The sequence below is a fragment of the Phoca vitulina genome, unplaced genomic scaffold (genome assembly GCF_004348235.1).
Source record: "Phoca vitulina isolate PV1807 unplaced genomic scaffold, GSC_HSeal_1.0 scaffold47, whole genome shotgun sequence".
Classification (NCBI taxonomy): domain Eukaryota; kingdom Metazoa; phylum Chordata; class Mammalia; order Carnivora; family Phocidae; genus Phoca; species Phoca vitulina.
The window spans coordinates 9,271,555-9,412,415 of record NW_022589750.1 but is presented as its reverse complement, the minus strand read 5'-3'; the positions used below and the strand labels follow the sequence as shown (position 1 = coordinate 9,412,415).

The 140,861-nt window shown below is 49.8% G+C and overlaps 4 protein-coding genes, 1 long non-coding RNA gene, 3 other non-coding genes and 1 pseudogene across 15 annotated transcripts in view; 7 read left to right on the top strand and 2 right to left on the bottom strand.

Moving 5' to 3' along the window:
- Positions 1 to 416, top strand: part of LOC116649212 — a 19,885-nt pseudogene extending 19,469 nt beyond the window's left edge.
- An 8,528-nt stretch (positions 417 to 8,944) lies between these two features.
- Positions 8,945 to 10,895, top strand: UBB (ubiquitin B). The gene is made up of 2 exons (XM_032432005.1): positions 8,945 to 9,344; positions 10,263 to 10,895. Exon 2 carries the CDS (start codon positions 10,269 to 10,271, stop codon positions 10,728 to 10,730), a length of 462 nt encoding a protein of 153 aa, XP_032287896.1. The 5' UTR covers positions 8,945 to 9,344; positions 10,263 to 10,268; the 3' UTR covers positions 10,731 to 10,895.
- A 20,271-nt stretch (positions 10,896 to 31,166) lies between these two features.
- Positions 31,167 to 47,736, top strand: TRPV2 (transient receptor potential cation channel subfamily V member 2). 5 transcript variants are annotated; one of them, XM_032432028.1, is made up of 17 exons: positions 31,167 to 31,668; positions 32,534 to 32,649; positions 32,737 to 32,829; positions 33,190 to 33,424; positions 34,447 to 34,580; positions 35,748 to 36,041; positions 37,242 to 37,540; positions 39,706 to 39,879; positions 40,294 to 40,449; positions 40,777 to 40,872; positions 41,682 to 41,752; positions 42,088 to 42,253; positions 43,135 to 43,201; positions 43,311 to 43,648; positions 44,545 to 44,672; positions 45,839 to 45,918; positions 47,615 to 47,736. In XM_032432028.1, the coding sequence occupies exons 4-17, from the start codon at positions 33,225 to 33,227 to the stop codon at positions 47,707 to 47,709; spliced, it is 2,298 nt and encodes a 765-aa protein (XP_032287919.1). In that variant the 5' UTR covers positions 31,167 to 31,668; positions 32,534 to 32,649; positions 32,737 to 32,829; positions 33,190 to 33,224; the 3' UTR covers positions 47,710 to 47,736. The 5 variants fall into 5 exon arrangements, with proteins under 5 accessions (XP_032287919.1, XP_032287920.1, XP_032287922.1 ...); XM_032432029.1 differs by having other exon boundaries at positions 33,115 to 33,424; XM_032432031.1 differs by lacking the exon at positions 32,534 to 32,649.
- A 1,045-nt stretch (positions 47,737 to 48,781) lies between these two features.
- LOC116649306 lies at positions 48,782 to 53,249 on the top strand. Of its 2 annotated transcripts, none has more exons than XR_004302656.1 (6): positions 48,782 to 49,362; positions 49,586 to 49,681; positions 49,812 to 49,940; positions 50,410 to 50,491; positions 50,975 to 51,082; positions 51,318 to 53,249. It is a non-coding gene; the product is annotated as an uncharacterized LOC116649306 (long non-coding RNA). The 2 variants fall into 2 exon arrangements; XR_004302657.1 differs by having other exon boundaries at positions 49,889 to 49,940; positions 51,318 to 53,247.
- LOC116649405 lies at positions 49,737 to 49,807 on the top strand. Its single transcript, XR_004302669.1, has one exon. It is a non-coding gene; the product is annotated as a small nucleolar RNA SNORD49 (small nucleolar RNA).
- LOC116649404 lies at positions 50,257 to 50,327 on the top strand. The gene has a single exon (XR_004302668.1). It is a non-coding gene; the product is annotated as a small nucleolar RNA SNORD49 (small nucleolar RNA).
- LOC116649411 lies at positions 51,174 to 51,246 on the top strand. The gene has a single exon (XR_004302674.1). It is a non-coding gene; the product is annotated as a small nucleolar RNA SNORD65 (small nucleolar RNA).
- On the bottom strand, positions 53,248 to 95,366 carry LRRC75A (leucine rich repeat containing 75A). Its single transcript, XM_032432001.1, has 4 exons — positions 95,115 to 95,366; positions 65,915 to 66,043; positions 56,022 to 56,137; positions 53,248 to 53,805 (listed from the first exon to the last, which is right to left on the bottom strand). Exons 1-4 carry the CDS (start codon positions 95,364 to 95,366, stop codon positions 53,265 to 53,267), a joined length of 1,038 nt encoding a protein of 345 aa, XP_032287892.1. The 3' UTR covers positions 53,248 to 53,264.
- A 34,780-nt stretch (positions 95,367 to 130,146) lies between these two features.
- The window catches only part of ZNF287 (zinc finger protein 287), a 22,450-nt gene continuing 11,735 nt past the window's right edge, over positions 130,147 to 140,861 (bottom strand). For all 3 annotated transcript variants that reach the window (XM_032431966.1, XM_032431967.1, XM_032431968.1), the window contains exon 6: positions 130,147 to 137,163. In XM_032431966.1, the coding sequence (XP_032287857.1) occupies positions 135,596 to 137,163 (1,568 nt within the window). In that variant the 3' untranslated portion in view covers positions 130,147 to 135,595. The remainder of the gene's footprint in view (positions 137,164 to 140,861) is intronic.

Genomic DNA, 140,861 nt, shown 5'->3' with positions numbered 1-140,861 from the left:
GTTTCAAGAAGCGTGCCCCTGGACACTCAAAGAGATCCAGAAATTTGCCATGAAGGAGATGGGAACTCCAGATGTGTGCGTTGACACCAGGCTCAACAAAGCTGTCTGGGACAAAGGAATAAAGAATGTTCCATACCGTATCTGTGTGTGGTTGTCCAGAAAACATAACGAGGATGAAGAGTCACCAAATAAGTTCTACACATTGGTTACCTATGTACCTGTCACCACTTTCAAAAATCTACGGACAGTTAATGTGGATGAGAACTAATCACTGATTGTCAAATAAAGGTATAAAACCACACACACACACACACACAGATTTTTTCATTTGAGTGAGAGCGCACACCCGAGGAGAGGGAGAGGGGAAGCAGACTCCCCGCTGAGCAGGGCTCCACCCCAGGACCCTGCGATCATAACCTGAGTGGAAGTCAGAGAAGTCAGATGCTTAACCGTTGACTGAGCCACCCAGGCGCCCTCCTAGTACAGTTTTCTAACAGGTTGGGAAACTGATACAGCAAGCTACCATTTCTTGGTCTATTGTCAAGGTTTGAGAATCGCCCTAGAAAGGCATTGGAAAAAAGAAAATACCAGTCTTTCAAGGCCACTTCTGTAAAGAGCAAAGGAAATTAAACAAAAGACAAAGAAAAAGGGATGTAAGTGGCATTTGCTCAGCATCTATTAAGTGCCAAGTGATCTACCTAGACTTAAGACTCGATTTGACAAGGTAGGAGGACACCTGGTCCACATGTTTTCTTTACAGGTAGGGAAACTGAAGGTTAAAAATGTTAAGTAAAATACACAGTCATAGGACTGGTGTAAAACCAAGTTGGGAATACCATAGGGTTGTGTTTGATTCCAAATCTCACGCTCTGTTTGCTTCAGTACACTGCCTTATGTTCCTAAAAGAGTGTGTTGATAATAATTGATAATTCTTTTTTGACATAATTGTCAAATTCTTTTTTTTTAAGATTTTATTTATTTGAGAGAGAGCATGAACTGGGGGGGGGGGGAAGGGCAGAAGGAGAGGGGGAGTCTGCCGAGGGGCTTGATTACAGGACGCTGAGATCATGACCTGAGCTGAAGGCAGACACTTAACCGACTGAGCCACTCAGGCACCCTAATTGCCAAATTCTAAAATTAGAAACAAATTACCAAAAATTGTAAAGGCAATTTGTACAAGCTAACCCAATATTCACTGATACCCTCACATCCCTCCAATGACTTACAAGTTACTTCACTGCCTCTTACGGTTCTTCCCATGTAGCTCTTTAGAACCTTAAGCTAATGGACTTGTGATGACCAAATCTACCAAACTGTCAAACCTGCCTCAGAAACTCTTTCCCTATAGTCAAATCCCACTTGAAAAGTCTGAATACTAAGTGCTGCTAAGTATATAGAACTCCTGCACTGCTGATAAGATTGTAAGTTTGTATGATCACTTTGGAGAGCAATTTGGCAAAACTTAGTAAAGTTTAAGATCACATCCCACCATTTTATTCCTATGTATACTGACTGCCTAGAGACATCCTCACCCATGAATACAAGGATATAATATATACATACAAATGCTTTTATTGTTGGTAGGAATATAAAATGGTGCAGCTGTTATGGAAAACAGTATGGTGGTTCCTCAAAAAACTAAAAATAGAACTACCATATGATCAAGCAATTACACTTCTGGATATATGCCCAAAAGATTTGAAAGCAAGAACTCAGATATTCGTATACCCATGTTCATGGTAGCACTACTCACAATAGCCAAAGATTAGAAATAATCCAAGTGCCCATGGACAGATGAATGGATAAACAATATGTTGTGAATACACACAGTGGAATATTATGCAACTTTTTTTTTTTATAAGATTATTTATTTATTTGACAGAGAGAGACACAGCAAGAGAGGGAATACAAGCAGGGGGAGTGGGAGAGGGAGAAGCAGGCTTCCCATGGAGCAGGGAGCCCGATGCGGGGCTCGATCCTAGGACCCTGGATCATGACCTGAGCTGAAGGCAGAAGCTTAACGACTGAGCCACCCAGGCGCCCCTATGCAACTTTTAAAAGGAAGGAAATTCTGATAAACCTTGAGGACATTATACCAAATGAAACAAGCCAGTCACCAAAAGACAAATACAATATGATTCCCCTTATAGGAGGTACCTAAGTCAAATTCATGGGAACAAAGGTAGAATGGTGGTTGCCAGGGCCTGAGGGAAGAATGAGGAGTTACTGTTTAATGGGTATAGAGTTTGTTTTGCAAGACTTTCGAAAAGCGTTCTGGAGATGAGTAGTGGTGATGTTCACACAACCGCGTGAATATATGTACTTAATGCCACTAAACTGTGTACTTAAAAATGCTTTTAGCAGCTTTGTAACAGTGAAAAACTAGGAACAAACACCCTAAAGTTAAATTGTGGTATCTTCATATAGCAGAATACTCCAGAGCAGCCAAAGTAGTTACATTAGATCTACTGCCTACATTTACCAACACAGCTAAATCTCAAAAACAATTATTAAAAGAGAAAAAAAAGGAAGTTGCATGATGATATGTACAGTATGATATTTACATAAAATCTAAAAACGTGTCTTAGTCTGTTCAGGCTGCTATAAAAGAATACAATAGACTGAGTGGTTTATAAACAACAGAAATTTATTTCTTACAGTTCTAGAGGCCAGGAAGTCAAATCTTCTGGCAGATTCAGTGCCTGGTGAGGGCCTGCTTCCTGATTCATGGATGGCCATCTCTCTGTGTCCTCATATGGGTATGGCATAAGGCGGCTCTCTGGAGTCTTTTTTTTTTTTTTAAGATTTTAGTTTTAAGTAATCTCTACACCCAGCGTGGGGCTCAAACTTACAACACTGAGATCAAGAGTCACATGCTTGGGGCGCCTGGGTGGCTCAGTTGTTAAGCGTCTGCCTTCGGCTCGGGTCATGATCCCGGGGTCCTGGGATTGAGCCCCGCATCGGGCTCCCTGCTCCGTGGGAAGCCTGCTTCTCCCTCTCCCACTCCCACTGCTTGTGTTCCTGCTCTCGCTGTGTCTCTCTCTGTCAAATAAATAAAATCTTAAAAAAAAAAAAAAAAGAGTCACATGCTCTACCAACTGCACCAGCCAGGTGGCTCGTTGGAGTCTCTTTCATAAGAGCACTAATCCCATTCTACAGGGTTCTGCTCTCATGACCTAATTACCTTCCAAAGGCCCCACTTCCAAATACCATCATGCTGGGGATTAAGATTCAACATATGAATGTTGGAGGGACACATTCAGTTTATAGCAGCATGTAATATATATGGAAACATAAATGTACAGTATTATCTTCAAAAGGTGTCGGGGGGGCACCTGGGTGGTGCAGTCAGTTAACATCCAACTCAGGTTGTGATCTCAGGATTGTAAGGTCCAGCCCCACACTGGGCTCCTAGCTCAGTGCCGAGTCTGCTTAAGACTTTCTCTCCCTCCTCCTCTGCCCCTCTCCCCACTCTCTCTCCCTCAAATAAAATAAATAAATCTTAAAAAAAAAAAAGTTATGGGGCACCTGGGTGGCTCAGTCATTAAGCGTCTGCCTTCGGCTCAGGTCATGATCCCAGCGTCCTGGGATCGAGCCCCGCATCGGGCTCCCTGCGTGGCAGGAAGCCTGCTTCTCCCTCTCCCACTTCCCCTGCTTGTGTTCCCTCTCTCGTTGTGTCTCTGTCAAATAAATAAATAAAATCTAAAATAAAATAAAATAGGGCGCCTGGGTGGCTCAGTTGGTTAAGCGACTGCCTTTGGCTCAGGTCATGATCCTGGAGTCCCGGGATCGAGTCCCACATTGGGCTCCCTGCTCAGCAGGGAGTCTGCTTCTCTCTCTGACCCTCCCCCCTCTCATGCTCTATCTCATTCTCTCTCTCAAATAAATAAATAAAATCTTAAAAAAAAAAAAAGACTCTTTCTCCCTCTCCTCCTGCCCCTCCCCACTTCTCTAAAATAAATAAATAAATCTTTAAAAAGTAAAATAAAATAAAATGTATAACCTAAAAAAAAAAGAAGAAAAAAAGAAAAATAAATAAATAAATTTTTAAGAAGTTATAGGGGCACCTGGGTGGCTCATTTGGTTAAGTGTCTGCCTTTGGCTCAGGTCACAATCCCAGGGTCCTGGGATTGAGCCCCACATCGGGCTCCCTGCTCAGCGGAGAGCCTGCTTCTCCCTCTCCTCTGCCCCTCCCCCTGCTCCTGCTCTCTCAAATAAATAAAATCTTAAAAAAAAAAAAAGTTACATACTGAGTGATTCCATCATTCTCAAAGTAACATTACAAAGATGCTGAACATTATCAACAACAGCCAAACTACAGAAAGAACCCAAATGTCTATAGACTGATGAACGGACAAAGATGTGGTATATACACGTACAAGGAATACTAATCAGCCACCAAAAAGTATGAAATCTTGCCATTTGCAATGACGTGGTTGGAGCTAGAGAATATTATGCTAAGTGAAATAGAGAAAGAAATACCATATGATTTCACTCATATGTGGAATTTAAGAAACAAAACAGAGGAACATATGGGAAGGAAAGTAAAGATGCAGAACAGATTAGTGGTTGCCTGGGCTTGGCGGTAAGGGGTGGAAGAAGCTTGTGACCGGAAAGAAGTAGCAGGAGGGATCCTTGTGATGAAACAGTTCTGTGTCTTGATCCTGGTGATGGTTACATGAATCTATCCAAGTGATAAAACTGCACAGACACTAAAGTGAATGTAAAACTGCTGAAATCTGAATAAGGTCTGCAGATTGTACCGCTGTTATTTTCCTGCTTTTGATACTGTACTGTAGTTATGTAAGGTGCTACTGATACGGGAAACAAGGCCAAAAAAAATTTAAATTTCCTTACTACTTGCAGCCCCTTGACAAGTCTTTGAAATAGGTAAAGTGAGCTTCCTCCGGGAGCTCAGCTGCCTTGATGTTGACCCTTTGCTAAGGTCAAAAGGCAATCTTAGCCAGACCCCCCAGGGTCCTATAAGTCTACTTTAAACATACAGAAATTCCTTTGGAAACTTCCTTGATCTCTACTCCCGGAGACACATGTTAGCAATCATCCCCCAAGCATATGGCCCACTGATACACACCTGAAGTGTCTCTTGACTAAGGTTTCATTAAATGGTAATAAATGACCTTTTCCTAACAATAGCTAGCCCCCTCAAGGTCCTGGAAACCTTGCTTCCAAAATTCCTTAGAGACTTAAGCTTCCCTAACCCCCTCCCAACTTGAAAGTATATAATCAGTCACCTGTCAGAACCCCAGTGCAGCTCAGCTCTTTCTGCCCCTGGGTCCTGTCCCTGTGCTTTAATAAAACCACCTTTTTGCACCGAAGATGTCTCAAGAATTCTTTCTAGACGTGTGCTCCGAACCCCAACATTTCCACATCATCAGCATTGGGGAAAATTGGATGAAGGGTATAATAAGACTTCTCTGGGGGCGCCTGGGTGGCTCAGTCGTTAAGCATCTGCCTTCGGCTCAGGTCATGATCCCACCTGGGATCAAGCCCCGCATCGGGCTCCCTGCTTTGCAGGAAGCCTGCTTCTCCCTCTCCCATTCCCCCTGCTTGTGTTCCCTCTCTCTCTGTGTCTCTATCAAATAAATAAATAAAATCTTAAAAAAAAAAAAATAAGACTTCTCTGTACTATTTTGGCAACTTGTGAATCTATAATTATTTAAAAATAAAAAATATTAGGGAAGTGCAAATCAAAACCACAGTAACATATCACCTCACACCCATTAGTACCAAGTATTGGTAGGATATAGAGAAACTAGAACTCTTGTACATGGCTGATGGCTATGTAAAATTGTGTAGCCATTATGGAAAACAGTATGGAGGTTCCTCAAAAAATTAAAAACAGAATTACCATATAATCCAGCAATCCCCCTTCTGAGGACATATTCAAAGGAACTGAAAACAGGATCTCAGAGAGATATTTGCACACCCATATTCACTGCAACATTATTCACAATAGCCAAGAGGTGGAAGAGACCCAAATATCCATAGACAGATAAATACAATATGGTATATTCATACAATGGACTATTAACCTTAAAAAACAAAGAAATTTGTCACATGTATGGATGAAGCCTGAAGACATTATACTAAATGAAATAAGCCAGTCACCAAATAAAAACAAACACTGTATGAATCCACTTTTATAAGGTATCTAAAGTAGTCAGAATCATAGAAACAGAAGGAAGAATAGTGGGTCCCAGGGCCTGGGGGTGGGTGTGGGTAGAAATGGGGAGTGGTAGTTAAGTGGGTATAGGGTTTCAGTTTTAGAAGATGAAAAAATTCTAGGGGCGCCTGGGTGGCTCAGTCAGTTGAGCGTCTGCCTTCGGCTCGGGTCATAATCCCAGGATCCTGGGATCGAGCCTCATATCGAGCTCCCTGCTCAGCAGAGAGCCTGCTTCTCCTTCTCCCTCTGCTGCTCCCCCTGCTTGTGCTCTCTCTCTTTCCCTCTGTCAAATAAATGAATGAAATCTTTCAAAAAAAAAAAAAAAAGATGAAAAAACTCTAGAGCTCTATAACACAATAATGTGAAATATAATTAATACCACTTAACTGTACACTTAAAAATGGAAAGATGATAAATTTTATAGTATTTTTTTTTAAAGCTGAAGCAAAATAACAAAATGTTCGATTTAATAAAGTTGGGTGCTGGTTATATGGTGCTGGTTGTATTATCTCCAATTTTCATTTACGTAATATTCCATAATAAACATTTTAAAGTAGCTATGTTTTATTGGACAGATTTCATGATTTTAAGGCCCAATGTAAAGACAATACAGAAATTTTTCCCTGTGTTCATTTGGACATCCAATATCAAAGTTTCTAACTTGCTGGTAATGAATCAGGAGTCTCATAATTCTATCGAGATAAATGACAAACCACTGATTAACTCAGTATTTTACATATCAGATGATAATGTCCAGAAAACAACTGTGAATTTATCATTGGAAGCAGTTTTCTCACAGATTTTTATTAAAAGACATCTAGCCAAGTGAAATTACTTAGATTCTTTGTTTTTTTCTTTTTCAAAGAACTGCCTAGGCAAAAAACATTTGCCTATGGAGAATAAATGCTGGCTTTTTGCTTTGTATTTTGGTGCCTGAGGCTGTCACGAAATTGGGGTGGTTTTTTTTCCCCCAATTGAACAAAAGGTAAAATTGCAATTCATTCATTGAACAAACATATATTGAACACAATGCCAAGTATTGTGCTAAATTATCAAATTCCCCGGTCTTTGGAGAAGGATTTTGTCATCCTATTCTCTAATTTGTTTACAAATTATCTTTTACAATTTGCTACCAGAAATGACCTTATTACTAAAATGTTCACTTGATAAACAGACCATAAAAAATTCACCTTACTTTACAAGGACAGTGCTTGTCTTCCTTCTGAAAACATTTCGCTTTGTTGAGGTTACCAAACGTCCCACTTTGGGAAACCATTAAACCAGGAAGCTGTATGACTAACTTGGTTCTGGCAATTGCTAGAAGCCCCGAATGAAGTCATCCTATCCGTCAGGAGATCTCCATTCTAGATTATTCTACCACTCAACCTCTATGACTCAGGAGAAGCAGCTAATTGGTGACACAAGCTCAGACTCATTGTTAGTTTAACAAAAATGAAAATTCATACTTTGTGAAAAAGAAACCTTCCGTCAGCGACCTCCAAGTCCAAAATGATCTTAAAGAAACTTATTTTTATCCCTTTGTTATTCAAGTAAATCGATCTTACCAAGTTTTGGCTCATTTAACTTAAGCTGTTGTTAACGCATCACAGACCTATCCATACTGTAAAGTCATTGACATCGTTCTGGCATATGATGCTTAGAAATGCTGTATTTTAAGGACTAACGACCTTTTCTAAGTGGTATGTAGCCGATTGGCATTGACGTGCAAATCCTCAGGCTACTCCATACTTAGGAAGGTTGGTATTACGCCACAAACAGCCCTCTGCATGTTTGTTTACACCGCCGGCTCAGTGACTCAGACTCCGGCCACGTGTCACCGAGATCCCAACGCCCCTGCCTTACTCACGTTCCTCGCGTTATCTCCTTGCGGGACACGGGGCCACACCCAGGGCGTAGGGAAACCAGCCAGAGGGGTCGTAGCTGGGAAACTCCTCCTTTACTGTCGCTTGAACGACAAACACGTGTATGGGAGAAACACTATTTTCTGGTACACGAATTCCTCGTCCCCCGAAGCAGGTTTTCGGCTGCCCCAGCCGCAGCTCTCTTTTTCCCCAACCAGAGTTCGGTGAAACCGCAAGGTGGGAAAGAGACTGCAGGTTTCGCCGGAGCCAGACCTCAGCCCGCCACCGTTGTCACCGGGAGCCCGAGCCTCGCCTCTCTGGGCCTCCGCCGGGGAAGGCCGAGCACCCCCCCCACACACACGGTCCCGCCACCAGCGTCTAGCTTACAGACTCCTCGGAGCCCTTGTGGGAATCGAGAAGGACAAAAGCATTCTGACTCTTTAAAAAAGTGTCATTAAAGCTCTTCACCCTGCTATAAGCTAGTGCACAAATAAAACCAGCCAGTACGGTTCGCGTTAAGATGGGGGGGGGGGGTTGTGCTTCCACTGCAGACATTGACAAAAAACAGCAGCGGGCCGCGCCGCGCCCTCCGAACCGGAACCGGGACGGCCTTCCCGGCAAAGTCGCCGTGGAGGACCGTTTTTCCTCACCGAACGCCGGAAAAACCTAACACTTAAGGGGTGGTTGGGACTTCGGAGGCGGGAGCAAAGTACCCCTCCTCCCCCTCCGGCCGGAAGCACCCCTCTTTAGCAAAGGCGCGCCGCTGTGGCGCACGCGCACTGAGTTACTTAGCAACGTCGGCGCGAAACCACCCCAGCTGGGAGCCCAGCAACAACGGAGGCGCCGCGTCTCCCACCAATCAGCGCCGGCCTCGCCTTCACACGCTCCACCAATCAGCGCCGGCGCCGCAAGGAAGTTTCGAGAGCTTTCGAGGGAGGACCCCTTAACTCAAATCCATCCGCCAGATAATTTTCCTACTTTTTCCTAAGGGAGGAGACGAGTCGCCTGGAAGAGAGGGGAGCTGATTTTTTAGGGTTCTTTCTTCGGCTCTGAGGAACTTGGGGCTCAGTGGCAGGGCCTAACTGCGCCGCGGGAGGTGGGGCCGAGGGAACTACTTTCAGCAGCGTACGGACACGGCGGCTACGTAGGCAGTGATGAGTGACGCAACAGACGCCGCATAAATTTCAGCTCCGCGGAGCCGCGACCGTTTAGGAGCGGCTGGCATTGTCGGGTGTCGGTGTCTTGGCGTCTGGGTGACTCGACGTGATTGCGTCCGGTGTCCTTGCATTCGCTAACAGGTACTGGCTGGCAGCTTTCGAGACCGAGGAGGAGTGGAGAGGGGCTCTAAGTGAGCCCAGGCTGGCGGATTCGGGGGTCGGCAGGGGCGCCTGAGGGAAAGGGGTTGGGGGAGGGGAGGGCGAGGTGACGCTGCGCTGCGGCGCCGGGCCTTTCCGGAAGAGTGGGCGTTGTTTACGTGGAGGGAGCGGGGGCGGTTGGCGCGCGCGCCGACAGACACTAACCGACGCTTAACCAATGGAGATTCCATCGCATCTGCCTCAGCGGGGGAAGGCGGAAAGGAGGTAGTCTAGTGGGGTTCCTAAAACTGTGGGGATTTTTGAATCCCAACGCGGTGAGAGGGTCCCACCTCATTTTTGTTCAAACGGCAATTTTCATCACGGAGTTTCGTGGGCTTTTTTTTTTTTTTTTTTTCCCTTAATCTTACGTATCTTCCTCAGGTTTTGGGAAGATTCCGGGGGGTGTGGGGGAAGACGATTTAGCGAAGGGTCTAGAGTAGTTAGGGCTCTGGATATTAACCTTTGGGGTTTTCTCCTCTTTTTTGGCCTCCCCGTTTTTAAGTTGAAGCCTTGACTAAAAATTGTATTGAGCGTCTAATTTAAGAAGGGGGGGTGTGAGCGACGTTAATGTGGTTAAAGCACTTGGAAGATGAAATTGTTAGCTTTGGAGAATTGGTTATATCTGTAGGTATTTTTTTAAGGATTCATTTATTTTAGAAGTGGGGGGGAGAGGGAGAGCGAGAATCCCAAGCAGGCTCCATGCTCCGTGCAGAGCCTGACTTGGGGCGTCCATCCCTCGGCTCTGAGATCATGACCTGAGCAGACATCAAGAGTCAGACGCTTAACCCACTGAGCCACTAGGTACCCTGGTAATATAAAGATCTTGAGATGGTGTACTAACGTTGTCTTTTTAAAATCTAGGTCAAAATGCAGATCTTCGTGAAGACCCTGACTGGCAAGACCATCACCCTGGAGGTGGAGCCCAGTGACACCATCGAAAATGTGAAGGCCAAGATCCAAGATAAAGAGGGCATCCCCCCTGACCAGCAGAGGCTCATCTTTGCAGGCAAGCAGCTGGAAGATGGCCGCACTCTTTCTGATTACAACATCCAGAAAGAGTCGACCCTGCACCTGGTCCTGCGCCTGAGGGGTGGCATGCAGATCTTCGTGAAGACCCTGACCGGCAAGACCATCACCCTGGAGGTGGAGCCCAGTGATACCATCGAAAACGTGAAGGCCAAGATCCAAGATAAAGAGGGCATCCCCCCTGACCAGCAGAGGCTCATCTTTGCAGGCAAGCAGCTGGAAGACGGCCGCACTCTTTCTGATTACAACATCCAGAAAGAGTCAACTCTCCACCTGGTTCTCCGTCTGAGGGGTGGCTGTTAATTCTTCAGTCTTGAATTCATAGTGCCCAGTGATGGCATTGCTCTGCACTATAGCCATTTGCCCCAATTTAAGTTTAGAAATTACCAGTTTCAGTAACCGCTGAATCACTGGTTTTCTCAATAGCTGTTCAAAATGTTAATAAAAGTTTTGTTGCATGGTAGCATATTTGGTGTCTGTCGTGAAATTAATGTAGTGGCATGGGGACTCTTACTGGTTAAAACCTGTGTTCAGGGAAGGGACTTAACATTCAGAATGTCAGTTTCATCAACATAAGTCATTTTGGTTAAGAAAAGGGTATGTCGAATTCTGGAAAATTTGTCCTTCATTCAAGGTCATTTATGAGTTAACGATTCTGATGTAATGGGAAACCATTTCAGAGGTATTGCACAATTAAAAGTTACTGAATACGGAGGCCTAACTGAGGGAAAGCAAACTTCCCTACCTTCCCCTCAAATAGTGGTAAACTAAGGTAAGCATAGAAAGGAAATTTTGGTTGAGGCTGCTGGCTTGTGCTGCCAAGTGCTGTGATTATTGGTTGAGTGCTATCTTGCTGTCTAGTGTGTTACACTCAAGTTCTGACCATGGGTTGTGAGACCCAAATTTTTTTCTCCAGTACATGAACCCTGAGCCAAGAATGGAGTCCTAGTCAACAGGTTTGAAGGAACTCAAAGGTTTGAGAATATCCTGATCCAAAGCAACTTGCTGACTTTGGTCTTAAGGCAGCAAATGAAGGTGGTTCCTGAAAGTAAGCTCTGCCCAACATGGGGCTTGAACTCAAGGCTGTTGAGATCAAGTTACACGTTACACTAAACAGTATGCTAGGTACTTCTCTCCCCTGCCCCCCCCCAGGGGGGCATTCCTGATGTTTTACAGTTGACTTGCCCAACTCTAGTTAAGCCAGGAACTCAAATCCAAGTGTCCTGCCAACTATGGGTTAGATACCTCAAGATCACGATGTTTTATTAGATTCCTTTTCAGCATGTCCTCAAACTAGTGCTTTCAAGCAGGCTATTTGCTGAATATTCAGCAGAATAAGAACAGGCCTCTTGCTACAAGTGAAGCTGGGTTTCAATTGGTCCTACTGATTTAGCTTTACATTTTTGTTAAGGAGAATGATAAAACAGCACGAGATATCTGAGACTTGATAATCTATTTTTGTGTGAGCCAGACAGCAAGCCGTTCTTAAACTTCCGTACCAATAAATACTAGGTGTATGTTTCCAATACTAAAGTTTGAAGGAGTAAGAATTCACTTGGATGGGAGGGTACCCTTTATTAACGATGTCTTAAATTCTCTACCTCTTTGCCTTTCACAATTCCTGTACTGTAACTTCTGTAAATAGCAAATGGGATTTTCAACTTTGGACAAAATTGGGAGTTGCAGTGAGTGCAATGTAAAGGGGAGAAGTTGGAAGCCCTCTTGGGTTTTCCCAAGTTAACCCTAGTAGGAAAATAAAAACTTGAGATTTCAAGTATGCTGTTAGAACATTTTTTTTTCTTTTAAGATTGATTTGACAGCATAGCAGGGAGAGAGGCAGAGGGAGAAGCCAGAAGCCTGACGTGGGACTTGATCCCAGGACTCTGGGATCATGACCCCAGCCAAAGGCAGATGCTTAACTGACTGAGCCACCCAGGCACCCATGGGAGTAAGAACATCTTAAATCACCCAGAGGTGTGTCATAAAGAAGCCGCTGTACATTATGTGTGGATAGTCCAGGTGTACATGACTGTGGCTTCCTGCATAATTTTGGGAACTCTGCCCTAGTGGTAGTTTATTTCTGCCCTAGAAATCCACTTAAACTTGAATGTAAAATACTAAGTTGGAGTACTGAACTCAGGGTTTCTTTTTAAGTTAGACACTGGGAATACTATTTAATGGACTGTTTCAGTGACTATTTCAACACCTTAGAGTGGTAATAAAATGCTTGGGCCAGAAAGGGCAAAAACAGCTATATTAAACCTTTGGAGGTGGTGATGAAAAATCCTTCCTTAGATACAAGGGAACATTTACTTCTAGATGGGAAGGATTTCACTATTGGAAAGTGACGTCCTTTTCCATTCCTGATGTTTTACAGTTGACTTGCCCAACTCTAGTTAAGCCAGGAACTCAAATCCAAGTGTCCTGCCAACTATGGGTTAGATACCTCAAGATCACGATGTTTTATTAGATTCCTTTTCAGCATGTCCTCAAACTAGTGCTTTCAAGCAGGCTATTTGCTGAATATTCAGCAGAATAAGAACAGGCCTCTTGCTACAAGTGAAGCTGGGTTTCAAAGATCAGTCTTGGTCTTTCCCACACTTTGCTTTACACTTAATAAAACCCTTGATTTGAAAACCTCGAGAATAATTTTACTGAGGGGCGCCTAGATGGCTCAGTTGTTAAGCGTCTGCCTTCGGCTCAGGTCATGGTCCCAGGGTCCTGGGATCGAGCCCCCGCATCGGGCTCCCTGCTCAGCGGGAAGCCTGCTTCTCCCTCTCCCACTTCCCCTTGCTGTGTTCCCTCTCTGCTCTCTGTCAAATCTTTAAAAAAAAAAAAAAATTTCACTGAATAAAAATCTAGTGGTTTGTGCAATAGGAATTGCACAGTTGTATTATTTCTCCCAAATCTGTGCTGTCTTGACAGGCTTGCAGCTCTATGTAGTCTTGTGAATCTCAAAGATTTCAGCTTATATTGTTTAATTTTCTCAGGATCTCTTCTATAGGGGTTCCCTACGAGTTCATGGGTTTAGCAAATGCTTGCTGCGCACAACTTGAAATTTGACCAAGGGAAATGCTCTCTGTGTTGGTCTTCAACGACCTTGCTATCAGTTGAGTTTGGGAAATGAGTTTATCCCTCGTGGCCTCAAACCTTGCTCTACACTGAACAAAATTGAGGCCAATTGTAGTTTGTGGCTCCTGTTCACTTCTCTTGACTACCGGTTAGGTACCAGCGATGCAGGGGGAAATGTGACTGGGAGTGGAGTTTTGCTTTTGGGATGTTCTAGGAAGGGATGGGAGAGGTGATAAAGATTTGTTCATGTATCTGAATCCAAGACAACTCATTTTTATCACCTATTCAACTTAATGTTCTTTGTCCACCTAGAGTTAGTTCCTCATCTAACTGCTAGAGATACAGTTCTCACTTGCAGTGTTAGTCTAGATGCCAAAAAGTCCATGGGAAGGAAGAGACCTATATTCTGCTACAGTCTGTGGGTGCAAGTACCCCACCTGCCTTTTAAGGAAATGTTTCCCAATAAAAGAAGGGTTTCTGTTAATACATTCTTCCTGAAAGAGTGCTCGTACCTGTGTGCAAACATGTGCTAAAAGAGGGGCCCCTGGCTGGTTCAGTCAGTGGAGCATGTGACTCTTGATCTTGGGAGTTTTAAGTTTGAGCCTCATGTTGGGTGTAGAGATTACTTAAAATTTAAAATAAAAAGTGCTAAAAACTTGCTTCATATACTGAAGGCAGTAGGTCGCAGGTGCCAGTCTATCCCGATTCCACTCCAAGATAGTTTTTGCCAGTTCTTGGTGAAATGAAATAAAAGAACAGCACAGTGAATTTTGCATAATTTAAAAGATTATATGCCCTCGGTGTGTATAAAGATGTTACAGTGGACTGATTCCACTGTGGCTCTGGAGACAAGACTACTTGAGTTCAAATCGCTCCACCACCTACTGGCTTGTAACCTTGGGCAACTAATCTATCCTCATCTCTAAAAATAATGTTAATTACACCCATCTCAGAATAGTTAGGATTACATGTTAAAGTGCTTAAAACAATGCAAACACTTGCCTAGTGCTTATAATGCTATTTATTGCACAAACAAAATTGGAAATGACCTAATTGCCCATGAAAGGAGAGTGGTTACATTATAATAATGCAATAAAGAATGCAGGAGGTAGGAACTGACATGGAATCACATTCAAGTAAGTGAAAAATGCTCTAGAGAATAATGTGTATGTGTGCATAAACATGCGGAAAGGTGGACTCCTGTTTAACATTGGCTGCTTCGGGAGTGTAAAGGGGAATGTATTTTAATCTTGGGGCATGGGGGGGCCCTCAGAAGTTGAGTGGTAAATTTCACTCTCCAGCCAGTAGGTCTCACCCAACCCCTATAATTCTAGCATCTACTCTTCTGACCACCAAACACCTACCAGGACTCCTTAAGGAATATTTTTACCTTCAGAAAATTCTGGTTTTAGTGTTTCCCAAACGTTGTCCTCCAAACCACAACCACTGTGAAAAGGATGCTGTGGTCACAAGAGCTCGGGAGGTTGTTGTCTCCCTCGTGGAGACTTACAATGTGCACTAGTGGGTTAAAAGCTCTAAGAAGTCTTGTTTTGAAGAACTGGTTTGATGTTTAACCCAGTGTTTTCCAATAGAAACAATGTTCAAACCACGACCTCTCCCCTGCCTCCCTGACTAGCACTGCTGATGGTGCTTGATTCCAGTATTAATTTTTTTTTAAAGATTTTATTTATTTATTTAAGATGGAGAAAGAGCGAGAAAGCCGCAGAGGGAGAGAGAAGCAGACCCCCTGCTGAGCAGGGAGCCCGCCATGGGGCTCGATCCCAGGATCACAGGATCATAACCCGAGTCGAAGGCAGACGCTTAACCAACTGAGCCACCCAGGTACCCCTCATTCACCTAATTTTTATTACAGTATATTGTTATAATTGTCCTATTTTATTATTGTTAAGCTCTTACTGTGCCTAATTTATAAATGAAACTTTATCATAGGTATATACATTTAGGAAAAAACATGGTATAAGTAGGGTTCAGTATTACCTCCAGTTTCGGACATCCACTTGGGGATCTTGGGATGTATTCCCCACAGATAAGGGGGAGACTACTGTAGACACATTTTATATGTTTTTTTGACATTAATTTTTACTGTGAATTTCCTGTTCACATCTTTGCCCATTCTTACCATTAATTTGTAGGACCTCTTTAGATATTTTAAAAAGTAATAATCTAACTATTATAATTGTGATAAACAGGGTCTTTCATACTATTATTTCACCCTTATGGTGTTTTGTAAAAACAGAAGTTTTGGATTTTTTAAGCTTTTTTTTTAATTTAAATTTTACTCAGGTAACATACAGTGCAATATCGGTTTCTAGAGTAGAATTCATTGATTCATCACTTACATACAACACCCAGTGCTCATCACAAAAAGTACCCTCCTTAAAATCCTTCACCCGTCTATCCCATCCCCTCACCTTTCATTTTTTTTTTTTAAGAAATCTCTACACACAACATGGGGTTTGAACTCAGAACCCTGAGATCAAGAGTCGAATTCTCCACTGACCAAGCCAGCCAGGTGCCCCCAGAAGTTTTGAATTTGAAAAAGAATCTGGTGGGGTGCCTGGGTGGCTCAGTTGGTTGAGCATCCCACTTGTGATTTTAGCTCAGGTCATGATCTCAGGGTCATGTGGATGGGGCCCTGCCTCAGGCTCTGTTCTCAGCAGGGAATCTGCTCCAGATTCTCTCTCTCCTTCTTCCTTTGCCCCTCCCCCTGTGCTTTCTCTCTCTCTAAAATAATAAATAAATAAATCTAAAAAAAAGAAAAAAAGAAAACAAATCTGGCAATCTTTTTCTTTATGACTTCTGGGCCAAAAAAATAAGTGAATGTGTAAGGCTTTTAATAACCATTTATGACACACATTTTTTTAATTTTTTTAAAAGATTTTATTTATTTGACAGAGACACAGCGAGAGACAGAACATAAGCAGGGGGGAGTGGAGAGGGAGAAGCAGGCTTCCCGCTGAGCAGGGAGCCCGATGTGGGGCTCGATCCCAGGATCCTGAGATCATGACCTGAGCCGAAGGCAGAACCTTAACGACTGAGCCACCCAGGCGCCCTGACACACATTTTTTTTTTAAAAAGGGGATTACAGGGCGCCTGGGTGGCTCAGATGGTTAAGCGTCTGCCTTCGGCTCAGGTCATGATCCCAGGGTCCTGGGATTGAGCCCCACATCGGGCTCCTTGCTCAGCAGGGAGTCTGCTTCTCCCTCTCCCTCTGCCTCTCCCACTGCTTGTTCTCTCTCTGTCTCTCTTGCAAATGAATAAATAAAATCTTAAAAAAAAAAAAAAAGGGGGATTACATAATGCTTCTCACCATTCTGGGGCAGGAGTGTTTCAGGAAGAGGAAACTACCAAACTCAGGATTTCCAGATCATAATAGCATTTTGGCCCCCAGAAATCAACAAACCAGTGACAGACTTTTTGGAGCCATTGAGTATCTACTGATTAATACCGCCAATGTCAATAGTGACTTTGACATACACATTTTTTTAAAGATTTTATTTATTTATTTATTTGAGAGAGCAGAGGGAGGAGCAGAGGGAGAAGGATGGTAGACTCCACGCTGAGCACAGAGCCCAGCTTGGGGCTCGATCCCACGTGATCTGAGCCAAAACCAGGAGTCTGTGGCTTAACCGACTGAGCCACCCAGGCGTACCTGACATATGCTTTTTATGTTATATAAGTATACTTTGCCAAGTATACTGAACACTTACAATTGTTTCCTATCCCTCATGGGATAGCCCCATGCTTCTTTATAAGTTAAAATAAGTATGTTTCAAAATAGCATAACTTTGGGGCACCTGGGTGGCTCAGTCGGTTAAGCATCTGCCTTCGGCTCAGGTCATGATCCCAGGGTCCTGGGATCAAGTCCCACATTGGGCTCCTGGTTCAGTGGGGAGCCTGCTTCTCCTTCTCCCTCTGCCTCTCCTCCCTGCTTGTGTTCTCTCTCTCAAGTAAATGCATAAAATGTTTTTTAAAAATAGCATGACTGGGGCGCCTGGGTGGCTCAGTTGGTTAAGCGACTGCCTTCGGCTCAGGTCATGATCCTGGAGTCCCGGGATCGAGTCCCGCATCGGGCTCCCTGCTCGGCAGGGAGTCTGCTTCTCCCTCTGACCCTCCTCCCTCTCATGCTCTCTGTCTCTCATTCTCTCTCTCAAATAAATAAATAAAATCTTAAAAAAAAAAAAAATAGCATGACTTTGTTGCCTTGTCCTTATTGATGTTTTGGGTTTGAATTTTTACTTTTTTTTTCAAAATGGAAACAGCCTGATTCACATTTGTTATCTTATTTTTTTTTAAGATTTTATTTATTTATTTATTTGAGAGAGAGAGAAACAGCATGAGGTGGAGAGAGGGTCAGAGGGAGAAGCAGGCTCCCTGCTGAGCCAGGAGCCCGATGTGGGACTCGATCCCAGGACTCTGGAATCATGACCTGAGCCGAAGGCAGTCGCTTAACCAACTGAGCCACCCAGGCACCCACATTTGTTATCTTATTAAGGGAACAACACATGTTCATCATAAAAAAAAAAAAAATAGATAATCTAGAATGGCAAAAAGAAGAGAGTAAAATGACTTGAATTACCTGAATTCCCACCAACTAGAAGTAACTATTGATAACAGATTTTTTTATTTTTTTATTTTTTATTTATTTCTTAAAAGATTTTATTTATTTATTTATTTGAGAGAAAGAGAGAGAGAAACAGCATGAGAGGGGAGAGGGTCAGAGGGAGAAGCAGGCTCCCCGCTCAGCCGGGAGCCCGATGTGGGACTCGATCCCAGGACTCCGGGACCATGACCTGAGCCGAAGGCAGTCGCTTAACCAACTGAGCCACCCAGGCGCCCAACAGATTTTTTTTTAGAGAAAGATTGAGCTCCAGCGGTGGGGGGAGGAGCAGAGGGAGAGGGAGAGAGAGAATCTCAAGCAGACTCCGTGCTGAGGGTAAGCCCAATTCCGGGCAATTTCTTATGTATCCTTCTAGAATTATATTATGTGTATACAGAATCATTAAAGTATAAAAGTCCCCACCGTAAGAGACTCTTAATCTCAGGAAACAAACTGAGGGTTGCTGGAGTGGAGGGGGGCAGGAGGGTTGGGGGACTGGGTGATGGACAGTGGGGAGGGTATGTGCTATGGTGAGCGCTGTGAATCGTGTAAGACTGATGAATCACAGACCTGTGCCCCTGAAACAAATAATACATTATATGTTACTAACAAAATTTTTTAAAAATCCCCTTGTTCAGATAAGTGGGAACACATTTACTCACTTCTATTCACATTTAGTTTTTGTGTTTTTTTTTTTTTAAGATTTTTTATTTATTTGACAGAGGCAGACACAGCGAGAGGGAGAACACGAGCAGGGGGAGTGGGGACAGGGAGCCCAATGCGGGACTCCATCCTAGGACCCCGGGACCATGACCTGAGCCGAAGGCAGACGCTTAACGACTGAGCCACCCAGGCGCCCCTAGTTTGTTTTTAGTGTATTGCTATTATTAACAATACAGCAGGGACCATCTGTGTTCATGCTTTTTTGTCTACATTTGTGAGAATATCAATTAGATTCCTAGAAGTGGAATTGCATTTAAAGCGTATGTGCTTTTAAAATGTTCATAGCTAGGGGCGCCTGGGTGGCTCAGTCAGCTAAGCGTTGGACTCTTGATTTCTGGCTCAGGTCATTATCTCAGGGTCTGGAGATTGAGCCCGGAAGGGAATTGAGAAGGGATACATCCTTTTCACTGTGTAATATCTTTTGAACTGCTTAAATTTTCACCATGGGCAGATATTATCTATTCAAATAAATAAATTCACATTTATTTCATGAGTAAGATTTAGCACCTTTTTTTTTTCCTTCTGTGAACTCTCTGTTCATATCCTCAATTTTTAAAAAAGATTTATTTTATTTATTTATTTATTTTAGAGAGAGAGCTGGAGGGGGTGGGGGGAAGAGTCAAAGGGGGAAGGAGAGAGAAAATCTCCAGCAGACTCCCTGCTGAGTGAGGAGCCCAATGCAGGGGTCGATCCCACGACCCCGAGATCATGACCTGAGCCAAAATGAAGAGTCGGACACTCAACTGACTGAGCCACCCAGGCGCCCCTCATATCCTCAATTAAAAAAATTTTTGTTCTGCTGTCTTATTGGTTTGTAAGAGCTCATTGTATGTTTGTTTGTTTGTTTTAAAGACTGTATTTATTTGACAGAAAGAGACACAGTGAGAGAGGGAACACAAGCAGGGGGAGTGGGAGAGGGAGAAGCAGGCCTCCTGCTGAGCAGGGAGCCCGATGCGGGGCTCGATCCCAGGACCCTGGGACCACAACCCAAGCCAAAGGCAGATGCTCAATGACTGAGCCACCCAGGCGCCCCAAGAGCTCATTGCATGTTAACAATATTTAATCTTTGCTGCATATATTGCAATTTTGTTTAGTGGTTTGCATTTTAGAATTTCAGGAATTTCCCCATAATTATGAGGCATTTAAGGCCATTTGCCAGCATCCAAAACACACAATCCCACCTTTCCACATGGTTTTCCGTGCACACCAATGGATTATTTGTATAATCAGGTGTTATTTAGCAGCTCCTTGAGCGGTCCCAGAGCTGCACCCTTCCCTCCTGCTCCTGGCACTAGAACAAGGATCTAGGCTCCATGTCAAGAGGTGGCTTCCAAAGGAGCCTGAAGAAAAGGCAAGCTTAGCAGAGCCAGGCATGCATCAGCCTGCTGTAGGGATGGATGTGAACTTCCTGCTGGAAGAGGGTGGGTGTGGGTAAGCTCTGCGACCAAGTGGCTCCGCTCAGAGCGGAAGAAACTGACCGAAGCATTCAGCAAATGGAATGTGTAAATCCCTGGGGAGGAGAAGGAGAACGCCAGCCATCTCCCCACCATGCCCAGCAGACCAAGTTCACCACCTCTCATCTTGCAGATAAGCTGGCAGCCTCCAACACCTCCGGGTTCCCCTCAACTTCCTGGGAAGCAGCCCCTCAGCACCTCCCACGCCCGTGAAAGTGGCTTTTCCCAGCATCAGACCTGAACGTAAGTTCCTTTCGAAGCTGAGGTAGCCTGATCTCTTTAGCAGCCCATGCTTTAATTCAGAAGCTCTCGTGGCCTTTTAGGTAAACCTACCCCTCTCCCGCCTCCCCTGAGCTTTTCCTGGAAGCGGCTTGGCAAGGTTTACTGGAACAATATGGCTCCAGTCCCTGCACCAGCCATGACCTTGAGAAGGGAGGGGGCACGGAGCCATCCAAGGGCATGACTAGAGGAGCTTGGAAAAACAGAGACCTCCAGAGATCAGAAGCCAGAGGTTGAAGGGGCACAAGTGGGGGCTGGAAGATTCTGCAGGGTGTGCACCGCAGTGTGTCTGGGCCTCAGCCTTCCTGGAGCTGCTAACACATCTGCTGTCTACTCTTTAACGCAAATTGAGGCTGCTCTGGCTTCTGGTAATGTGCTGATGATTTCCTCTAAGGGGCTGCGGGACTGCAGACCGACTGCAGCTGCCAAAAATGATTCACTCGCTTTGCTTTCGACTCTGTCCTCCCCACTTGTATTTCGGGCCAGAACAGCACAGCGAGACTCCAAGCTCCGTCCGCTGGTTCGGGCAAGCATGGCCTCAAAGAGGTCTTCCTACATAGAAATTTTTTTTTAACATAGAAAATTTTCATGAAATTAAGGGCTTGTGCTTAAAGACATACCACAAAGTAAATAGGACATCTGAGAGAGCGGGCTCTCTCGGGTGGCCCCAAACCACAGAATGTAAGGGGAGGAGGTAGAGACACAAACTTTCCGTGGCGCATGATTTGGGGATGCCCGGAAACAGATAACTATCATGCTTTCCATTCTGGAAAGGTGGGGCCAAACAGCTCCGTGTGAATCTGGGCCCAAAAACATCTGAGGAAATGAGACTGTTGTTCTTTTTTTAACTTTTTATTTTTTTTAATTTTTTTTTTAAAGATTTTATTTATTTATTTGACAGAGAGAGAGATAGCGAGAGCAGGAACACAAGCAGGGGGAGTGGGAGAGGAAGAAGCAGGCTTCCCGCCGAACAGGGAGCCCGATGTGGGACTCGATCCCAGGACCCTGGGATCATGACCTGAGCCGAAGGCAGACGCTTAACGACTGAGCCACCCAGGCGCCCGAGACTGTTGTTCTAAGACTTACTCTAAAGCCTCATATTTATAGAAATAGGGACGCCTGGGTGGCTCAGTCAGTTAAGCATCTGCCTTGGGCTCAGGTCATGATCCCAGCATCATGGGATCGAGTCCCATGTCGGGCTCCTTGCTCAAAGGGGAGTCTGCTTCTCCCTCTCCCTCTCTCTCTTTCAAATAAATAAAATCTTAAAAAAAAAAAAAAGAAAGAAAATTGGTCTTTCTTACCATGTGCCAAGTGCTTGGGCTACTCAGACAAATACGTTCAGTCACTGAGTGGAAACAGGCAAGTAAACAGACACTTGTAATTTGGGATGCTGAATACGATGCGGGGTCGGGGCAAACACAGCTGCCGGCTTCTCCCCAAGAGAGTGAAAGGTGTGAAAAATCTCTTGGGGTCCTGGGGAGGGAAGAGCTGTTTGGGACTGGAAACACAAAATGAAGGAGTGGAGTTCTGCTCTTGCTTCTCCCCCACCACTGCCTTGGGACCCACAGTCCCTGCCTCCGCCTCCGAAGTGACTCAGATCTCTGCTTCAGGTGTGCCTGGAGTCAAATTAGGGCAGCCCAGACCTCAGTGTTTGGGAGACACTGAGAAAAACAGGTGCGACGGACTGACTTCCGGTGGTTGCCTACTCATCCCCCACTCCAAACATCCAGGGAATGACATTTTAGGGGTGAGTCCTAACGCTGCTTCTCACCGGAGAGCAAAGTGTGAAAATGTGTCCTGAAAGTTGTTTCATGGGGCGAGAAGTGCCTGGCTGTTTTTCTCTGGGGATTATCTACTCCGCATACAGGATATTCCCAGGGCCTATAGAAGGGGGGTGTCTCCTCTACTCTCAATCCTTCACTTTTTTTTTTTTTTTTAGATTTTATTTATTTATTTGACAGAGAGAGACACAGTGAGAAAGGGAACACAAGCAGGGGGAGTGGGAGAGGGAGAAGCAGGCTTCCCGCCGAGCAGGGAGCCCGATGTGGGACTCGATCCCAGGACCCTGGGATCATGACCCGAGCCGAAGGCAGATTGCTTAACTATCTGAGCTGCCCAGGTGCCCCAGAATAAGAATTTTAGACCAATAAACATGTGAAAAGATAAAGGAAGATATTGGAACTGTAACACAAGAACACAAAAACATCAAAAAGAACCAATCCGAAATACTAGGTTGAATATATAATTGTTGACTAAAGAACAATATTCAAATATTCTGTTGACTAAACAGCAGAATGAGCACAGTTGGGGCACCTGGGCTCAGGTCATGATCTCAGGGTCCTGGGATCGAGCCCCACATCGGGCTCCCTGCTCAGCGGGAAGCCTGCTTCTCCCTCGGCCTCTGCCCCTCCCCCCTGCTTGTGCTCTCTTGCTCTCTCTCAAATAAATAAAATCTTTTAAAAGAAATAGCTAAGATCGGGCGCCTGGGTGGCTCAGATAGTTAAGCGTCTGCCTTCGGCTCAGGTCATGATCCCAGGGTCCTGGGATCGAGTCCCGCATCGGGCTCCCTGCTCCTTGGGAGCCTGCTTCTCCCTCTGCCTCTCTCTCTCTGTCTCTCATGAATAAATAAATAAAATCTTTAAAAACAAAATAGCTAAGATCAAAGAAAAAGAGGAAATACATCCATAAAACCAGTAATTAAAGCCAGAATTAAAATAACTTTCATACATGTGGGTTCAGAGCTGAGTAGATACCAAGGAAGGGCCTTTGTACATCTATAGGTTAGTGGTACAGAAATGAATTCAAAAAATAAATAAAAATAAAACAAATATCCATCTAAAAAAAAAAAACAACGAAATGAATTCACAGCCCCAGCACACCCCCACTTACCCCTCCCCTGGTAGGAGAGCACCTTTAATCCAGCAAGGCCGGGGCACCTGGGTGGCTCAGTCAGTAAAGCATCTGCCTTTGGCTGAGGTCACGATCTCAGGGTCCTGGGATCGAGTCCCGCATCGGGCTCCTTGCTAAATGAGGGTTTCTGCTTCTCCCTCTGTCTGCCGTTCCCCCTACTTGTACTCTCTCTCTCTGATAAATAAATAAAATCTTAAAAAAATAAAAAATCTGGCAAGGTCAACTGTTTCAGTTCAAGGTAAATGACTCCCACGTCAGCCTTTGGAAAGCACCTTTTATCTTTTCCTCTCTCTGAGATTTTCCTGCATTTCTCAGGCTCAGGGAGCTCTGTGTACCAGCTGTCAAATGGTACCTGGGGCAGGGTGTGGGGGTGTGGGGTGTGGGGGTTAAAGTAGAGGCTGGGAACCGCTCTAATCTTGGCGTATACAGGGCCCTGGGAGCTGCTGATCATCCCTAGCATCTGAAATGGCACCTCTGTGTGGACAGGGAAGAGATGGTCTGAATCGTCAGTACAATCCCTCCCTTGGAAATACACTTCCTCCTCTTTCCTAGTCACAGAGCAAAAACCCAAGTATGGATGAGTCCCATACCTGCCTTTTCCCTGCGTGGACTCAACTGCCAGCATAAAAAAACACACAACAAAGTTGACCCGTTTCATTTTAAATTCATAATCACACAACTCAAAACCACAAAACACTGCCTTACACTTCTATTCCATTTTTCTAAGAGGTGATTGACTCTCTTTTCTTTTCTTTTCACAAAGCCCTCCCCCACCTTGACCCCACATCTCTTTCTTGTTTTTGTCCCACCTCCCTGCTTCCCTATATAATGAAACACCTCCCAAGGGTGGTCTGCACGTTGGCTCAACTTCAATTTCTTCACTCTTTGGGGGTAGGGGAGGAAGATTCCAGACCCTCTTTAAAAAAGAAATAAAATGTCACAGTTATGGTTGGGCTTCCAGTTTTGTTCTGTTTTTTTTTTTAAGATTTTATTTATTTGACAGAGAGAGAGAGACAGTGAGAGAGGGAATACAAGCAGGGGGAGTGGGAGAGGGAGAAGCAGGCTTCCCGCGGAGCAGGGAGCCCGATGCGGGGCTCAATCCCAGGACCCTGGGATCATGACCTGAGCCGAAGGCAGACGCTTAACGACTGAGCCACCCAGGCGCCCCTGGGCTTCCAGCTTTAAAATGCTTTCCTCCCCAAACTCCTCTAAAAGGATCACAAAAGAATAAAAACGTTGTGAACCCACAAGGACAAAGAGGGTGAAAGAGGAGACCAAGCAGAGACACGGCCCCCAGTGTTTGCACCATGAACAGCTGATCATGACTCATAACTCAGTAGAGAAGCTGAGACCTTGGTGCCCTGGGGACCCAAGCACAAAGGAGAGCCTGCCTACCGGGAAGAATGAAGTGGACATCAGCATAGGACACTTGGGGAACCGCAACCTCACCCTTGAGGGGAGCTCGGTGAAGCCCCAGCCATGCACCTGGCTTTCTGGTACCAGACATTTGAGGAAAGCTTCTACCATGAAAGGCAGACACCTACAAAAACAAACAGGGACAAAAGGAGACAACGCAAAGAAACAAAGAAACTCTGAAGCATGTTTACCCATCCGCTAACTCTCTGGACCCCAAAGTGTTACGTTCTGGCAATGTGTGGCCTGGGCACCCAGGTCTGGACAACTTTTCTCCTCTGAGATAGGATTTTGCAGGGGCGCCTGGGTGGCTCAAGAGGTTAAGCATCAGACTCTTGATTTCGACTCAGGTCATGATCTCGGGGTTTTGAGCTTGAGCCCCGGGTTGGGCTCCATGCTGGGCATGGAGGCTGCTTGGGATTCTCTTTCCTCCCTTCCCCCCATTCTAAAAAAAAAAGAGAGGGAGAGAAATTGGCTTTTGTAGCAAGGAGGCAGCCCCTGGGGACCCTAGGTCTCAGAGGGAGGGTCTAACACTCAAATCCTAACCTCTTGTTCTGAACTCCTGCCCTTGGTTCTTTAGTCAACCTGTTATCCCCTTTGCTATGGTCAGAACGTTTGTGTTCCGCCCCGCCCGCCCAAATTCCTAATGCCCAATGTGGTGGTATTAGGAGGTGGGGCCTTTGGGAGGTGCTTAGATCATGAGGGTGGAGCCCTCATGAGTGACATTGGTGTCCTAATAAAAGAGACCCAGAGAGATGAGATTCCCTTGCCTCTTCAATCTGGTGAGGACACAGGGAGAAGATGCTGGCTGTGAACCAGGATAAGGGCCCTGAGCAGTAGGCAACCATGCTGGGGCCTTGACCTGGATTTCCCTGACCCCAGAACTAGGATAAATAAATTGCTGTTGTTTATAAGCCAGCCAGTCTGTGGTATTTTTTTGTTACAGCAGCCCGAAGGGACTAAGACACCTTCAAAAACCGGTCCTGCCTGTTCTAGGCCTACACTAGGTCCAGGAAGCAAAGTCTAGGGTTCTGGAAGGGGGTCAGACACTGAGGCAGGAACAGGAAGCCAGGCACACAGGGATATGTGCAGTGCAATTCCATTCACCTCACATTCTGGAAATGCCAAAGCTGCAGGGACAAAAAAATCAAATCAGTGCTTATCAGAGCATAGCGGTGGGGGAAGGGAGGGCAAAAGGGGCACCAGAACCCATTTTGGAGTGATGAAAATGCTCTATATCTTGATACCTGTGGTTGCCATACGATTACACACTTTTGTCAAAATTCTTTAAACTGTCCGCTTAAAAAGGGTGTAATTTTTTTTAATTACGAAGTAAATTATTTTAATGCGTGTAAATTATACCACAATAAAGCCGACTTTTTAAAAGAAAAAAAAGAAAAGAGATGGGAAGGCAAAGGGAGATCAGACGGTCTGGGTGCAAATCCCACCCACCACTTGCGAACTGTGCTGTAGACTTGAGCAAGGGAGTTACTTCATCTCTGACTCTGTCTCCCCCTCTCTCAAATGGAACTATCAACAGATCTATTTTCCAGGGTGAACATAAGGATTATGGAAGAAAATGCCCAGGGGCACCTGGCTGGCTCAGTCTGTGGACTGTGGGACTCTTGATCTCGGGCTTGTGAGTTCCAGCCCCATGTTGGGTGTAGAAGATTACTGAAAAATAAAATCTTGGGGGGAAAAAAAGAAAAAAGAAAGAAAATGCCCGTAAAGCGCCTGGCTCATGGCTCGAGTGCAGGCTTCCAGCTTTGAGGCAGCGCCCTCCAAGCTACTCGTGTTCCCATCTCTAGGGTGCAACCCTCTCGGACGAACCCGCTCCCTCGCGGAAGCAGGGGCCAGAGTCCCTGACACCCTCACTGTCGTGCTCTGTGATTTGGGGAAGAGAGTAGGGCTTGAGGAGCGCGCCGCCCGCTTGCAAGGGGAAGCTCCGCAGCGCCCCCACGCGGTACTGGGGAGACCTAGCTCCGGCTGCAGGCCCGCGGCTCCGACGGCCCCCAGGGGGGCGTGTCCGGGGCGGGGGCGCGTGCTCACTGAGGGAAAGGGGGTGGGGCCGCGCCTGGGCCCGGGAGGCACCCGGAATCGTCGCGGGGGCGTGGCTGAGGCCCGGTGGGGGCGGAGTCCCGGGGTGGTGGAGGGGAGGCGCGGGGGCGGAGTCAGGGAGGCCGCATCTGTCTGGCCAGTAAACATCGCCCAGCCCAGGCTCTGGACCAAGTTTTGGGGTTGGCACAAGGAGAAGCAAAAGCTTTAGGCACAGGCCCTGGCTTGTCCACCTTGCTCCCCCCAAGTCCTACCCTTCCTTCCCTCTAAGGCCAGAACAGTTCTCACCTTCCAGACTCTGAACCCCTCTCACCCACCTCTCTTTAGAATTTACATTAATTATGCACAGTTTGGCCATATCTTGCACATATGAGTTGGATTCTTTTTTAACTCTACAAGAGATTCCGTATTTGTTTTATTTTTTATTTTTAAAGATTTTATTTGTTTATTTATTTGAGAGAGAGAGAGAGAGCACATGAGAGGGGGGAGGGTCAGAGGGAGAAGCAGACTCCCTGCTGAGCAGGGAGCCCGACGCGGGACTCAATCCTGGGACTCCAGGCTCATGACCTGAGCCAAACGCAGTCGCTCAACTAACTGAGCCACCCAGGCGCCTCCATATTTGTTTTTTTTTTTTTTTTAAGCCAATGGTAAAAAAAAAAAAAATCAAGTAGTATAAAGGATACACATTGAAAAGGAAGTTGTCTTTCCATCCTTGATCCTTTTTTTTTATTTTTAAGTAAGCTTTACACCCAAACTGGGGCTTGAACCCAGGATCCTGAGATCAAGAGTCACATGCTCGACCGACTGAGCCAGCCAGGTGTCCCCCATCCTTGATTCTTACTTAATTCCTTCCTCCGAAGGATACCTCTGCTACACACTTTTGTGACCTTTCTCTTGTTTTTGTTAAAATCGATTATAAATTCAAATAAAAGAAACATGCCTTTATAAAAGTTGCTAAGTGTGAAGTGAAACAAATAGGCGTAAAGGCGGCTTAGAGATTTTCCTTACATGGAGACTGGACTGGGGGACGTTTCTATTTTTTTTTTTTTTTTAAAGATTTTATTTATTTGACAGAGAGAGACACAGCACAAGAGGGAACACAAGCAGGGGGAGTGGGAGAGGGAGAAGCAGGCTTCCCGTGAAGCAGGGGCTCGATGCGGGGCTCGATCCCAGGAGTCGGGAACCATGACCTGAGCCGAAGGCAGACGCTTAACGACTGAGCCACCCAGGCGCCCCTGGGGGAAGTTTCTTGAAGTAGAAGTCCAGTGACCTTGGAATTGAGGAAGACTTGCTTCTCTGCCTGATTCATTTTCTGCTAAAAACACAGGCATTCTTTCCTGCTCAGAGGACTTCTTTTTTTTTTTTAAAGGTAGAATTTATGTATAGTTCACCGATTTAAAGTGTACAATTCAATGGTCTTCAGGATATTTACAGAATTGTGCAACTGTCATCACAGTCAAATTTAGGACATTTTCATTCCCCCCCAGAGAAGTCCTGTACATTTTAGCTCCCCATATCCCCCCAAGCTCTGTTGCCCTCAGCAACCACTAATCTATCTCCTGTCTCCATAGATTTCCCTCTTCTAGACATTTCACATAAATGGAATCATGCAATATGAGATCTTTTGTGACTGGCATCTTTCACTTAGCCTAATTTTTTCAAGGTGTATCCATGTTGTAGCATGGGAAACTACTTCATTCCTTTTTATGGCTGAATGACATGCCATTGTATGGAAAGACCACATTTTATTTATCCATTCATCAGTTGATGGATGTTTGGGTTGTTTCCACTTGGCCATTATGAATAAACACTGCTGTAAACATTTGTGTACAAGTGTTTGTGTGGACATACATTTACATTCCTTTGGAAATAAGTGGGATAGCTGGGTCATATGGTAACTACATATTTATTTATTTATTTATACATAATCTCTACACCCAACGTGGGGCTCGAACTCAGAACCCGGAGATTAGGAGTCACACGCTCTTCTAACCAAGCCAGCCAGGCGCCCTATGTGTTTAATTTTTTGAGGAACAGCTAGACTGTTTTCCAAAGTGGCCGCACCATTTTATGATCCATCAGCAGTGTGTGAGCGTTCCAATTTCTCCATATGCTTACCAATACTTGTTATTATCTGTCTTTTTGATGAGAGCCATCCCAGTGGGTATGAAGTGGTATCTCATTGTGGTTTTTATTTGCCTTTCCCTGATGGCTGATGATCTGAGAACTTTTTATAAACTGCGTTTGCAATTGAGGTTTTCTGCCCAGTTGTCATTGTCACCTGATGTGGTGATGCCTCCAAAGGATGTGAGGGTGTCCACGTACTCTTCAATTTTTCCCCAACAACACAGTAATGTCCTCTGCATTATTATTATTATTATTTTTAAATTTTTTATTGTTATGTTAATGTCCTCTGCATTATTATTAGCCACCCAATCATTCAAAGCCTTCTTGGGTGGGGGGGGGGAGGCTTCTTGAGCATAAGCAGGCTGCTGGGTCCTGAGGATATGGCAAAAAAAAAAGGCAAAACCTTGCCCCTAGTAGAGCTTGGTGCATAAGCGTGTGGCCCTGGATTTCAATCCTTGCTTTGTCACCCCTCCAGCCATGTGTCTTTGGACAAGGTGCCTAACCTCGCCCAGCCTCAGTTTGCCAGTCTGTGAAATAAGGTTGTTCTAAGAGTTGCATGTAAAGCACTAGGCACAGCGTCTGGCCCATGCTGAACGCTTGGTAGGCATTTGTTGTTGAAGGTGAAGCCAGACAAATAAATGTTAACAATAATGGATAGTGAGTTATGATCAGAGAAGCACAAAGTGTCATGGGAATACATAGTGGGGACCCCCAACCCAGTCCAGAGTCTAGGAAAGGCCACCCAGAGGAATTGATGTTTATTTTTTTTAAAGATTTTATTTATTTATTTAATTGACAGAGAGAGAGAGACAGCGTGAGGGGGAACACAAGTAGGGGGAGTGGCAGAGGGAGAAGCAGGCTTCCCGCTGAGCAGGGAACCCGATGCGGGGTTCGATCCCAGGACCCCAGGATCATGACCTGAACCGAAGGCAGTCGCTTAACCAACTGAGCCACCCAGGCGCCCCAGGAATTGATGTTTAAATGGAGAGACAACAGATTAGTAGGAGTTGGCTAAAGCAAGGGCAGTGTTTGTGTGGGGGGGGCGGGGTGGTGGTGGTGTGGAGGGTTGTTCCTGGCAGGTGGACCAACTGTGCAAGGCTTGGAGGCAACAGAAGACATTGAAATGTGTTCCAATGTCTAGAGCCATGCTGTCCCATGGAATTCTCTGCAGTGATGGAGAAGTCCCGTATCTGTGCGGTCCAGTATGGTAGCCACGAACCACATGTGACTATTGAGCATTTGAAATGTGGCTACTGTGACTGTTAGAACTGAACGTTTGATTTTACTTTATTGTAATTGATTTACATTTAAATGGCCACTGTGGTTAGTGACTACCAGATTGGACAGCGCAGGTCTAGAGTGTAACCAGCAAGACAGTGTTGTATTGAGAGATGAAGGTGGAGAAAGGCATCTGCACTGCACAGGGAGATGGCATGGAGTTTGCATTTTATGCGAAGCCCCAAGGGAAGCGATCGGTTGGGGTGGGATGTGGGGTTAAGCGGGGGAGTGGGGTGATCTGGTTTTCACTTTCGAAAGATCCTTCCAGTTGCTGTACAGAGAATGGATTATGAGGGTGAGGGTGGGGTTGGTGTGAAGCCGGGAGACCAGTTTGCGGGTGGCTGCAGTCTCCCAGGGGAGAGAAGATAGTTGTTTCGACCAGACGGAGAAAGAGATAATTTGGTAGGTTTGGGGCGAGGATTGGATTTTAGGGAGCTAGGGAGAGGGAGGTGTCCTAGGTCTACTTGGTGGGTGACTGAGTCCTTAAGCCCCAGTGTGGAATCCCTCCCTACCAGTTTTGGTTTCGGCATTACCTGGAGCCTTCTCCCTGTCCCCCCCTGCTGGTTGGTGCTGGAAGTGCCTTTCACTAAAGGAAGTGTGCCCCTGACAGGCGCCCACTCCCCCACCCCGGCTGGGGGGTTGGGGGGAAGGCCCCGGGAGGTGGGAAAATCCCCTCAAACTGCTAGTTGGTTGGGTGGCGTGCATTCCCAGGGGCGTGTGCTGGGCTGAGTCTCTCCTCTCCCTGGGGCCCGTCCATATTAACTCTATCTGCCCTGTGATGTGTCCCCTGGAAGGCCCGTGGTGGGCACGGGAGAAGGTAGACGTCAGCACAGTGCGGCAAGAACCTCCCCCCCACCACCACCACACACACACACACACTCCGTGCCGGCTCCCACCTGAGGCGAGGTCCCAGCACCCAAGGGTTGCCTCTGATTGCCCCCACCCCCACCTGGGCCCTCCTTGGCTAGACAGTGGGGGTGGGGAGGCGGGGCGTGTCTCCCGACAGCAGGGTGTGGCCAGTGGCCCAGATGGTCACTCACCGATGGCCAGCCTGTCCCGAGCTGGGAGAGTTCCCCCCACTCCCCACCATGCCGGCGGGCCGGGTGGGCTGAGGGTGCGGAACACCCCGAGACCGCAGCCCGCTGGCGGAGCTCCGAGCAGGCTTGGGGAGGTTCTGCGGCTCCCGGCAGCCAGCGTCCGCCGCCCTCCCGGCTTCACTTCCTCCCGCAGCCCCCGCGGTCCCGGAGGCCCGGGATCCCAGCGGTCCGCGGCCCCCGCCCGCCTCCACGCCCTAGCCTCGGCCTGCGGGGTAAGTCGGGGGGTGATCGGGGCACGTCTGGGGAGGGGGCGGCCCGGAGCCCGACAGTAACTGATCAGGGCAGGGGAGCCCGAGGGCGGGGGCTCCCTGCTTCTCCAGCCCCGCGAGCCAGGGTCTTCAAGGGGCTCCGGCCTCCACCTGGACGGCCAGACCCCTTCCTCCCGGCCGGTGCGGCTCAGGGCTCCAGGACAGGGGGCGGGGGGCTGGACAGGGAGCTGTTGCTGCTGACGCTTGGCAATGGTGGGCTGGGGGGGGCAGCCGGTGAGGCAGATTGGGGGGATGGGGGGATGGTTAGGGACACACGCCAGGCTAAACGGTGTGTGGCTTGGGGAGGACGCCCCAGATTGGGCAGAAAGGTGGTGGCTCATGCTGAAGCAAAAAATCAAAACCAACCAACCAACCAAACAAAAAAAAACCCTGCATGTCGAAGCAGTGAGCCAGGTCCCGGCCTCCCCTGCTTATGTGGGAAAATGCGTCCTTCCTCCACCCCCACCAGGTCCCTGAGGGCTGTGGGAGCCTGGACGGGACACAGCCCAAGCCCTGCCACCACCCACCCTCTCTACTTCTGGCCCTTCTTTTCCTTTCCCATGCTCTTCTCTGCTCCCTGCCCCCTTCTCCCACCCTGCTGTCCCCCCCACCCATCGCGGACTCTTCTTCCTTCTTTCTGCTCCTACCTGCTGGGGGCACAGCGCCTTCCCCATAAGCACCCCCTGTCAGAGCCCAGAGCCCCAGCCAGGGCCCGAGGTGGGGCTGCCTGTCAGGGGGAGCTTGGGCCACCAGCCAGGGGTCTCCCTCCCCACTCTGAAGCCCCCAGACACCCTAAAGCACAGAGAGAGGTAGCCTCTGATGCTTTCAGAGATGAATCAGACTGAAAACAGGGATGGGCCCTGAAAGATACTGAGAACTGAAGAGGATCGTCATGGTAGGGTGCTGTGGTTGTAGACCAGGCTCCCCCAACAGCTGAAAACCTCGGTAAGTCACTTCCCTTTTCTGGGCCTTAGTTGTCCCGGTAGCAAGATAAGAGGTTTGATAGACCGGTTTTCCAACCGTTTCCCCCAGCATGCTCCTGTTCTGTGGCAAGAGGGTGAGTGACCCGCCTCTGGCCTGCAACAGAACTCTTACCTGCTGTGAATATCGGCCACTGGACAAGAGGTGAGGCAGAGAAAGGTTCGAGCTGCGAACTCAAAAGTCTGTTATCCTGCATCGAGCGGTTGTGGTCTCTCAGATATCAGGAAGTCCCGGAGGGAAAGTCAGGGACAATCTCAACCCTTCATGTGGGACTACGTCAATAGGCAGACCCCTTGGGTCCCTGTTCCTCCCCTGTTCCATCCTCACTCCAGGGCGCTCCCTCTCTCCTCACCCTCTGCCTGCCTCCCTCACGGCTGACTCCGTGGGTGGGTCTACTTGTACTCAGCTTCTAAACTTCTCTTTTTGCAGGCCTCAGCCAGACCTCCCACCCCAACCCAGGGGCTGGGAAGAAGGAGGAGCCTCTGACGACTCTGTCTCCACCAGGTTTGAGCTGGACAGAGCAGCCTCCTCCCCTTAGGATGGCCTCGCCCTCCAGCCCTCTGGCGTTCAGGCTCCAGACGTGGGATGGAGGCCCAGAAGATGGCGGTGAGGGGGACAAAGGAAAGCCGGGCCTCGGGGATGGGCCACCCCCCATGGAGTCACCGTTCCAGGGGGAGGACCGGCACTCCTCCCCTCAGATCAAAGTGAACCTCAACTACCGCAAAAAAGCGGGTGTCAGGTGAGGCAGCAAATGGGGGTGGGGCCCCCTGAGTCAGACTTGGTGGCCTGGCCCAGCCCCCGTGCCCCTTTGGGTATGTGTGGGGTTCGCCTGGCCTCCCCCCTCAGTGTGAAGTCCGATGCACGAGGCTGGCGAATCCTCCTGGGCAAGTCAGGACTCTGTCAGGAAAGCCCCTTCCTCCGCCCTCATGCCTGAGATGTGGCCCCAGCCCTTGGCGTCCCAGCCCGGAGACCCCATATCGTTGGTGTTGGAAGACCACCGTCAGATTCAGACCAGGCCGGGGGAGGATGCGTGTGAGGCTTCTGGGAGCCGGGTAGCCTGCCTGACAGGCAGAATAGCCCCCTCGCATCGGACCCCAATCTGCTCTCTCTGGGCTGCCCTACCCCAAGACGGGGATGCCACCCTGTGACAGGAAGTGTTTTCTCCAAACAGCCACTTCCCGTGGCGGGACTGCCCATAGGGCGCCCTAGTCAGCCGCAGGGCCCTCTCGGTCATGTGGCCACGTGGCCTGCTGGGCAGCTGAGTGTGTCTGGTCAGGCCCAGCAGACACGTGGCTTCCCGGCATGGAGGAGGCAGGGCCTGCCTCCATCAGTCACACAGCTATAGCTTAACACGTGACCGAGCCCAACCATCCCCCACTCACGAGAGAGTCACCAAAGCCTTCCTTGGTGAAGCTGGGACCTGAGGCTCCCCCAGAGCATCAAAGAGCCCCCCCACCTTTGTTTGTCCCTTCACATCTGCTGGCCGTGGTTTCAGGAGCCCCAGGTGTGGGCTGGCCTCTGTGGATAGGGGCATCCCCAGGAGGGGTACCCCACACTCCTTCCCCTTCCGTGTCACCAGAAACTGCTAGATGCTAAACAGCACCTCGTCTGTAGAGGTGCTCAGAAAGGTCCCACGGGGCTCATGAGCCTGCACAGTGCACAGTGCTCACAGGACTCCCTGCAAGGGCTCCCCGGGGTCGGGGGCTTCCTGGGGGCGCCCATGGTTCTTCCACAACATCAGACACAAATCAATCCCCACAGCCAGCCGGACTCAAACCGCTTTGACCGTGATCGGCTCTTCAGCGCGGTTGCCCGGGGCGTCCCTGAGGATCTGGCTGGCTTACCGGAGTACCTGTCCCGGACCAGCAAGTACCTCACCGACTCAGAGTACACAGGTAGGCCTGCCCTGTGGGCCAGAGCCACTGCGGTCCTGCCCGCTGTGCTGAGACTCGGCTGACAGGTCGGCCGTGACCGTGGTCAGGAGCCAAAGGCCGAGTGTTCTCAGCAACCCTCCGGCCCGAATGCCTTACTTCGGTCAAGGCTGTGCCTCCCACGTCCACCCACCCCACGGGCTCCTGACCTACCTCTGCCAGCCTCAGCCCATTTCAGTGGCCAAATGGATACTCACGGGCTTCCTCAGTGCATTGTTTTCGTTTTCTTTTTTCTTTTTGTCTTAACAGTGTTGTTGAGATGTAATACACATACCATACACTTCACCCATCTCAGAACATTTTTTTGCCCCAAATCGAAGTATCTTGATCGTTTGGGCTGATTAGAAAAATAGCATTTGTGTATTCTAGAAGATTCAGTTAGTAATGACATGTCTAAAGCTGAGGGTAAAAACAGTAGGACATCCTGGATCCCTGTTAATGATTTGGCGAATCTCTTTTCAAAGCGTTTAAATATATTAGGTATATATTTACGTAAAGGGTCGTGCCATATACTACATCTCCTACTTTCCACTTCAGTACATAGACCTCTAAGTCAGTCACTTTGACAAACACAGAGTTTTCTGCTGTGTACATTTACCACAAGTTAGTTAACTAATTCCTTAATGATGGCCATTTAGGTTGTGTGTCGTTTTTGGCCTCCACATACTGCGTGCCAGGCCCTCTGGGTGCTAAAAATTTTGTATATAATCCCATTTGGCCCTCAGAACAAGCCTGGAATAGTCCCATTTTACAGTCAGGAAAACTGAGGTTAAGAGAGGCCACGTGACCTGCCCGAGGAGACAGAGCCTTTAAGCAGTGGAGACACTTAGCAAACATGTGCTCTGAATGTTCTGGTGTAGACCATGTTGCATGGACAACAAATTATGCCTTAGAAACTTATTTTCTAGGGCAGAAATTATAGTCATACCTGTTGGTATTTTAATACCTGTTGGCTGGAGCCTTCATACATTGCAGCATGACTCTGATTCCACCAGTCGTGTGTGTGACAATCGTTTTTTTATCCTCCCAAGGGGTACTTTGGAGCCTGGGCTCACTGTGCAGGCTGGTGGGCAGCCCAGCCACTCCACGCACGAGCACCCTGCTGCCCCTTCCCCTCCCCTTCTCCCACAGAGGGCTCCACGGGCAAGACGTGCCTGATGAAGGCCGTGCTAAACCTGCAGGATGGGGCCAATGCCTGCATCCTGCCATTGCTTCAGATCGACCGGGACTCTGGCAATCCCCAGCCCCTGGTCAACGCCCAATGCACGGATGAGTACTACCGAGGCCACAGTGCTCTGCATATTGCTATCGAGAAAAGGAGCCTGCAGTGTGTGAAGCTCTTGGTGGAGAATGGGGCCGATGTGCATGCCCGGGCCTGCGGCCACTTCTTCCAGAAAAAGAGCCAGGGGACTTGCTTCTACTTTGGTGAGGAGCCTTTCTTGGATAAATTGAGGTGTGGAGGAGATAAGGCCGTGCCCAAGGTCACATGGTTAATGTGTGGCAGGGCTGGGCCCTTAAACCCAGATCTGTTCGACCCCAAGGGCCTCATGCTTCTAATCACTGGGCTGCCTGCAAAAGCAGTTTGTCTTAGGAGATGTTTTAGCCTTGTCTGGGCAAGGAAGCTCCCCACACATCCACATCCAGACCGGGGGAGGGGAAGGGGCTGACAGAACTGTGTGTGGGAAACCTGACCAGATAGGGCCTTCATTTTATTTTATTTTATTTTATTATTTTTTAAAGATTTTATTTATTTGTTTGACAGAGAGAGACACAGCGAGAGAGGGAACACAAGCAGGGGGAGGGGGAGAGGGAGAAGCAGGCTTCCCGCAGAGCAGGGAGCCTGATGCGGGGCTCGATCCCAGGACCCCGGGATCATGACCTGAGCCGAAGGCAGACGCTTAACGGCTGAGCCACCCAGGCGCCCTGTTTTATTTTTTATTTTTATTTTTTATTTTTTTTGAGATTTTATTTATTTATTTGACACAGAGAGACAGCAAGAGAGGGAACACAAGCAGGGAGAGCGGGAGAGGGAGAAGCAGGCTTCCCACCGAGCAGGGAACCTGATGTGGGGCTCGATTGCAGGACTCTGGGATCATGACCTGAGCCGAAGGCAGACGCCCAACCAACTGAGTCACCCAGGCGCCCCCCTATTTTATTTTTTAAAGGATTTATTTATTTTAGAGAGAGTGAGCAAGTGAGCATGGCAGGGGAGGGGCAAAAGGAGAGGGAGAGAGAGTCTTAAGCAGACTCTGCACTGAATGTGGAGCCCAACTCGGGGCTCGATCTCACGACCCTGAGATCACCACCGGAGCCGAAAGCTTAGGCCCCATGTTCTGCTCCTTTAGATGGTAAAGAGCTTTGGTCACATCTCCCTTGGGTCAAGAGCTGGACAGGGCTGCCTTTACGAGTGGAAAAGGCGCAGCTGCCCTCCAGGGGGCCAGGGACCATCTTCCCTCATAGCACAGACCTGGGTGGGCCCAGGATCCCAAGGCAGCGTTCTGTCCTCTCCTGTGGGTGCCTGACTCTCTTGAAGGAGGCCTGGCCTTCTGTCCAGGGAGCACGAGGAGTAGGCAGGTGGAAGCTGGGAGGCCTGAGGCTCAAGCTGCCCCCCTCCCCGGCCCCCAGGCGAGCTGCCCCTCTCTTTGGCCGCGTGCACCAAGCAGTGGGATGTGGTAACCTACCTCTTGGAGAACCCTCATCAGCCTGCCAGCCTGCAGGCGGCCGACTCACTGGGCAACACGGTGCTGCACGCCTTGGTAATGATCGCAGACAACTCAGCCGAGAACAGTGCACTGGTGATCCGCATGTACGATGGGCTTCTCCTCGCGGGGGCCCGTCTCTGTCCCACAGTGCAGCTCGAGGACATCCCCAACCTGCAGGGCCTCACGCCCCTGAAGCTGGCCGCCAAGGAGGGCAAAATCGAGGTGAGTACCTAGCCCCCATCCCCTCCCCACCTGTCCAGGAAGCAATAGGACTCGCTCTGATTTTTCTGCAGAGAGAGCCCGGAGCAGTCTTCTAGATCACCGGTCTCCCTACTTTTTTTTTTTTTTTTAATTTTATTTATTTATTTGAGAGAGAGAGAGAATGCATACAAGCAGGGGGAGGGGCAGAGGGAGAGGGAGAAGGAGATTCCCCACTGAGCAGGGAGCCGGACATGGGGCTTGATCCCAGGACCCTGGGATCATGACCTGAGCTGAAGGCAGACGCTTAACCGACTGAGCCACCCAGGCGTCCCAGTGTCCACAGTTTTTGATTGAACTCTCCTGGTAGTAAGAACACGTGCAGCATGCACCTCTAATATATGTGTGTTTATTGATAAATTATATATGAACTACTGAACTGATATATTACATTATAAAACACTGGGATTTTTAAGTCATTTGGGTTCCTTGATTAAGAGACAGTCTTTTCATATTCTTTGCCTGTTATGCCATTAGATTTGCTATTAGGTTTTCTTCAGATTGATTGGTAAGTGTCCTATATAAGGAATGCATTAGCATTTTGTTTTCTATAATAGTTGCAAATTTTTCTCCTGTTTTGATAGTAAAAACATTTCTTTTTTTTTAAGATTTATTTATTTATTTAATTTTATTTTTAAATGTTTTATTTATTTATTCATGAGAGTCAGAGAGAGAGACGCAGAGGCAGAGGGAAAAGCAGGCTTCCCACTGAGCAGGGAGCACGATGCAGGGCTCGATCCCAGGACCCTGAGATCATGACCTGAGCCGAAATCAAGAGCTGGCTGCTTCACCAACAGAGCCATCCAGGCACCCCATAAAAACATTTCTTACGGGATTTTTTGCCCTGAAGAATTTTTACATTTTCCTATATACAACTGTAATTATGTTTTCCTTTAGAGTTCCTTGGTTTTGCTACTGTTCAATGCCTTCTTTGAGGCTGTATCTATAAAAAACCTTGTGTGTGTGCGTGTACATATATATTCCGTATCCATATTTTCCTCCAGACTTTTGCAGTTTTATTTTGAATGCCTAAAACTCATTTGGCTGGAAGTTATTTTGGTATAAAAAGTAAGCATGACTCAGCCCTGCTTTTTTTTCTAATGACAACCAGTAGGTTGTCTGAGCCTCCTTATCAGTGAAGCTTCATGGCGTGCAAACTGTGCATTTTACACAGGGCTCCATGCTTCGAACACAGGCTTTTTTAAAGCTTAAGGTAAAAATAAACATAAATGGAAGTTTTACTATTTTATTCCCTGAGGTTCCTGTGGTGTGAGAACCTCCTTTTGTTGTCCAGAGGCATGGCTGGGTGGCCTTTCCTTTCCCCATTCCTCATTTGTAAAACCAAATTGCTTCTTCTTTTTTTCTTTTTTTCAGATTTTTATTTATTTATTTGAGAGAGAGAGGATGAGCGAGGGGGAGGGGCAGAGGGAGAGGGAGAAGCAGACTCCCCACTGAGCAGGGAGCCTGACGCAGGGCTTGATCCCAGGACCCGTCTGATCCCAGGACCCTGAGATCATGACCTGAGCCAAAGGCAGATGCCCAACCGACTGAGCCATCCAGGCGCCCCGCTTCTCCTTCTTTTTTTTAAGTAATCTCTACACCCAACATGGGGCTCGAACTCACGACCCCGAGATCAAAAGCCGCCTGCTCCACCGACTCAGCCAGCCAGGCACGCCAAAACCAAATTGCCTCTTAACCTGTTCCACTTAGGGATGCTTTCTAGTCTGTTGGAAGCTCTGAGCTCTGACCGCAGAAGTGTGCACATACTTGTAGCTTGGATCTCAAGGGGCCTCCAGGAGCCCCGGGCTGGGGGTCCCTCTGCCATGATAGGAGTCCAGGAAGAGGCCTCGGGGCAGGAGTGGGGAAGGAAGAGCCAGGTTCACTGCAGACCTGGACATATGGGAGTGGATGGGAGTGTTTATATTGTGGATGAGCACGTGAGATGTGTGAGCGTTCATACACGCAAGGGCCCGTGTGTCCGGGGTGTGTGCGTGTGTCTGCTTGCAGCTTTGCAGCTGGTGGGCAGCTCTGCAGGGTGCTGAGTGTTTCCTAGGCCCCCAGCCCCACCCCCCACAGGTCAATGCCAAGAGGTGGCTGTGCAGGCCAAGCTCATGTGGCCCACCCTGCAGATTTTCAGGCACATCCTACAGCGGGAGTTCGCAGGGCCATGCCAGTCACTTTCCCGAAAGTTTACTGAGTGGTGCTACGGGCCAGTCCGGGTGTCGCTGTATGATCTGGCCTCCGTGGACAGCTGGGAGGAGAACTCAGTGCTGGAGATCATTGCCTTTCATTGCAGAAGCCCGGTGAGCCCACGGGGGCAGGGGTGTGTGTAAGGGGACCCGGCAGAGCTCCCTGCAAGGTCCATAATTCAGGGCTGCCCTTGGGACCAAAGCTGCCCCGGGATTGTGCCAGTGGGGATGTGCCCACCGGGCCCATGCTCATTCCACACACCAGTCTCACCCGACCTGGGGAACATGCCGGGGGGCCTCGGGGCAACCACTGAGGGCCCCTCTGTTGACTGACACCTGCTCTGGGCTGGAGAATGAGGCGCTCCGTCAGCCCATAGCCATGAGGGTAGGGTGGAGGCCGAGTGGGGAGGGCTCATTTGGAGTCCCCCCCCCTCCATTTCCCTCAGCCCTTGCATCGAGCCTGACCTGAGCGGGCCCCATATATATCCTTGCTGAATGTACCCCTAGCTCTCACATTCCCACCCCCAGCACCGACACCGAATGGTGGTTTTGGAACCGCTCAACAGACTGCTGCAGGCAAAATGGGACCTGCTAATCCCCAAATTCTTCTTCAACTTCCTGTGTTACTTGACCTACATGTTCCTCTTCACCGCTGTGGCCTACCACCAGCCGGCCCTGGAGAAGGCAAGGCCGGGCAGGGGCGCGTTCTGGGGGAGGCCTCCTGGGAACGACCCTGGAAGAAGATAGGGCGTGGATAGCCAGACCCTCTGCAGATCCTCATGCTGAGGCTTTGAACCCGGGCAGTCTGGCGCCCGACCCCACCCTCAAAGCCACGACAGTGTGCCTCTCTGATAGGCTAGAATGCGGGGGTCCTGCCCGGGAGCCCGTGTTCCTTGTGTGGCTCTGCGTGGCCTCTCCACAGCTCATGCTCAGACCGGGCCCTCGGCCAAGAGTCTCACGGTTGGAAGGGGACTCCAGGCCCCAGGTCCTACCAGAGTGTCTCTTCCGCAGGCCTTCTTGTCCCCGGAAGTGACTGCTGGAGACCCCGTGCTGCTCCTGGGCCACATCCTGGTCTTGCTTGGGGGGGTCTACCTCCTCGTGGGCCAGGTGAGGGCTCTTCCCATTCCCCCCACCGCCACCCCCAGACTCCACAACTCTATGGGCTCCCAGAACCCCCCAGAAGCAAACGTAGAATCCCGCCAGGAGGGGCCTTAGAGGGAGTTAACCATAATCCCTTCATTTCTCCGGAAACCACGGAAACCGAATCCTCTACCCAGTCCCACCCCTCCCAGCCTCAGGGCAGCTGAGGGCCTTGGGTTCTGGGGCTGGTACCTCCCTGCTGCGATTTCTGGGGTGCCCGTGGGGAACCACGTGACTGCTGTGACTCCTCGGCAGTGCCCCCACCCCCAGGTCCCTTGGCTGGGGCATTCCTCACTTGGGAACCACAGACAGGAGGGCGGGGGCAGGCTCAGGCCAACTCCTCCAGCAGGGCCTTTTGAGGTGAAAATGCGGGAGGCAAGGCTGGGCACTGTGACACTGAGCCTCTCCCAGAGTGGGCAGGACTTGGGGACCAGATCCAGGTTGGGGGGGTGTCCATGTGAGGCCAGGGGTGGGGGAGGGGAGGGCGCTCTTCCCCTCACTAGGGGTAGTAAGCGGGTTCATCTGGATCCACGGGGAGCTCGGAGGCCCCTGGCATTGTCTGGATGTCTGTGGGTGGCTACACTTTCTGGAAACAGGCTTCAAAGCTTTCTCAGCAGGATTCATGAACCCCACCCCCACTCCCCAAGTCCAAGAGGCTGCTTGAGCCCCTGAGGTCACAGAGCCAGGCCAGCAGGCAGGGGCACAGTGGGGACCCCAGGCTGAGGCCCCACGGCCTGGAGAGCACGTTTCACACCCCTGTGCTCCTCGTCCCACAGCTGTGGTACTTTTGGAGGCGCCGTCTGTTCATCTGGATCTCCTTCGTGGACAGCTACTTTGAACTGCTCTTGTACGTGGGCCCCCCTCCCCTCCCCTGTCCCAGGCCCCGGAGAGGCTGGTGTGGCAGAAGGCACCAGGCTGGCTCGAGAGGAGAGGACCCGGAGCCAGGGAGTGCCGGGGGCCTGGGACCAAAGCGCCGGCTGTCAGGCCTGGGCCTCCCATCCCTGAGAGTTCCCTGTACTGAGCGCTCGCTGTGCACCCGATCGGGCCCGGCCCCAGACAGATGGAGACCTTCTCGTGCATCAGGCCGTGGTGGGAGAGGGCGCAGTGGTCCGCAATCTGTAATGTGGGGGGGGGGGCCCGCCAGGCGGCCTGCAAGCTGACCGGAATCCTGTCCCCGCACAGCCTGGTGCAGGCCCTGCTCACGGTGCTGTCCGAGGTGCTGTGCTTCCTGGCCGTGGAATGGTACCTGCCCCTGCTTGTGTCCTCGCTCGTGCTGGGCTGGCTGAACCTGCTTTACTACACACGGGGCTTGCAGCACACGGGCATCTACAGCGTCATGATCCAGAAGGTGAGAGACGAAACGGGGGTGGCCGCGGTGTAGCCTGACCAGGCAAAGCTGGGCACCACACTCCAGCAGGGCTCCCTTGGGCCTCAGCGGGCAGGCGCCCTCCTCCACAGCTGACCTGGGCAGAGGAAAACGCGAGAGCACGTCTGTCCGTGTGTACAAAGGCCAGCCGCTCGCGGACTGTAGGCAGGAGCATGAGCGTGCAGGCGTCTGCCCTCAGGGGTCTGTGCTTTGCACGGGTAAGCAAACACGTGACCCCAGGGGAGTACGTGCATCCTAGGCCAGTGGAGGCGCGGACACGGTGCACATTAGCTCATCTGCCTACCCGTGCCCTGGGACGTCCGGGCGTGTGGACTTTTCTCTATTCATTTACTTATTCAACCGAAGTTTAGGAAGTGTGTCCTGCGGGCCAGGCCCTGTTCTAAGTGTTGGAATACGCTCCTTCGGTCGCTAACAAAATGGGCAAGTCCTCACCTCTGCTGCAGCTGACATTCTGGTAGGGGACATGAAAACACTAAGAGAGACAGATGAGAACATTACAGATTGCTCTATGCTATTTTTTTTTTTGAGAGAGCGAGTGAGGGGGAGGGGGCAGAGGGAGAGAGAGAATCTTAAGCAGACTGGGGGCTTGATCTCATGACCCTGGGATCATGACCTGAGCTGAAATCCAGAGTCGGACGCCTAACTGACTGAGCCACCCAGGCGCCCCTGATTAGATGTCTTTGTAAAGACTGTGTGTAGCTCCACGGGGCCTCATGTATGCACACATTTGTGCGTGTGGGTGCTGTGTACATGGGAACCCATGCTCGGGGCTGAGGCAGGGGTCAGGGGTCAGGCCCGATGTCCCAGCCACCCATCCTGGCTCCTGGGTGTGTGTGTTCTAGGTCATTCTGCGGGACCTGCTCCGCTTCCTGCTCGTCTACTTAGTCTTCCTTTTCGGCTTCGCTGTAGGTAAAGTCCCCCCTCTCGCCCCTGCCTGTCCCTTGCCCACTCTGTACACCCTGGAGGCTGCCCCCTGGCCTCCCCAGGCTGAGGATCCTCCTTCCTCCCCTCCCTGCAGCCCTGGTGAGCCTGAGCCGGGAAGCCCGGGACCCCGGGGCCCCCAGGGGTCCCAATGCCACGGAGGCAGCGCAGCCTGGGGCAGGACAGACGGATGAGGAGGGCAGCTCTTCCCCATACGGTGACATCCTGGACGCTTCCCTGGAGCTGTTCAAGTTCACCATCGGCATGGGAGAACTGGCCTTCCAGGACCAGCTGCGCTTCCGCGGGGTGGTCCTGCTGTTGCTGCTGGCCTACGTGCTGCTCACCTACATCCTGCTGCTCAACATGCTCATCGCCCTCATGAGCGAGACCGTCAACAGTGTCGCCACTGACAGCTGGAGCATCTGGAAGCTGCAGGTGCGGCGGGCGGCTCCCCTCCCTCTGCCTGGGCCCCGTGAGGAGCGTGCAGGACCCAGCCGAGCTGAGCCCCCGCCCCGCCCCCCATCCTTGCTTTCCTTCTTAGGGCTATCGTGATGATTGAATAAGCTCATAGATCTAGAGCCCTTGGGACAGGGCCTGGCACATAGTAGGTGCTCAATGTGTTAATCATGCTCATGCTCATGATCAAGTATTTCTTGAGAGCCTATCGCAAAGCTTGGCTCGGTTCTAGGTGCGAAACACACAGCCGAGAATGAGATAGAATCCTTGCCCTCATGCAGCTCCCCTTCTGTGTTCATCATACAGTCAGTGGGCTCGGCTTGGGGGGTGAGGCAGGATGTGCAGTCCTGGGACTGGGCCCAGCCTGGAGGCAGTCGGGGTGCAGAGGCCCCTGTAGCTGGGGGCTGATGTGACACCTGCCTACTGTAAAAGCAGTACCTGCTTCCGGGGTGGAGGTGGGCAGTTGGTGCTCAGAGAGCCTTGCTGGGAAGGTGGACTCTTACCGATTACCGTTGAGCTTGGGCAAGCACCTTACTCCTCTTGAGCCTGTGCCCTCACCTGCAAGTTCAGTGCCCCACCTAATCCGCTCGTGTGCCAGTGGGCAGAGCAAATAAGCTTCTGCACCCCGTGGTGTGGAATTCTGGAATCTGTGACCACGCAAGTAATTGCTGGGCACGCATTATGTGCTGACTTCCCAACACCCGTCCATCTGCAATCGGGGAAACAGATTCAGGGGGAGCTGCGGGGCTTCCATCCCTCAGGCAATCAAATGTTGGAGCTAGACTCAAATCCACGTGCTTAGCAGACTCTGGGTTATACTGTCAAGTGCTGTGAGGTATCTTCCTGGCTACTGTCTGATGTGTCTTTGTCCCCAGAAAGCCATCTCTGTCCTGGAGATGGAGAACGGTTACTGGTGGTGCAGGAGGAAGAAGCAGCGGGCTGGCGTGAAGCTGACCGTTGGCACCAGGCCGGACGGCAGCCCCGACGAGCGCTGGTGCTTCAGGTGAGGGAGGGAGGCAGGGAGGCAGGGGAGGGCGGCCTGGGGGCCTTGCTCTCCCAGTGACCCCTGGAGGCTGCCGTGGGGCAGGCCAGCCTTACTCTTTTTTTTTTTTTTTTTTAAGATTTTATTATTTACTTGACCAAGAGAAAGAGAGAGAGGACAAGCAGGGGGAGAGGGAGAAGCAGGCTCCCCGCTGAGCAGGGAGCCCAATGCGGGACTCGATCCCAGGACCCTGGGATCATGACCTGAGCCAAAGGCAGATGCTTAAGGATGGAGCCACCCAGGCGCCCCCCCTTTTTAAATTTTTATTTAAGTGATCTGTATACCCAATGTGGTGCTCGAACTCACGACCTGGAGATCAAGTCACATGCTCTTCTGAGTCAGTCAGGCGCCCCCCCAGCCTTACTCTTTTTTTTTTTTTTTTTCAGCTTTACTCTCTTAAAAGCTGCCAGGAGTCAGGTCTGGTGGGAGAGGCAGAGCCTAGGAGCACCAGGCACTCTGCCCCGGGCGGGGGAGGTCAGGGATGCCGGATCCCATAGGCCCAGGCCTGACACTCACTGCCTGTCCCCTCCCTGGTGGCCCCTGACCTACTCCTTCTGGCCTGAAAGAGGGACAGTTAGGAGGCCAATAAGCCAGACGGACCCTCAGGTTAAGCACACCAGCCTCGCCTGGCCGGTCTGCTCTGCCCTCCCCACTCCCCCAGCCTGACACAGAGGCGATGACCCGCCCACAGAAAACAAAGCTTCCATGGGAGAGACAACCTGGTGACAAATGCACAGCCAGAAACACGCTGTCGTGAGACAGCAGTTGAGCAAGGAGAGGGGAGGGGTCTTCGGCCTGTGCAGTAGCCGCAGAAGGGCTCCGGAGCCCAGGAACACAAAGACACACCTGATCGAGACTCTTCTCTAGATGTTGAGGGCAAAGCCAGGTCACTGTGCCCAGATGCCTTTTCCTCCGCTGCAGACGTGGCCCAGGGGCAGCAGGGTGATAGCCGCAAGGACACCGGGGCGGGATGGTGGGTGGCCCAGTGTCCAGCGAGAAGGGTGGCGAAAGCCCATCCTCCTCCCGGTCCCTGTGGCTACCCGTGTCTACGCGGGCCCCTCTCTGGGGGCAAAGCATGCTGCACAGAGTGGCTTCCCAGAGCCTCGGAGCTGCTCTGTTGCCCTCAGGGTGGAGGAAGTGAACTGGGCCTCGTGGGAGCAGACGCTGCCGACCCTGTGTGAGGAGCCATCAGAGCCGGCTGTCCCTGGTGAGTAGCCGCAGTGGCCGGAGCCCCTGCCCTGGAGAGAGAGAGTGTGTGTCTGGGCCAGGACCCCCTCCACGTCTAAGCACTTCTCGCCTCTCCACCCCCACCTCCTCACTGGCCTGTTTCAGGCTGTCACCTGGGAGACACTGAGGCTGTTGCTGCTTCCCCCAGTCCAGCCATAAACGTGACCTCACCTCCCGCCCCCTGGGCTGCGCCTGGGGACCCAGCGGGGGTTAGAGAGGGCCCCTCACCTATCCCGCAGCTGCGGGGGCATCTCCCTGAGCCCCCACTGATAGGCCAGCCTTGCTGATCCCCAGCTTCCCCCGACTACCGGAGCCCCCAGCCCCCACACCCCTGAGAAGTCACTTCCGATGCCTTTCCCCACTGTCGTGAGCTGCGTCCTGGCCATTCTAGTGTGGGGACTGCTTCTCCTGTCTCTCCCCTGCTGCCTTCCACCAACGGTCTTGGCTCCTTCCTCTCACCCAGAAGCCTGTTCCGAGGCATAACTTTCTCCACAGCATGCCCTTTCTGGACTCTTCAGTAGCTCCCACTTCATCTGCAGTCGGCTCTCCTCTCCTTTCGCCTTCTCTTTCCAAGACTCTACTTGCTTGTGCCTGTGGCGCCGACCCCTCCCCATGACAGCCCCGCATCACCTCTGACCCCTGTGTAGGGAGGCTCCTCCAGACTCTGGCCCCAAAGCCTGCTGGTTTCCCAGGCTCCTGGGTCCCTGACCATGGCCCTCACAAACCCATAGGTTGTCTGCCTGCCCTTTTTGTGTCTCCCTTCCCCTGAGTCCTGCCACCCCGTCATTTCAGTGCCAAGACTCTGAAAGTCACCTTGCCCCTCATCTTGCCCCAAGCATTCCAACCCCAGTCCCATACCCACTGCCTGCTGGGCCTTCCACCTGGACATCCCCAACAGGAATGGTTGTGGGGTTGCCCTACCAGGTGGTGTGTGTGCAACCCCTCTCTCTCCTCACCCAGGCAGGAGGCCTTGAAGATCTCTGCTCAATGTCCCCCTCAGCCTGGTGCCGAGTATCTTCAGAACCTCCCAGGCGGCTACTTGCCCCTCTGCCCCCACCCCTCATTTCTCCCCCTTCTGCACACTGCAGGGCTCAGTCTGCACCCTCTCCTTTAGACAAGTCTTTCTGCTCCAGGCTTATCCCTCTAATGCAGACAGAAACTACATGAGGCCCATGCCTGCAAGGCCTCACTCCTCAGGGTAGAGGCGAAGCTCCAGTGCTGCACGTAGTCCGACCCATTTCCCACACCTCCCTCCATGTGACAGCCGGTCCCTCCAGTGTTCCCTGTTCTTTGCTTTCCTTGGCTCTCTGTGGCAGTGTCATTCCTGCTCCTCTGGGTGTCCAAATCTGCTGCCTTCCTTACAGGTTGGGTTCACGCTCTCCTCAGAGCTCCCTGAACACCTACTTGTCACTTCCTTCCAGCTCTTCAGCAAGTCTCAGGTGTTCTGGTTTCTAACCCAAGGGACGGTGAGCTCCTGGGAGGACCAGGACTGGCACCAAGTCAGGGGTTCAGGAAATGCCTGTGGAAGGGGGAGGTAGGGAGAGGCGTTGCTGGGGACTTCAGGATTACCTGCGATACACAGAGTATGTGGTTTCATGGCTGTGGCCTCCTCCTGTTTGTCCTCCTGGGGACACAGCCCAAGGGCCAAGCCGCAGTGCTCTCCATCCTATTCACAGGCACCTTGAAGAATCCTGCCCCGGCTTCCCAACTAGAGGAAGGCAATGTCTCAGAGGAAGATCAACTGCCCCTCCAGCTCCTAAAGTCCCAATAACGGCCCAGATGCAGGACAGAGTCAGGGGATCTTCCCAGCCCTACGTGCTGGCTCTGGGGCTCCAGGAAACTTTGGTGGCAAATGTAAATAAATATTTTCTCATCACTAACTCTCCTGGAAACATTGTTTAAGCAAAGTTCATGGGCTCTTGGGCTGGTTGATATCTGCGTGTCTCTTGGTGAGCATTTCTCTGTCTGGGGCTGGGCTACTCTCAGCCTCACTCAGGCACGGGAGACCCTTCCCTGCTGGACGGGGAGACCCCAGCCTCGGGGTGGTCCTTTTCCTGGCTGCTGTGCCCGCTGTCATGACAGATGTGTGGTGGTGGACACAGGCAACGCAGCCACCGCTCCTCCCTCTCCCACAGCTTCCGGACACCCCTTAAAGCCACCTCCAAGATCTCTCTCAAAGCCTTTGAGCTCCCTGGCTTCCTTCAGGCTCTGGATTATTGGTTTCTTTCCCTTCTGGGCTGCCTGCCCGGTTCCTACCCTTCCGAGCTGTTCTGCAGGGCAGCCAGAGGGGCCTTCCTAAGGTGGAAGAGAAACATGTTACCCCTGCACCCTGAAGGCTTAAGAGGCTCCCCCAGTGCCCGCAGGACGCCCCAGATGGCATCCCCAGTCCTCCACGGTTTTAACCCCGAATTTCCAGATACCTCATCCCGGACACCCCTGCTGCCCCCCATGCTCTCCTTAGCACTTTTACCAAATTCTTCAGGCAGACTGATGAACCTGTGTAATCTGACCCCCTGACTTGGCTCTTGCTGGAAGCCCCCGCCCCACCATTTAAATCCTTCAAATTCTAAGACCAGAAAGTTGTCTCGCGGTAGCTTTTGCAGTTTTCTCCAGTCCAAATGAATTGCTCTCCCTTGGTGGAACGCGTGTTTATAAAATGCGTATGCACTGAATAGTTTTTAAGTGGCAGCGACCTGAGCTCGTGCAAAGGCTGAAAGGAAAGCATTTGCGGACAGGGAGAGGTTGCCATCGCCGGTGGGTTGGGGAACGGATGCAGGAGTCCTAAGGCATCAGGAGAAAAGGGGTGGAGAGGATGGAAGTGGTACCAGCTAAGACATCTGCTCGCTCCTTAGGGGTCATCCTCAAGGGGGTGATGAGAGCTGTCGGCGCGCAGAGGTTCTGAAAGGCTCGATGGATATTCGGAAATAGCCGTGGGGAGAGAGCGGACGGGCAGCAAGAAGAATTAGAAGCAGCTACTATTTTATGAATGCTTGCTGCCTGCCAAGGCTCTGCAGGGTTTCAAGTGTCGTATCTCACGTGATCCTCAGAACAACCTCTGCGGGGCCGGTAGCTTCATTTACCACACGAGCAATCGGAAGCTCACAAAGGCTGAGTAACCTGCTCCAAAACATGCAGCTAAAGAGAGACCTCGGTCGCAACTTCCCTCCAGCCCCTGCGCATGCGCCCTGAAACACTCCGGGCGCCGCGGGACCCAGAATTCCCGGGGCCATGGAAGAGACCACCGGCTCCAACGGAGGGGGGGTGTCCCGGGGTGATGCGGCGGAGTCTGCGTCGTCAAATGGGCTGGAAGTTCCCGTGAGTCTTTGTCAGTATCAACCTCCCTTCTGTGAGGAATGGAATGTTCCGACTCCTTAAAGGGCCCGGCCGCAGCTGAAGCGACCTTTCTATTATCGTGATAATGGAGGTAAGTGGTGTGTGTAGTTGGGCCTAGTAGCTGGCGGCAAGGGCGAAGGAGCTAAAGGCTTCTTAATTCTTGGGAAGAAGTTTTCGGGAAGCTTCCGTGGGGGGCGCACGGCGGCTCCCTAAAGCGCGTGTCCGGGCTTCGGGGCGGGCGCCGCCGTGGGGGGGAGTCGCGCAGGGCCGCCGGGGGCCGAGGCTCAAGGCCCGCGCGCGTGTCTGTCCGGCAGGGCCGCCGCTGTCGTCTCAGGAGCCTGAGGTCCCCGAAGGCCGGGCCCCCGCTCCCCGGACCCGGCGTGGGGGGTGCGCCAACCCCGGAGGACCGGGTGAGTGCGGCCCGGGGGGGGTTGGGAACGGGACCGCGAGGGGGGCGTGCCCGACTGCGCTGATGATACTGGGATTAGGAAGTGCCGTCAGAAGCGATAACTGACGACTTTGACGCGTGTCTGACCGCAGTCGCCGAAGCCTCAACGGTCTGGTTGAAAGTCGCTGCCGCAGCCTGCCCTTAACGCGTGTCACCCTCCATGTTCCAGGTGGCGGATCCCTTGCAGCGCCTTCAAGCCGGGAGCGGCCTCCCTCCCTGAGGTAGGACCCAGCCTGGGCAGGGTTTGTAACACCTAACTTTGTTTTTCAGTCTTTGTTAGTAAATGCACTGGAGTCGGCTGCCACTTTACAGTTTTATGCATTGGGCAATGCATAAAACTGCGTATATAGCATGGAGCCTCAAGTGGAAATTGGAGGCGGCTGCTCCTAACCTGGAACTATTTCAGCCGCAGCTATAGCCGGAGATAAACTCCCAGTTAAAATGCAGCGTCCTGGTTGGTTCCCGAGCAGTTGCGACTTAATCCCAGGTCCTGTTCCAGGTGTCTGGAGCAGTACTGGGGAGCGGGGAGGTGTTGACTGCTCTGATGAAATCACTTATAGGAAGTGCCGTCAGAAGCGATAACTGACGATAACTGTTCCTGGCTGACCGCAGTCAACACGGCCTCCCCAGCTGCTGCTGCCCTGGAGTAGGTTGGTTTGAACAGTGACCTTTTCTCGTCTGTTCACCCAGGTTGCAGATGAGTGTGGGGTCGGCAGTGTGTGATGAGATCAGCGGCAGAGCGTTCGGGGGGTGAGCACTGGCCTGCCTTGAGGTAAGCCTGATCGGTGGGGCAGATCGCATCGCTGTTGTAAAGTTGTACAGAGGTGATGAAAAGTTCCGGGTAGGTCGGGTAGGGGCACTTCGATCTGGTTAACCTAATAACTTGCATCCGCGTAGCCCTTGACCTTTATCGACAGTATCCCAGAGACACTGATTATGGTTCGTGGTGGCAGCGGAGCGGAGGGCAGAGGAAACCCAGGAGTTCTTGTTACCTCACTGCTGTAAAATCCTGAGGTGTAGCTTGCCTCATCCCTGAAGATGACGGCTTTAGGTGTGTCATGTTTAAAATGATGGGATGAAATGAGGTTGCAACACCCAGAGAAGCCAGTTAGGACGTGTGGACTTAACATGGCTTCATTTACAAAAAAACACCTCCAGTAGGTTCTTGAGGGCTCCTGAGATGAACTGGAATTTGTATTTGAGGCTATCATGATCAAAACTGCTATCTTTTCTGCCTCCTCTGCTGCCTATCCAGGGGTGCCTCAATGCGTTCCCCCAGGTTTTGTGTGCTGAGGTGCTCAAGAATGGTGGTCTGCGGTGTGGAGTTTTAAAGCTGGAGGCGGCAGCCCTTTAGCCTCAAGAGGTAAGCTTCCATCGACAAGGACCCCTCCCCCCCATGGTGGAATGAATAAGCGGCTAGTATCGTTAAAATTGATTTTCAGGAAAAGGATATCAAATGATGAAATCACCCAAAATAGCTGGAATTACCGGCAGATTGTGTAGTGGTGAACGTATGGTTTTCTGAAGATAACCTTTTTGTGCCGTGAATAGCTGTTGGGTGGAGTAGAAAGTGAGACTGATACTTGGTTTCTTTGCAGGCCATTTTCCCAGAGAATGGTCAGCCACGCTGCAGCAGGGGAAGAACTTGAAGTTTCAAGGACCAGTGGTCACCATACCATCAGTTTGGACCGAAAACCTAGGCTTCAACAGTTGGTGTGGAAACCATGCTTAACTTGTGCTGAGATTCGGAGGCCATTCTCTTAACCAACAGAGCCAACAAATGTGTTTGGCAAACTTGCTAGGGTATTACGCTGAGATAGGCACTGTTGGTGTCATTGAATTCATGAGCTTTCTAGTAATGTATTATAAATACTGTATTTTTAGCTCCCCTGCCCAAAGAGAGCTTCTATACCTGTAAATTTTGTATAAATTTGTTCTGTTGGGTGAGGGTCTGAGTTCTTTAAGCTGCAAATATATTTCTTCCTGAAACTGATATTTCTGTGCAATTACCACAAACCAATAAAGGATGGTCTTCAGTACTGGTTTTTAAAAATGTGTATTTGAAGAAAAAGATTTGGTCACTGCTGTCAAATAAGCAGTCCAGGTATTAGCACTTGTCAGCTTCTCCATGGTCAGTCTAAGCTGTTCCCCTCTAACAACTTTAGACTCGAGGGTAAAAGTTCCAAAGCATTTAAGGCATCCACACCTTTGATTCCAGTCTGCCTTTGGGCTGTGTCTCTGTGCATAGCCTACCTCCGGAAGCTCCGTACTACGCTCAGCCAAGCACCTGGACAGTGGCAGGCAGGGTCCCCATAGTGTGGCTCTTCACCCAGCCCGTCTTGGTGCCTTCCTGAGTTGGGCTCTCACCTACTGGTCAGTGGGCTAGAGGCTGGACAGGCCATGCTTCCCAGCTGTCTACCGTTTGCCTGAGTGGTCTGGTCACCACTGTGGGCATCTAAATTTTCTTAGGTAAAAGAAAGGTTGGTCTCCAGTCTCCCTGGACCTGAAGCCTTTTTCTTGGTTCTAGGGCTTATTGTGCCTAGAAGGGATTTTCAGCTGGTAGGTCTTGAGTAGGGGGAAGAGAGGGTGAAAACCATTGTTCACACTCCTTGGGAACCTCTAGTTTATCCCCGTCTCCTAGCTGTTTTGCTGAGTGGTACTAGATCTGCCAAGTTGTAAGTCTAACCTCATTTTCATGGTCTCGGGTTTTTTAGGAGCCTTCCATAATAGGTTTTTTGGAGTGAGCCCAGTTACCCTTGATGACTTCTTTGGGGACTCCACCAGAAACAGAAAAAGGTCTTTAAAATCCTTTTGAAGGGAAGTACTCTGACTTGGAACACTGCAGCCCTACCAAAGGTCTGGTAGTCTTAGGCTGGGTCGGGGGGATGGTGGGGGGTTTCTGGGCGCATGCAGTGTATGTAGGCATCCTAGGACACTACTGAAGGGTAGAGGGTGCCTGGTCCCCGGGGCAGGGCCTGGAATCCCCGGTGGAAGTGGGGGCTTAAGTGGAGGCTGCGACTGGGAAGTGGTTCCTCGGACCCCCCAGGGCTTCACAGGGAGGAGGTAGACCACCTTCTAAGATGGGGACTAGGCTCTGGGAGTCTGGGGAGCTGGTCAGTGCCTCTACCCCAACCTCCTTCAGCCGGGTGTTAGGTAGAAAAAAAGGGTTCTATCAGGAAATACTGGGTTAGGTGTAGGGCCGAAACTACACTCCATTCCTGGGATAAGTTCTTACCCACATGAGCTCAAGCTTTCATCTCTAAACAGACAACCCACAATCTGGGGAGGCTGAGGGCTACTGCCCCTCAAGCCACGTAGGATTTCTCAGGACCCAAAAGGCAGATGAGATTGACAAGAGGGGGACGTGGAGAGGACCAAAGAGAAGAATGACACAGCCCCCTTCCCAGATGCTACTGTCTGGCTCCAGTGAGGGGCTGCCCAGGCCAATTTAGGGTGATCGCCTGAGGCCCCCAGTGGGGGCCCCCTCGCCTGCCTCAGTCATCCTACCCCACCGGGACTCCCTGGTGAGGACCCCCACTTGTGTGTCATGTCTGAACTGCACCTACAGTCTCCCGGCCCTCATGGTCTTTGGCAGGATCCAGAGGGCCTCCCCCAGGGTCCTCCTGGCCCACTGTGCCATCGTGGGCCTCCTCCCCACTGCCCGGGCCCTCGCCCAGCTCCAGGATGGTGGGTAGGTGGCCCTGCTTTGGGGAGCGCTTGCGCAGGCTGAGCAGGAAGGGCTGGGGCAATGAAAAGATGTCCACGTTGTTGCCCAGGTCGATCCACGTGACGTTGGGGAACTTGCTAGGGTCCTTGAGGGTGTCGGTGAGGTCACGCAGCAGGGCCCGCGTCAGCCGGTTGCCGTTGAGTGCTAGCGTGGTGAGGCGGGGCAGTGTGCTGAGCACGGGCAGCAGCTGCAGGACCATGTCATCTGTGAGGCCCGTGAAGCCCAGCTCCACGCTATCCACCTGCTCCCCGCAGCGCTGCAGGTAGCTGGTCACCCGCTCCAGGTCCCGGGAGGTCAGCGGGATGCCTGACAGGTCCACGGTGTTGTCCGGAGGGCTCCCAGCCAGGAGAGCCTTGAGGCTGCGGGGGAGAAGCGACAAGCCAGGTTCAAGCAAGTGGGGCCGGCCTTCTGGACGCAGCAGTGGCCAGCACTGACCTCTGCTCTGCGGCTCCAGGGATGGGAGAAACCAAAGATCTCTGGTCCCCGGACCACCTCGCATCTCAGCCTGGCTGGGCCCAGCTGCCCAGAGCTTGAGGGGCCACGGGGGAAAGACCCAGAGGTTTCTGCAGTGACTAAGGGTACGTTCTAGGGCCGTAGTGCCTGGGTTTGCATCTTAACTCTTCTTCCTACTCGCTTCCTACTCTAATCAGTTCCCTAACTTCTCTGTGCCTCACTTACCTGAACAAGGGAGCTAATTGAGTACCACGGAATTGTTAACGAGAAATAAGGTAATGGATGCAGAGCATTTAGAACAGTGCCTTGTGTACACGAGAGTGATGAATGAATATTTGCTGATGACATTATGAATCATCTAGACTGAGCTTCCTGCTTCCCCAAGAGCAGCACAAAGTCTCTTGAGGCCTGTGTTCCAAGACAGTCTTGCCCACCAGATGGGCAATCCTTAGGGAGAGCCCTTAGGGGAGGGTGCAGGGGCTCTGAGCCTGGGGGGGTGCGGGTAGCTGCTGACTCCTGGAGGCTCAGGGCTCTGCACCCCCTTCCACTCCCTGCCATCTGGTACTCCTTGCTCTTCTTCCTGGTCCATGCTCTGCGGCCAGAGCTGCCCATTTCCAGGTACCCCAGACAAGCCCTGGGGTCCTAACGGTGGGAGAGAGGAAGGTAGAGGGGGCTCACAGCCTGGTTCAAGAACACAGGTTAACATTAGCAGCCCAAGGATCACGCCTTGGACTTCCTCTTGGCAAAACAACGTTAAGTCTCTATCCTCGAGATCTGAAGCTGGAAGTCTGCTTACAGCTTCCTCCTCTTGCCTCTCAGAGCGTGACCTCTAAGTGCTTGAAACATTGCGGGGCATTTGTTCAGGGTGACCGAAGGACTGGCTGTGGTCAGTGTCACTAATAAAGCAGACCCATTACACCTGGGAGATAGGTAGCGTGTGGTTAACAACCTGAGCCTGGGGTTTGAATCCAGCCCTGCCCCTTAGCAGCTGGGTGATCGTGGCCAGTCAAATGGCGACAGTAATATCCCCCACCTCATTCACTCCTTCAGCAGGGGTTTTTAAGCTCCCGTCAGGCACTGTCCTAGGCACTGACTAGTGTGATGGGAAGCCTCCCGAGGGGAGTGAGGCTTTTGAAATGAAGAATGGACGAAGCCTGCAGGAGTGCTGGGGAGACAGAAGAGGAGGCTCCTGGATTCCAGCAGAGCTCATGTTTCTAGCTTTTCAACCCTAGGTCACAGACTCCTCATGGCATTCCAGGTCCCACGGGTCCTCCTGCTCTGCTCTGTCCCCATGTACAGCTCCTGACTTCAGCCCAGTTGGAGCCCCATCCTTGACTCACTCTCTTCCTTCACCTGGGGACGCATTCCAGGATCCAGCTCCTCTCCTGGCTTCGGGGTGGAAGAGTCCAGAAGGGAAAGAGGAACCAGAGCTCTTGTCAGTGAGGGAGGGCAGTCCTGTCCCTACCCAGTCTAGGGGAAGGACACAAGCCATTCTGCCCCATGGTCATGTACAAGAAAAGCAGGGGTGCTCCCTCCAGAAAGCCTAACGTCCTAGGCTCCCCTTTACTTGCTTCCAATGGTGCTAGCTGTCTCCGCCCACAGGTTCTGTGTCCCATGTGCCCCCAAACCCCCAATCTTCTTCAGGGGGCCATAAAAACCCTTGAGGCTTCTCACTGCTGCGTGGCCCAGGGGCATGGCTGGGGTCTGGGTCAACCTAGGAGATATCCAGGAGAAGTAGGGGATCCAGTGGGAGTGCCCACATTTGGCACACCAGGAATTAGAAGGCCTCATGTCTTCCTCCCCACCCACCCCTTCTGAATGGGCCCAGACTCCCCGGTTCCCAACCCACAGACCAGGGAGGGCCCCACCGGCAGCTCCCCTCATGGCTCATGCCCACCTGGAATGCCCTCCTGGCTCCTCTCTCCACCCAACCCTGAACTCTCCTTCAATCTCACCTCCTTCGGGCACCTTCCAAGGCAACCCCCCTGGCTCTAGCTCCTCCGTTCACCCCTGGGAGGGAGTGCCGTGTAGCCCAGCCTGGCATGGATTCGCTCTGGGCTGCCCTTCTAGAAGGAGGCCGGGCGGGGGCAGGGAAGATCTGGCTCAGGTGACTGAGACTCACCAGGCCTGCGGCTTCCTCTTCACCAGCCCCCGGTGCCGCCTCCACTGGGAGTGGGGGCTCAGGTGGTAGGTCAGCTGCCGGCACAGCTTCTCCATGGCGCCCAGCGCATCGCCCTCCTGCAGAGACAACCACAGGCAGGAGGCCCCTGAGTCGCTGGAACGGGCCGGGGAGACCAGGCGCTCCCCTCCGGCTTCCTGTCTCCATGGGATGAGCATGGCACCCCCGGGCTGAGCTGGGGGACGTTCGCTCTGCTGGGTCCCGCTGGGCCCCCTTAGCAGAAAGCAGTTGCTTGCAAATTGATCTGCACAATGGCTCTCTCTGGTTTCTGCGAATTAGTTGCTATCGTGGCGAAATTGAGATTGATCTAAAACTCTACATTCACAATCTGACAGTTGACCAGAGCTGAGTGCTGGCTGATCCCTGAGCCAATATTCATCATGGTCCCTGCCTCTCCCCAGTGGCCAGGGCCGTTCTGCTCACTCGTTTGCTCAACAAAGGTTTACTGAGCACCTACTAGGTGCCAGGCAATTGTTCTAGGCAAGAAGAAGAAAGGGAAATATTTTTATGATGTCACAAGTGGGAAAATAAACAAGTGAGGAGTCCGGGTCTTTTCCAGCACAGTTCATTCATCTACTGTAATCTGTCTGGGCCATCAGCATTTTTTTTAATTTATTTTTTAAAATATTTTATTCATTTATTTGAGAGAAAGAGCGTGTGAGCGAGAGAGCAGCAGAGGGAGAGGGAGAAGCAGACTCCCCACTGAGTTGGGAGCCCGATATGGGGCTCGATCCCAGGACCCTGAGATCATGACCTGAGCTGAAGGCAGCCGTTTAACCAACTGAGCCACCCAGGCGCCCCAACATTTTTTTTTTTAAATAAGCTCTACACCCGATGTGGGGCTTGAGCTCATGACCCCGAGGACAAGAGTCGCATGCTCTACCGACCGAGCCAGGCGCTGCAGGCCCGTCAGCTTTTGCGTTTGAAACCCTGGGCATTATGTCCTGAATTGTGTCCCACCCAAGTTCTTAAATTTAAGTCCTCAACCCAGGTATCTCGGACTGTGACAATATGTGGAAATAGGGCCTCTAGAGAGCAATTCAGTTAGAATGAGGTCATTTGGGGTGGGCCCTAATCCAAAATGACTGGTGTCCTCATGAAAAGAGATTAGGTCACAGACACGCATAGAGGAAAGACCACGTGAGGACCCTGGAGAAGCCAAGGAGAGGACTCAGAAGCAACCAACCCTGCCAACACCTTGATCTTGGACTTCCAGCCGTCACAGCTATGAGAAAATAAATTTCTGTTGCTTAAGTGGTATTTTGTTATGGAGGCCCTGACAAACTTACATTGGGTTAATGCGTGCAGCAGAGAGATGCTAGAGACTCCATCTCTGTCCCAAGGGAAGTCAGCTCAATAGACAGTCACCAAGCCCTGGGGGAGGGGGGTGCCAAGAGCGTGTGAAGTTCAACCACAAGCTCACGTCCAGTGCCTGGCACACAGTGAGCACTCAATAAAGGTCAGCTTGATGGTTGTTACCATCATCACTCTGCTAATGGAGACTCAGCATATTAAGTACTTAAGAGCATGGACTCGGAGACAAACCCTGTGGATATGAACCCTTGCTTTGCTACCTCCTCTGTGACCTTGGGCAAGTCACTTGACCTTCAATCCTCCTCCGTGAAGGGATAACAGAACCCAACTCACGGGGCATTTTGTGAGAATGCAATGAGTCACTATTTGCAGAGGGCTGTGACTGTCGCTCAGCTCACAGCAAGCTCTGCAGGAATGCTCACTACCTCAATAACTAGAAGAGCAACAAAGACATGCAAAACTCTGGCAGCGTAAAGGGGATGACTCCTCCCCCCAAGGCTCACATGTGAGTTGGGGTTTTCAGGGCGGATGGGTTCGTGATTTTTGCATGGAGAGAAGAAACAAGAGGCATCCCCGAGTGAGGAGGAAATGTGTGCAAAGGTTTGGGTGTTGGGGGTGTTACAGGAGCAGGGGACAATCTGGGGTCTGGTCACTTCTCGCCACCTCCACGGCTACCACCTTGGTCCAAGCCACTGTCATCTGTCACCTGGATTGCTGCACACGGACCTTACGCTAGGACTTCATGGAATCCCCACAACACCCCAGAGCTGAACTGCTTTCATTAGCCCCATTTTACAGAGGAGGAAACTGAGGCATAGAGAGCAGGGCTGGAGCTGTTGGAAAGGCAAGAGAAGAAGACCCTGAGGACGGGAGACGAGAGGGAGAAGAGGTAGGAAAAGGGGGTGTTGAGGATCCGAAGAGGTGCAGCATCTGAGCAGGGATCCAGGAGACAGAGGCTCAAGACGGAATAGAATCGGTGTAGACAGCACCTCTGGTCTCTGGTTCTCCCAGGACCTCACTTCCTCTTGCCCCAGCCTGCCTGTCTGATAAATGTCACCTGTCGCTTCAGGCGATTACACTCGCATTCCCTGGGTTGCCGTGTTCTGATTCTAGAGCTTAGTTTCTTGCTGAGCCTCCTCGTACGGGTGTGTGAGATGGGAAGCAGGAAAAGCAGACGAGGGCTCAATGGAGGAAGAAGAGCAGGATCACGTTTGCATTTTGGGACTGTCCCTCTGACAGAGAGTGGTTCAGGGCCAGTCCCATCTGCTTTGTGTGGTTTGGGCACCCCTGCCAGGCCTGCGGAAAGCCCCGAAAGTGACGGGGGCTTGCACACTGGACTGACAGTGCGCGGGATGGAGAGGGTGTGGGCAGGGCAGGGATAAGGAAGGATCCAGGCTTTGGGCTTGGGACCTGGGTAGAAGGCAAGGGGCTCCGGGAGAGAAGGGGATGAAAAGGCAGGACAGGGGAATGCGCGGCTCATTTGGAACCACGTGGAGTTTGAGGGGCCTAGGGATCCCTCCTGGGAGATGCAATTGGATTTATGAGGCTGGGGCTCAAGACACATTCACCAGCCTCTGATTTACCCCCTGGCCGTGGAATGAGCTGACAGGGAAAGGGGAGGACACACCGGACCTGAAGGGATGGACAAGGCACAGTGTAGCCAAGGGCACCAAGGAGAAGAAGGGCTGGCGGGACTCCAGTGAGGAGGCCTTGGCCAGAAGAAGCTCAGGGAGGGGCGGTCATGGGGGGGAGGGGCCCCGGGTGAAGGCCAACTCTGGAGGCCAAAGGGAGGATGGGAGGTGACAGCAGAGATGGCGCATTGAGAGCTTCTTCACTTGGGGCCGTTGCACCCTGGAATCACCAAGGAGCTTTTAAAAACCCTGCCTGGGCCACCCCCAGCATGGGTGGGCATCTTGCACGCAGGGATTTTTTTTTTTTAAAAGCTCTACGGCTGATTCCTGTGGCGCCAAGTTGGAGAAACACCAGTTCAAAAGCTTCAGAGACAAGGACCGAGGGAGGGAGAGGTGGGACTGGGTGGTCGGCCCAGCTTCACTCCTTGGGACCACCCCGGGGCCAGAACATCGCCACTCTCCCACGGCACCTGCTCCAACTCAGCTTCGGCTGCTCGTTCAGCCACTTCCGGGGGGCGGGGGGCCGGGGGGGTGTCATCCCCTGGGCCTGGGCCGTGAAGAGAGAAACAAAGAGAGGAAAAGGCGGCAAAGCAGCCGCCGCAGTGCGCCGGCACTGCCACAAGGGGGCAGCTGTGTGCAGGGCGCCGCAACGGGTTGACCGCGCACGGCCGTTCCCCACCCGGGAGACTGAGCAAGCCTGTTTCCTCACCAACAAGGACAACAGATACGGTCACCTCACAGGCGATTTGAGACGCAACGTGAGCTCGTGTCCTCACAGAAGTGAGAGCTCCCTTCTGTTTGTCTGGGCTAGTGAACAACAGCTCCCGTTTACTGCGCCTCTGCTCTGTTAGGCGTCGCCCCTGCGCTTCCTGCACGAGCTCTTCACAATCCTGTAACTCGCAACGATCCTATGAAACGGGCGCTACCATTACCCCCACTTTACAAATGAGGGAACGGAGGCACAAAGAAGCTGACTACACTGGCAAGCCCCACAGCTTGTGAGATGGAATCAGGACGCAAAAGCCCGGCTCCGAGGCTGGCATCCTTCCCAACCTGCCATCCCGCCCTGCGCTGCCCTCCCGGTGATAAATCTTTGGCCTAGGTGGGTTCGAGGTGTTTCTATCATTTGCAAGCCCATCTAATTTCCCCACCCCCCAACTCCGTGGAGTTTTCGAAGCCCCCTCCAGGTCTCCCTCCCACGGAGAAGAGGACAAAGCAGGACTGGCTCAGAGCTGGAGAAGGAGAGGGTGGGGAAGGCAGGGGCTGGAAGGGGAGGGAGGAGGCGCAAGTGTCGTTTCTGCGTGGTTTTCCAGAAACGGCAACCACGCGCCCCTTGTGCAACCTTGGCCGAGGGGTGTGACCACCGGCCCCGCAAGTCACCCGGTCCGTGCGCCCCGCGTCGAGCCCTCGGCGGTCGGCAGGCCCCTCTCTGCGGCTCAAAGTGGTGAGGCCCAGCAGCCCCTTTGTGCAACCAGACCCCATGCCAAGCTGCAGCTGATTGGTCCAGAAGCGGGCACGGGCAGAGCGCAGCCAACCAGCCCTTTCCTGGCGACGGGACACACCCCCGTCCGCTCCCAGGGCTGGACGCCGCCGCCGAGTAGACTCAGAGCCCCGAGAACGGAGAGGGAGGTCCGGGGGAGCCGAGAGGAGGGATGGAGAGATGCCTGCCCTGCGTTTCGTCTGTCCTTGTGGCCTCTCCTTCCAAGCTTGGCTGCCTTTGGGCCCCATAGGGCCCCTCGGTATCAGGATAAATTCTCTTCCTAGCTTGACGCGCAACAGAACCCTCACCCACACCCGAGGCTCAAAGGCGGTTTGTGGAATCAATTCTGCCGCTCTTCCTGCCACCCATGGAAAAGGAAGAAGGAAGGAGAGGGGCGTGATGCAAGTCTGGGGTGGTTGAGCATCGCAGGGTGGAGCGAGGGGCCCGCAGCACTGCCCCCCACACCCCCCACCCCGCCTCTGCCCAGGGCCCTGGAGAGGACCCTGAGGGACTCTCACTGACTTGTCAGGAAAGATGCTCAAGGCAGACTGCAGTCCCACAAGCACCCGGACCCTGCTCCACCTCTCACCCGTCAGATGGTGACTCCCACCTGCCATCTTGACTTCCCTAGGCCCCTTTGTACGCTTACCCCAGAACCCAAACAAGCACAGCCCGCCACTACTGGGAGCCCAAAGCCTTCCCTCACTCATTCATAAAATCATTCATCAGATATTGACTGTCCTTCCTCCTACAAGCTGGATGCTCCTCCAGATATGGGGAGACTTGCTGGGCTTTGCCTTTACTCCCTACCCTGAGTCCATTCTCTGCTCTTCTCGGTGCCTGGAAGGCTGAACTCTATAGACAGCACCCTCCTGCCCCGGCTTCCAGTTGGGCTCAGCTAATGAGAGTGATTGGAGTGAGATCCGAGGGCAGGAGGAAAGATCCTTCCCATTCTCACCCTCCCGGCTTTAGCCTGTGGTGTGGCTGCCAGCCTCCAAGACGGCGCCCACGGATCCTGGCCTCCTGTCATTGCTCCCTCCCGTAGTCTGCTGCACTGCATTGATCTGGGTGATGCATAGAATGTGGCGAGGTCATAAAAGACACTGTGCTGTCTGCCTTCCTCTTTTCTTGGATCACCTGCTCTGGGATAAGCCAGCTACCCGTCGTGAGAAAAGCTCAAGCGGTCCTATGGAGAGACCCACATGGCAAGAAACTGGGGCCTCCTGTCAGCAGCCAAGGAATGGGCCAGCCCGGAAGGGGGCCTGCCACTCTCTGCCAAGCCTGTGGATCCCTGTAGCCCTGGCCACTGTCTTGAGGGACCCTAAGCTAGAACTACCTAGTCACGCTACAGAGACTGCACAGGGATAAATGTCGACTGTTCTAAGCCACCGAGCTCTGGGGTCATTTGCTACACACAATAGAAAATACAGCACGATTCTGGAAAAGGTGTTCTCGGCTCTGGTCATGGCTCCGGTCATGGCTTGTACCCATGGCCTCTTTCTGATAACAGCTTCCTACTGCTGCTAGTTTTTGGGGTGTCTCAGTATCCCCCGTTGGTTTCCTTCCTCCTGCCCACAACCCTGGAAATAGTTCCATTATTAAACTCCCAAAAATTCACAATGGAATGTGCTGGCCCGCTTCCCGCAAGGGCCCTGCCTGATGCAAGATGTAACTACGAGCAAGACAGATGTCATCTCCTGTCCCTTTGGCAATACTGCTGTTCGCATGGGGGAAGGCAGACAATATGCCAGCTGACAAATAAATAAGCCAGATGACTTGGGAGACCAGTGAGTGAAATGAAGCCGTCAACAGGGCACGGGCTGATGGGGGGGAGCTGTGTCAACGAGGCTGGTCACAGAAGGTTCTGGAGAGGCGACCATGAGGCTGAGCCTGAATGGAGGAGCCGGGGAGCCCAGGCAGAGGTGGCAGCAAGGTCGCTGGAGGTAGGAGAGGACCTGGATGCTCCAGGAACCGAGAGGAGGCCCATGGGGCCAGAGCCGAGTGAGCAGAGTGGAGAGGATGAGACAGGAGATTCAGGCGGGGCCACGAACGGGGTTTGGGTTTTAGTGAAAGTACGACACCACCCCACGTGGAAGGCTTCTCAGCGAGGTACTTAGGTGATCCAATTTCCCTTGCAGATTGCTCCCTGGCTGCTCCCGGAGCACAAAGGGCCAGGAGGCATGGTGGGATGTGCGGGGCTGGCGCTGGGGCCCAGGGAAGGAAGGGGTCTCTGAACTTTCCCACTACATGATCTGTGCTGATGGTGGGATGAGTTTTGGGTGGGGGAGGGGTGGCGAATCAGGGACACCCAGGCAGAGATGTCCAAGAGGTGGGTGACTTTTGAGCTGGAAGCTGGGCGGTGGATGGATCACACACAGTCATGGGAGGGATGGGGTTTTGCCTGTCCCCTCCTTCTCGGGGCACACACAGACCCACCGCCTTCTAGGGCCTAGGCCCATGTCCAGCTGGGACACAGGAGAGGACTTTGGGTAGGCTGGGACTCATTTGAGGGGGTCATCTTGCTGGTGGAGTTATTGGTCTGGTGGATGCTTCACCGAGATTGGACGAGGAAGGGCTATTTCCTTTGTCTCATGTCTCCACTGAGGGCGATGGCCCCTCATGCCTGATGGTCTTGACATCTCTGATCTGAAGTTCTCAGATGAAAGAGCTAAGAACAGGAAGTCCTGGCCAGCCCCGAGCCAGCTCAGGTTTTGGGGATGGTGCAATCAGGGGCTGTCCTTATTCCCAGCTCCAGGGCCCCAGAACCAGGACCTCCCACCCTGGCCTCAACCACAACCAGGACAGTCCTTCCAAAGGGCCTCCCCTGCCTCATGGCCTTGGGTATGGCTAAGGGGAACCAGCCAGGCCCTGGGGCCTCCGACAGGGCTGACACCCCTGGCTGGCTCTGGAAATCGGGAAATCAGAGGCCGGCCCCTCGTTCTCCAAGACTCTGAGCCCACTCCCTGCCTCAGTGTCCCACCACGGACCTGCTGGGTCTGAGCAACCTGCTTGGCCCACGGTGGGTGCTCACTGACTAGGTACAGCTTAGCGTCTGTGTATAGGGTGCTCAGCTGTGCCAGGAACATTCTCCTGAATCAGTTCACTGAACTCTCCAAAGGGCTCTCCAGGGGAGGGTATCGTCATTCGCCTTTGGAGTTGAGGAAAACACAGTTCAGCTAATGAAGCGGCCTGAGAAAGCTACACCCAGGCAGGGGACCCAATGTTTGTGTCCCCCACCCCCCAACTCAGAGGTTGAACCCCATCTCAGGGTGATGGTGTCTGGAGGTGGGGCGTTTAGGGGGGAAAGTAGGATTAGATGAGGTCATGAAGGTTATAAGAAGAAGCCAGAGAGCTAGCTGGCTTGCTTTCGACCATCGTGAGGCCACAACGAGAAGGCAGCCATCTGCAAACTGGGAAGAGGGCTCTTGTCAGAACTGGACCTTACTGGCTGGCACCCTGATCTTGGACTTCCGGCTTCCAGAACTGTGAGCAACACAATCCTGTTGCTTCTCAGCCACCCAGTCAGGGGTAACGTGTGGTAGCAGCCTGAGCTCAGACCCCCAGGTACGGCCCCCGTAGTCTCCACCCAGACGGGAGGGGATGGATCTCAGCCCAGAACCCCTTGGGCCACCTCTCCTTCCCGTGTCCTGTGGTTTGGCATGAGCAGTTACCCACTTGCAGGCCCTTCCTATGTGGAGGGAGGCAGGCCCTCCTCCTCCAGCCCAGATGCAGCCCCACAAGCCCCTCCCCCGCCAAGAGCACTGGGAGCACAGGGGTCCAGCGCCCGAGCACCAGCCTGCACTCTGCCCGGAACTGGGCCCCAAATCACACCCGCGGTGTACCCGTTAGCAGATTCCTTCATTACCTGACTTTGGTCTTCCTCAACTCTAAAATGGGCATAAAAATAACATCTCTCCAATTGAGCTGCTTCGAGTGCCCTGTGATCCGTCACCCCGTCACCCGTGGGCATGTGAATTCATGTTCCAGAAAAGGCAGAGAGGTCTGGCACCTGCTAGGCCTCGGACAGACCCTGCTCGCAGCTTCCCCGGGCTGAGCCAGATAGAAGCGGAATGAGAAGTGAAGGTGATTCCAGGCCCAGCTGGTTTCCTGGCGGCTCCTGGCACCAGCCCCTCTTCCCCAGGCTTTGAGGCTCCCAGTCTGCCAACCCTCATTACCCGCTTTTTCTTACCATCCCATATTTGAGCCCCACATCCCTGCCTTCTGCTGCATCCCACCACCAGCCCCAACCCACCCCCACACCTGCCCCAGACTGGCTCCCAGCCCTTCAGAGCTCGCTCCTCACCTCAGAGTCTTGGCCCCAGACAGCCCCAAGAGCCAGAGAGAAGGCCCTAGACAAAGGCCCGGATGGAGGCTCAGCTCCAGAGCAATGTTGTAGTGTCTGGCCAAGGGAAGGGTGGGGTTGACCACCACCTCCTCCCTCTTATCCTCAATCCTACTCTGGAAGCAGAAGCTTCCCTCAGGCAGTCCTGGGTCCTGCTCTGGCTTCCTGGAAGCCTTTCTTTTGGAAGCTGCTGGAAATTGAGGATGGGAGAGAAACATTCCAGAGTGGAGCTGCCCTGCCCCACACTGGCCCTCCCCTTCCCTGCCGGGGTCACGATGGGCAGCTCTGGCTAAGCTGGCCCGGCACCCCGCGAGGAAGAGGGGCAGGCCCTTCCATCCAGAAGCTGGCTAAGCAGCACCTGCCCGCGGAGCTTTTCCTTCTCTGCTCTGGAAGCCAGGCAGATGTGGGCATGAGCAAAGTGTAAAATGACATTCAGCCTCAGAGAGGAAGGCCATTGGGAGTGCTGGGGACTGAGGCATCCTGGAGAGCACCAAGCGGGGTCACTGCTGGATTTACATGGCACCTTTGTGCAAATAAGAAAAAGTCCACCTCTGGATGGACACAGCCTTGCGCCAGGGCCTGTAACTTGGTGGCAGAGAGAGGGCTGGATCGGACCTGTCTCCTGCCACCTCGGTGTCTGCCTGTCTTTGTGCAGGGTGCAAGACACACAACTGTACATCGCGGTCCTGGCCCCGCATCACAGGGGTGGTTACTCAGCTCCAGTGCTATAGAAATGGGGGATCCATGCTGCTGGAGCGTCCCATTGTTCGAGGGCAGCTGAATATGGAGAAATGTGTGAAACAGTCTGAGTTTTAAATGTTGGCAATGAGTCCAGATTTAATACCCCCGGGGGCCAAACACGACGTGGGCTGAGAGTGGCATGCGCAGCCCCCACCAATGTATGCTGGGCCTTACTTAGGACAGGGCGGGCACCTCAGGCCCTGCTGGCCTGTCCTCCTTGGGCCCCGGGCAATACCGACCAGCCCTCCCTGGACACTGAGCTGCTCTGACCAGAAAGGCGCCCGCCTCACACCCCCAGAGGTGGCCGGCTCAGGCCCAGCTGCCCTACCGGCTTGGGGCAGTGGATGTAGCGGGCCAGGCTGATGATGAGGTCGTGTGTGATGGGGTCCACCAGGTTCCTGAAGCTGGCGTAGCGGTACAGAACGTCGTCCAGAGAGGTCGACTCCATGCCCAGGTCCTGCAAGAGTGAAGGACGCCCAGAGGTCAGGGGCGGCCCGGCCCTACCCTTGAGTTCCACCCAACATGCCCAGAACAGCCCCCTGGAGGTGACTTAGGGCTCCCCCCCCACCAACACCCTGGCCAGGGAGGAGACCCCCCTTCAAGAAGTTTTCCCAGCTGCCAGAAAGCATCTCAGAACCTCCTCCAGAGGGCCAGGAAAACTCCTGTAGAGATGGCCTTCCCAATGCATGCATGTCTCCCAAGCCCTCCAACCTCTGGACGAAGACCCCCCCCCCCGCAACAGGATGAAGCCAAAGGTGGGCTGGTCATGGTACTTTCCACGTAGAGCAAACCTTGGAAATGGCATGCGTCGTAACCCCCCCTGCTCTCTGATAGGGTCCTACATACTGATACTTGTTTTTTTCATGCTTCTGAGGTCATTTTTACTGCTTCTTATGTAGATGACCCAACCTCAGTGTTCCTTTGCCTTGGAGGGGGTGGGGGCTCTGGATTGTGGGATTGAAAGGAAAAGTGGCCAGGCATCCAGAAGAAAACCCCAGGGCTCCTTTAGAAAGGATATCAAGTAGGAGGGAGGAGAGGGACTCTGGGGGAAAGGGGCCCTAGGTGGGGTGGGGGCAGAGGTTCCCCAAGCCTGAGGAGGGACAAGGGTGTGGGGGGCACCACACACTGAGAGCCCCCGCTGGGAGCCTCTGCAGACACCCTTGCCCACCAGCAAGGGACCCCACGGACTTGGCCAAGAATAGTCACCAGTGTGGATTAGGGGCCCTGCTCCAAATGTTCTGGACTGTATAAGCCCCCCAAGATTCCTGTACAACCCCAGGGAAAGAGCAGGCTCCCCAAACATGACTAAAGCTTGAATTCCCCACCAGTCAAGTTGAAACAGCATTAATCGCTTTAGAGAAGCAAAGAAACATGGTTTTCTACCCTAGAGGGTTAGAATAAACTTTATGCCCTCTAGATGTGAAAGAGCATGGGCAAACACCGTGACTTTTCTCAGACACCTCTCCCCAGTTCCTGTTGTCCTTGGTGCCTTGCCCAGACCAGACCATGATAGGAATGATGACATTCCTGCCCCCAGCCCACCCTGAGGACCAAGGGGGCCACTGAGGGTGGACAGGGAAAGCAAGGAGACCCACTTTTGCTGCCCTCACCCTCCAGACCCCTAGGCCCTCAAGCCGCATGCGGAGCTACCCCAGAGGAGGAAGCCTCACAGGCTGGGTGGCCAGAGTCCAGCACCCTGGGGACACGAAATATGTGGCTGATGGGTGAGTCCCAGCAGGGGTTCCCTCCCTGTCATGTCGGTGGGGGATCTTGAACTTTTCCAAACACCTTCCCTGGGTGATTCTTAGAAATCCCTGTTAAGGCAAGTAGGCTGGGCATCATGATTCCCAATTTACAGATGGAGAAACTAAGGCCCAGGATTTCAGGAATGGAATGTACAACATGATGACTATAGTTAACACTGCGGTGTAGGAGATTTGAAAGATGCTAAGAGAGTACACAGCCTAAAAGTTCTCAAGGCAAAGAAAAGAACATATTTTTTTCTTTTTTTTTCTCCCCCTAACTATACGAGGTGAAGATGTTAACTTACTGTGGTCATCGTTTCATAGCGTATGTAATTTAATCATTATGCTGTGCACCTTAAACTTATACAATGCTCTAACTCAGTTATATCCCAGTAACAATGAAAGAGAAAAAATCACATATGATACAGATGTTTTTTATTTTTATTTTTTTTAAAGATTTTATTTATTTATTTGACAGAGAGATAGAGAGAGAGCACAAGGAGGCAGAGAGGCAGGCAGAGGGAGAGGGAGAAGCAGGCTCCCCGCTGAGCAGGGAGCCCGACACGGGGCTCGATCCCAGGACTTTGGGATCATGACCTGAGCCGAAGGCAGACGCTTCACCGACTGGGCCACCCAGGCGCCCCAATAAAGATGTTTTATTTTCTTTTATTATTTTTTAAAGATTTTATTTATTTATTTGAGAGAGAATGAGAGAGAGAGAGCACATGAGATGGGGGAGGGTCAGAGAGAGAAGCAGACTCCCCGCTGAGCAGGGAGCCCGACGTGGGACTCGATCCCGGGACTCCAGGATCATGACCCGAGCCGAAGGCAGTCGCCCAACCAGCTGAGCCACCCAGACGCCCATCCAATAAAGATGTTTTAAACAAGAATTTCAGGAATGGTGGGGGTGGGCCTATGCCTCAGCCAGGGGCCCATTTTGGGATTGCTCTGCCGTATTTACCACGGGAGTGAGTTGGGCAGGAGCGGGGCTGGAGGGTGGAGGTGCTCCCCTGAGGTTTGGTGGCTGACATTTCTAAGGGCAAAGAAAGAAAGGGTCTTTGCTGGGGTAATCTGGAGGGGACTGGGCCTCAGACTTGCTGACCCTGCCCTCCGGCCGGGTCCTACCCACCACCACGGTAAGGACACTTTGCTCCCTCCTCCTTGCTAGAAAGGAACGGACACCAGTCTTGGGGGTCTTGTTTTCCATTCACCAGGAAGGACCCTCAGAGGCAAGAAGCCCTGCGTCGGGTTCTCTGGCTGCCGAAATAATTTCCTGGGGACCTAGATGCAGGGGCTCGAGGTCTGGTGTGGATGCTGCCAAAGGGAGGCTTTGCCCGGTTCCAGAGCTGAAGGCCTTTGTGGAACCAGATATAACACCACCTTGGGCCTCTGTCCCTACCCGGGCTTGTTCCATCCCTCGGCCACGGCTGTGTCCTGGGCAAGCTACCTCATGTCACTGAGTCTCAGTTTCCTCATCTGTAAAATGGAGCCAGCGACCCACCATCACAGGCAGGTGAGAGAAATAAAACCAAGTAACACGTAAAGCCTCCGACAGAATATCACCAGACAGAAGAATCACCATCCAGAAGAATATCACTGACACAGCTCTCCCCACCCCACAATCCTTCTCTCCACCCCCTCCCCTCTGCAAGACCCCTCCTCTCCTCATGCAGCGGTTCGTGGCCTCTTTTTGGACCACGGACCCATTTGAGAATGTGACAAAAGCCACACCCTCCCTCTCTGGAAAACCTGGGAGTTAGGTCAGCAGGGCCTGGACCCGTGGGATCTCAAAGCACAAACTGTTTCTCAGGAATGTGCAGAAGTGCAGCCCACCCTCCCTGCGGCAGGAGGAGGCTGGGAATGGAGGAAGGGGGGGCGTCAATGGGCCTCTGTTCTAGGGTCTTGGAAGCCCCATGTGTCACAGGGCCGAGGCTCCCCTTTCCCGGGGCGGGGAGGTGAGGGAAGGGCAGGGTCCCATGGGTGGAAATGGAGGGGTGGTGATGGCCATGGTCAGAGGCTGGATTTGTGGCCATGGGAGAAGGACCGGAGATAGGTTTATCTTTCCTTTCCTGTCTGTCCTGCAGGCTGGGCTGCCCCTCTGTGACTTGTTTCCTGAACATCAGCCTCTGCCTCCCCCTCCTTGCCCCCGTGTACCCCTCTGCTCAGCGTGCACCCCGTCCCATGCTGGTCTCCTGTTACAGTTGTCGCTGCTCCCTGTCCCCTGAGGGCCCCTGCAGAAAGCACCGCATTCCAGTTCTACCCAGTCCCCGACACACTGTCAGTCAGTGGGCAAGAGACTCCTTCCCTCCTGGGCTCTGTTGCCCCATCTGTGAAATGGGCCGATGAGCCACACTCGTAGTTACCAAACCGTGTTTTCACGTTTTCAAGATCCAGGGGCTGATGGCAAACACGAGAGAGGCCAGAAGAGTCCGCGAGGCTTGGGGCCCAGCTCTCGACAGAGCAGCTCTGCTGGCCACCCTTTGGTTAAGAAAAAAACAAAAACAAAAACAAAAAAAACCCAACAAAACAAAAGCAACCCCCAGAAGTAGTTCTGTGGCCAAAGCAAAGTTTGAAAACCCTGGCCTGGCCGACTGCTTGGGCTCTTGTCCTCCTACCAGCCCTGCCCATAGAGGCCCGTCCATCTGGGGAGGACCAAGAAAAGCCTTGTTGTGAAGCCCGGAGGCTGGGGCAGGTCTGGGAAGACGCAGAATGTTCTTCCCAGAACCCCCCCCCCCCGCCCCGTTCCATGTCCTCCTGCCCTCGTGGTCACTCTGGGCACCGGGCCTGCTGTTGTCTGGGGTCACCCAGCTGTTGCTTGGGGGGGGTGGGGGCAGGCAGGGAGGAGGGGGGTGGGGAGGAGGGTCCCCCCAGGAAGGCAGACGTGGCCCTGCTCACTGCGCTTTGGGTCACTGTGAGTCATGCCACCGCCCTCCCTGTGAATTCCAGCTGGGGTGGGGCTCCTGAAGGGCCAGGGCTGGAAGTTGCGAGAAGCAGTAACAGGGAAAACCGGCTGGCCGAAGGCTGCTGCATGTTTTATTGCTGTATTTCTTTGTTTTGACCCCACCTCGGCCCACCAACGAACGCTTGTGCTGCTTGAGGATATTTCACGCATCCCAAGGACCTCGGGGCACTTCCGGCCTCCCGGGTGTCCTCCCCACCCCTCTCCCCAAGGAGAATTTACTAGGGACGCCTACATCACAACTTTGCCCCCACTTGAAGCTGCTCCCATGCTAGGCTCTGCCCCGGCTCTCAGGAAGGGACAAAGACGGGGACAGGTGAGCAGCACCCGCTGCCTGCACACACAGCTCCTTCAGGCCACCCTGGGCATGGCTTTGGCCTTGGAGGGGCTAGTCCGCCTTGCAAAGTACAAGGCAGTAAGGAACAGCGCTTCCTCAGGATGTGCGCGTAGGGCTAGGAACTGTGCGCGTAGGGCTCCTCATCAGAAAACCTGGGAACATCAGACCCAGTGCCTGGGTCTCTGCCAGAGGCAACTTTGCTTGGAGTGTCACCCGCAGGGGACCGAGGGGGCCAATGGCCAGCCCACTCCACCTCACCTAAGTGGGGTCCCCACTGTTACTTGAGTGAGAAGAACCAGGTTTAAGGACTCGTTCCGATGGGAAGAGAGATGATGGGCTTGAGGTTAGGGGTATGGCTTTCCAAAAAATGAGCTGAGACCCACATAGATCAGCACTAGATCAGCATTTCTCCAAGTGTGGTCTCCAGTCCCTTTCAGGGGCCCTGCGAGGTCCTCTTTTTCAATGACCTATCAGCACGACCTAGATTTTCTTTGCAGACTTCAACCAAAACAACCCACAGCCAGAGTCCCAATGCAGAAGCGGCAGGTATGAGCATCCAGCTGTCTTCTCTTAAAGCCACACATTAAAGAGATTCACAAAAGTGTGAATCATTGTCACACTCCTCATTAAAAGGCCTTTCTTTCAGGGGCAAAAAAAATGTTTTTCTTTTGGAAAATGTAGTTATTTTTGTAAAACTTTATTTCTTTCACATGCAAGATTATTAATTTAAAAAGAATAAATAGATGAGGGGCGCCTGGGTGGCTCAGTTGGTTAAGCGACTGCCTTCAGCTCAGGTCATGATCCTGGAGTCCCAGGATCGAGTCCCGCATTGGGCTGCCTGCTCAGCGGGGAGTCTGCTTCTCCCTCTGACCCTCCCCCGTCTCATGCTCTCTCTCTCTATCTCATTCTCTCTCTCAAATAAATTAATTTAAAAAATCTTTAAAAAAATCTTTAAAAAAATAAAAAAAGAATAAATAGATGAATCTTTTTTTTAAGTAAGCTCTATGCCCAAAGTGGGGCTTGAACTCACGACCCTGAGATCAAGACTCGCATGCTCTACCAACTGGTGCCCCCAAATGAATACATGAATCTTTAAAATATCTTTGTTTCGATTTCTAATACAGTAGCTAACATCCACTAGATATAACCCACATAAAGAAAATCTCTCTTTGAGGTCCTCAATAATTTTTAAAAGAGCACACAATTTCGTCAAAACATTAAAAATAGAACCACCATGCAATCCAGCAATCCCACTTCTGGATATATATCCAAAGGAAATGAAAACAGGCTACCAGTTCCATGTTCACTGCAGCGTTATTCCCAATAGCCAAGGGACGGAAACAACCTAAGTGTCTGTCCGTGGATGAATGGATAAAGAAGATGTGGTATATAAATATATACATACAATGGAATACTATTCAGCCGTGAGAAAAAAGGAATTCTGCCATTTGCAACAACATGGATGGACCCTGAGGGCATTATGCTAAGTGAGAAAAGTCGGACAGAGAAAGACAAATACTGGATGACCTCACTTATATGTGGAATCTGGAAAGGACCAAACTGGGAAACACAAAGTAGAATGGTGGTGACCAGGGGCAGGGGGCTCAAGTCATGATCTCAGGGTCCTGGGATCGGTCATGATCCCGGGGTCCTGGGATCGAGTCGAGTCCTGCATTGGGCTCCCTCCTCAGGGGGGGGAGCCTGCTTCTCCCTCTCCCCCCACCCCCGCTCATGCTCTCTCTCTATCAAATAAATAAATAAAATCTTTAAAAAAAAAAGTCCTGGGGATCTAATACACAGTACCATAATTGCAGACAACAAAACTGTTAGGAACATTAACCTCGCTAAGAGACTAGATCGTAATTGTTCCCACCGATAGAGGAAATGACAACAATGGGATGCGCAGAGGTGTTGGTTAATGCAACCATACAGCAACATCGATGATTCAAAGCAAAGCTGTACACCTGAAACTTACACATTGTTATTATACAATAACGACGACATCTCAATTTCATATATTGTATTTCAATGATAAACATAGTAATTATATATTAAATAATACAATATCAATTATATCTCAGGTTTTTGGGGTTTTTTTAAGGTTTATTTATGTAATCTCTACACCCAACGTGGGGCTCGGACTCACGACCCGGACATCAAGAGTCACATGCTTAAAAAAAAAAAACAAAAAACGAGTCACATGCTTTTCTGACTGAGCCAGCCAGGCGCCCCTCAGTTTTAAAAAGAGATTAAACATGGGATGGGGTGGCTGGGTGATACACATCGGGGAGGGTATGTGCTACGGTGAGCGCTGTGAATTGTGCAAGACTGTTGAATCACAGACCTGTACCTCTGAAACAAATAATACATCATATGTTAAAAAAAAAAAAAAGAAGAGGAAGAAGATAGCAGGAAGGGAAAAATGAAAGGGGGGAAATCGGAGGGGGAGACGAACCATGAGACTATGGACTCTGGAAAACAAACCGACGGTTCTAGAGGGGAGGGGGGTGGGGGGATGGGTTAGCCTGGTGATGGGTATTAAAGAGGGCACGTTCTGCATGGAGCACTGGGTGTTATATGCAAACAATGAATCATGGAACACTACATCAAAAACTAATGATATAATGTATGGTGATTAACATAACATAATAAAAATAAATAAATAAATGGATAAAAAAAACCAATTAAACAGAGAGTATAAAAGAATCCTGATACTAAAAGGAATTTGAGAACTTCAGGGTTAGAATAATGGGGTGCTCCGGGAGAAAGGGGCTAACCTGAGGTTTGGGGAGCCAGGTTAGGAGCTGGGGAGCCTCTGAGAAGGGTTTACCTGCCCAAGGCCTTCCCTTTGGGTCCTAGGGAAAACTCCTACTCTACATAACAAGCTTTTCTTCTTTCTCGAGTTACCCTGATCTCTTGGTGAGGCTCTCTGTGTGGCTGCAGCTTTGAGGACTGGTGCTGAGAGGTTGAGGGGAGGGAAGCTCCCCACACACCCATGGATGGTGTCTGGGAGAAGGAGCGACATTCAGTCCAAGGGACTGGCTCCAGACTTTCAACCTAGTGATGAATGGCTCTGGAGAATTGGCACTGTGGGGACCAGGCCCTAGTGCAGGACCTGGACAGGGGCTGGGAGGGAGGGTCACTGGGAATTTCGACTTATCAGCCCACCAGCTCCAACCCCTGCTTGGTCTTTGTGGGTATAACTAGAGATCCAATTTCTGCTCTTACTTTTTTAAAAAAATGTTAAAACTGGTGGTGCCTGGGTGGCTCAGTCGTTAAGCGTCTGCCTTTGGCTCAGGTCATGATCCCGGGGTCCTGGGATCGAGCCCCGCATCGGGCTCCCTCCTCAGCGGGAAGCCTGCTTCTCCCTCTCCCGCTCCCCCTGCTTGTGTTCCCGCTCTCGCTTTGTCTCTCTCTGTCAAATAAATAAAATCTTAAAAAAAAAATAATAATAATAAATAATAAATAAATAAATAAATAAATAAATAAATAAATAAAAATGTTGAAACTACTCTGTTGACAATAAGATTTCACATTCTGCATTCAGGTTTGGACACGGATTTGTGGACTGAGCTGGCGTGTTTGCTATCTATCCTCAGAACTTTCCCGTGACTGGACGCATACCTGTCCTTTGTGTTCTTGCACGGCTGGAGGAGATCTCCCCTCGGAAGGAATACATGGGGGGGTTTGTTTTCTGAGCTTTAGCCTATCCAAAAAAAAATTTTTTTTTTTATATTTTATTTCTTTATTTGTCAGAGAGAGAGCATAAGCAGGGGGAGTGTGAGAGGGCGAAGCAGACTCCCCGCTGAGCAAGGAGCCCGATGCGGGGCTCGATCCCAGGACCCTGGGATCATGACCTGAGCTGAAGGCAGATGTTTAACCAACTGAGCCACCCAGGTGTTCCCGAAAATTTTTTATATTGAAATCACACCTGCAGACAATCTGGGTAGATAATGCCATAGTCGATATTCATCACTTGGCCGTCCTCGGGATTCAGTGCCCCAGATGACTCTAAGCCCACCTGATGTTTGTCTTTGGTTGCTTTTTCTACCCAATGTCCACGGGAGGGTTTTGCCATGAACCTCTAGCTGCCTCTCCTGGACAGCCCCAGCACACTGTCCCTTTCCTGGAAATACCAGTTCAACCTACAGGGGGACCTGAAAAGCCACTGATGTCTTTGTAACAATCTCTCAAGGTCACCAAAGGGGCATCCCTATGCGATACCCCTCAAAACTCCAAAGATCCCTTCCCAGTATCTCTCCCCTGACCCCAACTGCCCCTCAGCATCACATCTCCATGCTGCCAACCCCCTCAGCATCCGGCACTTCCCTTCCTGATACAAATCAACCTAATATCTCTGGCTGATCCACATCTTAGAACAACCCCCTCCCCAACTGGAAAATACCAAGTGTTGGCTTGGATGGGAGGAAATTAGAACCCTCGTGCTTGCTGATGAGAATGTAAAATGGTGCAGTCACTGTGGAAAACAGTATGGCACTTCCTCAAAAAATTAAAAATAGAATTACCATATATGCCCCCAAAGAACCGAAAGCAGGGACTCAAGCCAATATTTGCGCACCTGTGTTCATAGCAGCATTATTCACAACAGCCGAAAGGTGGAAAGAACCCAAGGGTCCACCCACAGGCGAATGGAGAAACAAAGTGTGGTTGACCCATACAATGGAATCTTAATCAGTCACAAAAGGGAATGAAATCCCACATATGCCACACCGTGGATGAACCTTGAGGACATCATGCTAAGTAAAATAAGTCAGTTATAAAGTGATAGTCCCACTTATATGAGGTTCCAAGAGCCACCAAATTCAGAGACAGAAAGTAGGATAGTGGTTCCCGGGGGCTGTGGGGAGTTCGTGTTTAATGGGTACGTACGGAGTTTCAGCTTTGCAAGATGATAAGAGTTCTGGAGGCGGATCATAGAACAATGTGAACGCACCCAACAACACTGACCTGTAAAAATGGTTGAGATGGTACTTTTTATGTTCTGTGTGTTTTGCAACAATTTAAGAAAAGATCCAGGAAGGCAAACACAGACCCAGGAAGGCAAACACAGACCCCTTCCGGAGACAGGAGGCAGCATCATGCACAGAGAGGCATGGGCATATGGCCTTTTTTTTTTTTTTTTTCTATTACGCTTGGTTATTAAAAGTTTTTGCCGCCGTGTGCCCAGTGTCCATCTTTCCATCTCCAAACATGAACCTTTTCTCAGCCTGTCTCTTCATTAGGAAAACCAACATTGGCTCCCATCGTCTTCTGATTTTATCGTTTATTTTTTTAAGGATTATATTTCTAAGTAATCTCCACACCTAGCGTGGGGCTCGAACCCACAACCCCGAGATCAAGAGTCCTACGCCCTCAGGACTGAGCCAGTCGGGTGCCCCTTTCCATAATACACTCTCACAGAGGGTTTCAAGTTTGCCTTCCTCGTCTTGGCCTTGAGCGCCTGTTCTGTAGCCCCAGGCTCAGCTTCCATTGCCCCCAGTAAGGACCGCAAGTGGGCTAGCATTTCACATCCCAGCAGTTCTTATTTTTCTCATTATTCTCGCTTTCCAGCTCACCCTCTTGTTTTTGTTTCCAATCTCAGCTTGGCCTCTTTTGGTGGCATCTCGTTCTTTTCCCACCGAGTTCATTTCTTCCGGATCTTGCTGTAGATCATTTTCGGAGGTCAGGGTTCAGCTCCCATAGCATTTATTTATCCAACACCCAGGGTTTTTTGTTTTGTTTTGTTTTTTGTTTTTATAATACTTCAAAGTTGGCGAAGTTTTCTTTTCTTTTCTTTTCTTTTTTTAAGGTTTTAAATTTATTTGACAGAGACACAGTGAGAGAGGGAACACAAGCAGGGGGAGTGGGAGAGGGAGAAGCAGGCTTCCCGCCGGAGCAGGGAGCCCGATGCGGAGCCCGATGCGGGGCTCGATCCCAGGACCCCGGGATCATGACCTGAGCCAAAGGCAGATGCCCAACGACTGAGCCACCCAGGCGCCCTCCTTTTTTTTTTTTTATTAACATATACTGTATTATTTGTTTCAGGGTTACAGGTCTGTGATTCATCAGTCTTACACAATTCACAGTGCTCACCATAGTACATACCCTTCCCAATGTCCATCACCCAGCCACCCCATCCCTCCCCCACCCAGGGTTTTTTTTTCTCCCCTCACTTGCTCACCCTTGAAGGAGGCGCAATCTAGTGAGACCCACATCTATCATCTGCCTCGTGTGACACTGTGATTTATAATAAGAAATATATATTTGGTCTTTGTCCCCATTTCTGGCACAGAGCTCTTAAAACTCTTTAAATTTCCTAAGTGATGGAAGTGACAGAAGTGTCTTTTGTCATGTTAATGAGGTGCCTTTGGGAAAGCCCCTGGATCACCTAGCGAAGGGGGTTGGTTGCTGTGGTTAGAGTTGAAACAGGGCACCCAGCTGGTGTCTGAGGACGGCCTGTCGGTGGAAGACCGCGCCCATGCACCGGAATCTTGACCTTGTCCCATGGGTGCTTCCTGGGTAGGAGTCCAGTCCACCTCTTCAGGCTCTGGCTTGCTGAGGAAGCCAGCTCCGGGCCCAGCCTTGGACACTGAGCCAATGTGACTCTGACCTTGGGAAGGGACATCTTCCCCACCCCCACAGCCTGGGCCTCCGATGGGAGTCTGTGAAAATCCACAGTGGTGTATGCATCCCAGCCCTTTCCCAGGCCGCCGGCCATATTGCACTTCCGGCGGCTAAGCCCCCCCCTCCCGGCCCCCTCCCCATGGTGGCTCCTAGGCGTAGGGGAGGGGTGTGCCGAAGGGAGGCTGTAAGCACCACTCTTCCTACCCCCAAATCACCGCTTGGGTGAGAAACGGGCCTTTGCCTGACTTCCTGATTAATGAAGGGGCTTTCCTCCTTCCTTTGGGAGGCCTCAGATTCCTGACGGGAAGCTGGGGGCCAGCTCTGTCTGTCTGAGAGCCAGAGGAGGTGCCTCCCAGACTGTCCACCTGTCTCTGTTTGCAGCGTTTTTCATCTTCTTTTTTTTGGCATGTCTTCTTAGGTATTTTAGGGGAAGGCTGGGGGAAGCCTCTCGGGAGGCTGCCAGGAGCACGCTATTTTAAACCACGGCCACCCCCTTCCCTTTTAAATTGAGGTTTTATTTTATTATTATTATTTTTAAAGATTTTATTTATATATCTGTCAGAGAGAGAGAGAGAGAGAGAGAGAGAGCGCGCACAAGGAGGGGGAGGGGCAGAGGGAGAAGCAGACTCCCCGCTGTGCAAGCAGCCTGATGCGGGGCTTGATCCCAGGACCCTGAGATCACGACCTGAGCCGAAGGCAGACGCTTAAGCAACTGAGCCACCCAGGGGTCCCTTAAATTGAGGTTTTAAACCCATTCCCAGAAGGAAGGCCCCCCGGGAAATTAGCTTGCCTCCCTCTCTCCCCTCCAGGCATGACTCCACAGCGTCTGCAACAACAGAGCAGACAAGGAGGCAGGTTGCAAGCTCTGAATATTAACCAGCCAAGGTAGCTGGCTTCAATATTGAAACCACCAGAGCCCAATGTGCAAAGCTGCTTAATGAGGTTGTAATCAAACACAGTCCACCAGAAGGAGATTAATTAGAGTCCAGAGGGCAAGCAGGAAGCAGAACTGGCTCCTCTCCCCGCCCCCCTCCCCTCCCTTCCCCCCCCTCCCCCGCCCCAGCTCTCTAGAACATCAGCGGCAGCCCCTCGTGAGGGAGGGCATGGGCAGGGTCTGGGGAATACTGGCCTCATTGGCTGAACCGGACTCCGTGTCCCCTCCCCCATGACCTTCTGGCTGGCCTTCCAGGGGATTCCCAGGGAAGGGAAGGGAATTGTCAGGTGCCCTCTGGGAAATGCGGCCCCAGGAAGACTCTGGGGGAAGGAGCCAGAACATCTCCCGAGCTAGAGCTGGGGGGGGGGGGGGGGGGGGGCCGGCCCCCCGGCGGGGGGGGGGGGGGGGGGGGGGCGGGTGCAGACTCCAGGCAGCTGCTGGCTGATGAAAGACCAGAGTCTCCGAGGAAGCAGGAAGGGGTCTTAAAAGCGCCCCAGGGAATGGAGGGGGCCCCTGGGGTGGGTGTCCACACTGAGTGTGAGAAAGAGATGGAGGATGCACGGGGCCAACGGTGGTTCCCTAAAGACACATCCACGTTCCTCGTCCCTGCAGCCCGTGAATGCTAGCTCACTTGGAAAAAGGGTCTTTGCCGATGTGGTTAAGTCACAGGTTCTCAAGATGAGATCAGCCTGGGTTATCCAGGTGGGCCCTAAATCCAACGACAGGTGTCCTTTTAAGAGTCACAGAGAAGAAGGTGACAGGAAGGCGGAGGCAGAAATGGGAGCGAAGCAGTCCTAACCACTAGGGACTGGAAGAGCCAAACCATGAAATCGCCTCTACATCCTCTGGGGGGGGAGCCCGGCCCTGCCAATGCCTTGATGTTGGACTTCTGACCTTCAGAACTGTGAGAGAATACGTTTCGGTTGTTCTAAGCCACCAAGTTGGTGACCCTTTGTTACGGCAGCCCTGGGAAACTAATACACCCAATCAAAACAGAGGTGGCATTTTTCCCCAGGGGATGCGCCAAGGAGGGCAAGTGGGCTGGGGACCCCTCCCCTCATCCAGCCCTGCCCAGAGCACAGCTGTGGGCACCCAGGACCACTGTCCTCAGAAATGTACTTCCTGGGGCGCCTGGCTGGCTCAGTTGTTAAGCGTCTGCCTTCAGCTCAGGTCATGATCCCAGGGTCCTGGGATCGAGCCCTACATTGGGCTCCCTGCTCCGCGGGAAGCCTGCTTCTCCCTCTCCCACTCCCCCTGCTTGTGTTCTCTCTCTCACTGTGTCTGTCTCTGTCAAATAATAGATAGATAGATAGATAGATAGATAGATAGATAGATAGATAGATGATAGATAGATAGATAGATAGAAAGAAATCTACTTCCTGTTTCTACCAGCCCTGGGTCCTCTCTGGGTACTCATATCCCCGACACACTCTCCTTTGCCGTCTGCTCCCCGAGGTGGGCCTGGCTGGTCAGAGATGCTCCCTGTAGGACCACCTGCACGGGGAGGATCCCCCGCTCCATATGAGAAAGAACATTTAAAAAGAGTGATTTTTTTAAAAAAAGATTTTATTTCTAAGTAATCACTACACCCAGCGTGGGGCTCGAACCCACCACCTGGAGATCAAGAGTCACATGCTCCACCAACTGAGCCAGCTAGACACCCCTAAAGTGGTGAATTTTATGTTATGTTTTACAATAATAATAATAGTAATAAAAACCACAAGTGGTGAGCTCACAGTCACTGGAGGTATGTAAGCATCATTCAATCACTCAACACTGCTGTAGCAGGATTTCTGTGCTATGAGGGAAGGGAACCACTAAGGAATCTTCCCTCTGGCCCCCTGTGATTCTCGTCATTAGCATGACGTCGATCCAGGAGTCAAGGGGCCAAGAGTCTGACAGTGTGCACCATTCAAGAGGATGCCTGGAATAGCTCCAAGAGGTGGGGCCCTGAGGACGGGAAGAATGGGGAAAAAAACTCAGATTCTGTGAAGCAATAGATAGAATCTACGAAGATAGGGGCGCCTGGGTGGCTCAGTTGTTAAGCGTCTGCCTTCGGCTCAGGTCATGGTCCCAGGGTCCTGGGATTGAGCCCCGCATCGAGCCCCGCATCGGGCTCCCTGCTCCGCGGGAAGCCTGCTTCTTCCTCTTCCACTCCCCCTGCTTGTGTTCCCTCTCTCGCTGTGTCTTTCTCTGTCAAATAAATAAAATCTTAAAAAAAAAAAATCTACGAAGATAGGATATATGAAACAATAAGTAGAATCCAAGAGAGAGGAGGAGGAGGGGCTTGGGGCTGGGCAGGGTGAGGATGCTGGAGCAAGAGGGAACGAGGGGCTCAGACCACGCCCTGCAGGTGGCACGTGAAGTGTCTCAGTCCCAGCAACCAGACCCCGGGCCCTTGTGCTCTCAAGGGTAAACCCGTTTCCGTGGCACCAAAGTGTCCTTAACCCAGAAAGGGCTGAATTAAACGGGGAGATACCGAAGCAAATCAAGTGCAGATAAATTTAGGCATGTACACATCTGGTATTTGACACATTTGTAATGTTTAGGAGGATTAGAGTCCCTAACAGATTAGCCTGGCAATTCCAATTTACAACTGGTAACTGAGTAATGGACTTTAGGCTTAGGATTTCCAGCAGAATGCTCAGAGAGGACCTGGCGGAGTTTGGGACAGTTTCGAAATGTTTATGGGGCTCCTGGCTGGCTCAGTCGTGAGAGCACGTGACTCTTGATCTCGGGGTTCCAAGAGTACTGAGTCCCCACTTTGGGTATAGAGCCTACTCAAAAACAAAAACAAAAACAGAACAGTGCAAAACACAAAAAATTCCATCTCTGGGGTGCCTGGCTGGCTCAGTCGGTGGAGCGTGTGACTCTTCAACTCGGGGTTGTGAGTTCGAGCCCCACGTTGGGCATGGAGCCTACTTAAAACAGAATTTCAAGAGAACTTAATATTCGTCCTGTTCATAGGCTTAATCTGTTAAATTTTAAGAACTGTTTAGAAACTTGGGGAAAGTCCTGCTTTTTAGGAAGGCTGTTCATAAACTTAAGAAAGCTGGATGTGTTAAATCAGTAACATCACTAAGATATATCTGAAGAAATTTAGTTACTGAAGTTATAAGCCCCACACCCTTAAGTGCAATGGTTTAAATCTACTAGATTTATCCTCAGAATAATGGTATTTGGGTTTTTTTTTTCTTTAAGATTTTATTTTTTTATTTGAGGCAGAGAGCATGAGAGAGAGAGCATGAGAGAGAGCACAAGCAGGGGGAGGGACCGAGGGAGAGGGAGAAGCAGGCTCCTCACTGAGCAGGGAGCCCGACTAAGGGCTCCATCCCAGGAGCCTGGGATCATGACCTGGGCCGAAGGCAGACGCTGAACCCACTGAGCCACCCAGGCGCCCCAGAATAATGTATTTGTAAGTTAAACATAAAATTGTAGTGTAACAGTAAGCTTTAAAATTACCACTTCAATATATTAAGTAGTCATTGAGAAAACCCAAGCATCCACAAGTAGTCTGTGTGTGTGTATGTATATACGTGGGTCTATGTGTGTATATGTATATGTATGCGGAACGTGTGTGTGTATTTATAGATGTATGTGTGTATTTATCTACGGTGTGTGTTGTATGTGTATGCATGTATGTGTGTGTATGTGGTATGTATGTGTGTATGTGGTGTGTGTGCATATGTGTGCATCCTCCCTGCCCAATTTGCCTGCCTGGTTAAGGGGCGAGGGGTAAGGAGTGGGGTTCTCTGGTCCCTCCAGGGGTAGTTGGTGATTCTCCTGGTCCTCCTTGGCCGCCTGGCCCCTGCAGGGTTTTGAAGTCCAGCATCCTGCCGGGCTGGCCCTCTTTCACCTTGACCTGGGCGGCCCCTGCCCCTGGAGAGGGGCTTCACGGCTGTGTGTTGTGTTTTAACTTCGAAGTTTTTCAAAATGACACTCTTTGCGTGAAACAGGGCCCTTTTTCTGGGGGCACCTGGGTGGCTCAGTGAGTTAAGCGTCCGACTCTTGGTTTCAGCTCGGGTCCCGATCTCGGGGTCGTGAGATAGAGCCCCTGGTCAAGCTCTGTGCTCAGTGGGGAGTCTGCTTCCTCCCTCTCTCTGTCCCTCTGCCTGTGCCCCTGCTCACATGCTCTCTAAATAAATAAATAAAATCTCCCCCCCCACATAAAAAAAAGATACTTTTTCTTTAGAAAAATATAAAGTCAGCTGGGAAGTGGAGTGCAGGCCCGAGGAAGCTTTGGTCTCCCCCTACCCCCAGTCACATCTCTGCTTAGATTCTGCTCAGGGTGGGACAGGAGATACCCCAGGTCTCTGTCCTGGGTTAGACCCCAAGTCACTGTGTGGTTCCGGGCAAGTCATCCCCTGCACCGGGCAGCAAGCTCACCTACAAACGAGGATCGCACCAGCACATTCTTCCAGAAGAGTGAGCAGAGAATAGGAGCGGAAGGGGGCCTTGGGAACACCAGGAATTCAACAAAACCATTTCCTTTCTCCTGTCCGACGAGGACGATGACGTGTGAGCCACTATGCTTTACGACTCTCTGAAAGGGGGGTGGCATTTGCACTAAACGCCAAACTCAGTTCCGGTGCCCCTGCCCACTTCCCCACATCTTGTGGGGCCGGGACTCTGCAGGAAGCCTGGGGCCAGAGGGTCCCTGAGGGCACCTGGCTTTTCGACATTCCAGAATTCTCCGCACTTTGTCATCAGTCCCAGCACCCTCCTGATCTCTCTGCTTGGGAAATGGTCTGTGTGAGTTGTTTATGCTTTCCGGTGAATGCATTTGTCCCTCTCTGCGGTTAATTTTGTCTGTTTGAGATGGAAGTTCTGGTCCATTGTCAAAGAAACCATAGGTGATGACAAAGAGGTGGAGGAACGACTCAGACCCTCCTTCTGGCTCCTACCATCCTGCTTTCCAAGTAGAACAGACTGCACAGAAACAGCCCATTTCTCAGAGTGAGAAGCTGAGGACTGGAGGGTTGTCTCATACAGTGAGCGAGTAGCAGGGACGGGAGGGCCCCAGAGTCCCCCCGAAGTTTCTAACTCCTTCTCTTTAGCCACCAACCCGTAGAGGACAAGGGTATTAGTCAGGGTTTTCCAGAGAAACAGAACCAATAGGGGGTGTGTGTGTATGTGTGTGAGAGAGAGATAAAGAGAGAGATAAAGAATTGCCTCCTGGGATTGTGGGATCTGGCAAAGCTGAAGTCTGTAGGGTAGGCCAGCACGCTGAGGACCCAGGAAACAGCTGATGTTGCAGTCTTGAGTCTGAAGGCAATCTGGAGGCAGAATTCCTTCCCGCCTTGTCTCTCAAGGTTTTCAACTGATTGGATGAGGCCCACCCACATTCTGGTGGGCCACCTGCCTTACTCAAAGTCTACTGATTTCAGGGTTAATCTCATCTAAAAATCCGTTTGCGGTGACATCTAGACTCGTGTTTGACCAACACTGGGTACCACGGCCTGGCCAAGCTGACACGTAAAAGTAACCATCACAACCAACTAAGGGTCTTTACCACTTTAAATCTCTAGGTCAGAGCCAAGGCCCAGACAAAGCCTCCAAGAATCTGGGTGAGCCGAGATGAGTCACGCTGGAGAAGGACCCGGCCTGACTCCAGCTCGCTCCCAACTCCAAGCAGGAAGCCGCGTAGAGGGAGGAGGGGGAGATCCCCCAGGGTCCAGGGCCCAGTGGGAGGCCTTAACTGTGCCTCCACGATCAGCCAATTCCCCCAAGGACTTTCCATCAGAATCGGTGACTTCGATGGCCTGTCGCTAAGGAGCTGCATGTCATTCTCCGGGCAGAGGGGAGGGCAGACGGCTCGGGAGGGTTGCCGCAGCTGTGGTCTCTGAGGGCTCCCCAGCAGGGGTCCCAGCCAGGTGGAATCTTCCCCGTCCTAAGACCCTGCTCCTCAGGGCCTCGTTCTCCCAGAAGGTGGAAGGACCAGGGCCACAACCAGCAGCAGCAAGAAGGAATCTGTGGGACTTACAGGCTATAAAGGAAGGGGGGGGGCTTGGCCTGCTTTCTGGGAGGTCACTGAGTTTGTCCACAGCTTCCTGGGACCTTGAGAGGGAGGGGTGGGGGGGAGGTGAGAGGGCCAGAGCTGCAGGCCCAGGGAAGGAAGGCTCAGAGCTCTCCAGCAAGGCCCTAGGCCTCTCTTTCCATGCCGGCATCCCTGCTTTCTGCCCGCAGGACTTCCCCTGGCAGACCTCTTCCCTCCAGAGCGTGGCCCAGACGGGACACCCGGGAGCGCTGTGCTGCACGCTTGCTCTCAAGTGTCCAACCCGGTGCCCTTGCTCCTTTGGGCTTCCTGACCGGCCCCTTGCTGGGAAGAACAGCTTCTCTACTTCCATCCCAACACCCCCTCCTTGTCAGGCATGGCCCTCTCCCCCTCCCCCGTGCTCCCTGTCCCCCCCAGAGTGCCCACTTCTGGGTCCTCCCTTTGAGATGCGTCATATACCAAAAACATTTCTGTTCTTCTCGCCCTGCGTGAAGGATTCTCTACCAGCAGGTGAATTCCAGAGAGATGAGAATTCTTGGAATAGGTACCTTGGAACCTTTTTTAAATTTTCTTCAAATTTTTATTTATTTATTTGTCAGAGACAGAGCATGAGCAGGGGGAGGGGCAGAGGGAGAAGCAGGCTCCCCGATGAGCAGGTGCGGTGATCCCAGGACCCCAGGACAGTGACCTGAGCCGAAGGCACATGCTTAACCGACTGAGCCACCCAGGTGTCCCCGTAACCCTTTTTGTGTCTGAGTTTCCGTATCCAAGAACCGTAGCCCTCTACACTCCTGATGGTCTCTGGGCCACCAGCAGTCTGGAAACCCCAAGGGCAAGGATCCTGCCTCAAAGTGTTTCCACCACAAAACTCCACGACTCCAGAAGGAAGTGGAAGATATAAATCTGCAGTTGAGAATAATAAAAAGTTCAGAAGACCGGCACATCCTAGGAAAAATTACATCGGATGGAATTATTTCATGGGGAGATATGGAGGACATTTACAGGGGATGGGAAGCATCCAGACCTTATTTCCCCTAGAACTAGTGGAGGCGGGAATGGAAACAGTCTGGGAAATTCCTGGATCCCTGGGACACAGCAGGGGCCAGAGCCTGTGGAAGTCCAGCCAGGAAAGACACCATGATGCCCCTGCTTGTCCTTTGGTGCTCCTGACTGGGTCTGATTCCAGACCCACTCAGGATGTTTTTGATTCTGTCCGACACCCTTTGAAAGGCAGGAGTGTTGAGCCAGAACCTTATAGAAGATGCCCAACTGCTCTAACTCCCCGATTAAGGAAGAAGAGGGCCAGCATCTGGCTCAGAGTCAGAAATCATGTGCTGGCTGACACTACCACTCCCTGCCTTAGGTGATTTGGGAAGGCTGTTTTGAGGAGATGAGTGGGAAAAGGGTGAGGCTCCTGACTGGCCTCAGCTGATAAAGACTGAACTTTTGTGCATTTTTGCCAAGGCTGCCAAGTACAGCTGTGCAGGGTGTGTACTGCACAAAGGTGTCCGGGTGGCGCTGAACTCACCAAGATTTGACTCTGGCTCTGCCAACCAGGGGGTGTTCTCTACCTCTCACAAGGGAACTGGATGGGCAAGGAGATGCCCTACATCTCACTGAAAGAAACCAATGTGATGAGGCGTCCTTGGGTCACCTGGATTCACTTAATGGCCTCCACACCAACAAAGTCCTTGGTTTCCTTAGGCTGCCAGGAGCAGAGGAACCAGAGGAACCCCTTTCTCTCTATCCAATTCCTCCAGGGAGGGGGAAGGGGCAGATCCAGCCCCTTGGTTCTCTAAGGACATTCAAACTCCAGGCTTTCCTCTTCTCTGGTGGCTGGGACACAGGATCACAGCCAGGAGTGAGCCAATGGGACCACAATAGGCAAGATGGTCAGGTGGTCCATTAGAAGGCCAGAGGTCTGACCCAGCACCTGGTGCCAGGTGGGCCTACAGCCCCTCCCATGCTTCTTCCTCAGTAGCGTCTGCTTTCTTTTATTCTCTTACGTACACAGGGAGAAAGTGACAGCCCCACAGGAAGGCCATCAGGAGCCCTAAGTAAGAGATTATAAACCAATCTCGGCAAAATCTCAGAGTCACACTGAGTTTGCTGTATGATACTGGAGTTTGAATCTTCAACACCTGGGTCCTGACAGGTGCAAAGGAGGATACCTCCCAGGGTGGCGGGCCTGAGCGGGGTCTGAGGGTGGGGAGAAGAGCAGAGTCAGGCAGTTAGTGGGTGGTGACATTGTCAGGAAGGACGGGGCTGGGCCGGGCGAGGCAGTGTGGCATTCAGCAGAGGGATGCCTGCCCTGGTCCGGTATCTGAGCTATGGGTGCAGGCCTCCAGGACAGTGGGGGTGGACAGTTCCAGTCTGACTATTTACCAGGAGTGAAAATCAGAAAGACATGTTCTGTTCCCAGCTGGGATTCCTCTGGGACCATCCAACTGATCACAGAGCCGTCCCCCCCACTCCCGTACCTGTTGCTCTTGTCCCCCCCTCTTCCTCCAGCCCTCCCCACGGTCTGCACAGGGTGGGGGGAGGGGGGTGGCCCTGCTGCGGTGCCCTGGGCCAGACGTCCAAGCTGACGTCCAGGGTGGGGTGCACTCTCCCGGTCTCCGTCAGCCCCCAGCACCGTGGGAGGGAATCCTGCCCCACTCCTGCCTCTCTGCGTGGGGCCTGAGCCCGAAGCGCCAGGAGGCAGTGACCGCATGGACAGAACTAAGGGCACCAGGGGCTATGGAGGAAGGGGAGTGGGATGCAGGCTCTGAGTGCCGGCTCCCTGCAGGTGGATGGTACACTGCGTGGGGAGGGCTTCCCGTCTCCCCTGGGGGTCCTACCCCTGGGCGGCCTGCAGCTGTGGGTGGTGGCTCCCCGGGGAGAGCAGCTGTGGGGAGGTGGGGTGCCTGGAGGGGCACAGAGAGAGCCGGAGCTCCCTGTGGGGGCACTGCTGTGCCCTTGGAGAACCCAGGCTGAGGGCATGGAAGGGCCAGATGCACTGGAGAGGGCCAGACCTGCGCACCAGGGCTGCCGGGAGGGGTCGTTTGGGGCAGGGGAGGCAAAGCCCCAACTAGGAAGTGGACGGGGAGGATGGGCTTCCTGCCGCCTCCAGGCTCAGTGAGGGTGTCCACTTCGAGCCCTGCGGGAGTGCCGTGGGCCCTGCCCCTCTGGGTGCCCCCACTGCCACTCCCTGCGGCCACTCCTCTGGCTCTCTGCCCAGCCCGGCCTCCCTGCATCTGTGGCCAGAGTCAACGGCACAGCGGGCATCTGACCGGCTACGGCGGGCTCTCCACTCACTCGCCACCATCCACGGTATCAGCTGCTCCTCTTATCCCTCTAAAAACGAGCACCGTGGCTGACCCGACTCTTCCCACGTCGCCCTGGGCCCGTCCACCCCGTAGATGCTCAGGAAGAGCGTCTGCTGAGTGAAAGAACCAAGCACTAGCGTGGCCAGGTTGCAGAGGGTGCTGGGCAGGGGTCTTGCCCCAAGGGCAAGGCCCCCGGCTCTTCCTGGGCTGGGAGTCTGGGTCTCTGGGGGCAGTGGAGAGGCACCCAGGAGGGGGCTTACGGGAGGGAGGGGAGACAGGCAGATGTGAGGGGGGCCCAGGCAGCCTCCTGGGGCCAGAGGAGGTCGGAGGGGAGGGGAAGTCTGAATGAGTCCCACAGGCAACAGGTCCCAACAGGGCCTGGCCAAGCCTGGGGACAGGCCTTGTTCTCTTTCCTGACACCCCGGGTGCAGGGCTCACAGGACAACACCGCGTCTGTCAACACTGGTCTTTGCTCACGCACTGCCGCCCGGAGCTACGTGAAGGTGTGCAGGTCCCCTGCTCTGGCCTCTGCCCCCCACGCTGCGTGACTACTCTCCTCGGTCAGTGGAGGGGTGGGTCAGCTAGGACCGCTGCGTGCACGACAGGCCGGCCTCTCAGTGGCCAGTGTGGGGGGTATGTAGGGGTCGACCCCAGAGCCCCAGGGGGCTGTTTCCCTCCAGAAGCCCCTCCCTGTGTCCCGGCTTTCTCGCACTGGTTGGGGACAAGGGAGAGACCTCGGGGCATGAATGTTCATCTGGCTCCAGGCCTGGAAGAAACAAGTGACCACAGATGGGAATGAATGGGTCTTGCTGAAACCATGGGAGCCTGGCTGGAACCTGAGTGGTGGGAGAAGACCTCAGGGCCATCTCAACCATACACCCCTTCGTTCTGTAGATGGGGGCGCTCAGACCAGAGAAGGGAAGGGTCTGAGCTGGGACCAGAACTGAGGGCTCCTGGCTGCCAGTAGAATGTGGCCCACCCCTGCAGAGCCCTTCCGCTGGGCCATGCTAAGTGGCTGCCCGAGGGTCGGCCTCTTGGGTCCTCACCATCCCTCCAAGCGCTAGGGGGAAACATTATGAGTGCAGTTTGGTTGTCTGCTGTCTCCCCGGTGCTTAGAACAGTGCCTGGTGGCTCAGATGGTTAAGTGTCTGCCTTTGGTTCAGGTCATGATCCCAGAGTCCTGGGATCGAGTCCCGCATCGGGCTCCCTGCTCCTTGGGAGCCTGCTTCTCCCTCTGCCTCTCTCTTTCTCTGTCTCTCATGAATAAATAAATAAAATCTTAAAAAAAAAAAAAAAAAGAACAGTGCCTGGTGGCTCAGGCACGCGACCGTAGAAGAGATGATGAATTAATTCCCGCGGTCTTCTTTTTTGCTCATCTGCCTTTTCATCTTTTGCTACAGTGATTATTCAGGGCTTTCATAATATTAAAAACCCCCATCTTTTTTTTTTTTTTTTACTGTAAGCAATATCCTGTCAACCTCCCAAGACTATTTAAGGAGCAAAATAAACACGGGAAAACGCTTTATGGACTAGAAAGCGACGTGCAGACAGGAGGGGCGTCTCCAACTGCCGGCCCTCTGGCTCAAGGCCCCGGAACACCTAGCAGAAGACTGCAACGAGCTGGAGCCCTTTCTCGACCTCCGCCAGCCCCTTGTGTCCTCCTGCCGTGGAGGCTGGGGATGTAGAAGGGCAGATGCAGAAGGGCAGCTGACCAGGGGTGGGCCCACTACAAGAGGCAAAGAGCCTGCTTCTCGGAGGATGCAGAGAGAAACACAGCAGCACAAAGAGAAGCCGAAGCAAGGGATGGACGCGGAGGGCCGAGCAGGGGCAGGGGACAGCCTGGAGGTGGGCACCGGCCCCAGACCCCAAGTGAGGCCACCTCTGCAGGCGACACCTTGCTCTGACACCCCACCCCCCCACCCTCCCAGCCGGACTCCTGCGTCTATGCTGCTTAAGATAAAGTTAGAAACATCGAAATGCCACATCCCTTTGAGCAGCAGCTGAGTTTAAAAAAAAAAAAAAAAAAAAGCTGGGAAATGCTCCCGGAGAGCCACGTGGGCACTGCTCAGGGCCGGTGGGTGGGGTGGGGAGGAGAACGGGTACGGTAATGAGTCCCCCGCCCCCCAACCCCTGCTCCCTGTGCAAGGTCACCGTTCTCATCAGGACAGCCAGCTCTCCTGGTGACAGTGAGCCCAGGATACAGTGATTGAGTCAATCTTGGACAGCTGGGCTCCTCTCCCACCCCTCCAGGTTCTCCTCATGAATGAGGCTGCCGTAGAGCCGGGCGAGGGAGGGGTGGGGGGATGGAGCGCGCCACTTCGAGTGTCCTTTTTCTCACGGGTCCCCCACAGCGCTGCTCTTGGAGGGAAAGGGGGGGCAGATGGCTGGCGGGGATCCCCACTTGAAGGAGGGGATCTCCTCAGTCGTTGACCCCACCCCTTGAGTATCCCGGTGCAGAAGCCAGAGAAAGATCCTCATCACCCGGGTGACTCTTCTGCAAGGTGGCTCTCACCTGCAGGAGTGGGGGCGGGGCAGAGAAGCCTCTGACAGCCTTCGAAGGGGCGGGGGCAGCGGCAGTGTCAACTCTGCGGGTTGCTGGAAGGATAACCTGGCCCCATGCTTGGAGTGGAAACACTCCAGAAGTCTGAGCCAGACCATGCTGGCTCCTGAGAGAGAGTTCCAGGAGCAGCAGTCTGGGGGGAGTGTGCCCAAGAAGAAGTCTAAAACCCATTCGATGAGGATTTCTTGAAACCCCGCTGTGCCCAGTAACGTGATCTATGGCATCTGCCCCAGGAAAGCACGAAGGGAAATGAAATGACGTCGGGGAAGGGGGGTGGTACACCATGCACCAAAGAGGGGTGCACCAAGGTGGGGTGTCCATGGATGGCCCCCAGGGTAATTTGGGAGCCCTGAAGACAAAGAGAAAAGCAGAGGCTAGTTATCTCTGAGGAGGTGGACATTTGTTCCAGAAAGCAGGAGCTTTCCTGCCCAGCTCCCAGCCCTGCCATGGTGGAGGGGCTGCTGCGTCTCCGGTCTTGTAAACCAGCAAAGCAGGCCCTGGCACGGGATTCCTTCTGCATCTTCATAAACTGGAAATGTCTGCGCCCAGCCCAGTCAGAGAGCAGTGGATTTTAAAAAGGAAGGTTTCTCTTTTGCGGACGAAAGGAACATGATTCAGCACAAGCAGCAGATCAGGAACGGGGAGGCCAGGCTCCCCTCCTACCACCTCCGCAGAGGCGCTGGACTGCACCTGTAGGATGGGATCCCCGAGGTGCCCACGGAGGCCCGGGCACTGGGCCACTCCTGTCTCCAAGAACACCACCCCCTGGCAGGCTGCCAGGGACAGCCAGGCCCCGAGGACACTGCTCCCAGACATCCACCCACATAGGAGGCAAATGTGTCAGATCTCACGACCATACTAACGCGCCTAGTGGATAAGCCCCCAGATATAGAGCTGTGGCTGGGATTCGAGAGTTTCTGAGGACACAGTAACAGTGGGGGCTGATGCATAGCTTCACGGTGCACAGACTGATTAAAGAATGTCACAGGCCTACGGGTGTTCAATACCATGCCAGGGACAACGGTGGTGGCAGGGTCTCCATGCTCAGGAAGCACGTGACTTAGTCTGACCAACAAAATCGATGTCAGGTGAAAAACCATATGCAGATGATTAATTGCTCCCCAGTGCTGTGGGACCTAAAAGACGAGTGAATCTCAGAGCCAAGGGCTGACGTGGAAGCTGGCCTCAGAAAGGCAAGGAGCATTCACTGGAAACAAGGAAAGGCATTCCAGGTCAGGGAAGGATCAGATCAGGGCAAGGGTGGGGGGCCTCCCTGTTTGGTGTCTGGTGGCCTTCCAAGCGGCTCACTGAAAGAGATTTTCTTAGGTGGGGTGTCAGAGGAAAAAGGAGACCTTCAAGGCCATTCTGTTCATCTTTCTGACTCCAGGTGGGAAACACCTGTCAAGTGTCCAGGTCCCTAGGGAGCCTCTAAGTGCTTGTCCACTATTCAGCCCCTCTGGGAAGCAAGTCACCCTAGGCCCCGGTGGGGGGGGGGGGGGTCTTTTTTTTTTTTGGTATTAGCTGACGTGGCTCATTCTCCCAGGTATAGAGTAAAGCCAGTAGACTGAACCAGGTGTCCAGGCCCAAGCCACACCATTGGATGGGACTGGACAGGCCAACCCTGGAACAGCTCTGCCCAGCAGGGCTGCACCATACTGAATGGCAATAAACTGATCTAATCAGATTGTCTTTCAGGGAAAGCAGGGACGTGTGGTGAACATGAGGAAGTGGGCCAGTTCAGCTTGGTGTATCCTGGGGAAACGGACCCCTTATTCTAGTGTCCCATGAAGCTGGCCAACAACCCAGTCTACTACAGTCTGTGGGCCTCAGAGAGGCCGCTGGGCTGAAGAGGGGACAGCCCATCTCCCCCACAGCCTGGCATTTGCCTTCTCTCCATGCCTGAAGGCACTTCTTCCCCAGGGCTCCTTAAAGATGGCAGGCCTGAGCCCAAGGCTTAGGGAGAAGGGTCTGGGGAAGGGTCAGACCTGCAGGAATGGAGCCCAGGGATGGGGAGAGGAATGGCCTCCTCTATCCACAGCTGGCTTCTTTTGTCCCCACGTGTTCCCCACGCCAGACTGCTTCTGAATGTGCCCTGAGCTTTTGACCCACACGGAACCCTGGCCAGGTCGACAAGATCCAAAAACTCTTTGGGCCTGGCCTGAGAGAGGATACCATAGACCCTGCCCGTAGCCTGGCCAGCCCCGAAGTAGGGCAGAGTCTCTTGTTTCGTTCCATTGCCATGAGAATGTATCTTGATTTGCGAGCCAACTCAACCTCACATACTTTGTAGCATTTGCTCTGCTCAGTCCTCCAGTTACTCTTTGGGAAATGAGGAAACAGAACTCAGGGAGGTTATCTGCTGGGGTTCAAGGTCAAAGCGGACTAAGGACTGGAAGGCAAGCTGCCTGAGCTGATCCTTGGCCCCAGGCCCTTCTCACGAGTACACTGCCCTGCAGAAAGAGAGATCGCTCTACTCCTTCAGGGCAGCTTCCTGGCATTCTGCCTGAACCCCTGAACCCCAGCTCAGGATCGTTAACATTAACTAAAGCCTCCTGATACCTCTCCAGCAAGTGCCGAGCACGGACTGACCCAAGAGTCTCCGATCAGGGAAACTACCCTCCAGATCTTACAGACGAAAGGGGGGCATTCAGAAGCAGTGACACCAGCAGCCGCCACAAACTGCCACACAAGGTCCTGAGGTCCCTGTTTCCAATCCCGAGCCCATAGCAAGTCACACAGTGGGGGAGGCGTGGTACCAGACTGGAGCACATATTGAACTTGGGGTCTGCGAACACTCTGGAATTCTTGCAAGATTGTACGTGTTGGTGCATTGGTCTGGGAAGAGTGTCCCTAGCTCCTTCAGGGCTCAGAATGCTCGGGGACTTGAGGCTGAGAACCACAGGGGTCAAAGATCCCAAGTCTCCTCCAACCCTAGAGCTCATGGCCTACCCGAACCCACCTGGGAGGGGGGGGCTGCCTCTCAGTGGCTGCTCATTCCCTTTCTGAACATCACCACCTCCACACTGGAGGAGCCAACTGGAAAGGAAACACAATTTGGGAGAAAGAGCCACTTCTTTGCACAGATCCAGCTCGACATTCCTCTAAAGAGCCTCAGGGTCCTAGAAAACAGCCTCTGTGTCTCATGGACATTTGGACACCTGGGCTCCCCTCTCACACCGCCCAGGGTCCATGACCATTTCTGGGAGAAGCCCTGATTCGTATGTTCCAGGCAACAGGACAGGTCTCCAGGCCCCTCGGGCAGGCCCATCGCTGACTCGGGAGACTCGAGAGAGACCCGTGGACCTCACCCACAAACCAGAGGTCAAGGGAGCCTGACACAGGCGCTGGAAGGCAAGTTATCCTGCTGCTTTCACAGAAAAGGGGCAAGTCTGATTAACCCCATCCTGCCCCCCATCAGCCCTTCTAGTCCTGTCACTACAAAACGTGTCAGGCCGCAAACAAGACCAACATTTCCCAGGAAATGCTCCCTGTCTCAAGAACCCCGAGAGGCCACAGGAACTTATCTACTCTCCAAAAACCAGGGAGAAGTTCAGCCTCAGGATGTGCAATCACACTCAGTTTCAGAGGGACTGGAGGAGTAGAACCTTCTTACTATCTGGTGTGCGCAATGGGATACGATGGTCTGGAAAATCCATCATTCTGTTTGAAAGCAACAGTTTCCATAGAGGCCATCCGCTGGTTTCCCATTTTCAAAAGACAGAGAAATACACATTGCTGAAGTTATACCGTGCATAATGTCATCTTTCTTTAATGATTCAATTCAGAGAAGAAACCTAGGGATCCAGCAGCATCTCAGGCACTGTTCTGGATGCTGTATGGAAAAGAAGGCAAGAGCAGTAGCCCCATGTCTTCCAAGTCCCCAAGCCCCTGCTTCCTTCTCCCTTCCTTCTCCCTGCGCAGCGCACACCTTGGGAACACACTCCACGGTAAAAGCTCACCAGATACAAAAGGTGTGAGGAGGGTGCTACAAAATCCTGCAGGGATGTGTGTCTGATTAGATTTTGGAAGCGCCTACAAGGAAGGCGCTCCTGCAGCGTCTTTCATTAGAGACAGAGAAACTTTAGAAAGGCCACCTGAGGTCCCCCCTCCTGGGTCGGTGGTGGACTCCACCACTGTTGGGGTCAATCGAGGAGGACTATGGGACCTGGACATGGTCACCCCCCCAAAGCTGGGCCAAGACAACTTGTTTGGTGATGCAGGAGACGCACCCTCCTGCCTCTCTCTCTCTCAACAAAATCCATGGAACAGGGGGCTCACTTCCCTCAAAAGAAAGTGAAGGAGGAAAACAAGCCAGAGACGTGGATGACAGCATCCGCCCAGGGCAGCCCCAAAGCAAAGGGGACTGGCCAGATCTGCAACGTCAGTCCCTAACCAACGGGACAGGGACAGGAACAGGCTGAAGGCAGAGTGCTGGCCTCCTTCTGAAGTTCCTGCAGCCAGGTACTCACATAGGAAACCAAGTCAGCTCCCCCCTTCCCTTCTCTTCACTGTTCAGCAGGGGCTCCTGGCTGAGCACCTGTCCAAGTAAACCAGGGGAGATAAACGCGCCTCCTGCCTCAACCGCAATCCAGGATGCCTCCCGGGTGGGCAAATGACCTCGCGACTGGCACCTCACCAGTCCCAGGGCTGTGCCCTTGGACTCCCCCCTGGGGAAACTGACGACTGCGCATTCCTTGAGGACCCTTGGTGACTGCCAGTGGATGGAGAGGAAGAAAAGCGCCCTGGCCCAGACTAGGCATCCCTCCCCGCATCCGCTCCCACCGCCCATCCCTGGGACCTGCCTCCCTCTCCGCGTGTGGAGGAGAGAGAAGCGGGGACATTATTCCAACAGGTCCCCTGCAGCCGGGCCTCACCGGGCCAGCCTTCCTCCGCCCCGCCCCGAGGCCTCAAATTCAGCGGGAGCGCCGAGGCACCTGCTGCCAGACCAGCTCCATCCCCGCGAGAGGGGGCCCTGGGCGGTGCCCTCGGCGCTCCGGGCCTGCTCGGCAAGGGGCGGGGCGCTCCCGGGGCCGGCGCGCCCCCCCGCACCCCCTCCCCGCGCTCACCTGGCGCAGGTGCTGCAGCAGCGTCCCCGCCTCCTCCCGCCGGCCCTGGCGCACCATCCGCAGCAGCTCCTGGACCATGCCGACGCGCCGGTGGTAGGGGGGCAGCCCCGCGCCGGCGCCCGCGCGCCCCGCCTTGTCCCCGGCGCGCAGCAGCAGCGACGCCCAGAAGTCCGGCCGTTCGCGGCGGGGGCCGGGCGCCGCGCCGGGGCTGGCTCTCTCGGCCAGGCTGCCCTTGGTCTGCCGGGTGCCCATGCCGCCGCCGCCCGCCGGCACTGCCCGCGCCCGGCCGCGACGCCGCGTCCCCGGCCCGCTGCCCGCCCCTCGGCCGCCCGGGCGCGCCCGCCTCCCGCGCGGCAACTTTGGGGGAACTGTTGCGCGCGGGCGGCGCGGGGGCGGGGGCGAGCGGCTGCCCGCGCTCCCCTCGCTCCTCCTTCCGCGCTCCCCGGGCGCGCTCCCCGGGCGCTCGCCGTCCGCCGGCCCCGCCCCGGCCCGCCCCGCCCCCGGCTCCGGCTCCGGCTCCCGCCCCCGCCCCCGCGCCCGCGCCCGGCTCCGCGCCGCCGCGCGCCTCTCGCCTCCCTCCCCTCCTCCCCTGCGTTCCCCTCCCCTCTCCCTCCCGCCGCTCGGCTCCGGGCTGGGGCCTCCGGGCACCCCTCCGGCGGCGTCCCCGGCACCGCGCCCCCTGCCGGCCGCCGCGCTGCGCCTCCCGGGGCCGTGGTGCGCTGGCGACGGGGGCGAGCAGGCCTCGGGGACCCTCGCTCTGGGTCCCTGGCAGGTTCCCCAGATGCTTCCACGACCGCGCGCGAGGGTGAGGCCCGCGGGAGGTGAGGGGAGGCGGTCCGTGCGCCCGACGAGATGGGGAAACTTCGGAGCTTGGGGGGTGGGTCTCAGCCCCAGAGTCGGGTTTCTCAAAGTGGGCTCCGCTGCGCATCGGGGCCCGAGTCATCTGAGGTGCTGGTTAAAAGCGCAGGCTCCTGGGCCTGGCCCCAGACCCACTGAATGAGAAGCTCCGCGGTGGGGCCCGGGGATCTGCATTTTTAGCCAGCCTCTGGGCTCATTCTGATATACGCTCCTTTGACACCTCGCCTGCCCCGGGGGCCAGGGGGAGGGCGGTGGTTGGTGGTGTTCAAAGCCAGAAACTACGTGCAAGGTTGTGTGTTGTGTGCGTGCCCTTTATGGAGAGAGTCCGTCTGGTGCTTCCAGCAGTCTTTTAAAGGGTCTGGACCATCAGGGTGTCAAGAATTGCTGTCTTCTCTTGTTCTTACTCTCACACCTCCGCAGAAGGTTCTTCGTGGTCATCCCGTGCAAAAAAAAGCAGGCGCGTGCCTGCGGGGAGGTCCCACTGCACAGTCCTGCTGGCCCCCTCCCTCTGCCAGGCCTGACACAGAAGGGATCAGACCCCCTGAAGTCTGATGCTGCTTGGGAAGCCAACCAGGGCCCTGCAAGAGAGAAGGCTAAGGCATTCGGGGGACCTTCCCTGGCACAGGGCACAGAGCATGCTGGGAGGCGGTGGTGGCTGTCCTGGTGTCATCTGCCGGGCTGCAGGAGGACTAGCAGTGGTGTGTGCTTGCCCCTGACCCGGGCACTTGCTGCTGCTTTCGTGGAGAGGGCAGGGTGAGCCACAGGGACAGAAGTCATAGAGAGCTGGAGCCCAGCACACACTGCGCCCCGGGCATCAGGCAAGCCCTCAGCTCCTTCCTCTGTCCTGTTGAGGTGAGAACGCTATGTCAAGAATTGGGAGAATAAGATGAGGGGGTGCAGAAACTCCAAACAGAGTGCAGGTATGCTGCAGAGGACAGTTCCTTTCCCTCTGTGAGCATCCCTGGGTCTTCCCATAGGTGTTTGCGCCGCCAACCCTGAGGACCTGGAGGATGAGGCCTTGTATCTCCAACAGCAGGCTTCTCTTTCCTGTGGATGTCCGGCTCCCAAAATCCCATCCTGCTGGCAGAGAGCACTCAGTCTTCCTGGAAGCTGGCTTCACAGGCCTGGGAGCAACACCTTCCCAACTTGCCTGGACCCTTTGTGTGTAGAATACAGCTGTGGGCATCTCCAAAGAGCCCAGGCTGGGAAACACGTGGATACCTGCAGGACTGCCAGGCAAGGGGGGCACCAGGGACACTTGCCGCCCAGGCCCCTCCCTAGGGACCCTGGAGGGTCCACTCACCGGGAGGCAGATCACAATCTGAGCTGGCAGGCTGGCCTGCTTGTGTGTGTGGTTGGGGCAAATGCCATGTCAGTGGAGGAGGGTCCTGGCCAGTCCCTCACCTCGGGTCTGAAAGTCATCCTCTTCCTCTTCTTCCAACACCTGGTTCCATCTTTCTTCTCCTGGCTCTTAATTTAAAAAAAAAATTTTTTTTTTAAAGACTTTATTTATTTGAGAGAGCGAGCGAGAGAGACAGCATGAGCAGGGGGAGGGAGAAGCAGACTCCCTGCTGAGCAGGGAGCTGATGTGACGCGGGGCTCCATCCCAGGACCCCAGGATCATGACCTGAGCCGAAGGCAGATGCTTAACCAACTGAGCCACCCAGGCGCCCCTTGCTCTTAATTTTTTACTCAACTTTTCCCTCCTTCGTGGCTTGTTCTCTTTAGTGTATAATCTGCTCAAATCTCTCCCGTCTGTTTACAGAGAAAATTTTCATTTGCCCCTCTCCCCTCTGGTCACCAGTGCCCCACCTCTCTCTTTCCTTTTCAGCTAAGCTTTTCAGAAACTATTTATTTAAGATGTTTACCTCCATTTACTCCTCGTCCACTCTGGCCACACTATGTCATTGAAATGTCTCTGCTAGTGACCTAATTGCTAAGTTCAGTGGCCACTTTTTTTTTTTTGAGAGAGCGTGTGCAGTGGGGGGAGGGGCAGAGGGAGAGAGAGAATTTTTTTTTTTTTTTAAAGATTTTATTTATTTATTTGACAGAGAGAGAGATAGCGAGAGCAGGAACACAAGCAGGGGGAGTGGGAGAGGGAGAAGCAGGCTTCCCGCCAAGCAGGGAACCTGATGTGGGACTCGATCCCAGGACCCTAGGATCATGACCCGAGCCGAAGGCAGACCCTTAACGACTGAGCCACCCAGGCGCCCGAGAGAGAATTTTTTTTTTTTAAAGATTCCATTTCTTTATTTGAGAGAGAGAATGAGAACAAGTGGTGGGGAGGGGCAGAGGAAGAGGTAGAAGCGGACTCCCCACTGAGCAGGGAGCCCCACTCGGTGCTCGATCCCAGGACTCCGGGATCATGACCTGAGCTGAAGGCAGATGCCCAACCAACTGAGCCACCAGGCACCCGGAGAGAGAGAATCTTAAGCCGGCTCCTTACCCAGTGCAGAGCCCGATGCTGGGCTTGATCCCATGACCCCGAGATCATGACCTGAGCCACTATCAAGAGTCATCCGCTTAACTGACTGAGCCACCCCGGAGCCCCCAGTCTTCATCACTTTGACTTTTAAGCAGTATCGCTTCCTGTTGCCTACTTTGAAACTCTACTCCCTTGGCTTGTAAGGCATTACTCCCCTCTAAGTTTCTTTCTTGAGGTCATCTGGGAGCTCCTTTTCTTACCCTCATCCTTTCCTTGTTGGTGTTACCCAGAGTGCACCCCTGACCTCTTCCCAGGCGATGTTGTTTATACTCATGGCTTTACCTGCCTCGCACACATGGATGACTCCAAGTTTCTCTTTCTAACTCAGAAGCTAATAAATTAACCTGTCACTGATTCCTTGTTGCTGGCAGAAGACATGAGACTCCGGGGTCAGAGACACCAGACTTTATTACTCAGGCACACACAGCACATGGCATGAGCAGCTGCATATTTGCCTCAATCTCCCTTGCCTCTGAGTCCCGCGGGGGCAGCATGATGGGCCCAGATGGATGCTCTACAAGCAGTGGGTTTGCATCACCGAGGAACACCAAGCTTGGGAATCCACTGCTCATATAGGGAGCAATAAGCAAGCCTAGAGGGAGACACCACCTCATCTCTCAAGGTTGCTCGCCACAAAGACAATACTGAGAAGTGGCCCAGGTCAAAAGTGGTCAGGGTCTTGCCCCCTTGACACACACAGCAAGATGTGGAGTGCAAAAGACCACGGGAGGATTAGCTCATCCAACCGTGGGCACTTCATACCCAACAAATGAGCGCATCCTCTTCCAGGCCTCCTTCCCCACCTGCCTTGTCCTCTCTCTGCTTTCGGCTAGTTGTGGCCAGCCAGAGACTCTGCAGTCACTGTGGTCTCTGGTCTCTCTCAAGATGTGCACCTGGTCAACCATGTCCAGTTAATGATGCCAAGGACGGTGGCTCTCATTTTGCACATCCATGGTGTGCTTGGTCTCAGGTTGTGTTCCTTATGTATATCATGCTATGTTACCCTTTCGACAACCGTGAGGTCCATTTTATTATCATCCTGATTTCACAGGTGAGGCAGTGGAATCTCAGGTTAAGGTTGCTCGCAGATAGTGAGGGGCAGGACCGGGATTCACACCTATGTCTGCCTGACTCGGAAGCCTGTGTTATTTTTTTTTTTTTTTAAAGATTTTATTTATTTATTTGAGAGAGAGAGAATGAGAGACAGAGAGCATGAGAGGGAGGAGGGTCAGAGGGAGAAGCAGACTCCCTGCCGAGCAGGGAGCCCGATGCGGGACTCGATCCCGGGACTCCAGGATCATGACCTGAGCCGAAGGCAGTTGCTTAACCAACTGAGCCACCCAGGCGCCCTGAAGCCTGTGTTATTAACATTACTTTATATCACTGATCCAGCTGTTTAGCTATGACATCCTACAACCACTGCCTTGTTGAGGATCTGTCATTTTTCACCCCAATCGGTGGATTACTATAGTCTTCTTTCTAACTTGTCTCCCCACTGCCAGTGTTGCTCTTTCTAATGTGTCTTCCATGTGGTAGTTGGAACCATCACTATAAAAGGAAACTAACTGTCTCTCTCTCATACCCTCCCCCCCCCTCAGGAATTCCTGTCACTTTCAGTCCAAACTACTACACATGGCGTTCATGTCCCCCAGGTGCTACATTGTCCTCATGCTCTATGCTTCAGCCATCATCCCATGTATTACTTACACCTCTCCCAAGATGGCATATACTTTGCACTTTTGCACATACAGCACTGTCTTCCTGGGATGTCTTCACCTCCTTAACAGATGCCTAGTCATCCCTGAAGATCCAGTTTGAATGCCTCCCACACCCTCCTTTGTGTGACTCTGATTCCCTGTGAATACCATAGCCTATCTTGTACTATGTTTCTACTGTTAATTGGCCTGTGCCGTTCTGCCTGAAGCATCCTTCTTCATCCCCTCATTAGTCTTATCCTTTAGACTAAATTTGGATGTCACTTCCTCAGGGATGGCTTCTGAGTTTCTCTTGCCTCCCACCAGCTAAAGTTAGGTGTCCATCTTTCTTCTTCAAGTCCCACTGCCTGTACCAGACATCGCTGTAATGACCTGTAAGCCCCCCAAGGGCAGGTTGTCCACCAGTGCCTACCGAACACAGTGCCTGGCATATTGGAGGAGCTCAGAAAATACTTGTCGAATGAAAAAAAGGTACACATGGCCGCCTCCAATGTGTTAGCCTAGCATCAGGAAGTCTGTACATGGCAGGTGCTCAATAAAATGATTGAATGAACCACAAAGAGCACTAAAATGCATGTGGGATTTGTTGACACGGAAGCTACTGATGAGCCTCAGGAAATCAGTTTGCAGGGAATCGAGGAGCTTGTTCTTTCAAGAAACTTGTGAATGGGACTGCTGGTTTGTTGTTTTTTTTAAAGGGAGATGGATCACCTTATTAAGAGAAGATCATAGAATTTAGCTTTTCGGTAATTCTCTCTTACGCAACTACTTTTTGGGGACGCCTGGGTGGCTCAGTCTGTTAGGCATCTGCTTTCGGCTTGGATCATGATCCCAGGGATCGAGTCCTGAGTCAGGCTCCTTACTCGGCGGGGAGCCTGCTTCTCCCTCTGCTGGCCACTCCCCCTGATTGTGCTCTCTCTCTCTGACAAATAAATAAAATCTTAAAAAAATAAAGCAAGTACTTTTTGTTTTTTTATTTTTATGTATGTATGTATGTATTTATTTTTAGAGAGGGAGAGTGTGCGCGCATGCACATGGGGGCAGGTGTGTGTGTGTGGGGGGGTGAAGTTGGGGAGGGGCAGAGAGAGAAAGTCTCAAGCAGGCTCCATGCCCAGCCTGGAGCCTAACTTGGGGCTGGATCTGATGACCCTGGGATCATGACCTGAGTGGAAATCAAGAGTTGGACACAAGTGACTGAGCCCCCAGATGCCCCATAAGCAAGTAATTTTTGTAACAAGGGAAGCACTGTCCTTTTCTCATCTTCAAACCTGGAACTAAGGAATTCACATCATGATTTCCCTTTGAACATTCATCTCAGTTTCTGCTCATGTTGTAAGAACTTGAAGTATAAGATGCCCATGGAATTTGAAAATCATTCATATTATATAAATGTTGAAATCAAAGTATCTAATACATGGATGGAATAGTAAATACTTTATTTTATTTTATTTTATTTATTTATTTGACAGAGAGACACAGCGAGAGAGAGAACACAAGCAAGGGGAGCGGGAGAGGGAGAAGCAGGCTTCCTGCCGAGCAGGGAGCCCGATGTGGGGCTGGATCCCAGGACCCTGGGATCATGACCTGAGCCGAAGGCAGACGCTTAACGACTGAGCCACCCAGGCGCCGCGAACAGTAAATACTTTTATTCAATACATCAATCTCTTATTGCCACGACAGGTTTTACATTGATTATATTTATCATTTTTTAAAATAACCATGCAAAAAGTGTTATGATAACCCTTTTTAAAGAGAAGCTGAAGTTTAGAAAAAAAGAATTTGGCCGGTGCCTCCCTGACAGTAACTAAAGATCTGGAATTCAAAACCAAGTCTATACTGCTTTAGAGAATATAGACGCCTGATGTATATTTTAAACACTTCTGCTTGAAAATGTTGCCATGTAGTTGCTGTTTGTCTTTGAATTTGCGGAAAGGACTCAGGTAGGAGCAGGGACAGGAGGGGAGGGGGCTGAGGCCTCTGGTAAGGTGGGTGGGAGGTGACCCAGAATGGGTCTTCTTTTTTTCTTTTTTCTTTTTTTCAATGAGGTAGAAACTTCCTGCTAAAATGCCAGTGGAGAAGGCAGGGCACCAGCGGTGGGACCGCAGCTGACAGGAATGGGTCTGGGGGCTGTCTGGGACAGATGGAAGCAGGGTCATGGGGCTGGATGGACAGGTCGGCAGCCTGGGAGCCGGGAGCTGGAGTGCCATCCTGTTTGCATGAGGTTTGCTCCAGCATCTCCTGGCAGCTCAACGCCAGAGCCAAGAAGGGAGGGATTAGAGTGACCGGTTTTGGGGTTTCTTAGGGCAAATTAGGTGACAGTAGGTCCTGAAAGCGATGACCTGTGGAATATTGTTGGGGAAGGAGATGACGCTGGGAGGCCAAGGATGGGATAAATTAACCAGTGATCCTCAACCTTGAGGAGCCATCCGAGTGCCCTGGGGGGCTTGTTAAAACACAGATCCCCGAGCGCCACCCCCACAGTCTCCGATTCAGTAAATCGGGGCCAGTGGCATTTTAAATGAGTTCCCAGGGATACGGACGCTGTCAGTCAGGTGTGTGTGTCTGGGGACCGCACTTCCAGAAGAGCTGGGGCACGGGCAGGAAGGAAGCAAATTTTTCTCTCCCGAGGTCTCATTAAAGCTGCAAAAACAGACGGAACCACTTCTTGACTGAGGAATTCAGGGCGTCGCTAAAAGAACCGGCCCTGCGGGAACCCTGGAAGCACGCACGCACGCACGCACGCACGCGCACGCGGGGACACGCATGCGCCGAAGGGGGCCCTGCGTCTCGGTTCATTTTCTTTCGAAGGAAGACCCCCGTCCTTGCTAGCCTGCGTCTCTCTCAGCAGCACCCCCGACACCTGATGCCTTCTTTCGGCGACCAGGTAAATGCATTAGGGTCCCTGATGATGACACGGGCCGGGGACGAACGTGAACCCTTACATGTTAGTCTGAAAGTCTGCCGGTGCAAGCCGACCACCTCTGTGAGATCCCAAACATTCCACTGGCTCTTCCCAGGAACCTCGAAGCCCTGGGACACCTTGCCCAGGCCTTTTCCAGAAAGGATACTCTCGGCCTGTCAGGAATGCAGACGAGAGAAATGGCCCCTGATCAGGAGGAGAGCCCCTGGCGGGGCAAGGGGCCAGGTCTCCGTGAGTTCTAAGTACCTCTGTGCAAACAGGACACCAGAGGGACGCATCCACCAAGTGCCGCTAGGAACTGTGTACAAGGCTGACTTCATGCTTTTTCCCCTCTACTTCTTTAATTATTTCTCCATTGCTCCATGCACGGTTTCCTTTAATCTAGCTGTTCAGTTGTGTAATCCGTGCCCGGGAACCCAAAACAGAACAAAGCCACGCCAACCGTTTCATCGTAGGGTTCTCTTCCAGCCCTTTGTCCCAACTCCTGATTCCCGTGTTCATCATTCCCTGCTTTCCTCTTTATATTATTTTAAACTTTCTTTGTATAATGGGCCACGTCAGACATACACAAAACGAGGGAGACCAGTATAGTGAACTCAAATGTCTCTGTTGTCCAGATTCTAACTTTTCAAATCATGCCCAATCTTGTTTTGCCCATTCCTTCTATTTCCACATCCTGTAGGGAGTTGTACTGCATTTATATGTGTTCCTAAAGGGCTATTTGTTTTTCATTTCCATTGTCTTTAATTTTATCAAACGGTATGTTGCCCTATAATTTTTTTCAGAGCTACTGTTTTCACTTAATATTACATTACTAAGCATCTTCCCTGTTGCAGCCCATCACTATACTGCGTTCGTTTTGATGGTGTACTGTAGTCCATTTATGAACATCCCTTGGTTTATTTCTCCACTCTCCCATTGATGGCTCTTCAGGTTGTTTCCAGCCTTTTGATATGGTGGAGAGTGCTTTTATGAATGGTCTTGTGTGTTCTTGTCAAACACCTGGTATAGCTCTGTGAGTGGAACTGTTTAGCTTTAGGATTAAAGCTGGATTGTTTCCCACCAAAGTGTCGCCCCGCCCCCGGCATCATATGAGAGATCCCTCCCCTGATCTGTATCTTCTTCTTTCCCATGCTGGTTATTGATAGGCGTATTCATTTTTTCCCCAATTACTTTGCCAATTAAAATGGAATCTTGCTGGGGCCTTAATTTGCATCTCCTCAATAACTGGTGTCCTAATCAGCTTAGGCTGCCATGACAAAGTACCATAGGGTAGGTTTTGGACTTGCTTAGGACCTGTCACCCCATCCCTTTTTCCTATTTCCCCCTTTTGGGATGGGGATGTCTATTCTGAGCCACCCAATCCATGGCAATTTGTTATGGCAGCCTGAGCTAAGACATGTTGACTATCTCTTCATTGGTTTGCCAGCCCATGCATTTCCTTTTCTCTTAAATGCCTGTTCATGTGTTTTGTCCATTTTCTATGGGATTGTCGTATTCATTTCCTCTTGTTGCTATAACAAATCACCACAAACTTGGTGGCCTAAAAGAACATAATTTTTTTAAGTTCCAGTTCTGGAGGTCAGATGTCCGACATGGGTCTTACTGGGCAAAATCAAGGTGTTGGCAGAGTTGCATTCCTTTGGGAGGCTCATCTGTGTCCTTTCTCAGCTTCTAGAGGCTGCCCACATTCCTTGGCTCACGCCCCTCTTCCAACAATTACATCACTTGGATCTCTCTTTCTGTTGTCACATCTCCTCTCTCTGACCTTCCTGCTTCCCTCTTATAAGGACCCTTGTGATTACATCGGGCCTACCCACATATTCCAGGATAATCTTCCAATTTCAAGATCCTTAACTTAATCCCATCTGCAGTGTCTCTTTGTCCTGTCAGGTAACATATTCAATAGTTCTGGAGAACAGGATGTGGACGTCTTTGGGAGACCACAGTTCTGCCTGTGTTCTTTCATTGTGCTCTTCCCTTTCTCATGGATAACCCACATAACCCACGTAACACCGCCAGGCAATAGAGGACAGTCCCCACAAGGGGCCAGCACTGGGCTGCAACTCCCTGCCCTCTCGCAGGGCACCTGTGGGTGTTTGAAGAGACACAACAGAAAGCAAGACCTCCACCAGCCCAGGCCCTCTGTGAGCCACCAGCCTGGAGCCAGTCCCAAGTTCTGAGGTGCCGGGAGACAACAGGCATGATCTATGCACCAGTCTTGAAAATCCAAACAGCACTTCACTTCTTTCTGATGTATGTTATGATTTTCCAAAGCACTTCCCCATCCATAATCTGTCTTGACTCTTAGAGCTGTCAGAGGCCAAGTGCAATGGGATGACTGTGCTGGAAGCTCCCCAGCCAGTTGGAGACTAGCAGATCCGAGGCTCTTTTTTTTTTTTAATTTTTTTAATTTTTTAAAAATATCTTATTTGAGACAGAGATAGAGAGGAAGAGCATGAGCAGGGGGGAGAGGCAGAGGGAGAGGTAGAAGCAGACTCCCCGCTGAGCCGGGAGCCCGGCGCTGGACTCGATCCCAGGACCTAGAGATCATGACCTGAGCCAAAGGCGGTTGCTCAACCATCTGAGCCACCCAGGCGCCCCGGATCCTAGGCTCTTAACCCCCAACCTGGGATTCTTCCCAGCAGCCTGGGCCTTAGGGGAGAGACCCACGTGACTTGTCACAGGGGCCTGTCCCAGCCTTCCTTCTTAACCTGCCATAGTGGTATGGGTGGTGAGAGCTCCAGGGCTTGAATCACACAGGCCTGGTTGTAGCTTCCTGCTTAACCACTTACCAGCTGTGTGACCTCCAGTAGGTGGTTTAACTTCTCTGGGCTTTGGTACCTGCCTGTCTAACAAGTTCCCAGGTGATGCTGATGCTGCTGGTCTTTGGACCACTTTGAGAATTATGCTCTATGTAAGTCACGGATTCTCTCTGAGTCTTTCTCTTCATCTGTAAAATTGCCCTTCTCTCCTGGTTGGTGTGATCTCAAATGAGATAACGTATGGGAAAGCCCTTTGTAAAAATGTAAAAAGACACAGAGGGAATGATCAACTTAATGATGTTTCATAATCGCTGCTCACATGTGTTTCCTTCACAGTTTACAAAGAACGTGCACATAAAACACCAGTGGCTAACTGCTTAGGAGCAGGGGCTGTTTCATTTCATGGACCCTAGGTTTGTCTGACTCTCTGACCTTGGGAGTGCTTAACAGCCACTTGTGCTGGAAGGATGGGTACTGCCTTGCCCTGCCTGGAAGAAACCTTGAGATCCGCCCCTGTTGTTCACCCCACAGACAGAGGCTTGATGATGCTTCAAGTGTTTGTGGTTATTTTTGTCAACCATCATCTCCTCCCACTCCTCCCCAAGAAAGCTCTCCAGTGAGTCATCCGGGAGGCCCAGGAGGCAGTTGACGTTGCTCGGCTGGTATCTGGCCATTGAGGGGAAGGAGAAGTGATGTCTCCTTGGGCTTGCTTTGCAGAAAAATTCCATGGGTTCATAGCCTCCTGGAAAGTCGATCTCTAGAATTTGTGTCTATGATGTACATTTGGTGTGTACATTTTTATTTGTATTCACTCAGAGATTCAACAAATATCTGTTGAATGACTGTTATGTAGCAGGCATTGTTTTAGGCTCTGAGGATACAGCAATGTACCAAACAGCAAGGTGCCCCTTTCATGGAGTTCATGTGTGTATAATATTCATGGGACATATATTGAAAGCCTACTATGTGTCATGGAATTTATTTAATTTATTTTTTAAAAGATTTAATTTTATTTATTTGAGAGAGAGAGCGTGAGCGGGAGGAGAGGCAGAGGGAGAAGCAGATTCCCCACTGAGCAGGGAGCCTGACATGGGGCTCGATCCCAGGACCCCAAGATCATGACCTGAGCTGAAGGCAGACGCTTAACCGACTGAGCCACCCAGGTGCCCCCAAGTGAAATGCTTTTTAAAGATGGGTGACGGGTGCCTGACAGGCTCCGTTGGTGCAGCATGCAACGCTTCATCTCAGGGTCATGAGTTCAAGCCCCATGTCAGAGTTAGAGATTACTTAAAAAGTAAAACTTTAAAGATGGAATTTTCCAGGTTGGCTAAGAGGAGGCATTCTGCAATGAGGAAGCTGCATGCTGTAGCTTGGCACTTTAGGCACCTGCAGTGGTCCCATAGAGTTGGAATATGGGTGCAAGGGATGGAGGGGAGGTTGGAGAGGTTGGAGAGGTGGGCAAGGGCCTGGCCATGAAAGGCCTTAGGTGACAAGGATTTAGCGCTTAATCCTGCAGTCAAGGTATTGAAGTGTTGAAAAGTTCAAGGCAGAGAGTGAAATGACAGTGCTGTGTTGTGGGAAGATAATTGTAGAGGAGATGAGGAGGTAGCTAATGGGACTGCAGAACTAGAGGTAGGGAGACGGAGATGCAGGCTGGAGCCAAAGCGAGGGTAGTCAGGATGGAATGGTAGTATCAGAGAGGTGCGGAGGATGCAGAATTGGCAGGGGACCCTGATCTAACTGGATACGTACGTGCAGTCGAGAACAACCACATTTAGCAGTAACTGAACACACAGGTGAGTAGATGAGGTGACCTGGGATGAGAAAATGGACAAGGGCAGGTCAGTGGGGGCATTGTGTCATTTCACATGCTGGAGGAGAAAAGGGGAGCTTTGAAGAGAATCTAAAGGCAACGTCAAAGAGGAAAATGGCAAAACTGTTAGAGTAGGCAGTTAGGTTCTAACAGGATACCTGGAGGTCAACAACGAGGAAACCACGGCCAGCTCTCGGGAAGTTCAGAGGCCCATAGGGGCAGCACTCCACAAGAAGCCAGATCAAACCAGACAGGCCCAAGATGGCGGCTGCCCTGACAGGAACCCCCTGACCAAATAAAGAAGAAAAAGCATGAAACCCTGAATCTCCCCTCTAAGTAATGAATATTCTGCCCCCTAGTTAACTACTGTCAATAAAAGATAGAAACCCAGTCCCCAGGGTGTACAGCTCACACACACTTTCTCCTATCTCTCTCCTTCTCTCTCTTCTTCCTCACTCTCTCCCTCATTTGTCCTCACATCTCAAAATGTACTTTTTGCTTTTATAAACTTTCCCACTTGTGTCACTTGTCTGCTGTGTTGTACATCTGTCCTTGAATTCTTTCTCATGACTAGACCAGGAACCTTGGGTGACACCTTTGGGATGGGCTGGGTCGAGGCCCCAGGGCCCTGGAGTCTCCCCAGTCCACCCTGCAACAAAATTAGGAAGAAGCAGGGATTAGGATAATTGCTCTGTGGAAGCCAATGATAGAGAGAGTTCCAGATAGGAAAGAGTAGTCACTGGTGGCAAATGCTACCCACAGGTCAACATCAGGACTTGGAACTTTGGGTTTCAGAGAGTGACTAGAGCCCCTGCCCATAAATAAATATTTATGGGATGAATGGGAAAAATTTGGGAGACTATGAACACCATCTCTGAAAAGTGGCCACTGTCTTATCAGTTTATGTCTACTTTTGAGTCCTCTGTACCAGGAATCCCCTTCTTCCCACTTATCACTGAAACAACAAAAAGCAGTGGGAGATCACACTGAAATTTAGAGAAAGCTGCCTTTGGTCTCAGAGACTTCAAGGGGCTTCTGCAAGGTTAATGGAAGCAAGAGCAGATTCAAAGAAGTGTCCACAGACACTTAAGTCACCGCATGTGTAGAAAAAGTGGAATGGACCCTCAGCAAAACGCAGCATGCTCCAAGCTTTGGCAAAAGGCACTCTTTCACGCACACATCACAAGCAGGGGTCACACCAGACACTGTGCTGAACGTGAAGGACAAGATGGGGACCAAGACAGACAAGATCCCAGCCCTCAGGGAGCTTACATTCTAGTGGGAGAGATGGACAAGAAACAAGTATGATAAATGCCATGAACGAAATAAACTAAGATGAGACCGTAGAAACTGGAGAGGAATTAATTGAGATACATGGTAGTCGGTTTATCTTGCTGAAAATTTCCCAACTTTAGCACACAGCAGATTTCAGGAGCCATCATGTTTTATGATTTATCACATCTTGCACAGAGAATTTTCCCCCGTCACGTTTTGGACAACCCTCGCTGCCAATGCTAGGAGTGGTGGGAGAGGGGTTGGGGGAACAGAATTCTGGAAATGCTCACACCCCGAGGCTACACCCTGATTCCCTGGCTCAGAGCAGTAGGGATCAGAGGCAAGATGGGCCACTGGGAAGATTTCAATTTAAGAGAATGCGCATATGGCTATGCATTCTGTCAGAGCAACACCCATTCCTCACTTCTGATAACATTTTGCGCCAGCCACGGCAGGAATGCTCCACCCAAATCCCTCCCAGGGGTTTTTCAAACGTAACCAAAGTCACACACAGCTGGGATCATAACATACAGAGCTGGGATCATAACCACAGTTTACTCCCAGAGTAAAGGGCCGCTCAACAGTGGGCTTTGACACATGCAGCCCTACCGGTTAGAGGAGGAGGAACCCAAGCTAACTTTAGGGACAAAGATCCCCACCATGTTTGCCCCATTCAGGGGTCTCAGCTCCCCAAGGCACCTAGGGCCAAAATGGGCTTTTGGGAAATGGCTGTTTATTAGATAGGCTGAGCTAAGCAACCATGACAAAAAGACCCAAAGATACATAGTGGCTCAAACATAAGAAAAGTTTATTTCTCATTCACATAACTGTCTGCAGCATGTGCTCTTAGTTGATAGGTGGCTCTTTCCCATTTGGTGATTTAGGGACCCAGGATCAAATATGTGGTTCTCACATAGCCTAGTGGTCATCTGTATCTTGCCAGCAGAAGGGGAAAGACAATTCTTGAAAGCCTCAGCTTGCAATCTCTGCAGGTCACATTCTATTGGTGAGAACGAGTCACATGGTCATACTGAACTGTGAAGGAGGCTGGGAAGTGTAGTCTAACCTTGCACTTTGGTATAACCCCCCCCCCCCCCCCATGACTACAAGAAGATAATGATTTTGGTGGGCAGAAAATTTGACTTTCTGAGAGGACTAAATGCTAGGCACTCCAGTGTTTGGATTCTAATTCTAGACCAAAATTTCTTAATTTTGACACTTTTGACATTTTGGACTGGATAATTCTTTGGGGGTGGGAGGGGGGCAGCCCTGTGCATTGTAGGATGCTTAGCAGCATCCCTGGCCTCTCCCCACCTGATGCCCGTAGCACCCCTTCCCCACTTCTCCCAGCCCCAGTCATGATATCAAAAATGTCTCCAGACATTGCCAAATATCTCTGGGGCACAAAATCACCCCCAACTGAGAATCATTGTTCTAGACAACGAGAGCAAGGGTCAGAATCTTCTGTCAACCAGGGACAAAATGGAGCGAAATAACCTGCCCACACTTTGTCACTTGGAAAGCTCATGGAGTAGCTGCTAGTTTTTGCTCACTTCATTCAATACAAATCTCAAAACCATACCAGCTTGTTTGCAAGAAGACACTTTCTGGGTTATTTGGTGCAGATTCTCTGAAATTTCTGTGAGAAATAAGGATTGGGGTTTTTGTTGTTGTTGTTGGTTTTTGATACCTTGCCTAATATGAGACATATAAGCATCTGGCAAATTCTTGTTCTGTATGGACATGGCAAACAAGAGGGAGATGCCTAAGAAGGATATTTGTTTTTAGGAAATGGGTCGTCCTGGAAAAACTGGTGAGAATTCCTTGCAGCCTGGTAAAAACAGGAAGTACAGCAAAGCATTGAGGTTGCTTTGGGGTATTCCTTGGGGATCTTTGGGAAGAGCTTCAAGGTTTGGGCTGTGGTCCCCGACAATTAACTCCAGGTTTATGTGTAGCTGGCTATATGAAGTATTCATTTCCTGATTCACTGGCAGTATGCAAGGTGCTTGAACACTGAGCGAAGATGGTCATGTCTTTTTAATTTCAAAGCTACTTAACTAAGATGAGATGCAAGGTCGTAATCAATAAAGCTCAATTTGAAACACCGTGAGAAAAAGGAATAGAGAAATGTTCTTTGGTGCTGGAGTGGCCCAAAGTAACAGGTTTATGTCAGACTGAGATTTGTGTGCAAATAGCTAAGTACTCCTTCCGATTATGAGCAATTTGGGTCTGAATAAGCATTTGAAGATTCACAGGCCCATGTGTATCATTGTTTCTGAGCAGGCCTGAAAACACTCGACTTTTGGCTATTTACCAGTTGCTAGGTAGTCTGGAAACAACAACGAACAAATAGGATCACTGATCTTTTGTTGCCGCGTGATTGTTCTCATTCCAGTGTGATGGAGTCAGTCCCCGGCTCAGCACCTCTCAGTCACTCCCCAGTGCCTACAAGTGAGTGTCCAAACACCTCACCAGGCCCAGAAGCCCTCTGCGGCTCTTTTCTGACCCTATCTGGCTGCTGGTGCAGACCTCCTCTGCCACCTAGATCAGCAGAGCCAAGTGCAAGGCCATGAAAGCACCAGGACATGTCAGGCCCCCAGTGTTGCTCAAATGTCTCCCTCCCAAACTTCCAAGGCTTGATGGCTACTTTTTCAGGCCACCCAATAGGTCTTTATCACCAAGAACTCTGTTTGTTTCCACTTCATGTTACACATTGTGTAGATGTCTGACTCGCCCCTCCTCTGAGGGCAGGGCCAGTGTCTAACTAGCTCTTCTGGGGAGCAGTAGTGCCTATCAGAGGATCTGGGGAATGTTCAGTACAAGTTTATTGAACAGAAGTTTCTGTCATGTGGTTTTTCTTTTTTTTTTTTAAATTGTGGCAAAATACACATAACATAAAATTCACCATCTTAGTCACCATCCACCTCCAGAACTCTTTTCATCTTGTAAAACCAAAACTCTCCTCCCCTTGCGCACTAACTCCCCATTCCTCCCCTCTCTCAGCTTCTGGCAACGACCTTTCTACTGTTTGTCTCTATGAATCGGACAGATCCATATTCTAGGTACCTCATCTAAGTAGAATCATATACTATTGTCTTTTTGTGAGTGGCTTCTTTCACTGAGCATAATGTCCCCAAGGCTCATCTGTGTTGTATCATGTGTCAGCATTTCCTCCCCCCTCCCTTTTTTTTTAAAGATTCTATTTATTTATTTGACAGAGAGAGACACAGCGAGAGAGGGAACACAAGCAGGGGGAGTGGGAGAGGGAGAAGCAGGCTTCCCGTGGAGCAGGGAGCCCGATGCGGGACTCGATCCCAGGACTCTGGGATCATGACCTGAGCCGAAGGCAGACGCTTAATGACTGAGCCACCCAGGCGCCCCAGCATTTCCTCCCTTTTGAAGGCTGAATAATATTGCATTGTGTGTATATACCACATTTTGTTTATCCATTCATATATCGAGAGACACCTGGGTTCCTTCCACCTTTTGGCTATTATGAACGTAAGTGTACAAATACCTGTTCGAGTCTCTGCTTTTGGTTTTATTGGGGATATCCCTAGACGTGGAATTGCTGGATCGTATGGTAAATCTGTGTTTATTAATTTATTAAAGGAACAGACATACTGTTCCAGGCCAGCAGTTTGCACACGTGATTGCACTGAATGCTCATGGTAATTCTAGGAGGGAGAACAATTACTATTCCTTTCTCAAGAGATGAGAAAAATGAAAGCAATTGCCCAGTTTCATAAAGCCAACCAGTGGCAGAGTTGGGATTGCGACTCAGACACTTAGATCCCCAAATCCATGCTTTTGAGTCCTGTGCCATATTTGCTTTTCTCCAGAAGGGTGGTGGGCTCTCTTGCTCTGGTGGGTGAAGGCCCTGTCTTGGGTTGGGGAAAAGGAACTTCCTGAAGAAGAGACATCCTACTTGTAGGTGGTCACCAAGGTTAGCTGTTTGTGACAAGCTTTACCCCAGTCCTTCACAGGCTTGGATATTCTTGAGTAAGGCTGTAACATTCTTCTCAGTGTTCTGTATCCTAGGACAAGATGACCTAATAAACTCATAATCGAGTTTGGTGATTACAAAATCACTCAAAAACAACTTGGTTGCTGTGCGTTCCTCTGAAGTAATGACTTAATATGGGAGATCATTTGAATCTGGTTGAGACCGCTCTGATTTTCTCATCCAAGGTCTCTTGGTGGTTCCAGGCATGAAAGAGAGAGTCGGTTCATAATCTAATAAGTCATTCAGAAATAATCTACCTGTGAGAGCCTTACCCATCTATCTCGTTAAAGATCCGGCAGCTCACTAAACCATCTGGCAAATGGTGGGTTATCAACTCACACCTAGATATACCACTGCATCCATAGAGGCGAAACTGCCCCTCCCTGCTCAGTAGCCACCAGACATGAAAACCCAGGGCAGAGAAGAACAGCAAGGGAGAAGACAGAGAGTTCATGCTTTGAGGTACCCACTCTGCTCCAAACATAGAGCAGTGACACATAAAATATTGAAACAGAAAACCCCAAATACCTGGATTAAACTCAAAGATAAGATGAATACTTGAAGATGGAAAAGATCAAAAAGGAAAGAGATGAAACATTCCAAGAGCGGAAATATAAATCAGAGAGTGAAATGCAGCCCTGGGTTTGTTGTGTTCTGGTCAGAAGTCAGTGGGAGTCACTGGGATTTTGAATCCTGTGGGATGAAGAGAACTAAAAATGTTCCACACAAGGCTCACTGCTGGAAGTGAGGGGCAGAATAGGTCATGAAAGGAAGTTGGGAAAAAATAAACAACTATGGCTGATGGCCACCTGGGGAGATGGCATTTCATAGGCTACAAGACGGGATGTAGGAATTCGGAGACAAGCTTCACAACCAAGTCACCGGTTGGCATATTACCTAATTTTGCATAACTCTTAAGACCACGATGTCATTGTAAGACTATGGCTTGGTCAGATGGAAGCAACTGCAAGACCACTAGACGGGTGGAGACGTGAGCACAGAATAAGAGAGAAAAAAAATAGAAACAAAAACTTTCCAAGAAAATAAAAAATTGGAATGTGTATCCACTCCAAATTCACACTCTGGAACAGACTGATAAAGACTGAAATAAGTGTATGTGGCATGCTCAGAGAGATACAAAAAAGAATAACTTCTGTTTTTAAAAAGAGCAAGAAATTATTTATTTATTTATTTTTTAAAGATTTTATTTATTTGAGAGAGCGAGAATGAGAGAGAGAGCACATGAGAGGGGGGAGGGTCAGAGGGAGAAGCAGATGCCCCACGAGCAGGGAGCCTGATGCGGGACTCTATCCCAGGACTCTAGGATCATGACCTGAGCCGAAGGCAGTCGCTTAACCAACTGAGCCACCCAGGTGCCCAAGAGCAAGAAATTATTTAAAAAGCAATCAGAGGGGCGCCTGGCTGACTCAGTCAGTGGAACATGTGACTCTTGATCTTGGGGTTGTGAGTTCAAGCCCCACGTTGGGTATAGAGATTACTTAAAAATAAAATCTTTAAAAAAAGTCTTTTAAAAAAAGGAATCAGAAAGAAAGCTGGAACAGGTGATGGTAAAAAGAAACAAACTGAAATCTTTAAATCTTAGAAAGAAAAATAGTCATTGAAATTTCAGAAATTACTCTAATATGGGGTAAACTTGACACCTGGCAGGCAAAGAGAGAAGAGTGGTGAGTTGAAAAAGAGAAAAAAAATGGACAAGGAGATTGCTTGTATCTTTTGGGAAAAATCAACATGCTCACATTGTCTGGATTTTCACAATCCCTGTAGATGACTCCCTCTTCAGATCCCTGTTTATCCCTTGGTTGGGCCATCTCATGTTCAGGGTCAGCAGTCCTGTTCATTTCTTAGTGAGAGCTTCTCAGGGCTTAGGACCTTCTCAGGGTTTAAGACCACAGCCTTTCTATAGAACAATCTCCCTCAGTTTCATGCCAATTTCCTGGAGAAGCCAAGGCTTACAGGAGACCTCAAGAAGTGCAAATATGCAATGATGAATGCACTTGGGAGATCTCTGACATCTTTGATCAGATTCATCTTTTTTTAATTTTAAGATTTATTTATTTATTTTAGAGAAAGTTCATGAGAGGGGGAGGGGTAAAAGGAGAGGGAGAAAGAGAATCTCAAGCAGACTCCATGCCCAGCTTGGAGCCTGACATGGGGCTCTATCTCACAACCCTGAGATCATGACTTGAGCTGAAACCAAGCGTCAGCCGCTTAACTGACTGAGCCACCCAGACGCCCCGATCAGATTCATCTTCTGTGTGGGTCTGAGCACCCTGCTTACCCTGCTATTTTTTTTTTTTTTTACATCTACACATTATCAAGCTTTGTTGGTTTTTCCTGAAACTTGTTGCTTCAACAATATATCTAGAGTAGCCTACGAAATTTCCGAAACTCATCTCAGTGAGAGAAAACCCTTCAAGTATATGTGTGCAAAAATAAGGTAACTTCCAGTTCCTTCCTGCTCTTGGGCTCTCCCCCTTGTACCAGGACACGTGGAAGGAGGAGCATTGTGCATATTCTAGATTCCTCCTGAGTCAAAGGCTGGAAGCAGATGAATGCATGAATGTATCATGTAATAGAACCTATATATGATACATATTGAAGGTGAGTGCTCAGAAATTATTTTTACTAATAGAAATGTCTGCTCAAAAAAGTCGTAAGACCACTTCTCTAAACATTGGACTAATGTGGTGGCTATGCATTTGCTTGTTGTGTATGAATCATTGCATTCGGTTGGAAGATGGCCTCTTATCCTGGTCTTTGGTTTCTCTTCCTCCAGCGCAACATGCAATGCAGATAGTGAAATCTGTTTCCGGGAGAAAGTGGAAGCTGCAGGGAGCTGTAGGACAGTCATGAGCTACCCCTTCAGGCTGTTTGTTCCCCTGTGATGGGCATGTGCAAATCCTATTGTGAAAATACGTCTCTAAGATAGAATGACGCCTTTAGCTTTATGACGTTATAGAAGTTTAATTCTATTCACGTTTTTGCCTGCATTTCAACCTCGCAAAAGGTTGAATCCAGATGACTAGGTTCTTTATTTATTTATTTTTTTTTTAAATTTTTTTTTTAAGATTTTATTATTTATTTGAGAGAGAGAGAGGGATAGAGCACAAGCAGGGGGAGCAGCAGAGAGAGAGGGAGAAGCAGGCTCCCCGCCGAGCAGGGAGCCCGATGCGGGGCTCGATCCCAGGACCCTGGGATCATGACCTGAGCCGAAGGCAGACGCTTAACCGACTGAGCCACCCAGGTGCCCCTGGATGACTAGGTTCTTTAAAAGCCCATGAGCTTTATTAGTGCCACCCGTAACAACACAGTTTTGCCGTAACATTGACACGTGTTCCTAAAACCTCGTGCGTGGTAAGATGGGTTGGGAGACTGCACTCCGAAACTTCGTTGGTGACATATACAAAGATGGATAGGAATCCAGTAACAACAATGGTAGCACCATTTTACATGTGTTCAGTGGTTAGGGAACATGTAAACACTACAATAAATGGTTCTCTTTACCTTGCAAAAGTTTGCTTGTGGAAGTGGGTATCCAAAGGGTGCATGCAACTTTTGATCTTTTGTGAAGTGGTGGAAAGAGGGTTATCTGAACTTGGATGGACATTTGTCACATCAAGAATGGATGGGCAGGCAATGTTCGAGATGTGTGCACGTGCCTTTGTGTTTTCCCCAACGTGGCTTGATTATGTTGGGTGTGGTTTTCTGCATTCATTCATTTTTTTAACGGATGAAATCACATACAATCAAACTCAGTTTGTCCTATGTTCAAATTGTTTCCCCATATAGCAACTGCAATGGAACAAATCTGTGCTTTCAAAACAAGCATTATAGAAGAACTGACTGTATTTAAAATATTGAAATGTTATGCAAATCCAGAATTTCCCACTAATCCCATCTTCTTCTTCGTCTTTGTCTTCTTCTTTTTAATTTTTTTTAAAAAATATTTTATTTCATATTTGACAGAGAGAGAGCACACAAGCAGGGGGAGAGGCAGAGAGAGAAAGGAGCCTGATGCGGGGCTCGATCCCAGGACCCTGGGATCATGACCTGAGCCGAAGGCAGACGCTTAACCGTCTGAGCCACCCAGGCGCCCAATTTTTTTTTTTTTTTCTTTTTTCAAGGCTAGTCAAGTGAAGCAGCAAGAGTGAACAAGAAACTAAGAAATCTGTAACTGGCTTGTGATCGATTAATTGTAAATTAATCTCTTATTTAACGTTTTCATTGAATGCACCCAAAAAGATGATTTCATGAACAATGTATGTAATATAACCTAGGAGTTTCAGACACTGAATAAAAAAGTGATTATAGAATTTTAATGGATAACAAAAAAAAGAAGTTCTGAATGGTGATCTAGGAATTCTTTATAAACTTGCCCCATGTTGGGCATAGAGATTACTTTAAAAAAAATCATGACTAGCTTGATGTTGGAGAACAAAGAGGAAATAGATAAGAATTTAGACTACCATATTTTGGGCCAAACACAACTTCAAAACTTACCATGAAATTAAAAGGTATTTCTTTTTCTTTTCTTTTTTTTTTTAAGATTTTTTTTATTTATTTGACAGAGAGAGAGAGCACAAGCAAGGGGAGCAAGTAGAAGGCAGAGGGAGAGGGAGAAGTAGGCTCCCTGAGGAGCAAGGAGCCTGATGCAGGGCTCATTCCTAGAACCCTGGGATCATGCATGACCTGAGCCACCCAGGTGCCCCAAGGCTATTTATTTCTTCAATGGAATAAAAAGTTTTAGTAATTAGATCTGGAAGATGATATAATGTTAGAAACATGGTTATAGGTTAATGTGTGTGTATACTTTTTTGCACTAAAAGTTATTTTTAAGTTTAAGGTCATTAAACAATATTATAATTTTAGTTTTAGCAAATACATTTCTGATTTTTTTTTTTTAAGATTTTATTTATTTATTTGACAGAGACACAGCGAGAGAGGGAACACAAGCGGGGGAGTGGGGGAGGGAGAAGCAGGCTTCCCGCCGAGCAGGGAGCCCGATGTGGGACTCAATCCCAGGATCCTGGGATCCTGACCTGAGCCGAAGGCAGACGCTTAACGCCTGAGCCACCCAGGCGCCCTACATTTCTGATTTTATAGGAAGTTTAGATATTCACGATGGTGTATTACAAAATAGTCCCTTTCCCTCTGATTTATTTACCTTTACCTGGGAGCATAACTACAGAGGAGGAAAATCTTTGAGGATTTCTCACATTTGATACCATTTTATTTTATTTAAATATTTTATTTATTTTATTTTTTTTTACATTTATTTATTTATTTGAGAGAGTGTGAGCTGGAGAAGGGCAGAGAGAAAGAATCTCAAGCAGTCTCCCCACTGAGTGTGGAGCCCTACTCAGGGCTCAATCCCACAACCCTGAGATCATGACCTGAGAAGAAATCAAGAGTTGGACGCTTAACCGCTTAACCGACTGAGTCCCTAGGCACCCTTAAAGATTTAAGTAATCTCTACACCCGGGGCACCTGGGTGGCTCAATCGGTTCAGCATCTGCCTTTGGCTCAGGTCATGATCTCAGGGTCCTGGGATCGAGCCCCATGTAGGGCTCCCTGCTCAGTGGGGAGCCTGCTTCTCCCTCTGCTGCTCCCCCTGCTTGTGCTCTCTCTCTGTCAAATAAATAAAATTTTTAAAGAAATAAAATTTAAAAAAAGTAATCTCTACACCTAACGTGGGGCTCAAAATCACAACCCTGAGATCAAGAGTTGCATGCTCCACTGACTAAGCCAGCCAGGTCCCCTCAATACCATTTTAAAAGTTCCTTCCACCATATATTATATGATGATAGCAATGGATATGAATTAATCTTCAGATATGTGGTGAGATATGAATCTTGGCTGAAGGCTTTTTTCTAAAAGATTTTTTTTTTTAAAGAATTTATTTACTTGAGGGAGAGAGAGAGAGAGCACAAGTGGGGAGCAGAGGGAGAAGCAGGCTCCAGAGCCTGATGTGGGGCTCGATCCCAGGACCCTGAGATCATGAGCTGAAGGCAGACACTTAACCGACTGAGCCACCCAGGTGCCCCTAAAGATTTTTATTTATTTATTTGACGGAGAGAGAGCACAAGTGGGGGGAGTGGCAGCAGAGGGTGAGGGAGAAGCAGGCTCCTCACTGAGCAGAGAGCCTGGTGTGGGGCTTGATCCCAGGATCCCGGGATCATGACCTGAGTCAAAGGCAGACACATAACCAACTGAGCCACCCAGGCGCCCCAGTGGCTGAAGCCTTTTGCACATACTTCATGGGATTTCTCTCCAGTACAAAATTTCTGAGGTCAAAGTGGGCATAAATGATCATACCAGTGTTTGCACATTAATTAATTGTTATTGATATAAAGTAGATCAGCCAACTAACATTTTAATACTTAGAGTAAAACCTCTGGAGCCTCATAGACCCTGAGATTTCTTTTCTTTTCTTTTTAAGATTTTATTTACTTGAGAGAGAGCAGGAGAGAGAGTGAGCAGGGGGGAGGAGCAGAGGGAGAGGGAGAAGCAGGCTTCCCGCTGAGCAGGGAGCCCAACGTGGGGCTCGATCCCAGGACCCTGGGATCATGACCTGAGCCAAAGGCAGACGCTTAACGACTGAGCCACCCAGGCGCCGCTGTGATTCATTTTCTTTCTTTACCTGAGAAATTCCTCTGCCTTACCACAAGCAGAATTTCTGAAGTATTATTTTACCTCTCATCACCTTCGGTTTCTTATCAATTAACTAAAAGCAAAATCCTTGAAATCATATGAGTAGGTTAGAAAAGGAAAAGTAGGGGGAAAAATTCCTAAAAATAAATCCTCCTCCTCATTGGCTTGGAAGCATAAGTATCTCTTGTGAATGGAAATGCTTAAACCAATTTTCTCCACAGCATTTAAAGTCTCTGGAGGGTTTCATGATCGGCAATAGAACAATTTTATTCCAAGATTAATTGTAGCTCATTTATTTGGTGAAATAATTGGCAGTAACATGAAAATCACATATGCTGGGTCTTTTCTTCAAAAGATTGTTTTTATTTGAATATTTGTTGAGTTGGCAGTTACAAGATGCCTGGTGTCTGTAAGTTAGAAACAGCCCAGTTGCTCAGGAAGGACACCTTTTCCTGGCTTGAGCTTACCAGAAATGTCTCTTTGGGGAGTCCTAAAGAAGACACTGATAAACAACACACAGAAAAACATCGTTTCGATAAAAACGACAGTCATTTCCTACGTCCGCTGCTTCTTGCCCGCCTGGATGCTTACTGAGGGCATGATGCCAAGTGCAGTTCAGTGAAAACGATCCCACAAGGGGTCAAAGCAATTTGGTCAAAGCATGTAAGTGTCCGGTACACTGTCAAATATTAGCAAAAATCGGAGAAGTAGACGGAAGGCATATCCTTTTGGCGCTGCTCTCCAAATATTATTTCTGGAGACAAAAATCTATGATAAGAGTCGGGCAGCTGAGAAGCAAGAGGGAGGCAGCTATAAACAGAGAGTGGAGTGTGTGGGTGAACCTCATGGCTGGTGCAGTCCTAGTTGTGGGTTTCGCTGTCGTTTTGCTGGAGGTGTTGCAGAAGGTGGGAGCTGGGAGTGAGGGGAAAAAAAAAAACCTAAGATTTTTCTTACTATGAATTTCCGACTGTTTAGGAAGGTGTGTACTTTGGTCAAAAGATTTCCTCACAGTTTTGACGTTGGTAAGATCTTTTTCTAGCGCGATTCTTTGACGGAATGTTACATTAGTTTCAGGTGTACAACATAGTGATTGGTCAACTCCACCCTATGCTGTGCTCACAAGCGTCGCGAACGTCAGTCACCGCCTGATGCTATTGCAATACCGTCGACGACATTCCCTACCCTGTCCCTTTCATCCCCGTGACTTATTCCGTGCATAACTGGAAGCCTGGACCTCCCACTCCCTTTCACCCATTTTGCCCACCCGCCTCTGGCAACCATCAGTTTGTTCTCTGCATTTATGGGTCTGTTTCTGCTTTTTTTTGTTTGTTCATTTGTTGATTCCACATATAAGTGAAATCTTATGGTATTCGTCTTTCTCTGTCAGTCTTATTTCACTTAGCATAATACCTTCTAGGTCCATCTAAGTTGTTGCAAATGGCAAGATTTCGTGCTTTTTCATGGTTGAGTAATATTCCAATATGTGCACCCGCGTACACACATGCACATATCACATCTTCATCCATTCCTCTAATTTTTTTTTTTTTTTAAAGATTGTCTTCATTTATTTGACAGAGAGACCATGAGCGAGCACAAGTAGGGAGAGAGGGAGGGAGAAGAAGGCTCCCAGCGGAGCAGGGAGCCTGCCGTGGGGCTCAGTCCCAGGACCCCGGGATCATGACCTGAGCCAAAGGCAGACTGAGCCACCCAGGCGCCCCCATTCCTCTACTTTTTAAAAAGATTTTATCCTTTATTTATTTGAGAGAGTGTGTGTGTTCAAGTGGGGGCAGGGTGGGGAAGGGGCAGAGGGAGAGAGAGAATCTCAAGCAGACTCCCTGCTAAGCAAGGAGCCCAATTTGGGGCTCGATCCCTGAGATCATGACCTGAGCTGAAATCAAGAATCAGACACTTAACCAACTGAGCCACCCAGGTGCCTCTACCCATTCCTCTATGGATGGACACCTGGGTTGCTTCCATATCTTGGTTATTGTAAATAATGCTACAATAAACATAGGGGTGCGTGTATCTTTTTAGATTAGTGTTTTCATTTTCTTTCAGTAAATCCCCAGTAATGCAATTACTGGGTCATATGGTATTTCCATTTTTAATTTTTTGAGAAACTCCATACTGTTTCTACAGTGGCTGCACCCTCTCTGATCTGATCTTTAATAAGATGTCTACCTTGACAACTGTCCCACATTCAGGACATCTACAGGGTTGTCCTCCCATAATAGGACTCCTCTGATGGCAATAAGGGAAGAGCTATGATTAAGGCTTTTCACAGTTATTACATTTATAAGGGCTCTCTCTGGTGTGAGCACTCAAACATAGAATAAATTCAATGCTCTAAGGGAAGGTTGTCTCACATGTAATGCATTCATAAGGTTTTCCCCATTGTAAATTTCCTAGTGTTCAAATAGGATTTTGTAAACATGGAGAGACATCCTACATTCATGGTATTCAGAGTTTTCCCCTAGTTTGGTTTCTCTGATGGAAAGTAAGAGATGATCTTTTAGACAATCCCCTGTATTTAGTACACAGCCTCTCTCCATATAAATTCTCTGTCAGTGTAAGGGGTGATCTAGGGTTGACGCATTCCCTCAATTCTTTTTTTTTTTTTTTTTTTTAAGATTTTATTTGAGAGAGAGCAGGGGGTGGGGCAGAGGGAGAAGGAGAGAGAGAATCTCAAGCAGACTCCCCGCTGAGCACAGAGCCCAACCCTGAGATCACAACCCGAGTCAAAATCAAGAGCTAGACACTTAACTAATTGAGCCACCCAGGAGCCCCCATTCCCACAATTCTTACGCTTGTTTTAGGATCATACACCCCACTATGAATTCTCTGATAATGCATGAGAGATGAGCTTTGGCTAAAAGCATTCCCTCATCCCTTATATTCAAAGGATCCTTGCTTGTTGGAATCCTGTGATGCAGAATAAGGTGTGTCTTTTGCTTGAAAGATTTCTGCATATTTTGCACTGACAAGATTTTTCTGCAGAGTAGATTTTCTTATGTTGAATAAAATATGAATGCAAGTATTTTCCACGTCCATTACAATCATAGGATTTGATAATTTGCTAGAACAGCTCACAGAAACTCAGGGAAATGTTTACTTATGTTTTCTGGTTTATTATGAAGAATACAACTCAGGAACAACCAAATGGAAGACATAGATGCAGGGGGCAAGGTATGGAGATGGGGCACAGAGCTTCCATGCCCTCTCTGGGCAGGCACCCTCCCAGCACGTCAGTGTTGGGGATCTCTGAACCCCTGTTGTTTAGGGTTTTTATGGAGGCTTCACAGGATTGACTTAATCATCGGCCATTGGTGATTAAGTCAACTTCCAGTGCCTCTCTCCTCCCCAGAGGTCTGGGGGTGAAGCTGAAAATGCCAACCCTCTAATCACATGATTGGTTCTTCTGGAAACCAGCGTCCCCCTTCCTTAGGGGCTTTCCAAAAGTCACCTCATTAACAAAAACCCTGGGGTTATTATGAATAACAAAAGACCCTCTTTTCCCCTTTACAGCTCAGAAAATGCAAATATTATAACAAAGGATGCGCCCATGGCTCTTAACCCTTAGGAAATTACAAGGGTTTTAGGAACTCTATGAAGCCCAAGTATTTCTAATTTTCTCCCAATACCACAGACACCATTTGTACTTAACTTCGTAGTGTTGCCTCCGGCCAAGAGGCCAGCCTGAGCAATGACATTCCGGCTGACAGCAGGCCACTGTGGACCGGCCGGTCACCAGGGCACCGAGGGCAGGAGATGGATGGCCACCATAAGAAGTGTGAAGGTGCTCCATTCTGGGGCTGGGCCGTTCCAGGGGAAGTGCTATTCACAAACCTTGGAAATGAGGCTGAATTGAATTTCCAAATCAATAATCAAATCAACTGTATTCCTTATTCTCTTTTACAGTGTGGCAGCAGACATCATCAGAACGTCAGCTCTTCACCCACTCAGTGTCAGAGACCTGAACACAGCCACTCCTTCTGAGCGCTGCTGATTTTTATTTGCTTTGACTTTTTAAAGTTAGAGACGTTTTCCCAGAAGGTCCTATACTTGGTAAAAAAAAAAAATTTTTTTTTTTTACAGACTTAAAGCTATGCTTTTTCTCTTAGGTGAGGAATGATTGGTTAAAAATGTTTCCACCCTGGGGCGCTTGGGTGGCTCAGTAGGTTGAGCATCGGACTCTTGGTTTTGGCTCAGGTCATGATCTCAGGGTCGTGAGATGGAGCCCCACATAGGGCTCCGAACTCTTAAAAAATGCAAGAGAGAACATAACTTTAAAAAATGTTGGGGGAGGAGCGCCTGGGTGGATTAGTTGGTTAAGGGTCAGACTCTTGGTTTCGGCTCAGGTCATGATCTCAGGGTCCTGAGATTGAGCCCTGCATGGGGCTCTGTACTCAGTGGGCAGAGTCTGCTTGAGATTCTTTCCCTCTCCCTCTCCCTTCCCCTCTGTCCCTACCCCTGCTCACGCGCGCTCTCTCTCAAATAAATAAATAAATAAAATCTTTAAAAAAATGTTGGGGAGAGGCGCCTGGGTGGCTCAGTCGGTTAAGCGGCTGCCTTCGGCTCGGGTCATGATCCTGGGGTCCTGGAATCGAGCCCCACGTCCGGCTCCCTGCTCGGCGGAGAGCCTGCTTCTCCCTCTCCCTCTGCCTGCCACTCTGCCTACTTGTGCTCTCTCTCTGTCGAATAAATAAATAAAATCTAAAAAAAAAAATGTTGGGGGATGAGGCATCTGGCTGGCTCAGTTGGTAGAGCATGTGACTCTAAGGGTCGTGAGTTCAAGCCCCACGTTGGGTGTAGAGATTACTTAAAGATTTTTTTTTAAATGTTGGGGGAAGAAAAGGGTAGGTTTTCTCTCTCAGATTAGAACAGTGAAGGCTGGGGGAGCTGAACAGGGGTGAGAAGTTGTGAGGTGGGGGGGAAATACTGAATTCCTTATTTCACTGAAAGGAGCGTTAAAAGTTAATAATTTTGGGGGCACCTGGGTGGCTCAGTCGTTAAGCGTCTGCCTTCGGCTCAGGTCATGATCCCGGAGTCCTGGGATCGAGCCCTACATCGGGCTCCCTGCTCCGTGGGAAGCCTGCTTCTCCCTCTCCCACTCCCCCTGCTTGTGTTCCCTCTCTGGCTGTCTTTCTCTCTGTCAAATAAATAAAATCTTAAAAAAACAAACAAAAAAAAGTTAATAATTTTGTACTTTTGATAATAGAGTAATTTATATGTGTTTGTTCAAAGCTTTTGTTTTTATAAAAGAAATACATTTCTATGGAAGTAAAAATTCAAACAGTATACAAGGGTTTAAATGAAATTGCAAATTATGCAGTTGTAGGAATAGTATAATCATATTCTTTAAATTGTCTATATTATTAGTGATTTTTTATCCCCTTATTTTACTAGCTCCTTAGAGACCTATGTTTTGACACATTATGATTGAGAATTTGTTTCTCTTTTCAGTTTTGAGTTTTTGCTTTATATATCTGGAGGTTATGTTAACCTTATTTCAAATTCAAAATTTTTATATCTTTCTGGTAAACTAACCCTTATATCATTATGAAATATTGCTCTTCATTTCTAGTAATACTTCCTGCCCTAAAATCTCTTTCGTCTGATATTAATACAGTAACATCAACTTTCTTTTTATTAGTGTTTGCATGGTATATCTTTTTCTGTACTTTTATTTTCTACTTTTTGTGTCCGTATTTTTTATTTTATTTGGTTTATTTTTTATGAAGTAAGCTCTACGCCCAGCATGGGACTTGAACTAAAGATCCCTGAGATCAAGAGTCGCATGGTCTACCAACTGAGCCAGCCAGGCACCCCTATGTCCTTATTTTAAAGTGTATCTCTTGAAAACAGAATAATTTAGGGGTGCCTGGGTGACTCAGTCATTAAGCGTCTGCTTTCGGCTCAGGTCATGATCCCAGAGTCCTGGGATCGAGCCCCGCATTGGGCTCCCTGCTCCGCGGGAAGCCTGCTTCTCCCTCTCCCACTCCCCCTGCTTGTGTTCCCTCTCTCGCTGTCTCTCTCTGCTAAATAAATAAATAAAATCTTAAAAAAAAACCACCCAGAATAATTAAAAAAAATTCCAGGGGCACCTGGGTGGCTCAGTCTTTAAGTGTCTGCCTTCAGCTCAGGTCATGGTCCCAAGGTCCTGGGATCGAGCCCTGCATCGGGCTCCCTGCTCCGCGGGAAGCCTGCTTCTCCCTCTCTGTCAAATAAATAAATAAAAAATCTTTAAAAAAAAATTAAAAAATAAAAATAAAAAAAATTCCAGCCTGACAATCTTTGACTTTGACTTGAAGTATTTATTCCATTTATATATTGATGTAATTATAGATGTGTTTGGGTTTAAATCTACCTTCTTGCTATTTGTTTTCTACTTGTCTCACCAAATTTGTTTCTTTTTCTCTCCTTTCTTGCCCTCTTTTAGAAACAAACCAAATGTCTATCATTAAAGGACTAGTTGAATGCATCATAGTAACTCCAAACAATGGAGTATATGCAACTATAGAAAGAAGAAAGAGAACTATCTTTGTGATCTCCAGGAGATATCCATTATCTATCTATCTATCTATCTATCTATCTATCTATCTATCTATCTAATCTATCTATCTATCATCTGTCTACTACCTATCTATCTATCTATCTCAGTTGGACACTTAACCGAATGAGCCACCCAGGTGCCCCAGGATATATTTTTATATGGGAGAGGTGGTGAGACGTGTATATATAGTATGCTACAGTTTGTTGGAAAAAGGGTGGGGGGAATATGAATATATATGCACACATTTCCTTATATTAAAAAAATGGAAAAGTAAATTAAAACTTTTTAAATGGTTAGCCTTTTGGGTGGAGTTCACACTCCCTAGTACTCAGATTGTGGTCTCTAAATACCAGCTCCCACTAAAAGGAACCAGGGGTCCTTGAAGAAATGGTTAAATCCAGGTCTGGGACAGGAAGTGTGCAAGATGAACCTGGTACACTTTATCATTTAAGGAAACAAAGAAGTATCAAAGATAACCAGTTATGTTAAAGGGCTCAGGAACCAACCTATAAAGACTTTATAGGAACAACCTATAAAGGTCAAAGGTGGGACAATTTGAACATCAATAACCATACTCACTGTAATAAATTTGAAACACATTAAACAGTTTAAATGCATGAACTCAATGATACTTAGCAAACAAACAACTAAATAATCAAAAACCTCACTGGTCACCTTTGGAGTATCCTAGGGAATGAACCATTCCCCAGGGTAGCCCAATAGTTGTTGGTCAGTTTCTTTTTATAGGAATAATCCAATTTATAAATGAAGGAATTACAGATTATAGAATATTACTATTTTGCAACTCCTATTGAATTAATAGATCTAGGTAATGATGATCAATAGGTTGCTTACATCACAAAAAGAAAAATCCAGACATTATGTGCCTTCTGATAGAAGAACACAAACCCCCTATGAAGTATTTTTGCCAAAAAATTGAACTTGAATGGGATCAAGCTTCTTGTGTTACCATTTTATAGGAAATACATGAAAGCAGAAGAATATTAAAATATCTCCCCAGTTAACGAGCAAAATCGGGATTGTAGGAAACTTCACAGGACAAAAGACCCAGTTTCTCCAAAAAATATATTGAAAGAAATAAAAGAGAAATGTCAGGGGGATTTAGAGATTTTGAAAAAGAGACTTAAGTGACATATCAATTAACTTCAAAGTGTAGAACTTGTTTGGATCCAGACTCAAACTGTGAAAAATACAAAGAAATTTACATCAGGCGGGAAAATCTCAACAATTCAATTGATTTTTGATAATATTTGGACTTATTTATTTATAGTAGGCTCTAGGACCAAGGTGGGGCTTGGACTCAAGGCCAGGAGATCAAGAGTCGTATTCCCTACCACTGAGTCAGCCAGGCGTCCCAGGACTTACTTTTTTTTAAAGGCAATACAGATACGTCACTGTGTTTAGAAAGAGTCATCTTTAGAAATGTAAACTGAAGTGTTCATAGATAAAATAATATGATGCTGAGATGTGCTTGCACATAACGGGGGCGGCGTGTGTCGGGGAGGGGGGAGTGTGGCGGGCTATAGATGGGAAAAGAGGGTGGCAGTGGAAGCTGGTGGAGAAGCACGAGGGTACAGGTGGAGGAGACCCATGAGAAGGCAGAAGAATTCTTGGACGGAGATGATGGTAGCTGCTACAATGGCAGCCAACGCAGATGCTTGAAGAAACCGCGTCAACAAGTCCCTCAGTGCCTGAAAGCTGAGCTTCCTAAAGCAGCTCACTTGGAGGCGGCCTGGCGTGCACCTAAAGCGGCTTGCGGACCCCTTCCCAACACTCAGCTCCCGCCCTCCGCTCCCGCCGCCGCTTCTCCTCTTCTCCACGGGAGGGCGCTCAGGTGCGCTCAGACACGCACGAGCGGACCCACTATGACGCGGAGGTGCGCGTGCGCCGCGGAGGCAGCGGACCACAATTCCCAGGAACGCTGGCGTGCCTGGCCCCGCCCAGTGCCCCCGAGTCACTTTCCAGCGGGGCCGCGGGCTTGTGCCTGGGCCTCCTCGGGGCCGCCGAGCTGTTTGGGCTGCGGGCTCCCGAATCTTAGCACAGGGCGGGGCAGCTCTTGCACCGAAGGCCGTTTTGAACGAGCTTTAGGTCCGAGCCCCTCCCGCAGGAGGGGAGCTCGGTCCTTTGGCCATCACTTCCCACTCAGCCAGACGGGGGGCCGTCCCGGGGGCGGGCGAGGGGGACCACCCCGCCACACGGGTGGACTTGCAACCCCTTGAGGCGGGAGGACGTTGGACGCCGATGAGGAGTACGGAGTTCCAAAGAGGACTCCTGTCCGAGAAGCTACCCTCCCTGCGGTCTTGTTTGAGTGAGCGAGCAAAGTTAGAGGAAAGGGATGCCCGTAGGAACAAAGCGCTAGCTTGAACCCACGTTCCCTTAAACAAGACTGGAAAACGGGCACGCGGACGCTGGCGACTCCAGGAAGGGAAGAGCTCCTCCTGGACCCGTCAGCCCACGTTGCCCACCTGCGGGGTGTCCACGGATTTCGGACGGCGGGGACAGGCGCACAGGCGCGGCGTGGTCGGCAGAGGGCAGCAGTGCGCGCGCAGCGTTCCCCGCAGCATCGACCTCTTGCTTCCTCAGAACTAAGGGCCTGCCCTTCTTAACCCGGACCCCTGGCGTTGTGCCTCCGTTTCCCCTTCGGAGCTCTCCCTTACTGACCTTTACTTCCGCACACGCTCACGCCTCCCACACACGCAGTGAGCGTTGCTCCTTTGGTTATCTTGCCTGGTGTTCGGCTTGGCCAGTAGTCCTAAACCCCCACCCCATAGGGGTGTAGATGCATAGTTGGCTAGCTTGTTCTAGAAAGGGTCGGTAAAGATGTTAGGCTTCGAAGTCTGTTTCACAGCTTTACGGTTATAGCAGGAAAGCAGCCAAAGAGGATACTTAAGTGAATATGGCTGTGTTCCAATAAAACTTTATTGACACTGAAATTTGAATTTCATGTGTCAGGAAATATTCTAATTTCCCCCAACCATTTAAATGTATTCTTCTCCAGTGTAAAATATGAATGAATATCGTGTCCCAGGTGTAGTTTTTAATCAGTGGACAGTGGAGTGTGAGGGTTACTTTTCAACCTCTGGGTATAGATCAGATTTGGAATGACCCAAACTTTTTTCTTCAGGGAAAGATCTACTCTGTAAGCTTGGAAGAGGCAAATTCATTTGGGTTTCTGTCTTCCCTACATAGAAGCCGTAAAGGTCCCCAAATTCGTGGTGGGAGAGTTCCAGTCTTCCACACCGGAAAGGACAGTATTGGGAGGCGCGAGGCCAAGGGCCCCGAGCATCCCCGCATATTCCTGCTGGCTACGCGGAGAGAATGCAAGGCCTCGTTATTCACCTGGGCCATTCCTCAGCCTCGCGCTGACAGCAAGCGCACGTGCAAGGTGGTGGTGGCAGCGAGACAGAGCATGTTTGCTTACAATTCACCATAAAAGTAGCCATTCCCCCGGGCTCAGTGTTGCTTTCCTCTAAGGCAGCCCACTGTGGGTGCTGGAATTCATCTAGGCCCGCCTGGGGTCACCCCCGTGCAACTTGGGGTGGGGGTGCGAGGCCAGAGTAATTGGCTCAGATGGGAAGTCTGGCTACTTTTGCCGTGAGTAATAAAGTTGTCTATGACCCAGGAGTCTCATGTCTTCTCCTATAGGAGAACTATAGGCTAGCTTATTATCTTGTAAGGTAAAATCCCAGACCCTTTACAGTTCCAGACATGTAAAAAAAATTTTTTCTGAGAACAGAATCTGGATTATTGTGTAAAACTTCCTGCAGAGTTGCACTAATCAAACATTTATTTACTATGTGCCAAGTGCTGTGCTTGGTAGAGGAGATCCAGAATTGAGTATCATATAGTCTCTCCCTTGTTAGGAGCATATTCTTTAGTAGGAAACATGGCCATTCTTCTGAAGGTCTTTTTTTTTTTTTTAACTTTTATTTTTTAAAGTAACCTCTTCCCCCAACGTGGGGTTCAAACTCACAACTCAGATCAAGAGCTGCACGCTCTACCGAGCCACCCACATGCCCCTATCCATGGTCCTTCTGGATGCCTCTCTCCATCCCTGTCCAAATCATTAGCGAGTCCTCGAGACTCTACCTTCAAAATACATCGTGTTGGGTCACTTCTCACCGGCTCGGCTGCCACAAACACTATTTCTCCTCCGACTCTGCAATAGTTTCCTGCTTCTGCCCTTGTTGCACTTTAGGACGTTAGAGTTACCTGGGGAATTGAAGAGATACCGTCTCCATCCCAAATGAAAGAAATCCATATCCCTTGAGGTGGGGCCCCGGCATTGGAAAAGCTCCCAGGTCATTCCAGTTGCAGCTAAAGGGAGAGCTGCTGTTGACAATGAGAAGATATTGTAGGGTCTCAAGCAAATGGCGACACACTCAAAACGTTCTACTTCACGGGTAGCACCGTATGTGGTGGCCTTGAATGTTCACGTGACTTCAAGTGTGGAAAGGGGCGAGATCAGGGGCAGGGTGAACACTTGGCTGGTTATGAAATAGTCTATGAAATAAGGCTGTGGCAGTGGGGATCTAGACGAGATGGAACATTTCTAGAATACATGGGAAGTAAAACCAATAGGACTATAGCTACAGATGAAGAACAGAGTGGCTTCCAGCCTCCCTGCCACAGTTCCCATGAATTAAAAAAAGATTTTGGGGGTCAGATTTCTGTTTTAGATTAAACCCTGAAGGTACTTTTGAGATAGGTGATAACACTGACTATATGGTTCTGAAACCTGGGAAAGATCTGGGCAGGAGACCACAACTGAAGTGGGGGTAGAGAAGAGCGCATTCTTTGTTGGGCTATTCTCATTTCAAGATTTGAATTTAAGAAGCTATATAGGAAGGGAGACAAAACAAACTTTCAATGCTCTAATCTCATCAAAATATGTAATTTTATAAAGTCGTAGGTACATACTGTTTGTGCTCTGAATTTCCATTAGCGTTAATTTTACAGAAAGAATTCCACTAAGTGTTGGAACCATGGGTTCCAAACCCTTATTCTGTCGCTGTAGGACTATAGGACTGCAGGCAAGACACATCAGCCTCATGGGCATCACCTTCCCCATCCATACAGAGGGTTGGGGGCTCAGTGTTGCTTGCAAGCTCACACACATATTTATACATATCACTAGAGTGCACATGCTTGCCATTTTTAATGGCTATAGTGTTCTAAGGGCCTAATAATTGTAGTGAAATAGAGAGCCATGAACAGAATAACAGAAATAGAGGACTAAGTACATTTACAGGCACATGCAAGTGAATTGATACCAGAAGCTATAGTTGAAGAACGAAACCTAACACTCTTCAAGTTCTGAAGGCTAAATAAAAGTTTAGCAAGAAAAGCTAGCACTTAGATTTGCATGAAACAGATCCTCAGGATTCAAATTTAGGTCTTATCAGAAACCTGCTTTAAAGAATGTGATAGGAAAGATGGGAGCTTATAAATATGTAAATTACCCAGACATGTAATAGTTAAAACATTCTAGGTATCCTATATTAAGTTGCTGTCTTAACTGCTCCCGAATTAACCCACCTGCCAAATTACCTGACAAGCTCCCTTAAATCTGCTGGCCTTGGCACAAGACCTCGTGTGGTTACACTTGCTCTCTAGTATACCTAACACTTCCGCCCTCTCCACAAGGCTTCGTTGTTTGCTCCCCAGTATGTAATTACATCTCCTACAGAATTGTGTAACTGATGAAAGGAGTGCAAAGAGTTGCCTTTATGAGAACTTGGTTGGTTGGAAAGACTCAAAGGCTACTCACTAATACCACCCCAGCAGCAACAAGCATGCCTTGTGCCCAGATCTTAGTTTCTAAATAGTTGCCTATTTAGCCAAAGATTCCTGGAGAAATGGCTCATTCCATACCTGGGGCACTGGACCTGAGACAGGTCAGAAGGAAACAAGGTCCTGAAAGACCAGAGAAGAAGGAATGTCAAAGACACATGAGCTACTCGAAGGGTTCCAACTGGCCAAGTTTGGGACAATTTGAGCTACAGAAACAATGGCCCTAACTGATTTTTAATACACGGAATCACCTGTCATCACTGCCAACCCCTTACTCTGAAAACTCTTAAGGAAAAGAATTTAAGTATGACCTTGACTCTAGTGCATTCCCAGTTGATGACAGAAGGCTCTGCTTTACATCAGTACGCATCAGTAAATGTAGAAAATTGCCATTTTGCAAATCTTAATGAAACAACTGATTCAGGGAGTGATCATCACTGGATACTAAAACTATCAGGTGGAAGCAGGCTATCCATATCTTCACGTTGGGAAGATATGATGGTTACCATGTCAACTGAGTGATCAGGTTTCACATCACTGATAGTCAACCAAATGTTAGTAAGACTTTTGATGTGATGCAAGACGAAATACATCTGTGAAACATGTTGAACCTGAAGCCAATCGAGGCTTTGGCCCTAGATGCTAGTTTACAGAAACCACAGGGGACACAGGAACAAGATAAACCACATATAAACCATCAGTTAAATCCTGAATGTGAGACATTCTACAGCTGACCTGCTATATTAAAAAAAAAAAAAAAAAGGTCCTGGAAAAGTCAAGAGGTGAGAGACATTTTGATAGATGAAAGATGTAACAAGTAAACATAATGTGTGAAACTTCACAGCATCAACAGGGAAAATTTAAACATGGACGAAGCATTAGGTATTTGAAAATTACTATTCTTTTTTGAGGTATGTAATGGTATGCGGTTATGTGAAAATCTGTCCTTATTTTTATGAGATTCATGCTGAAATATTTAGGGGTCGAAATGTCATGTCTAACTTTCCAATTGTTCAGTAAAAGATGTTAAATTTTTAAAGCTAAGTGGTAGATATACAGTTCGTTTTATTAACTTCTGTATATTTCAACACCTTTGTAATAAAAAAGTTGTGGAAAATAAGACTGCTAAAAAAACTTGGATTACATGTGGATCAGACAACTGTAAAAGTGGGAAAAATACACAAAGACTTATGATTCTCTACTATTCTGTTATTTTATAAGGGCATCAGTTGCCTCAGTGTATCAACGGAAGACTTTATAAATGCATTATTTACATAAAACTCACACAGGCAGGAAATACAAACTAAAGCAAAAAAGGCGCTATGGACTGTGATACTCCACACATTCATGCCAGGAGGGGAAAATAAAAGTGTTGTGGAAGGTATGAAGTAGAATTATAAATAAAAATTGCATCTTAAATACAACGGTTATTTTCTAACATGGTAACTATGGCATAAGCGTTAACTTGATTATGCAACCTGAAGACAATCTACACTCTGTGGAGGAGGATTCCATGACATCAGGGTTAACTGATGTGAGGACAAGGGGAAGCAGTAACTTCTTGGAGAAAACACTCAAGAAAGCCTTGAAGATGCTAGCACCCCTGGTCTTTCCTTCGGCACCTGTTTGTATCAACAGTAACATCCAAATGAAACTGCATGGTCAATATATGCTTAACTTGATATTTATGGCTCCAGAATTTGTATCAATTTTTCTTTATCCAGCTCAGGAAAACTTCCTGTGCAAAGGTGTCCTGTAATTTCTTTAGGAATATTACCCACTGTTAAGATGTGGGATTCGGAATTCGGATTCTTCAATTTTAAGAAGTTCCTATTACCCAATAAATAACCGCTATTTTGCTTAGTACTTCTTTGCACACATGCACAAAAAAGAATTTTAAATTCAACCAACTTCACTCCTGTTAATTCTACCTTATTACTCAACTCTAACTTACCTACTTATTCATTAATTCAACAAACATATATTGACCACTTTCCATATGCAAGGCACTGAAGAAACGAATCAAGAGCAGGATGAAATCTCAGCTCTCAAATATGGTCTTATATTCTGATAGCGGAATGCTGTGGGTATTAAACAGTATTTTTACCTATTTCTATTTGCATTTCTGCCAGTTTTCCTTTTATGTTTAGGACCCCACAAACTTAGTTATTATTGTTTAATGATTATTGCATCAATGATAGTTTCTGCATCAATGCTTTTTCCAGTGTTTTCTGACATTTTAAGAATAATCCCCATTTTTACTTCTATGTATGAAAAAGTACCAATTCCAATTATTCCTTTAAAATCAGTCCCTTCATTTTTAGTTCCTTCTTAACAACAGGCTGAATTTGGTCTTATTCAATTAGCCACTCTTACTTTCTTAGGTAAACCAAGTCTAACAACAGTTCATGTTGTAAGTTACCTGTGTATTCTTTCTTCACTGCTAAGTCTTCACCCTTGATTTTTTTCCCTGACCCACTTTCTGTAGTGAACTTTATTTTCCATTACTGATCTTTTCCTCACACTTTGTCAATAGCTGCTTTCACCACTTCTTTGTCTTGGGATATGGGGTCACATTTGGCAACCCAGTTTAGTAGGCTTCTTAACGCTCATTCCGTGACATGTCCTTTGCTACTTTAGAAAGCTTTTCGTTGCTTAAGTTAGCTGTGGTTTTCAGCACGGTAAGAAGCCTTGAAAGGATCCAATCAGGAAGTCTGGGCCCTGAGCACAGCAGGCACTCAAGAAACGTGTCTCAACAGAAACGGGCTTCCTATGGTAAAACAGCCACAGGGGAACTTTAAGTTACGAATTTAGGAGTCAGGTGAAAAAATGGGTGTTTTTATTCTTATTTTTTCCTTCAGGAGGACAGATGTCAAAACCTAGTTAAACTAAGGCTAATACGTTTTAAAGATGAATTTAAGGTGTTTAGTTTTTGCCTTTTTAACTCAATTTGTACAAATGTCTAAGGGTTATATATACATTAGTTTATCCTAACAGGTCATCTTTCCTTAAGCTCTCTTCCTTGACTATTTCAATATTTAAAGGAAAATGTAATTACTAACAGCTGTCCCATAAAAATTAGGATACTTTCCACTACATACATATTTTGCAAACCTACTGGCTCCACACGGCAGTTATGGCATAACGGGAAAAGGGAAGGGAACCCTTCACATATTTAAGGCTTCAAAGCTGGGAAGAAATAAAGGCCTGAAAGCAGCTTTTTTCAATTATCCCAAGATTACTCACTAGCGTGAAATCCCTACTTGATGGAAGCTTTCCCAAGTTACATTCATAAGGTCTCATTAAGAAGTACGTGAAATACACTAAGATTGAGGAGTTACAGATTTTTGAGTACTCTGACTTTTACAGGGTTTCTTTCTGGAATGAATTAAACTGATATCAAATAAAGGTTAAGAAGTGAATAAAGTTTTCTTTTTAAATTTCACATTAAATTTAAATAGCTTATACCCACATTACTAATTCTGATACTTCTGCTGAGTGATACCTAACATATATTGCACTTCTTTTGGGTTTCTTTTGTTTTAACAGAGTACAAAATAAAATCTGAATGAATTGTAAAACCTAACTGAAGTCTCCTGTATCCATTAATTATGGTGTTTGGCACCTGTGTGAACACGCTGATGCTGAATGAGGTTTGTACTCTGGGTGAAGGTTTTACCACATACACGGCACGCATAGGGCTTCTCTCCTGTGTGAATTCTCTGGTGTTGAATAAGGCATGTTCTCTGGCTAAAATCTTTATCACATTCATTACATTTATAGGGTCTTTCTCCAGTATGAGTTCTCTGATGCTGATTAAGTGATGAGGAGTAAATAAAAGCTTTCCCACATTCATTACATTTATACGGCTTCTCTCCGGTATGAATCCTTTGATGTTGAGTAAGATTGGCACCCTGTCTATATGCTTTCCCACATACATTGCATTTGAAGGGTTTTTCTCCATTATGAATCCTTTGATGCTGAGTAAGGTGTACGCTCTGGCTGAATGCTTTCCCACACACACTGCATTTGTATGGTTTCTCCCCCGTATGAGTTCTATGATGTTGAGTAAGGTTTGCACTCTGGCTGAAGGCTTTTCCACATATTTTACATATATAGGATTTCTCTCCAGTGTGAGTAGTCTGATGTTGAATAAGAGTCGAGGAATGAGCAAAGGCTTTTCCACATTCGTTACATTTATAACACTTCTCTCCAGAATGAATTCTCTGATGGCGAATAAGGTAAGTACTCTGACTAAACACTTTCCAACACTCATTGCATTTATATGGTTTCTTTCCAGTATGTATTTTTTGATGTTGAAGAAGGTGTGTACTCTGACTGAAAGTCTTCCCACATTCGTTGCATATGTAAGGTTTTTCACCAGTATGAACTCTCTGATGATTAATCAGCGATGAACTGTGGCTGAAGGTTTTACCACATTCCAAGCATTTATACGGTTTTTCTCCAGTGTGCGTCCTTTGGTGTATAGTAAGGTGTGCACGCTGACTGAAGTCTTTCCCACAGTCATCACACTTATAGGGCTTCTCTCCAGTATGAATTCTCTGATGTATAGTAAGGTGCGCACGCTGGCTGAAGGCTTTACCACACTGGTGGCATTCATACGGTTTTTCTCCAGTGTGCATTCTCTGATGTGCAATAAGGGATGAGATATGCCTGAACTCTTTCCCACATTCTTCACATTCATGAGATTTTTCTTTGGCATGGGTACTTTGGTGTTTCACGAAGGATGGGTTTTTCCTAAACTTTTTCCCACACACGTTACATTTATAAGGCTTCTCTCCAGGATATATCTTTCTATGTACAATACCATATGAGACATGATTGAAGGTGGCCCTGCCTTCATCGTACATAGTTTTATTATCTGATTGGGTACCAAACTGAATAATTAGGTTTGAATGCTTTTCAAAATTATTTCTATATATATCATATTTACTAAGACACTCTTCCATAGGGTCTTCTTCTTTTGAGAGGACTGACTTCAAAGTGAAATTTCTTCCATTCGTGGGAATCTTCCTGTAGGTATCTGTTGCTTGCCTCTCTAATCTCTCATCGTAGTCATATGGTTCTTCCAATTTGACAGTCTGAGTTCCAGTCTTTATGAGTTTACAAGTATTTGTAACTGGAGTACACTCTTGGGCTTCTGTTTTCCATTCTGGGATAAAAAGAATATAGAATATAAAAAGTTTTCCTCTATTTGGAGAAAGGAAACTGCCAAAACAGAAGGAAAATACTGAACATGAATAAAATGCCTAAAAAGACTATGGCTCTGACAACATCATAACGTGGTACTTAAAGCTTGGGAAAAGAAAATACAGGGGCAGAAAACCAGAAGACCAAACTGCTGAAAAAGGAGAGGCTCCTCACTACTCAACATGGGCGTCGATTAATAAAATAGGTCAGGTGACTAGACTAAGAGATGTGAAAACACCAGGTAAGACCCTGGGATCATGTGGGATGACTTCATGGGATAATTTGTATAAAGCAGACACTCTCATTGACTCCTTCCAACCTACTCTGTACAATCCACATAATATTCCAAAAGCAATTTCAAGGAGTGCTCTCCGTGCTTAAATACTCTAGTAGATCTCTCATAGTAAGAGTTCTCAAAGTACAGTCCCCAGACAGGTGACCTGGGAATGTGTTAAATTATTGGTCCCCATACAGACAAGCTCAATCAGGAACTCTGGGGGCTACTGAACCAGAAAAGACCCCGAATAGCCAAAGGAATGTTGAAAAAGAAAACCAAAGCTGGTGGCATCACAATTCTGGACTTCAAGCTCTATTACAAAGCTGTAATCACCAAGACAGTATGGTTCTGGCACAAAAAACAGACACATAGGTCAGTGGAACAGAACAGGGAACCCAGAAATGGACCTTCAACTCTATGGTCAACTAATCTTTAACAAAGCAGGAAAAAATATCCAAAGGGAAAAAGTCTCTTCAAAAGTGGTATTGGACAGCCATATGTAGAAGAACGAAACTGGACCATTTTCTTATACCATACGCAAAGTCAAAATGGATGAAAGACCTAAATATGAGACAGGAATCCCTCAAAATCCTAGAGAAGAGCACAGACAGCAATCTCTGTGACCTTGGCTGCAGCAACTTCTTGCTGGACACGTCTCCAAAGGCAAGGGAAACAAAAGCAAAAATGAACTATTGGGACTTCATCAAGATAAAAAGCTTTTGCACAGCAAAGTAAACAGTCGACAAAATCAAAAGACAACCTACAGAATGGGAGAAGATATTAGCAAATGACATATCAGATAAAAGGCTAGTCCTTAAGATTATTAAAGAACGGATCAAACTCAACACCCAAAAAACCAAATAATCCAGTCAAGAAATGGGCAGAAGACATGAACAGACATTTCTGCAAAGAAGACATTTAATGCCCGACAGACACATGAAAAAATGCTCAACAGCAGTCGGCATCAGGGAAATCCAAATCAAAATCACAAAGAGATACCACCTCACACCAGTCAGAATGGCTAAAATTAACAAGTCAGGAAACAACAAATGTTGGCGAGGATGCGGAGAAAGGGAAACCCTCCTACACTGTTGGTGGGAATGCAAGCTGGTGCAGCCACTCTGGAAAACAGTATGGAGGGACCTCAAACGACTCAGTAATTACACTACTGGGTATTTACCCAAAGGATACAGATGTAGTGATCCAAAAGGGCACCTGCATCCCAATGTTTATAGCAGCAATGTCCACCACAGCCAAACTATGATGGAAAGAGCCCAGATGTCCACTGACAGATGAATGGATGAAGAAGATGTGGTCTATATATACAATGGAGTATTACTCAGTCATTAAAAAAAAAAATCTTACCACTTCCAATGACGTGCATGGAACTAGAAGGTATTATGCTAAGTGAAATAAGTCAATCAGGGAAAGACAATTATCATATGATTTCACTCATATGTGGAATTTAAGAAACAAAACAGGATCATAGGGGAAGGGAGGGAAAAATAAAATAAGACGAAATCAGGGAGACAAACCATAAGAGACTCTCAGCTATAGGAAACAAACTGAGGGTTGCTGGAGGGGAGGTGGGTGGGGGGATGGGGTAGCTGGGTGATGGCCATTAAGGAGGGCACATGATGTAATGAGCACTGGGGGTTATATGCAACTGATGGATCACTGAACTCTACCTCTGAAACTTATAATACACTATAGATATGTTAATTGAATTTAAATAAAACAAAACAAAGTAAAATAAAACAAAACAAAATAAAGAAGAAACTTTGGGGGCTCCCGGGTGGCTCAGTCAGTCAAGTGTCGACTTTGTTTTTTTTTTAAGATTTTATTTATTCGACATAGAGAGAGACAGCGAGAGAGGGAACACAAGCAAGGGGAGTCGGGGAGGGAGAAGCAGGCTTCCCACTGAGCAGGGAGCCTGATGCGGGGCTCGATCCCAGGACCCTGGGATCATGACCTGAGCCGAAGGCAGACGCTTAACAACTGAGCCACCCAGGTGCTCCCAAGTGTCTGACTTTGTCTCAGGTCATGACCCCAGGGTCCTGCGATTAAGCCCTACGTCTGGTTCCCTGCTCAGCGGGGAGTCTGCTTCTCCCTCTCCCTCTGCCCCCTCCAACCCCTGCTCATGCTTGTGCTCTCTCAAATAAGTAAAATATATATATATATATATAAAAGGAAACTTTGGAGATAGGGCTGAGCAATTTGTTTTACAAAGCCCTTCAGGTGGTTTTTGATGTTCACTAAAGTTTGAGTACCAATGGCTTAAAGGAGAAAAGTTAAAGAAGTTCAAAATACCTCCACTTGACATATTCAGTCCCCAAATAATCCAGCCTTTCCTATTCTACTATCTCTTCTGCCAAACTTCTTATTTAGCTTAAAATTTAAAGTTATCCATATAACTTAAAGCTAACTCCTCATAGCCTTCTATAGGTGCCATGCAAATTCCAGACTTAGGCATTCTCTTTTTTTTAAGATTTCATTTATTTATTTGACAGAGAGAGAGCATGAGCAGGGGCGGGGCAGAGAAAGAGGGAGAAGCAGATTCCCTGCTGAGCACGGAGAGAGACATGGGGCTCCATCCCAGGACTCTGAGATCATTATCTGAACCAAAACCAAGAGTTGAATGCTCAACTGACTAAGCCACCCAGGCACCCCCAGACTTAGGCATTCTCTTAAGAAAACTTCTCTATTAAAAAAAAAAAATGTATGGCCCAGCTCATTTTTCTCTCCTTCTTAGAATCCTAAAGTACAGATTAGGTTGAATCATATGAACTTGCCTTTTTGTAGGTCAATATGGCTCAAATATCGGCAGTCTCATGTGATTCAACCTAATGTAATGTTGGGGCCACGACCGCACTTGGCCTTGCATTATTACTTCACAACTGTGTGTGTTTCTTTCTTTTTTTTTTTTTAAGATTTTATTTATTTGACACAGAGAGAGAGACAGAGAACACAAGCAGGGGGAGCGGCAGGCAGAGGGAGAGGGAGAAGCAGGCTCTCCGCTGAGCAGGGAGACTGATGGCGGGGCTCGATCCAGGACTCTGGGATCGTGACCTGAGCCGAAGGCAGCCGCTTAACTGACTGAGCCACCCAGGCACCCCTGTGTGTGTTTCTTATATTTCCAACTTAGATGCAAACTCTGAGAACAGCCTGTGCTTCTTACACACTTCCTTCAGAAAATGGCCCGAGACTCTGGATATGGTGGCCACACAACTGAACTGGTAAAATAAGTGACAATAATTTGTTGTGAAAAGGTGAACCAAATGAAAGCACAAACATACACATAAAAGCGAAGCAAACAAAAAAATCCCTGACCTCAAATCTTGCTGCAAAGCAATCAAATATGTATTTATTCATGCCTATTATGT

Excerpts from the sequence above, each read along its gene's own strand:
- UBB (XM_032432005.1), top strand. The coding sequence starts at position 10,269 with ATGCAGATCTTCGTGAAGACCCTGACTGGCAAGACCATCACCCTGGAG.
- TRPV2 (XM_032432032.1), top strand. The coding sequence starts at position 33,225 with ATGGCCTCGCCCTCCAGCCCTCTGGCGTTCAGGCTCCAGACGTGGGAT. Across the intron at positions 33,425-34,446 it reads CGCAAAAAAGCGGGTGTCAG|CCAGCCGGACTCAAACCGCT; the intron begins GTGAGGCAGCAA and ends CAATCCCCACAG. Across the intron at positions 43,202-43,310 it reads CCTTTTCGGCTTCGCTGTAG|CCCTGGTGAGCCTGAGCCGG; the intron begins GTAAAGTCCCCC and ends CCCTCCCTGCAG.
- LRRC75A (XM_032432001.1), bottom strand. The coding sequence starts at position 95,366 with ATGGGCACCCGGCAGACCAAGGGCAGCCTGGCCGAGAGAGCCAGCCCC. Across the intron at positions 66,044-95,114 it reads TGCTGCAGCACCTGCGCCAG|GACCTGGGCATGGAGTCGAC; the intron begins GTGAGCGCGGGG and ends TCACTCTTGCAG. Across the intron at positions 56,138-65,914 it reads ACATCCACTGCCCCAAGCCG|GAGGGCGATGCGCTGGGCGC; the intron begins GTAGGGCAGCTG and ends TTGTCTCTGCAG.